This window comes from Orbicella faveolata, unplaced genomic scaffold (genome assembly GCF_042242905.1).
Source record: "Orbicella faveolata isolate gen_17 unplaced genomic scaffold, um_ofav_v1 contig_26, whole genome shotgun sequence".
NCBI lineage: Eukaryota > Metazoa > Cnidaria > Anthozoa > Scleractinia > Merulinidae > Orbicella > Orbicella faveolata.
This window is the reverse complement of record NW_028301554.1, coordinates 9800253-9933524: the sequence shown is the minus strand read 5'-3', so window position 1 is coordinate 9933524 and position 133272 is coordinate 9800253. Positions and strand designations below refer to the sequence as shown.

The 133272-nt window shown below is 38.2% G+C and overlaps 6 protein-coding genes, 2 long non-coding RNA genes and 2 pseudogenes across 20 annotated transcripts; 4 read left to right on the top strand and 6 right to left on the bottom strand.

Moving 5' to 3' along the window:
* Nucleotides 1-16688: 16688 nt before the first annotated feature.
* LOC110063130 (putative histone-lysine N-methyltransferase PRDM6) lies at nt 16689-27411 on the bottom strand. The gene is made up of 5 exons (XM_020770078.2): nt 27181-27411; nt 22482-22638; nt 21690-21973; nt 20916-21177; nt 16689-18830 (listed from the first exon to the last, which is right to left on the bottom strand). The coding sequence occupies exons 2-5, from the start codon at nt 22636-22638 to the stop codon at nt 18127-18129; spliced, it is 1407 nt and encodes a 468-aa protein (XP_020625737.1). The 5' UTR covers nt 27181-27411; the 3' UTR covers nt 16689-18126.
* A 3605-nt stretch (nt 27412-31016) lies between these two features.
* LOC110063144 (uncharacterized) lies at nt 31017-39292 on the top strand. 3 transcript variants are annotated; one of them, XM_020770099.2, is made up of 7 exons: nt 31032-31184; nt 31643-31926; nt 33412-33595; nt 34677-34915; nt 36012-36258; nt 36765-37322; nt 37669-39292. In XM_020770099.2, the coding sequence occupies exons 3-7, from the start codon at nt 33430-33432 to the stop codon at nt 38202-38204; spliced, it is 1746 nt and encodes a 581-aa protein (XP_020625758.2). In that variant the 5' UTR covers nt 31032-31184; nt 31643-31926; nt 33412-33429; the 3' UTR covers nt 38205-39292. The 3 variants fall into 3 exon arrangements, with proteins under 3 accessions (XP_089151920.1, XP_020625758.2, XP_089151921.1); XM_089295794.1 differs by having other exon boundaries at nt 31017-31926; XM_089295795.1 differs by lacking the exons at nt 31032-31184; nt 31643-31926 and adding an exon at nt 32902-33322.
* A 1207-nt stretch (nt 39293-40499) lies between these two features.
* On the bottom strand, nt 40500-52725 carry LOC110063139 (uncharacterized). Of its 4 annotated transcripts, none has more exons than XM_020770090.2 (5): nt 52557-52725; nt 43014-43227; nt 42547-42776; nt 42012-42273; nt 40500-41498 (listed from the first exon to the last, which is right to left on the bottom strand). In XM_020770090.2, the coding sequence occupies exons 2-5, from the start codon at nt 43198-43200 to the stop codon at nt 41185-41187; spliced, it is 993 nt and encodes a 330-aa protein (XP_020625749.2). In that variant the 5' UTR covers nt 43201-43227; nt 52557-52725; the 3' UTR covers nt 40500-41184. The 4 variants fall into 4 exon arrangements, with proteins under 4 accessions (XP_020625749.2, XP_020625750.2, XP_089151925.1 ...); XM_020770091.2 differs by lacking the exon at nt 52557-52725 and adding an exon at nt 47174-47454; XM_089295799.1 differs by lacking the exon at nt 52557-52725 and adding an exon at nt 46070-46092.
* A 107-nt stretch (nt 52726-52832) lies between these two features.
* Nucleotides 52833-63281, top strand: LOC110063137 (putative histone-lysine N-methyltransferase PRDM6). 4 transcript variants are annotated; one of them, XM_020770086.2, is made up of 5 exons: nt 52833-53042; nt 56346-56588; nt 59227-59513; nt 61088-61346; nt 62052-63281. In XM_020770086.2, exons 2-5 carry the CDS (start codon nt 56372-56374, stop codon nt 62798-62800), a joined length of 1512 nt encoding a protein of 503 aa, XP_020625745.1. In that variant the 5' UTR covers nt 52833-53042; nt 56346-56371; the 3' UTR covers nt 62801-63281. The 4 variants fall into 4 exon arrangements, with proteins under 4 accessions (XP_020625745.1, XP_020625743.1, XP_020625746.1 ...); XM_020770084.2 differs by lacking the exon at nt 52833-53042 and adding an exon at nt 54481-54873; XM_020770087.2 differs by lacking the exon at nt 52833-53042 and adding an exon at nt 55321-56165.
* Nucleotides 63282-63963: 682 nt separating this feature from the next.
* On the bottom strand, nt 63964-105377 carry LOC110063157 (peptidyl-glycine alpha-amidating monooxygenase A-like). Of its 5 annotated transcripts, XM_089295909.1 has the most exons (24): nt 105222-105377; nt 105087-105152; nt 101362-101466; nt 94922-94982; nt 90474-90694; nt 80356-80413; nt 79996-80098; nt 79426-79523; nt 79074-79157; nt 77263-77317; nt 75915-75979; nt 75214-75297; nt 73513-73595; nt 73043-73093; nt 72538-72587; nt 71920-72116; nt 71304-71478; nt 70921-71034; nt 70448-70520; nt 66277-66416; nt 65402-65487; nt 64846-65025; nt 64665-64768; nt 63964-64381 (listed from the first exon to the last, which is right to left on the bottom strand). In XM_089295909.1, the coding sequence occupies exons 5-24, from the start codon at nt 90681-90683 to the stop codon at nt 64280-64282; spliced, it is 2112 nt and encodes a 703-aa protein (XP_089152035.1). In that variant the 5' UTR covers nt 90684-90694; nt 94922-94982; nt 101362-101466; nt 105087-105152; nt 105222-105377; the 3' UTR covers nt 63964-64279. The 5 variants fall into 5 exon arrangements, with proteins under 5 accessions (XP_089152035.1, XP_089152039.1, XP_089152036.1 ...); XM_089295913.1 differs by lacking the exon at nt 79074-79157; XM_089295910.1 differs by lacking the exon at nt 94922-94982.
* Nucleotides 66569-67556, bottom strand: LOC149108101 (uncharacterized; annotated as a pseudogene).
* LOC149108100 (uncharacterized) lies at nt 85480-86829 on the bottom strand. The gene is made up of 2 exons (XR_016209115.1): nt 86693-86829; nt 85480-85927 (listed from the first exon to the last, which is right to left on the bottom strand). It is a non-coding gene; the product is annotated as an uncharacterized LOC149108100 (long non-coding RNA).
* LOC149108099 (uncharacterized) lies at nt 87158-88866 on the top strand. The gene is made up of 2 exons (XR_016209116.1): nt 87158-87297; nt 87731-88866. It is a non-coding gene; the product is annotated as an uncharacterized LOC149108099 (long non-coding RNA).
* Nucleotides 96325-98097, top strand: LOC149108098 (uncharacterized; annotated as a pseudogene).
* A 2002-nt stretch (nt 105378-107379) lies between the features above and the next one.
* LOC110063140 (peptidyl-glycine alpha-amidating monooxygenase A-like) lies at nt 107380-130675 on the bottom strand. Its single transcript, XM_089295914.1, has 20 exons — nt 130224-130675; nt 128070-128124; nt 126196-126298; nt 125256-125353; nt 124514-124597; nt 122273-122327; nt 120683-120747; nt 120048-120131; nt 119471-119547; nt 118973-119023; nt 118325-118377; nt 116356-116549; nt 113740-113914; nt 113104-113217; nt 111293-111365; nt 110867-111006; nt 109732-109808; nt 108902-109075; nt 108699-108802; nt 107380-108384 (listed from the first exon to the last, which is right to left on the bottom strand). The coding sequence occupies exons 1-20, from the start codon at nt 130431-130433 to the stop codon at nt 108283-108285; spliced, it is 2088 nt and encodes a 695-aa protein (XP_089152040.1). The 5' UTR covers nt 130434-130675; the 3' UTR covers nt 107380-108282.
* Nucleotides 130676-133272: the final 2597 nt, after the last annotated feature.

The following is a 133272-nucleotide window of genomic DNA, read 5'->3' as shown; positions in this document are numbered from 1 at the left end:
GGTTTCGATGGTATGAAATATTTTCAAGGAAAGTGTAAAAGTTTTAGTCGAAAGTAGTTTTCGTCTTGTTAACCTGGAGGCTTAGTGCAACTGGGTTCCCATTTTAAGGGCTTTGTCTTAACACGTTTCGATCCTTAGAATTTTAGCATCAATGGATGAGCACTTTTGTTTGTGAAAGACAATTTAATATCGTGTGCCATTGTGTTCAGCTCTTCACGCATCATTTACCCCCAGCTGCTTTCAAGCTTTTTTCCTGTTTCGTTGAATTAATAATCAAGTAAAATTATTTCTGAATCAAACTATCAACCCAAAACGTTGTAATTCTTAAACGAATTTACTGTTCTGGGTAACGTTCTCATGGCAAAGCATTCTATACCAATGCAACAACCCGCTTAACTTGCCACTCTTCAATATGCCGTTACTTCAATTAAAAACGCAATGCCGCTACGTTGCATAAAATACTTCCATGGCTAAAGTAAACTCTCGCTTTAATTGACGTGATTTGAGTAAATATATCACGTCGTTTCATTCAAATATTAAATGCTTGGTATTTCATAAGTTTTTTCCTAACCAGGAATGTTTTTATAGAAGGTAATAGCCTCGGAAGGGTTCAATATCCGCAAAGAACTATATATTTTCCTGGCAAGTTTACAACTGCTGAGGGAAGTATCTCGAGGGTTAATACAGGATTTAGCGAAAACCTTCAGCGACAATTTATTCTTTTCAAGTTTGCTGAATGACACAAAAAAATTGAAGTTACTCAAGCAAACAGTAATCACGCATTTCTAAATCTTCAGGAGTACTGAAACTCTAATGAAGGAAAACCGAAATATGTTTGCCTTGTTTCTCGTTTTGAAATTAAATGACATGTTAGAAGTCCTTGACTCTCTCGATCTCAGTTTTCCAAGGGAAAATTCTGTCCGTTTTTCGCCGTAGTTTTTGTACTAACTTCAAGTAACCTTCATTGCGTAATTTTTCCTGCTTCAAAAAGATGAAAACTATGTGAGCAGAGCTGAAACAAATTGGTCAACAGAGATGCAATATATACGCATGTTGTCTACCCACAATCGGTTTTGTTTCATTTTCGTTGGAAAGAGAAGCACTGCTCCCTTCTTTTTCGAAGTCGGCTCAAATAACAACATCTCCGGAGTTTAATATACGAGTCCAGGTCGGAAACTTATTCTTTCACAAATGATGCATTTGTTGACGGTTAAGATGGCAATATTGTCGCTTTGCTTCATAGCGGCACGTTATCAGTTTATTTGAAGAACCAATATGATATCCTTTGTTTTCGTTCTTTTAATTCATTTTCGATTGAAAGCATAATTCCCGCCAAGTTCCGCATTGCCAAAGATAATTATTCTAATTACAGAGTAGCAGGCTTTTTATGCTCTTCATCATCAGGCCTAATCCAAAAAGTGATCAAATCCGCTCAGGTTTTCACGTACAGATTTTCCTGTCTTCTTTAAAAGCTTAAAACCTTTCAAATTTCCACCGTTTAAATTAGATTACAATGGTTTACTTTATGTTTCTTTTTCCATGATGACGTCAATATTTCTGAACCGGTAAATAAATTGTCATACAGCATGGTGATTATAACTAGAGTCAGACTTGTCTGACCCATCAAATGATATAACCGCTGATATACATATTGTATTACCCAAGTTAGAAATATTCTAAACGAGTGTTATTCTTCTCGATAGAAACATTTTTTTTAGTGACAGCAATTGAATGGGTTCCCTTGTGCAACGCCTGATTGGCCACAGTAGGTGTGATTGATGTGAAGTCACGCTTGGCTTTCAAGCGAAAACTTGGACTCGTACCTTTTCCTACCCAACTTGTTGATAAAGATTTACGAGATAACATTTTGAGGAAGATGATCTTTAAGAAGCTTTTTACTTCATTGTTAAATACTTGTAGGAATGTACGGACCTGCAACTGAAAACAGTTTCTCTTTAACCTTTTGGAATTATAAAAATGTTTCAGATGAATTTGTCGTTATCAATTCTCGATACATCAAAAAGAAAGCAATACAATACAACGAAACAACAGTTACAAAAGGGCTGGCAAACCGTTCTCTTTCTATTGTTTTCAATGTATTTGTTATCTTTCTACTGATAAATGTGACCAGTAAACTTCTTAAAATAGATTAAATTTCAAATGAGCAAGCTGACAAGAATTGTCAAGTCAAACACTGACTAAGAAACTGTCCGTCTTACATTATAAGCTTAATTCTCCTTGTGTTATTTCATCGTTTTTAGTACAAAGCCAGAAAGTGTTATTTCACGCGTAGCACCGTTTTGAATTCCTGTTGTTTGTATCGGCAAGAAGAACTCTTCTTCAGTGTTGTTTAAGCTTTGCCGCACTTCATTGTGAAAGACACTTGCAACGCTAGGAGTTTTTCCGCTTTGGATGACGCAACGGTCATGATATCTGCACGGGTCACCAACGAACTATTTCACGGTCTGTAACTTATTCCTCTTTGCCGGTTGAGGTACCATGATAAATTAACAGGGGCGCCAGCGTGGAGTCATTTCAGAGATGTTATCTAGTCGTGCTAATAATCTAAAAACATAACAATTTTCCTGTCATACGTGACGTTCCTTGTCTAAAATTGAGTAGTATCTCGGAAACATGTCAGCAAGACGAGAAAAGAAGCTAATCTTTGACGCTGTTTAGCAGAAGTGTTCACTATCTTTAATCCGGAATAAACTGTTTCAATAAACAACCAACTTAACCACAAGAGCCTTCCTGTCGAATTCTTCCAGTTTATATACATTATGGAAGTTTTAGCCTCAAAACACTGCTCAGAACACTCTAGATTGTTTGTTATTTTTGGAAACGTCCAGATGACAGCCATCGAAGCTAACGTAACTTCAGTGTCACCACGATAATAGTATTAGTTCATAGAATGTTCAGATGTCATTTTAACTTTCTTCAAATTTTCACTGATTTTTCTACGTTCTTTGACACAAAAAGGGTTGAGAACAAAGAAAGCGTAAATAATTGGTAGACTAAACTAAAATAGCGGTGGCGTGAAGGAAAAGTGTTCTACACAAAATCACAAAACTACAAAAGCCACTGAAGTGATTTTCCTTACGTAGCAGGATATGTCCCTGCAGATTTCTATTTATGCTACCATTTACCTAATTTGCATACACAAATAATCTTATGACTATAGACATAGCAATCTATGAAGCAATAAGTATGCTTAGGAATGCACGTGTCACGTTTTGTGCGGTAAGTCTGGAGACATGTGGAGAGGCTGTTAAAGCAAAACAAAACGCTAATCCATATGATTTTTACTTTTAATAAGTTTCAAAGCAAATATGGTCTACAAACAAGATCTTTACGACTAAAAGCTAAGTTACTAATGTAAAATTAGTCGGTCTGAATTTCACAAATTTGGTCGGACAAAGTCATCATGACCGACAGCAATTTTCAGCACTGAAATACATGCCGTGGTTGAAATAAAAACACGGACAAAATATAATAATACAGGCGAAGAAAGGAGGTCATATATGATTACTGCCTCACTAGAAGGTGAGTAGAAATTGTACCCACTCCCACCTCTCCGGGCGAGTATAAAAGTGAAAAGTGAGCCAATACAAAAGTAAGCTTTTATTCGTAAAGTGACCATTTCCGAAGCTCTAGTTGTATCATATCTACTTGGCAATAGCGACCTTGCAGAAAAATTAGAACTGTGTTTCAAATCACTTGCATACCATAGATATCAAACTCACATGCAACTGTTTCGTCCCTTTTTGTTAGATTTGGCTTATGCACCAAATGATATAAGTTGCTGATGTACCTATTGCATTTATCCAAGTCAGAAGTATTGTAAACGAGTTTTGATCTTCTCGATAGAAACATCTTTGCAGCACAATTGAATGGGTTCCCTTGTTTAACGCTGATTAGCTGCAGTAGGCGGTGTGATTGACATGTAGTCACGGTTGACTTTCGAGCTAAAGGTCTGACTTGTACCTTTCCTGCCCAGCTTGTTGATAGAGATGTACTCGAGAACATTTAGAGAGAATGATCTTAAGGTTTTTACTTCAGTCATTGTTAAATACTTGTAGGAATGTGGGAACCTACCATTGAAGACAGTTTCAGTCTAACCTTTTGTAATTATGACAATGTTTCAGATGAATTTATCGTTTTCAATTCTTTTTGCATTAAAAAAAAGGCAATACAATTCAGTGAAACAGCAACGACAAAAGAGCTAACAGACCGTTCTCTTCCTATTGTTATGCTTTCTTGATAAATGTGATCAGTAAACAAGATGACAATATCGTTTAAAGGCAATGCGTCCAAACGTGTTGAGTGCCGATGAGCGATTGCTAATAAGAAGCCGTTTTACACTCAGTGTGGTTGATGTACATTAGTGCACCAACTTCAACTTTCCATTTTGGAGCGGCAAAGTCGACTTAAAACGTGGCAGATTGGGGGTAGGGGCCGGTTTTCACTATATGTTCTGCAATAATCACAGCCTTTTCAGTTTATAATCGTGTGCGTTGAGTTTGAATATTTTCTAACTTATGACATTTTTTTAATGAACGCCTGAGCTTTCTGTCGTATTTTGTTGGCATGTTGGCCTTCGCCGCCATGTTTCTAGTTGTGACTCTCGTGCAAAGCTTATCTGTCTTGGTTAAACAGGTGATGGCGGCCTAATTAACAGCCCGTACTCTTCCAAAAGATCTCGTTCCTCCATGAAAACCTCTTTTAATTATGAGAGCAGAGAATACACAGATGTTGTTGTTAACAAGGAATGAATGGTACCAACTCTCTTTTTTCAGTCAGTGTAATAAACGTATCAACCAAAGTCAAAGGCCATAATGTGACGCTTGAATAACACTGATTAAGAAACTGCCCGTCATTCTAAACTAAATTCTCTTTGTGTTATTTCATCCGTTTTTTCAGCAGACAAGTAAAAAAGTGCAAACCAGAAAGTGTTATTTCATGCGTAGCACCGTTTTGAATTCCTGTTTTTCGTATCGGCAAGAATAACTCTTCTTCAGTGTTGTTTACGCTTTGTCGCACTTATTGTGAAAGACGCTCGCAACGCTAGGAGTTTTTCCGCTTTGGATGACGCAATGATCATGATAACTGCACGGGTCACCAACGAACTATTCACGGTCTGTAACTTATTCCTCCTTGCGGTTGAGGTTTGTTTGTTTTTATTTTTTGCCATTTAAATATATTTACAAAATATCGTGGAGTCATTTCATAGATGATTCTTAGTCGTGTTAACCTAAAAACATGACAATTCTCTTATCATACTTTACGTTCCCTGTCTTAAATTAAGCAGTGTCTCGGGAACATGTCAGGAAGATGAGGAAAGGAGCTTATTCTTGACGCTGTTTAGCCGAAGTGTTCAGTATCTGTAATCGAAAATAAACGGTCCGGCTCAATATTCAACGAACTTAACTACAAGAGCCCCGATAGAGCTCATTCTTCTTCTCTGGATCTTCCATGAAAACATTGCTCAGAACACTCTAGATTGTTTGTTATTTTTGAAAACGTCAAGTTGACAAGCAAGGAAGCGAAACAATGCTTGCGTAACTTGAATAGCTACCTCGACAATTAAGTGCTTTGTTGGCGTGGAGGTGTAGAAATGATGAAGAATCATAACTGATGACAAAGTGATCGAGAACTAAACTTACTTTATGTGAGTTCAGATGTCATTTAATTTCTTGAAATTTTCACTGATTTTTTGACGTTCTCTGACAAAAAAGGGTTGAGATCAGAGAAAGCGTAAATAATTGGTAGACTAAACTGAAAAAAGCGGTGATGTAAGGGAAAAGTGTTCTAAACCATCACAAAAGCAAAAGCCAGTGAAGTAATGTTTGTTACGTAGCAGGACATGTCCCCTGCAGATTTCTATTTTATGTTACTATTTACGTATTTTGAATACACAATAATCTTATGACTCAATCCATAGGCATATGGACCGTTTTCGTTCTATTGTTTTCAACGTATGTTTGCTTTCTTGCTAAATGTGATTAGTTAACTCCTTAACTGAATAGATTAAGTTTCAAACGAGCAAGTCGAAGTTAGTGTACTAATATAAATTAACCACACTGAATGTAAAATGGCTTCTTTATAGCGATTGGTTATGGCATCTCAGACTCTAGTCTAGTCTAATATTAGTACACTAACTTCAACTTTCCATTCTAGGGGGCCAACCCCGGGTTAAAACGTGGCAATCAGATGGGGGAGGAACGGTTTTTCACAATCACAGTTTTTCAGTTTTTAATCCTGTGTGTTAAGTTTGAAAATTTTCTAACCAATGACAGTTATTTAATAAACGCCTGGGCTCTTTTGAGTATTTTGTTGACATGTTGGCCTTCGCCGCCATGCTTGTAGTTTCGACTCTTGCACAAAACTCATCTGTCTTGCATGGTCGAACAGCACTAACGTGATGGCGGCCCAATTAACAGCCCGTACTCTTCTTAAAGATCTCCTTCCTCCATGCGAGCAGAGAACACACAGATATTGTTGTTAACATGGGATGAATTGTGTCAACTCTCTTTTTCAGTCAGTGTAATAAACCAAAGTCAAAGGCCATGATGTGACGCTTGAATAACACTGATTAAGAAACTGCCCGTCATTCTAAGCTAAGTTCATTGAGCAGTGTCTCGGAAATACGTCAGAAAGATAACAAATCTTTGACGCTCTTCAGCAGAAGTGCTCAATATCTTTAATCGCAAATAAACTGTTTCAATATAGACTTCATACATAACCAACTTCACTTCAAAAGCCTCGCTAGAGCTCATTCTTCCTTTCCAAATTTTCCTACTTCCCCAGTATATATAAATTACCGGAGATTAAGCTTCGGAAACCGCTCAGAACAGTCTAGATTGTTTGCTATTTTTGAAAAAGTCATGAGTTAACAAGCAAGGAGCGAAGGTTACTGTAATTTGAATAGTTACCTCGACAATAACGTGCTTCCGTCGTTGCAGGGGAAATGACGAAGAATCATTATATGCCAAAGTGATCAAGAACAAAACTTACTTCGTGTGTGATTAGCTGTCATTAAATTTCTTGAAATTTTCACTGATGTTTTGACGTTCTTCGACAAAAAAGGGCTAATATCAGAGAAAGCGTTAATTAAAGAGGCAATGATGTACAGTCAAACCTGTATTAAGCGGACCCCATATTAAGCGGACACCCTCTATTAAGCGGACAGCAGCGCACATTTTCCCACATTCACTGTAAAAAATACCTGTTTTCAACGGACACCTCTATCAAGCGGACGCGGACAACCGGCCTTCAACTTGACTTTTATGGTCATTTCTATTGGTAGAAATCTGCATCAAACGGATACTGCAAAAAGATTGCATGATTTTTTTGTCCACGTTTTAGTGGATCGGTCACCGGCTTAAGTTTGCCAAAAAACTGGGCTGTCACAGAAATGCAATATTTTGTTATTTGGTTTTGGTTTTACTGAACTTTTGTTCTTGTTTGAAATAGTAAACCTTCACATGATTCGATCAATATAGATACTGTTACTGTATACTCAGTAAATCGCTTAACTTCATATACTTGTAATATTGTTTATGGAAATACGGTATTTCAGAGTTCTTGACCCTTCACGGGAATGCTATTTGACCCTTCCACAGGTCTTTTGATACTGACGAATATTAATATGACCCTTCTGCGACGACTTCTGAGGGAACCTGTTTTCAACGGACACCCTGTATTAAGCGGACACTAGCACGGGTCCCGAGGGTGTCCGCCTAATACAGGTTTGACTGTAGTTTGAAGAAGAAAAGTGTTCTAATTCATCACAAAAGCAAAAGCCAGTGAAGTAATTTTTATTACGTAGCATGACATGTGTCCTTCCAAATTTCTATCTTACCCTGACATGTTACCATATTACGTAATTTGCAAACGCAGAAATAATCTGATGATACAATCCATAGGCATATATGAAGTGGTAAGTAAAGCTAAGCTACTAATGTAAAATTAGTCGGCCTGAATTTCACAAATTTGGTCAGACAAAGTCATCATGACCGACTGCCATTTTCAGCACTGAAAGACATGCAGAGGTTGAAATCAAAACACGGACGAAATATATTAATACAAGTAATGAAAAAAAATGAAACAACTTTAATTATATATCCAATGACGTCATATACGATTACTGCCTCACTGGACGATAAGTAAAAACTGTACTCACTCCTCCCCTCTCCGGGCGAGGACTTGGGGAATGGGTGCCGCTAAACGCATGCTAGGTGAGCAGAAGCCAGTAAAGTTAGTTTATATTCATTGAATTATTTCCAGAGCTCCAGTTTTATCATAGCCTACTTGATGTAGTCCCGGATAGCGACCAAATAAATATATCAGAACAACTGTACTTCAAATCACCTTTATTCCATATACACAAAGTCCACATGAATATGTAAATTATGTTCTACAGCGAAATCACTAATAACACGGCAAGAAATCATAGTCATTGGTTGTTCACACATGTCTAAGGTGCTAACACATCGAAATCCCAATGCGTTTAACAGCAACAATCAACTATTTGCATCTCATGACGCCCTGCTACGTTAGTCTGCTGTAATATACATAATTTTAATATTTTAATAGGGTTTAAGATATATAATTTTAATATATTCGTAGTCTTTTTAGCTAAGTTAACGGTTGTAATTAGGTTTCTATATACTGTATAAGGGCCCACAAATATTTTGTAATTTAGAGTTGAACAAATGATTTTAATTACGTTACTAGTTAGGTGTCCACGATTAGTAGAGAGGACTTTTCCCCTCGGCTACTGCCTTTTGACACAATAATAAAGTTATTATTATTATTATTATTATTATTATTATTATTATTAACAATATCTCGGTGCGTTGGTCGAGTTTTGAACTTAAATTTGAAGAAACGTTCCTTTTAATACGCTCCTGTTAAAATGTTAATTTGAATCAAGGTTTCCTATATTTCGTTCCTGTTACTTGATGAAAATTCTACGGGTTTTGTTTTAAGGCCTTTTACTGCGCCTTTCAATAACATGCGGACTCTAAAATTCAGAGCTCAACCGACAAATCCGTTTTGCGATACCGTCAATCAAATGTTCGGAGGCTCCTCCTAGCTTCCGACTACTGCTGAGCGCGCAGTAATCAAATCAAATTGTTGAGCACAGTTCAGACAACATAGTCGGAAGCTGGGAGGAGCCGCCGAACATAGCGCAACATCAACTTATGAAGCACGAATTGACATTTCACAACGCTTTGTGGCATAAGGGATGCCCTCCCTTGTTGTAGAAGGCCTTAACTCAAGTTACCATACGTAACTTTCACCTGACTATTTGACTGGAAAAATATATATACTATTGAACCTGGGTCTCACTATTTTCGTAGAGGGCGCTGGTGGTTGGGGGTGGGCTCGCTATTTTCGGAGGGTCGCTACTTTCGGGATCTATTAGCGGTCACAATTTTTTGACGTTACTTTCAGCGGGGTCGCTACTTTCGGAAGTTTAAATTTTTAATAAAAGGGGGTGTCACCGAGTTCGTTTTCGAATTATAAGCCCATAGATCCGTCAGTTGGGGTTTAAAACCTGCGTCATGAAAAAAGTACTCAATACTTCCTGAGACAGTTAAGGTGGCTCTCAACGGTTTCAAACATTTGTCAGCACTTCTTGTTTGATAGATCAATAATTCCATTCTTTTTCAGACAATGCTAAAATAATTGCATCAAACAAATATACTCAATCATCAATGACCAAATTACTGTCATTTTCGAGACGAAAAGGTTATTATGATAGCAAAAGTAATAGCTGTTAAAAAAACACCGTTGTTATAGCTTTGAGGAGGTTCTACTTTAATGAATCCGCTTCCACATGCTTTGAACTTTGTGAAAAGATCTTGACATGCCAAAGTCACATTCGGTAATACCAAAGGAAATCACTGAACTCGTTTTTTCAGTTGTAAACACCTTAAGCTAAATTGAGGCTGTTTTCATCGGATCATATTGTTTTCTGGTAACCTTTCTTGTCAAAAAATGATCATAGACTTTCATACGTTGTCTTGTAGTTGCAGTGATTTTAGTGGTTTTAAATTGCCACTGATGACAATGTATAACTAACATGCAAAAACTTTCCAGTACTGACAATACAGTATGAGAATGTGATCGTAGAGAATGGACCTGACCTCTAACTAGCTGCCTTATATAGGGTCTGAATAATCAAACTTCAAGCACAGGGTTCTCCTCCAAAAAATTTCAAGTAGACAGATAATGATTTGTAGTCGAAGGCACTGGGCATTCAGAATCATTCAGGATGAGTGTGTCTTCAACCCTACTTAAATGATCAAATTAAGAAATGTTCACCTAACATTATATTTGACAAAAACGTTCCATTGTAAATCATTCCTGACTACCTGTTTAAAAGCCACAGCCATACATCATGATTTTATACTCTAGTCGCAGCAAATTACATCACCAGCAAAAATTGCAAGTAAATTTCATCTCTGTCTCCTGTGAACACTGCACATTAGGCAGTGTCTATTGAATTTCCAACAATTTGGTTGCCAATAGTAGACATGCAGTCTGCAGTCTTCATTTTAGTGACCAAAATTAAGGCACAACAATTTTCAATTTTACATGACAGGTGTGCATTTTGTACAAACATCATTAGAACCAAATTTACTGTAAATCATGAAATTTGGTTGCCACAACATGACAAGACAGGCATTTTAAACAATTTACAAATCGTGTACAAAATATTACGGCTTATATGACTACCTTCATACACTGGTCATGCAATTATCAACAAAATTCTTTTCGCTTTTTTTAAAATTTTTTTTGTTTTGTTTTCATTGTGTAAAGCTTGGAGAGGTAATGAAGTGGTAAAGAAATGTAGTAAAACTGTACTCAGTCAGGATTGCTGGCCAGCAGCAAAAATCACTATCTACATGTACTTCTTGATCAGTTTTGCCCAGCTACTCTGCTAGGCTTTTCATCTGATTCTCTAGAAAAGATGGCAAAATCAGCTGCCTCCTCCAACAAAGAAGGCGTTTACTTCAAAATTTTGTGACTTCCCTGGCTTGAGAAAGCCAGCATTAAATCACTGCTGCCAAGGTGCTGCTGCCTAACAGGCACAGGCAGCTCTGGAGATGAGAATGAATTGTAGGAGCCTGTTTTTATTCACTCCAAATTGCACAAGAAAAGTTGTGCAATTGGTTGACAATAATACCCTTGAGAAACAGACTATCAGCCTTTGGCTATACATTAGTTGATCACATTAGGCACTGGACAGTGCCCTTGGTCTTCCAAATATCTTTGGAACTTTCTGAAAGTTTTTCAACCTCCTGATGATGTTGGAAAAACTTTGAAAATCTTTGACAATCTTCGGCAATCTTTGGATGATTTTAGGAATTTTGTTTGGAAATCTTTGGAAGTGTTTGGGTATAGTAAATAATAATAAATAATGCTTGAGTGACATTTAGGAATCTTTTCACATGATCTTTGTGTTCAGAAGTCTCATAATTATCTTTGGCAAGCTTCAGGCAAACTTCTATTACATTCAAAATACCTTGGATGACTGTTGGAAGTCTGAATTTCTTTGTCCTAAATATGACCGAGAAAATGACTTCATTGGGATTGGCTGAGAGCAGGCCAAATGCACTGCAGCACAATTATTAATGTGAGCATGTTCGTAATTTTCTCAGTTATATAATAAATGAGTAATATTATGAAAGCTCAAGCAATTAAAGATTTACATTACTCATGATGTTTTTAAAAAACTCTTTCAAATTGCACTCGCACAAATGTTCTTGCAAGTTTGAGAAAATATTAAAATCTCACTCATAGTCTTACATTGTAAAGCACTTTAGAATATTTTATAATTTTAGCGCTATACAAATTTATTATTATTATTATTATTGTTATAGTGTAAAATAATTCTCAATTCCACTGAGTTGCATTCATACAATTACCTATACAAACTAGTCACAAGTAAAGCACATGAATTACATGTACCTATGACTAGACTAGAGGTAGAAGTGTGATATCTATAGCAGAATAAAAACAAAAGCTTCATGGAGTAAGCTGTGGGGGGGGGGGGGGGGGGACAGGGGGGCGGGAGCCCGGGAGAATAGGAGGCGGGAGGGGTACGGGAGGCGGGAGAGGAAAGGGCGGGAAGCGGGAGTTCTAAGAAGGTGGGAAGCGGGAGAGAAATGCGAAACGCTAATTTTTTTAATTCAACAATGCGTTAGAATACTTTCAAAAACAAGAAACAAAATATATTTGACTTGCATTTAACGTCTTCTCAGTCACTTCTGAGACTTCTGAGCAAACGAGCAAATGAAAATTTGCGCTTGGGCTGAAAAACAGGCTTACTTCCGGTCAAATAATAAACCCGTTTACAGTGTTTACGTCATAGGTCATGAAATGTCAAGCGGCATGAGTGCACGTGTCGCGTAAGCTGTCAAATTGCAAAAAGGTGAGACGAGCAGGCGATCTCAACTCAATGTCGTCCAAGACAATTTTATTAGGTCTCAGTATTTTTCGGTGCGGCAGTGAAAGGTCCGTGCATGGAAGATCTTCTTGGGAGCTTGCTCCTTACGACCGTGAATCAGAACGGACCAAAGATTTCACCGCGTGGTGTAGAGATGCCTCAACTGAATGCTGCTTTAATGAGCGCGCTGGAGAGTGTGGAGTGGTTCGTTTTACGTTTTACTCGGAAGAGGAAGGAGACTTAACAGGTCTAACGACCATTTGGAGCAGAAGGAGACCAGTGCGTCCACCTAGGCACATGGGAGACTTCTTTTAGATTTCCCGAACAATAAATACGCATATCTGAAATCCGCCTGGGACGTTTGGCTGCAATTCCGTCAAATCCTACTTCCATGATTTAATTGTTTGATCCCAATAAACGCCGGACTGGTTACTGGAAATCCGTATACTTTATCAGAACAAGATACAATTTAGAATTAACTTTTGAGACCGTCGTCACTGAAAACGGATTTCAGAAACAAATCTGAAGAGCCGATGAAAATGGTGAAACTCAAAGAAGATAAACAAGTAGGTCAAAACTTCATTGAACTGAAACATATGGCAGTGGTAATCTTGTTAAATTATTTAAAAACAAAGGAAATGCTTAAGAATTGCGAAGCTAAATGACTAGAATGTGTTTTGACTCTGCTAATTTACAGGGGACGGGAGCAGCACGGAAAAGGGCGCGAGGCGGGAGATGGAGGTACGGGAAGCGGGAGAGCAGGGTACGGGAGGCGGCAGGTTCTGATCCCCCTGTCCCCCCCCCCCCCCCCCCCCCCCAAGCTCACAGGAGCTAATGAAACATACATGTACCTTGTCTATTTTCACAATATATGACACCGGGTATATTTAAAATATGAAAAGGGGAAATGAAAAAATATGAATGGCACTGTGGTTAGCCCAGATAGCGCTAAGGTTAGCCTAAATATCACTTACTCAAGAGTGCTGAGCTCTTAATACAGTCGAACCTTGATTATCCGTACCTCGATTATCCGGATTTCTCGATTATCCAGACTTTGTCTTTAGTCCCAATTTTGCCATGAATATTTATTAATCATGATTAAGATTCGTAGCAATATTCTTTTTGAAACTATAGCATTGAAAAGGGCAGTCAAAAGAGAGTTTGTTTTGCTTTTAAAGAGCAAAAGCAGCGCTCGCACTCATCATAACTAATGAAGAACACTCAAATGAGTTCTGATTGGCTCAGAGTTGAGTGGTTCAAGATGTTCAGTAGACCATATTGTTTTCCAAACGATTTGTAAAAGTGTTCTTTCGTGATTAAATGTTGCTTTATTTAAACAGTTTTGTTCTTCATTAATATTCCTATTTTTGATTATCCGGACCCTCGATTATCCGGACTATTTCGTCTAGTCACAACGAGTCCGGATAATCGAGGTTCGACTGTAACGATTACAGACACCCGTATCCCACATTGACTCTTACCTGTGGTGCCATAAATTTTCATCATTTTGTTATTTCATATTTTAAACACACCCTACGGCACCTGTTATTAGAGGTCACTACAACCTAACTTGTGTTAGCTATTTTGTTCAAATTTAACTTTACCCCAGTCATGCTGCTGTAGTTCAGAATCTGGCAGGAAGCCTACTATTGCCCTAGTTGTTGTACATGAGAAACTGTTGAAACTTGAATCAAGATTATCTAGTGGATATACACAGCAGCACAAAGATACAAATTTTATTTCTGAGTGGTAAAAACGCAGCAAGTGTGTGAAATATAGAATATAAAATTCACGTCTTGAGGCCAACGGTTGTTTACACAAACAACAGTGGAAAAGCATGAAATGACGTCATCAATATCTTCACCAGTGAAGATACATATGTTATTTGCCGGCTTAGGGTCGGTCCGTATAGTGAAAAACTGTGACCGAGGTCTTGGAAATGCTGCCCGAGGTCACAGTTTTTCACTATACGGACCGACCCTAAGCCGGCAAATAACATGTTTATTTTTTTTTTCCTACAGTAAATTGGTTTTACAGATTACAAATGGGTTTGTTTACGCAACTCTTGTCACTGAATCGGCTTCCGCGCCGTCTACTAACGATTTGTTAAAAAAATCTCGGCAACGAGCGAGTAACTCAGATAGTAGACAAAGAAAGACGTATTAAAGAACAGATGTTTTACGAACTACTTCATGTTAGTTGCATTTATTTCACCAGTTAAGTTCTCCAAAATTGTTTTTACGGTGTGAAATTTCGTGCGAAGTTTGAAGTTTTACTACAAAAACAATTTCTGTCAGTGGTTGCTTTTAAAATCACTTGAAATCAGACTTTTCTACCGTAAATTGAACAGCAGGAAGCGAGGAAATTCCACAGAAATTCTCCTAAATACAGCAACGATCAGAGAGGTAAACTCGACTGAAATTGACTCAAATTTTATGGTGAGAGAAACACAGGATTACGCGCCATTACAGCGCCAAGCTACAAACAACCAAGCAAACTCTCACAACTTCAAAACGCTCAATTGAATTTACTTACAGTGACTTTCCTTGCCATTTTAAAGTGAACAGAGATAAACATGCGTTGACTAATCGTCGATGGACGTGTAAAAAAGGCAAAAGATTGACAACTACCGCCAACTTTAAGGAGCGAAATTTAGGCTGCGAAGAAAAAATCCGGCCCGTGGGCCGTATCGTAAAAAGCTGGAACGGTCACGTGCGTATGATTAGCCAATCAAATTCGAGGATTTAGGAATCCGGCCCGCTGAGATGCTTGAGAAAAAAACAAATGGAAAACATTGCACGTGGGTCCCAGATGTATTTTCATATGAATTTTACGACTGGTGTATTTACCAGTTAAACAGTCGTGTCTATATAAGCTTGATAGTCTGATATTTCTGTTCAAAACAACGGTGCCGTGTCAGATATAAGAATTTGAATTTCCCGCGGTTGGGCGGTATGAAGAAAAAACAGGGTATCGCACCGGTATTATTTCAGTTCAAAAAAAAGCATGCTTACTTAATCTATAACAAGTAAGAAAATATCAGTAAAATTGCTATCATAAACAGCAGCTTTTGTGCTAAAGCTTACCTTTGTTTATAGAAGTCTTGCATCAGCTGTAGTCTATGAGCGGCATCGAAGGTGGGCCCCTATTTCAGTGTTTTGCAGCAGCTGAAGCCATTTTACTTGCACCCAAATCCAAGTAGAAGAAGGAAAATTCGTTATAAAACTCAAATAATATCATTAAAAGCGTCTTAGTAGTGGCTTTGGCGTCAAAATACTTTCATTAAATCCGCTAGAAACCCCATTAAAGAAATAACCATTCCCAAGTCAGCGCTAATTCAGGCTAACCAAAGTGGTATTTAGGCTAACTGGAGTGCTGTTTAGGCTAACCAAAGTGATATTCAGGCTAACCAGAAAACAATTTGGTGTGGTGTAATTCCTGTCTTTAACTGCAAATGAAACATCTTGGATTATCTCTTTCGTTCCCAGTTTCTTTTGACCAGATGTTAGGCCGGCCGCGAACTTACGCGGGATCATTCACGGGATCAGATAACTTATGCACCCGTCCAGCGTCACGTTTCTCTGATTTTATTTTTCGCTCGGGTGGTGAATTTCTTAAAAAAAATGTATAGGATCACGTAGGATTCTGGATTCGAACGTTCCCACATTTCCAACGTTTTGTTTCAGGATTCGTGTTGTATGTAAAACGGCAAAAGGTATTGGGGGTGCAAAGGCCCCGGTTGTGGTGTCACGAGTTTCAGTGTTAGCAGGACCTGAGCATGAGGCCGGGACGCGGGACGCGGGACGTGGGATACGGGATGGAATTGGAGATAAATAACATTAAAAATCTAATTGAACTTTTCCCTAATGGGGCTTTTCATGGTCAAAAGGAAAAAAAAACAGTGAAACATCTCATGCCGATTAATATTCTTTTTCTTTGGACATCGTAGAACATAGGAAACGTCAAGTTAAATGAATCTTGCTTTCCAACATGCCGATTTATGATCGTAACATGGTTGAATATCCCAACTGGTAGGAAGAAGGCAGACCAGTTGGCTATTTTCAAGCGTGGCCGAGGAGCTGATTTCGGGACTACCAGGAACAACACCAGCTAGTGCTCAGAATGGGACTTGAACCCACGACCTTCCAGTTTCAAGCACGGCGCTTTAATCACTCGGCCACACTGCCTCCAGATGAGCTTAGGAAATATGATTAGACGAAATGCCACATTCTAAATGATGAAATGAGTTTATTTCAATACGACGCTATCATCATCATCATCATCATCATCATCATCATCATCATCATCACCATCATTATCATCGTCGTCGTCGTCGTTGTCGTCATCATCATCACCATTATCATCGTCTTTACTAAAACACGATACCACAGTTATTGCAAGAAGAATCCAGAGTCTTCGTGTCTGAAAAAATAGACTGACTATAAAATGTTTAAGCGAGCAACCAGAACGATGATCCTTCTAGTATACGTTGGATCAATAGTGATCTAATCGGCTTCACACGTAAAATAAAGAATATAAAAGCAGAAACCGAGATAACGTGGGATGATTTTTTTTAGGTGTACTATATTTCGGCTGGCCAAACCAGCCTTCTTCGGGTACAATGAGAATTTTACATTGGGACGTGTTTTTATGTAGCATATTTTCGTAATACCGGAAATACGGAAAACTAATTTATGGAAATACGTAAACTAACTAATTGACAGTGTAAATGATGAGCATATGGTAAAATAAAATAGTGAAATAACATAACAAAAAGAAACAATTGATATGTTTCTCCGCGGATGTTCAGACCATCGAGATCGATTGTTCTGCTTTTTGAACTAAAAAAGCTTCCCTGGCCTTACGGATAGAGTCTCGGTTGGAAAGGATTTTTTCGATGGGGATTAATTGCATGTCGTTAGCAGTGTGGTATAGGAGAGGACAGGAAGTGTTCTGCGGCTGTAGTAGGTTTAGATTTGGTGTTAGGGTTATCTATGGTACCGCGGTGTTCATTAAATCGGTCTTTTAAACGTCGTTTCGTATCTCCTATGTATTGTGAATAACGGCGGTTACATTGAATCATGTAGATGAGGTTTTTAGTGTCACAGGTCAGGTTAGATTTTAAGGGGCGCGTTTCCCCGGTAGAAAAGAAGGTGTATGTAGTAAGTCCGTGAGAAATGTAGGGACACGTAGCACAGTTTTTGCCACAACGGAAAGAACCAGAAGGAAGTTGGGGATTGGCAGAGTTAGAAGAGAGTTTAGCTGTAACTAGTAAGTCACGAAGGTTGGAGGAGCGTCTGAAGGCTACAACGGGCAAATGCTGAAAAACGTTTTTGCAGCGGTTAGAAGAGAGCACCAAATTGTAATGTTTTTCGATGATGTTAGAGATGTGAGTGTTGCTGTTCGATTTCTATCAATTCCACCATTGGTCATGCTAGCATTTGGGCAGTACTATTATTTCTCAAATCAAATTATATATTATTTTTCGTCAATTAACCTTTTCTGTGAGGGACTCGCAGGGTATTAAAAGGTTAGCGTCAAATTAATTAAGGAGTTTCGCTGTAAATTATACCGCACTCGAAATTCAACTTTGTAGAGATTGTGTACAAACTTGAATTAACCAAATAAAGTTTCCATAATTTCAGGGAGCGATTTGGATCACTCTCCTAATCAATATGTTCCAAGCAGATCCTTCGATGTCGACTTAGTTGGGAAGCCTGCGTAAACGATTTGCCACACCGCTCACATAAGAATGGTTTCTCGCCTGTGTGCGTGCGCACGTGGTTATTTAAAGTTGTCGCTCCTGAGAACGATCGCAAACAGTAACCGCACTTAAATGGTTTCTCGCTGACGTGCACGATGGCGTGCATGCGCAGTTCTTTCGGTTGCGCAAACGATTCTTGGCAATGACCACATCTGTAAGGTTTACAGGGCATGCGCGAGCAGAGATGGTTGTTCAGGAGGGATCTCTGAGTGAAGGTCATTTTGCACTGGCCACACTGGAATTCGTCTCCTTCCCCAATGTTCTCCAGTACTTTATCGTATATCTTGCGGTAACCAGCACCTTCTTGAATTCCTGCGCTTGACTTTGTAACGTTGTGACTGAGTGGGTTGCTGTTACCGTTTTCTTGTTGCATTCTGAATCTCTTGATGGGTCTCAGTCCTTCTGAAGGCGAAGATTCGTCAAGAAGGCGCCTACAAGATTCTCGAGGAAGCAAACTGTAAACCGTTTGTGTAGAAGACTTTCTTTCCTCCACGCGGCTTGCTCTGGAAGTGCTATCAGCGTCAAATGGAATGTCGTGTTCACCCAGTGATTCTCGTTCGCGTGACAAACGAACGACAACAGGATGTTTCACACTTGATATCTTCCCTTTAGAAATAGAACAGAGGAAGGTTAATACTTCTCAACATAAAAACTATCCTCCTACGCAGAACTTCTTTGCGTTTGTCACGCAATCTTACTTGAGGAGAAGTGCATGACTAGCTATTAAAAAGTCTAAGTGAGAGGCTATTTAAAGACCGACATAAGACGGATTCAGGGGGCGTCAAGAGAAATCGAATTTGTCATATAAATATTGACAAAATACTGACATTGGTACTTATGCTGTGTTTATATAGATATTGATGAAATAGCTTGTTTCTAATATTTAGTTTCTTCGTCGCGCGCAGTGAAGATACTAGGGAGCTTAAGCAAACCACGACGACGACGGCAACGAGAACGTCACCAAACAAAAGGTTAAATGAGCAAAACAATAGCTGTGCACGTGCGTTATAAATCTGTGTATATTTCTTTGCCGTCCTCTGCAAAACAACCATGTGAAATGACCAAGTTCTGCGTCGTCTTCGGAACGTGGACGACGACGGCTAATTTTTCGTATTTTCATTTAGAATTGAAGGCCGTCGTTGCATATTTAGCTTAAGCATATTTTTAGAGCCGTTGGCGTACCGAACAGATCTAGACAGTCGCGAATTTCACTGGTAAAATATAAATTCCTCTTTGACTGGGCATCGTCCTGGGCGTCATCGTCGTTGCTCAAGCTCCCTACTACGCAGTGAGGGTAATGTGTCGTCATGGTTACGGACATGTATGATTATTCTTTCACATCACTGAAGTTGAATTTGACTTTTTAAACAGGTCAGTGTAAAGCGCAGACTGCAGATTGCAGCCCGGGGGTAAAAGCAGACTGAGGGTAAAATGGCGTAAGATGGGTAAAATGCAGACTGAGGGCAAAAAGCAGACTGAGGGTAATTTCTCGTGTTTGGATAGCGGACTGTCACCTTTCAGCAAATACCAATTCACAAACCTTTTGATATATTAAAGTCGAGTACAAAGATTGAATGCATTTCACAAACTAGGCTCGATACGTACAAGTTTAGCTTGCCCTGTTGTTGTGCTGTTGTGTTTTGCTTGCCTTGTGTTCCGAACAATTCCAAGCCTACTTGAAGCAACTATGACACGCGGTGGTTTGAACGTTATTTAGACTTTGTCGACAAGTAAACAAAGGTAAGATGCGTAGAATTACGATTAGTTCGGGCCCTTGTGGGAAACTTGGTTCAAGAACTCGAGGTTGATAATATAATGTTTGACTAAGGCTAGGAAACGCCTTTTGGTTTGAGTTTTCGGGATTTTGGACAAAAAAAATTACGGGTACGCGTACGAACACTCATTTGATCGGGATTTGATCCTCGTGTTTTTTATTATTAATATTTTATTTCACACTCAGTCTGCATTTTACCCCTGGTCTGCAGTCTGCAGTCTACGTTTTACACTGACCGCTTTTTAAACACAGAAAATAACGTTTTCTTAAGAAGCAAACGGACTTAATCTTGGCATTTTGTTAAACTGAATGGTTGTCGTTTATAAATTAAACATTTGCGATTACAGTCCCGACCTCAATTAAGGTGACCACTATTTTCAGTGTTTTTTAAATGAATAAAGAACTGAGATGTCTTAGATAAGGATACTTCATCAATATCCTGCGCTCACTCGTGAGAGATACCATCAGCACTCCAAGAAAAAATTCGTAGATTCCATGTTGCCGTGCGACTGTTTAGCAGTTTAAAATCACAGACGACGTCAAAATCAGTGGTAAGAACTAAAAAGTGGCAAACGTCTTCCGTGATCTATAATCATTGAACAGACGCACGGCTACATGGAATCTAGTTGCTTTATAACATAAAGAAACAAAAGAGGTTAATGACGTCATGTATGCGTATGTCCTCCAATTGATCATAAGTAACAACCAATCACAATACGAAAATAATTTGAGGTATTGTATAATTTATATAATACATCTTGAAATAATCAATATGGCTGAGAGATATAATCTCTGCGCGTGTATAAAAACGGACATTTTATGAACATTACGTATGCATCGGACATGACATAAACTAATCAATGAACCACAGTTGAACTATGAATTTAAAATATTCTTAGTATAATAAAATATCTTACCGGGTAAATGCTGTGAAAAATCCTTGACCCAGCCCCCCACGGGTATCCCCATGTGCTGCAGATAGTTGTCATCGTACCACACTAGTAGCTCTGTACCACGTGGTATGTCTCGGAATGCTCGATAGAAAATGCTCATGTCATGCTGGAATGCAAACAGGTTTTGCTCTTGTTTGTGTCGAGCGCAACGTATAAACCGCATCCAGCTTGAACAATTCTTATCACTTCCATCCAAACAATACACGAATTTACAATCCTCGTATATCTACAATAGAAAAACAACAGAGTTCCAATTTCATAGATATTCATGCTTGCACCAAAACCAAATTTCTTTAGTAGAATTCTTCTAGTATACTAATGCAATGCTGCAATCTGATTAGATGAGCTATTGTAGCATTAATTCATGTGCAATAGCTGGAGGTCGTCTACATAATGGAGACGTTTTCTAGTTTCCCCGATGTTCCGGAGGAAGATTTAGAAACAATACTGGATAACTCAATTTCGGAGACAGAGAAATGAAAGGAATTGGCCGTTATGCGTCTTCAAAATTGTTTAATAAACTGATTAGCGCGTGTAAACGGCTGCAAGCTTCGAACGAAAATCCAATACGCAAATGAGTTTCTAAGCCAATCACATTACTTATCTCCAGAGGCAGCATTATCTGGTGCTTAAGCCTCGCCGGCTAAAAGAGACCGGCGACTCTGGAGAAGGGAACGACTCGATAAAAACATGCACACGCTCTGAGCGTGAAGAAATCGATGACGTCAATGATCATACCTCCCACATGTATGACGTGTCCATATCAGATGTGACGTCATCAATAGAAACGTGCTTTCCTTCGTATGGACCAATCCATGTTCCCACCGGGATATGTTGTTTGGCGCAAACTCCATAACCAGCTCCAGGTATGCCTGATATACACAGTTTTACTTCATCCGGGAACGAAGCCACAGCATAGCTTAGCTTTGCGTTCGTTCTTGGGGACTTTCTAGAGCCGGTTTCTATGGTAACTGTCGTTTCTTCATTACCTTGCCTTGCAGTTGATATCTTGGGTTCCTGGTCTGTAAGATAACAGACAATACGTAATGGAAAATGAAATCGAATCTTAACTTCTTTTTATTTTATAACAAGCTATTTTTGAGCGCTTATTCAAAATAAAGACAACTGATAGCTTGCAGAGAATGGAAAGTAGTTCTAAGAGACTTGTTCTGAGTATGGCGTTTGTGAAAGTAAGTTGTTTAATGCTGTGTCAGTGCCGTGTTCTGCAAAATAATCTCTTTATTACGTAAGTTGCTTTTTTGCAAACGCTAGCTTTCAAAATCCAAACCTATTTGACTTCAGAAATAAAAGTTGTGGACGCTTCGTAGCATCTTGGGGCCAAAAAAAATCTTACAGTTTATTGCCGTTATAAGGGGCTTTGTTTATCAATGTTAATTTGCGAGATCCACACTTTGAAAATAAAATAATGCCTTTTTCAATTTTGAAAAACCATTAACAATACACCAAACAACCAATAAATGTTTGTACATTACAGATCAAATTTTGTGCATGTAGCACATTATTTCTCACCTGAGCAATCAACCCTGCTTTCATTGATGTTGCCGTAAACATGAACAATCTTAACAGGATTTCTGTCATACAGAACATGCTGCAGATCTTGAGCAGTAAACTGCTGTCGGTGAGATGAAGATGAGTTAACATCCGTTGATGATGAGGTGTCCTCCATCTGTAAAAACGAACAGATATATTCCCAAATTATTTTCGCGGATAAACCAGAAGTTTTAATTTTCAAAAAATATATTTTGCGTTTACTTGTCTTCCCTCGCCCGACCACAGGTCACCCAAGCGTAATATAAGAGTTTGTATGAAGAACTGTGGCTAAAATATAAGAGTTTGCATGGAGATCAGGAGTTGACATTAAATTCGTTCAATGTATGGGTAATTTACCAAATAAAGACTCTTGAACATTGAAGGTGTCACTTTTTCTCATCCTGGAGAGTTTAAACGATATTTGAGCGAATTTTGAAAAATTTGTCCTACGGTGTTATAATAAGAGACAAGGTAGGAAACTCTGGCCAGTTTGACGACAAACACTCTTCGGAAACGAGTCAAATTTGTACACAAAAATAGCATTTACTCACAATATTTCTCACTGAACTCACAATGTAAGGCCTTTAGTTTCTCTCTCTGCAATCCAATGAATCACACTTACGGGTGGAGGGCAAGAAATTTTTGATCTTACAAACTCCTACTGTAGCCAAAGAGTTTAGGATTACAGCAAAAGCAGCAAAAGAAAAACGGTTGCGTTGGAGTTTCATACCTCTGTATGCGTGAGTGAGTGTTATTCACGGTGATGACCGAAGATCGATTGACCAGCAGACTTGTGAAACAAAGTTTATAAGCTCAAAAATTTCTTGCCCTCCACCCGTGAGGTGATAATTGACCACGTTCCCAGTTTCGGCCGAGCGGCGACCACAGCAAACTAATCAACTTAGCGTCGTCAAGCATCAATTTCCGCTATTTTGGTTGTCATATTTCAAACTCTTGGCCAGCTAACACGGTGAAAACGGAATGTGTGATTCATTGGATTGCAGAGACAGAAACTACAGGCCTTACATTGCGAGTTCAGTGAGAAATATTGTGACTAAATGCAATTTTTTTGTGCAAATTTGACTCGTTTCCGAAGAGTATTTTGTCGTCAAACTGGCCAGAGTTTCCTACCTTGTCTCTTATTATAACGCCGTAGGACAAATTTTTCAAAATTCGCTCAAATCTCGTTTAAACTCTCCAGGATGAGAAAAAATGACACCATTCAATGTTCAAGAGTCTTCATTCGGTAAATTACCCATACATTGAACGAATTAAATGTCAACTCCTGATCTCCATACAAACTCATATTTTAGCCACCGTTCTCCACACAAACTCTTATATTACGCTTGGGTGACCTGTGGCCCGACCCCTTCCCCCACCAACTGCGTCTACACACAAGCGTGCGCGCGCCCAGGCAGGCAAGTACGCATGCCCTGGCTGTTGTGTCCGCCCTGACGCATCCATTTCAATTCCCAGCATTTCTTTCCCAGATTTTTTCATTTTTCGCGACTCACTTTATCTGTAAATATATATTCATTACACATTTTGTGTCACTTTGGTTACATAGCTTTACGTTCAGTGTCAAAATTTACATGTTCCTCACTCGTCTCTATATATCTCCATTGTTTTAACTAAGAGAATTTGAATTTAGATCACGAAAGCGTATTTTTTGCTGATAAATCTTATACCTCTCTGAGTATACCGATTTGTGTCGAATTTCCCTGCAATGTAACGGACCACGATTTAACTGATGACCCTATTGATATAAGACGGATTTAATTAGGTTTAACTTACAGGCTCAGAGTTGGCTAAAATGTTTACTGACAGCTCCGAAGCCGGAAATAACATGACGCGGCTTTTAACTGGCGAATAAGATCTCGGATCTGAAAACTTTACTGATACCTTAGAAATGAATTGAAATTTTGAACTGATAGCTGAGAAATTGCCTAAAATTTAACTGAGAACCGAGATTCCAGCACTCCACATCGAGACCCTTCTTATTACAGACCCTATTGTGCGTGACGGATGTCCGACATAACGGATCACGGATATGGTGAAGCAGAAACTCCGCTCTAGGCCTTTCCACAAATACATGGATATTTTTTTGGGAGATTTAAAAGTGAACGAGATATTTGAAAATATTAAGATATTTAGAAATTCAAGAGATATTTGCAAATAATATTTATAGCTTTTTTTTTGACTTAGCCCTGTGTTTTCCTCGCAATTTTCTGGAAACAAAACTGACTCAGTTCTACGCTTCAAACGATCCAGTTCAGCGACCTCCTACTTAAAAAACATATTACGTACAATCGAAACTCCGGTTGAGACCACCTCTCGTAAACGACCACCTCTCCTCGCATTGCGAAACACAAGGGTTTTTTCGAGATTCACGCGTAAATTTCACCGCGAGTTAATGGTAGTAAATTTTCCAAGCGCTGATTGGCTCAGTGATCTGAGAACCCAGTTGAAGGCGTTTGTGGGCGGAGTTTGTTTGCGAAGCAAGAGATTTTTCTTAGCGCTGTTTTCTCGAATAAATTTTTTCGCTTGAAGCAGACACTTTAAAGAGTTACAACTCAAAGGGGATTTGTTTGATTGCCCTCAAATTTGGACAGTAGCTAGATTAACATATAAAAAACAAAAACGTGTCTGCGAATTGTTTATTTCGAAATATTTTTTCTCCGAGAGCAATTTTTGTACGATCACTTTACATTTTTTAAATCCTATTTTGAAAATGTTCTGTAACTTTTTACTGCAATTGAATGTGGAAAAACGCAGACACGCTTTTTTAGCGCTTTTTGTCCTGAAACCGAGGAAAAAAATAAATTGGCGAAAAACAAAATTCGCTTTGACTTGTAGCTTCCAAAAGGCGATTAGGACGCTCGCATTTAGTGGCCGTGAAAAAATCGGCACTTCAGTTTATTTCAAAATTTTTAGTATGGTTTGATAGCCAGCTCTATAAGCTTTAATTTGATATAGGGGTTTAGGTATCTACAGCTTAAACCGGACGCGCTACATCGCTTGGACGTGAGACACCCCTGAAGGTATACGGTAACCTTAATTTAGAAAACACGCTAGATAAAAAATGTCTTTCGTTTTACTCTGGAATGCTTTGCTCGCTAATGTCCTCATCCTTATTACATTTTCGCATTTCATAAATGTTGAGCGGAGGTAATTTCCCCATTGGACACTGCCCAATGAAAAGCTACCTTTCTTAGTTACAAGAAGCTTCCTAATTGGTGCACTTTGATCAAACAAATCACTCACGTAGTACGAAACTTTGATCTCGCGGCGTGTAGCAACGCGTTTTTCTCCATTCTGTCACTCAGCGGGGAAAACAACTCCTAAAACTAAGACATTTGGTTATTTCGCTTAAATTTTCTAAGAGAGCTTTTTGCTGGCAATGTTAATACTATCTAATGCCTATGTTAAATGATCTGACGATTGTTGTGCGGTAAGGAGTCGGCCGCTAATCAGTATGTTAATTAAGATTCGCATGCTGAACTCTGATTGGTCAATTGATAACTCCACCCTTTAAGAAACCATTTCAGTTCCCTTTTGCATCCCGACTGGAAATCCTGCGCCTGATTAGCGAAACAAAATTAATATTTTAACTCAAACTTTGAGATATGGTGTTCTTTTTTATGATCTTCTAGGTAGCTAGCTGCATTATAGGGAACACCAATATTTTCTAAGCGCCTTGTTACCTGGGTCAGAAGAAAATAGCTACTCCGACTGGGAACTAAACCACGAAAATACCATGAAATATGCCTGCGTAAACCGCTCGTAAATTTTCGAATTCGGAATTCTCTCTACCAAGGTGTTAATGGCGAACTCACCAACCATAATGTGTAGATTATTTCATTTCCACAAACATGCAACATTCGTCCGCTTCGCGCCAAGATAATGAACATATCGTAAAACTCAGCAGCTGTCAGTTGAGTTCAAACGCACATCGCAGAGAAGCTAGAACTAAGAGTTTCCAGAAGCGAGAAACATCGCAGATGCCACATCAGTAACTTGTTATTAAAAGAAAACACGATGTACTGTGAAAGGTACTTTGGACCAGAGGTTTCAAGAGAGGAAGAATGCAATCCACTGTTACTTTATCTCAACACAACTCTAGTCTTTTTGCATCGTGGTCCATCGACCCTTTTGAACCAGTCTTCGAGACTGGCTAGTAGCAAACATTGCATGAGCAATGTGTATATTCAGTGACAATTCAAAGTCAAAATAAAACTTTAGGTACTCAGAAGTGATTTTCAATAGCTCAATTTGAGGGGGTTAGTTCATTCTTTGTTTAAATGACCTTTTTTCTTTCATCGTTTTCGTGTCAGTCAACAAAGAAGAATGGAGTGCTTTCAGAGCGACGCAGGCCCGCCTTCAAAAGCTTACAGCGAAAAGGACTCCACCAAACAAAAAAAAAAAACAAAAAAAAAAATCAAATAAAAAACATTTCAGGCAAACATCTGAAGCATATCGTACTTATCACAACATCGATGGGAAAAGATCAAACAACACTTCGTGAGAGGGAGGTAATGTTGGAGAAATGACTCGACCATGTTTGACAAAACGGAAGTGAAGTGCAACTATTTTATGGCATGTTCCGCACCTGAAAAGGCAAAATATTTGCCTGGCGTTTGTTTGTTTTATCTGTGTTAGAAAAACTGCTGTGGCTTACCTTTGAAATCACTTTGTTCTCTTGGAATTTTTTCCGCGTGCAGATGAATTGTTTCGCTCACTCTTGAAGCCGTCTGCCCGATCTAATGTATGCCAATTTCGTCGAATTCAACTCGATTTCTAAGCCAGCCAATAAGAGCATTTTATACATGAGGCCTAGTCATATTTAACAGAAATGCCAGGTCTTATTTGAATTGAAATATTACAAATCTTCGCTGTCCTCGCGCTGATCAAATGCGGCTTGTGACCGCGAGCTACATGATAAATATTTAATGAGGGCGGTCGTCTAAAGGGCGCACTTCAAAAACGAGCGAAAAATAACTTCTGATATCATGCCTTGAAAGCCGGGATACCGTAGTGTTAGAACATTAGAGTAAATAGTTAGTTTTTACCGACAATTTGAAGTTTCTGGTTCACCGTAAAAGTGAGATAAATGACCGCAGGGAAAATTTCATTATGGAACTATTTCTGGAAATGTCATTGACGCTTCGTCCGCCTCAGCAAAACAAAACTGCCAGAAATATTTCGTTCAAATTGCACAAGTCAAAAATTGGTTGCTTTTTGTAAACACGGAGAAGAAAAATCCTTTGTTAGGACAAAACAAGATGAAGCTTTCTCTTTGAATTATGTGGGATTTCGTGACTTTTTGCAAGTATTTTAAGCCAATGACAGTTTGTAAAACGATAAATTCTACAAACACGAACTGAAAACGAGCTGAATATGCTATGGTATGACAGTGAATGAGGACATAGAGAAGTTTCTTTATTCAAGGGAAATCTTTAAACATTTGTTTAGCTGTGTAGCTACAAAATGTAAAATTTTCCTTTCTTTACCGTGTGTTAAGAGTGAAGGCAAACGAATAACAATTCCACACACGTGGTTAATATTTTCACCGTGTGTCAGACTGGAGTGGGGTGGGGTTTATTTTGACAATGGTGAACTTATTTCGCTCTCGCAAATACGTAAAGACAAACAATTGGAAACAATTTTTAAAGAACCTATTCAACTCCTGTCTGTATTCAAAGGTTGACGTCAGTAAATATTTGCTTTGGGTATAAACGTTTTCCAATGACTTAAGTAGGCTTTTTAATAGACCAGACTAGCTTGTGGGTGGAAATCCGATCATGCACGAATTTATGTAATTAATGTTCAACGTGGGTAAAAATCTGAATGGACACTACTGTAGAATGCTAATTGCTAGAAACTCTAGTGAATTTAGTGACATTTAAAGTAAAATAAACAAGAATTTTATCGCCATAGTAAACTGTACCTTGTTTGTCAACGAATCTGTACGAATTATTTTCAGCACGTTTTACACCTCCAATTCCAGCTCTATTTTACATCATCCGGCCATTAATGTATTTGACATTTTCCCTCATTAAATTGACTGTCTCTCTTCAGGCCATATGGCCGTCCCTGAGAGTTTACGAATTCATAAAGAGTTTCAAAAGTTGACACTTTGAGTTTATCTTGTTATACAGTACCCTCCAGACCTCGTGTTCTGCTTCTCTAGCATGCGATATGTAAAATCAGTTTTCTAGTCGAAATTTAAAAACATATTACATGCACTCTACAAGAGTTATATAAAATATCTTCGGTCAAGAGGCACAATATGATTACGTATCTAGCACAGTGCTTTTAACTCAAAACTTGAACTGATTGCTACTTAACAAAACAAGTCAGATTTCTCCCTTGAATCCTGATATTTACCGTGAAACCTGAAACACGGCATTTATGTTTTGAATTGAACTTAATGGGGTTCAATTGGTTTTAATAGAATCTAAAATCCCGGAAAACTTTGGTCGTTGCTGAGAGCTGCATTTGGTTCCTTTTAAAAACAGCAAATACTGAGTGAAATATTCACAAGATTTTCCATTGTTTTGTCTGCTGTATCCACTTTCTAACCCTGGTATAAATAATTTAATGTAAACATGATACTTTAAAATAAGTAATTGAATAACAGAAGGCCTTAAAAAGGCCTGTGGAGCTTAAAATCTTTGCACATTGGTTAAAGCCTTAGGAAGCCAGCTGAGAGCTGACGAAGCCACTCAAATGTCTGTTGAACCTGAGAAGATTTGCTTTTATTTCAGTTTTCTTGCAGCTTTTAAGTCGCGAATTCAACCGTTAATGCGTTTTTAATCTTCTGTTGCAGATTTCTGCCATCTGTTAGTCGTGGAACTCAGCTCTTGGCTGAGAACGATAGCAAGCACGTGTTGACAATGAATGCCTTTGTGAATCTTAGTTTTACACGAGACAACGTCGTGAAGAATCCTTTAAAGTCTTCTAGCTGTTGTGTCATTAAGCAATTTTTTCGAAGTATAACCAATTCAAATCTTGCTTGTTGTCTTATTTTCTTTAAAGACGATGCTGGCACAAACAAAGTTCTAAAATTCATTGTTACACGAAAACGTTTACTTAAAAAGGTGTGTACTGCATCAAACAAGCATATATTTTAAGTGATTGCGCATTTGACAAGACATAGATTGAAGCTTTTTACTTAATAGCATAATTTTATAGGCAGTAGTCATTTCAAATTGGGAACATCTTCATTTCCTTTATAAGTGGCTTTCCTGTATCTTGGTCTCTTGTGATATTCTCGTTTCACTCTTACATAACGTGCTTAATTTTCCCGCCATTTCTTGTGCGCATGTGCAGATGTCTTGCAACTTCTGTCGAGAGGTTTCTTTAGTTTAGTGGTCTTAAGTCAGTGAAACAATAACAGCAAAGATAATTTCTACTCTCCTTGTAAAAACTTAAAGCATCTATCGATTTCTTCGTTGTGTTAAAGCACTTTGATTCCACGTTATTTTTTGATCATTTGATTCCACTGTTTTGGTGCGATCAAACCAGCATGGAGCCTCGTGTCGACAACATGTACTCTGACACTGTCGTGGTCGGTTTTTTTTTTTAGCACTGTCTTAATTCATCTGATATTGGTTCGTTCAGTCGAGTGCTATTTACTTTCCGTTTTGTTTCCTCGGCTCCTTCTTTCAGTTCATACTTCATAGGCGCAAGAGTGAATTCCGAGGGAATGAATCGACATGATTGAAAGATAGGGTGTCCAAAGTAACACAGAAATAATAATTCTTTGTTACTGACTGCACGAAAAATACCGCTTAAGTTTACGAATGTTTTTGACTGCCTCTTTTTTGGACCAAGTATAATGTGAGTCATTTGTCTCTTGACTCACCACTGTTTAAACAGACAATTGCAGTTATTCAAATTCAATGAACTCCCGCACTGCTTCTTGGTAACCTTTGAAATTCCATACCGTTCTCTCTGATGTGAATGCTTTTCAAACCCCAAATCCATGGTTATGACAGAAAATGCCTGTGATGGCATTTTGTTTTCACTTCAATGAAGTTTCACGTTCGCGAAATAAAACCGTGATAACACACAATGGAATAACATTTTATTCAGCGGTGTGTGTGTCTTGTCTTCACAACTTCACGAAGCATGCCTTCGAGTTGAGCGGTCTTTCAGCGTTAATGTGTTCACGTTCTCCATTAATTTTATTCACTTATATCTACGTATTCAAACAAAATTGCTCATAAATATACTGCTTTCGTGACATAGCATAAAGCCCCAGAAGCTATTTTGAATTTGGACCAAACTTTTTCCGTGTTGTGGGTGGCTACTGTCAATCTTAATGAGATAATGGTCCAGACAAGAATAATATTAGATCAAACAATCATTTCCACAGTGCAGAATAAATTGCTTCTCAAGAGTTCAAAGTTCCGCATACATTGTGAATGAAAACAAATACAAGACCTAAACCTGACCGCTACTGTGGAATATTTCCGTTTCCGATGAAGCGATGATATGGACGTTTCATATTGTCGAAAACATTTTTACGTGTTCCGTTTTCTATTTAAGATACTCGGTATCTCACCGAATTGCGTATGTTGTTGTGATTATGCATTTTTTTAAACACCTATTGATTTCGCTGCTACTAAGGTTACATTTTTACGCGAAAAGAATATACTGGAGACTTCGGGCGATTATGTAAGTTCAGTTAAAACCTACTTTTTAGCATTTCAACTTTTAGTTCGTATTGAAACGATTTTTGATGCGTAGTCAAATATCATATGATGCAGTTGAGAACTTATCGCAATACCCGACTGTTTCCAGTTCTAAATTCTATATTTAAATTCCTACGTATATAGACTTGAATATCGAGTGTGAAAAGCCCCGTTTCCAAGTAAACAAACAAATAAAAATCTAGTATTTCTCTACCGGCGGGTTCATCAATTATATTTTAAAAGAGCAGCTAATACTCTTCTTCACGTAATTGGAGTAATTAGATCTACTTTGCATATGTGCAACGTTTGACTAGTGAGTCAGCTTGTTTCGCCATCTTTCACAACTCTCGCAACTCTTCTGTAAAAATCTTTCCAGTTGGTTGAAAGAACCCGACGATGACCTGCCTGGTATTTATTGCGGTAAAAACTTCTCATTTGCAGTTCGACGACGAAGTGTAAACACACTTACACAGTTTAACTCTGTACCTGCGTTGGCCGGTCACGAGGAACTCAGTGGAATGCGGAATTTCTGAGAACAATAACTCATTCGGCATGACTATACACAAAGATTTACAAGTACATTATCCATTTTATGCCTAGTAAGACTGATACAAGAAAGTGGTTCTGAGAACCTCGACTACTCACGTGCACAAGTCTACCTCTGAAAACGAACAAGCAGAACAAGGAAATAGAAACCCTCTGCATGTAAAGAGAAGCTCATATTGGTGAGTTAGTACACTTAGATGAAGAAACTAATTTACTGGTAAAGACGGTTATATTAATTCAGATCCTACTAGTAAAATATAGTATAAGGGAAACAACATGTAGGGTTACGCTCTTGGCCGATGTCAACTAAAACGCTAATCTTAGGATTATCTGCAAAGAATTAATTGAAATATTCTAGCCGTACTAGTGCGCCTGCCTCTCGAATCAAATTTAAAACTCGTGGAAAAGGTTAACCTTTTTTCCATCAAAAGACCATTTGCCTATAGCTGCTACGATTTGGAAAATTCAAAAGCCGGAAAGTTCAGAGTGGAAAAACGTGCTCTGAGCATTTCCACAGTTGTACCGTATTGCGTTGTGTTGCTTTTCCTGTACTTGCCTTCACCCTATTAAATTTGACATCTTGATCTTAGTAATTTTATCCACTTCTTAAATGACATGTTTTATTTCCTCAGAAGGAACGACTTGAAATCTTTTCCCTGATCTCATCACTCGCGCGCTTATTTTGTTTCAACGGCTTTTATTTTTCTGGGCGGCCTCTGCCCTATGACAGCAAACGGGAAAACTGAATGAAGTTTTTATCAGTAGCTCCATAGTGGAGGCGGAAAAAATATGAACTCCTCTCTGTGCGGGGGCTGAGCGAGTAATCCAGTAGACTTTTTCTTCCTATAAGAACAAAAAAGCCGGAAAATAAGCTGAAAAGTCTAGTTAAATACTTTTCGCGGTTCCGTGTATGCTTTTGTGAAAGTTCGGGATCATCGTGACAAACATTACGGCATGTTTGTTTTTGCTCATGCATAGCGTAAGCCGTCGGTAACTCAACCATCCCGCGTCGGGGAATGCTCCCGACAAGTTGCTTAATCTTTAACCGGATTTTTCGCCGGTCAGTTTAGAATCGTGCAGAACTCCACACATAATTACGTCATTTCTGATTTCTGATCCTAAATTTAAATTAAGAACACCATAACAGGAATAAGTTCTTTCTGTGTATTACAGTGACTCCTGCAAAGCTCGACCGCAACAAAAGCCGCTAGGAATACAAATATGGACGGCTTAGACAAGATTTGTCAATAAAAATAGACATTTGTAAACAGGAATACCTAAAGCAAGCGAGAGAAGTTAATTGCGGATATAAAGAACTGACAAATATTGCATTCACTAGCATTAAACACTGGTAAAGTGTGGAGCTTCGCCAAGTGCTTCGCTAGGAAGGAGAAAAAATAACTTCTATTTAAAGGCATTTTCCTAAAGAAGTTAAAGCAAAATACATAAAGGGAAAGCCAGGTGTTAAATAACTTAAAAAAACCAAGTTATTCACCTGTTGTCTAATATGTTTTTTAACAGCCCTCCGCATCATGCAAATGTGACCTTTCTTTAAAGTGCTTCTCAAACCGTCGGGTATATGAAGACTTTGTTTAGTATAAGTTCTCGTTAGAGGCACGGAATTTCAGATTAACAAGCTTGCAAACTTACTCTTTTTCCTTCAGGGTATTAAAACACTGCATATGGAAAACAAGATCATTGCAAGACACGAAAATGCAAAAGAAACCAGCGGAGGAAATCGATACCATATATTCGAAGAGAAAACACTTATGTCTTACTTGTACGGCAACCGTGAAGTGAGAGCTATAGACGTGAAAAAACGTAAAAGAAAAGCTGAAGGAGAACAAGGTATGAAATTTAAATATAAGCCAGGCCATTCAGACACTTATTTAGAAAGCTTAGTACATATTTAATAGACATATATTTTGCGCTAAGTGGTAATATAGCTCAGGTCGTAACGGTCAACAAGCAATATGAACCATTTCTGTTTCTAGTTTATAAACATTTTTACGTGATATTTTTACATTAAGGTTTTGCCTCGAAATATATTGATAAATAATGCGGTATACGATTAATTTTGTTGTTATTCTTTTGTTCAGCTTGCCCCGACCCGATTGTTCTCAAAAGTTCCGCTTTCACCACAGTGTTTACGAACTCCATGCTCTTTACGAGAATAGCTGCAATAAATTTGAATTTGCTGATTTTAAACCAATATCACCCAATATACTCATTTTTCAATTCGCAGACCCACGTTTTTACCCTGAAATTAAAGTAAAACCTCCGTGGGTAAAAAGATAGAAAGCTGTAACATTTGCTGATTATTTGTGGTTTTATTTAGTTTAAGTTTAGTGGAGCAAAGAATTTTATTATTACAACATTTTTTTATCTAATACGTACATAAGTCTTGGTTTCACGCACTGAGACGTATTGGATCTTCAAAATAATTTGTATCAGATCGACAACACAAGAGTTCGTTCTAGTAATTCTGTAAGTTCTATGCTTGACAAATTTCGTCAGTGGATCTTTTCACTTGTAGCAAAATGGTCAATAGATGAGTCTATTTGTGTACCAGAGGGACAAATGGAACAAAAATGTGCGGTTTCTGCTCTCGTGTTATGACCACCTGCTGAGTTAGGGACAAAATTATCTGACAAGAAATGGTAGAATGTAACTGAATTTTGCGGCTACCCTGCTCACTTTGAGCTTTGTTCCTTATTGCATGAGCGGCAGCATACATGGCACCTGTTATGCACGTGATAATGACGTCAATGAATGCTGGGCAATGTTCTCAGTTCGTCTAATTTTTCTGCAGCTCTGTTTAGATCTGCCATAAAACCTTTTAGGAACTATCGCGAATCGAGATACATTTTGTTCGTTAAAGCCTGCTTCCCGCTCATTTAGTACTGATGACGTTTGTCGATTTTCTCAGAGACTGCATCATCAAAGAAACAGAAGCTTGCTGCTGACCACGAGGAGCCTCGGCTCACCAACGCCATACGGTCTTTCCCGGATGAGGTGCAGCTCTGTGCATCGAGTATTCCTGGGGCGAGTTACGGTGTTTGCGCTAAAGAGCACATACCACTTGGGACATGGATAGGACCTTATGAAGGCAGGCGTCTGTCTCCACGGAACCTCTCACCAGACATAGATACGGAATACCTCTGGGAGGTAAGGTTCTGGTCAAAAACTAGATTGTTCCAAACAACAGCTCACCAACGCCATACGGTCTTTCCCGGATGACGTGCAGCTCTGTGCATCGAGTGATTATGAAGTAAAAAAGGAAAACACAAACCCTAGAGATAAAGGCATATAGCACATAAATGGGCCTTTGGTAGCAAATATTCACAAAGTACAAAGATCTATAAAATGTACCGTTCTGTATGGCACAGGAATGCGATAGCCTCCTAAACAAAGCGATTTCAAACAATCAAGTTTGACTTTTCTTTGTATTGGCTACCCCAGTGCGTGACTTTTCATCCCAAATGGATCCTTTGATCAGTCAATTAAAAGTTCACGAAACATTCGTTACATTCGTTACGATGTTGTCATCCCTGGAAAAATGACAGCTTCAAATATACACAAAACTATAGGCCAGTGGGACTATAAAAAGAGTATTTTAAAACGAGAAAAATATGTATCAATAAACTAATTGTTCTTTTTTAAAAGAATAGAGTATTGATTAGGGAGTGGCTTTGAACTGTTATCTGCATGTAGTCGTAGTTATAGTTGTCATTTTGTTTCCATTTTAATCCATCGAAGCGCTGTAGTGTGTCAGCCGAAAGCTCGAAAGTTTTAACTTTATATAGCCAGTAGACGTTTTTATAAATTTTTAATGTTTTGTTTTGGCTACGGTTCTTCTATTTTCAAAGAATCACAGAAATATACCAAAAATGGTTATACTTCTTTTTCTTTTTGTTGATTTCCAGTGCTCGATTTCGGAAAACGTAAACATCATCAACTTAAAGTCCACCCTGAGTGCGAATATTAGTTTTTCTATTATTGGCGAAAAACTGTACTCATCAAAGAAACTCCACTTAATACTGAAGCATTTCAAAAATCCATTTTGTACGATGAGGTCATGAATTCTTAATAAATTTCTGTCATCCTCTCTTTCACAACTTCAAGTAAGTCAGCCATGTAAAAGAACGACCAAAACATCTCCGGAACAATTTTTTAATGCAAACGTAAATTCTCATAAGCACAATCATACAATGTATGGCAGACAGTGGTGAGAATTGAGATGTTAACATTTCTTTCGTTGTAGATCTACAAAGATGGTAAACTGAGTCATTATGTTGATGGAAGCGATGAAGAAAACTCCAGTTGGATGAGATTTATCCGCTGTGCTCGTCACATAAAGGAACAGAATTTGTACGCTTTCCAATATTGTGGAAATATTTTTTATCGTGCGTTTAAGGAGGTTCCTCCAGGGAGAGAATTACTGGTTTGGTACGATGACAAATACCCGCAATTCCTAGGGATTCCTCTGGGCATGCAAGACTATGACTCTGGTAAGAACCATTGAACACTTCAATAATCAAACTCCAATTTCCCCTAGTAATATTTATACGTTTTCAAGCAGACAGATGATGGGAAGAGCAAAAATCATCAGCGCAGCTACATTGTCCTAACGCAAGAAGAGGAAGCTCTCACAAATATCTCGAAAAAAGAAATGGAAACCTTGTAGAAGAAACCCTAGGGTGTGACCATTCAAATGAAAGCCATTGAGCAGTACTTTCATATGGTACTATTTACTGTCCTGCGCAATTTAGTTTTTAGTGCTGTGAATAAGACGCTAACGTATGATCATTTAAATGAATGCTACTTGGCAGTACTTTCATTGTTTATTATGCGTTATTAGGTGATGCTAACCTTTCGTGTTTGAATGATATCTCATATTTTAAGATAAAAATTTTAAATCGTTGGAAGCTTTTTTGTCCAGGACTTTTTCTCAAAACCTACAAAGAAAAACGTTTAACTGTATTTTTTAACAAGAAATTTCTTCCTTTAATTTCAGCAACATCTTCCAATGCCCGAGCCTCTCCAATGAGCAATTCAAACAGCACCCTTCTCAACTCAAATGCTAAAAATTTCGGCCTTCAAGAGTCACGTGATAATCACGTGGGAAACTTCAGAGTCCCTGCAACACGTGCTGTGCAACCGCGGTTTGCTCGCGCGACAAGTACTACGGGTAACGCGCTTCAACAAGACCATCTTGGTACCTCTGGTATTAGGGGTGGTCCCAGCTTTACAGCAGGATCTGGTGAAGTCAAAAGAAGTGAGACAAAATTAACTCCAGTGCAAAGTGAAAGACAATTTGCAATGAACTTTCCTCAGACAGTTGTGTCAAATGACAATCACTTTTGCCCGCCGCAAGCAAGAATTAGAGACTCGCAAAGAACTTCCGAACAACAATTAAAAAATGAAAATTCAAGACACAAAGTAACACGAACACAAGGGTCGGACAAACAGTTTAAACAACACAGAGAGAAGAATTGTGTGTCTACAAACGAAAGAGGAATTCCTCCTCAAAGACACGCTCCATATGAAATGCCGCCATCACAGTTATTTGATAGTGAGTACCTGATTTATTCACTTTAAAGACCAAAATTTCACATCCATTTTTTTTTAGTGAGCTGTTCATAAGCCCGGCAAAATCTTGCCAGTGTTTCGCTCAAAATCAGATGATTGCTAAAACCAAGAAATTATCTAAGAGTCATTTTACGGATCACTCATTTAACCTCGCATGAAAGTACATTGACCATTTCTTGTTAATGGAATTAGAGCTCGTTAAGGTCCGTTAAGTTAGTCTGAGAAATGTTTTGAGGCTCGTTCTTCAGAAATGATCTTAGTTCAATGTCAATTCGAATCGAATCTTATTATAATTAGTAATCAAGACAAAACAAATACGACTTTTACAGATGATCAGCAAATTTCTTCCCGTACAAGTGAAGGCCAAGTACTCATGCGCAGTGAGACCGGAAGCACCGCGAAAAGTGTAATGCCAGCCCTTCGTCCTTACATGCCTCCTCTACTAAATGAACAGTTCTACCAAGACCCAATGAAAACTCAAACATCAGGGATCTCTCCGGATGAATTCGGCATGTGGAGGTGCCGGCAGTGCTTAAAGACATTTACTCAGCGGGTGCTGCTTCAAATGCATGAGTGCCCCCAGACTCCTGACAAGCCATATCAGTGCGGTCAGTGCACGCTGTCATTCGCAACTCCATCGGCCTTGAGAAGTCACGTGGACACGCACACTAATGAAAAGCTGTTTAAATGCGGGTTCTGTTCGCGCGCGTTTTCGGGAGCGACAACTTTAAATAACCACATACGCACACATACGGGTGAAAGGCCATTTAACTGTGAGAAATGTCACAAGACGTTTTCACAAGCCAGTCATTTAGCAAGACACCAGCGAACCCCTGGGGACTGCGTTCCAATGAAGGATGTATAGGCCTATCTAGGTGCATTCTCTTCCCCAGAGCCTCTCCTACCTCTGAGTCTACGGGTATTGACACGAGCAAAATGTGGCTCCAGAGACATGATTTAATTGTGTAGATTCTTGGAATACGACTTTCATCAAATTCAAAGCTAGTTTTCTTCCAGAAAATATCGATGGCTGATCTCTGACTAAAACCATTCGATCACAGCACCTACGGACCTTCACGAATTTCAAAACTGGCATACGGGGAGAATTTTCAAAGAGGTCCTACATGACACAACATACAAACACCACTTCCAGCCAGAAGTTTACTGCTGCTTTTCAAGACCTGTATGTGCTGCAATAGAACAGCAGTTGGTTAGAGATCAACCAGTGGATACGTTCTGGAAAGAAAAGAGCGCTGAGTCAGTGAAAATCTAGCCAATCAAATCACGTGTCTCCAGAGTCACTTTTCCTCGTGCCAAGGTCCAGCTGGCTAAGAGGGACAGAAGGCTCTGGGGACAAAAATGATGAAGATATAATTAATATTACTGCTATTTCCTTCGACACTAACTAGACCACTAACTATCGATTTTGTGCTTGTGTCAAACACATTATTAGATCGATTTCTCTTTCAGTTGCAATCCAAGCGTATTTTTGAGTTTGCGAGCGCTATATTCGCCGTGTTGGATTCACTGAGAAAACATGCAGAGGAGGCTTGGCGTAAGCGGAAGAGAGCGAGTTCCTTGATTTTTCTGTTGCGTCACTAGGCGAAATAAACGACGTGATACATTTCTACTGAGCAGCAAATGTCGGAATATTAAATCACAACGCAGAAAACTTTATAACCTGGTGCACCCTTTGTTAAGAGATAAAGTGCTAACATATTTACCTATTGATCCTAGCACTGAATAAAGTACCACTGGATCTCTCTTTTTCTTAGAAAATATTAACCGCCAACCTCTATATTGTCCTCGAAATTTCTTATCAGATTCCGAGCTTCTATCGGTCGATGGAAAACCCTCCAAAAGAATACTTAGATGTAAAGTTAGTTTAATTTGCACTCAAGAAATGATACGTTCTAGACAGCATAAAAAATAAAAGAACCTGTAAAATACTGAGCTTCAGTTCATCTTCAGTACCGTTTTATTGTTCTGGACGACGAGACTGTTCAAAATTAATACCATACAGTTTGTTAGTCTAACAGAGGTAAAGATCATCATCATCATCATCATCATAATAATTTAATATTTATCCAGGGTACTTTCTTCAATAGTGGGAACTTTTTAAGGGACGGACATGCCATACAAAATATTTCGCAACAGAACAGCAGCTTGAGTGCAGTCCTGATCTTAAGGTTCTACCAAAAGCAGGCAGCGTTTCAATGTAACATAATTGAAACGTTGAAGCGCATAACATGTTGCACACGTTCGGCCATTCTGCTGCCAAGATTTTGGCCATCCTGTCCTACGCCAGGGTAAGTGAAAATATGGCCACCCCCAGGATTTCGCGCGGCCATTTTTTTTTTATCGCGATTTTCTTTAGCGTCACGCACGCCGGACTAAACGAAAGAGGGACTACTTGTAGTCTATAGTGCGACATTCCGGAAATACATAGTCTGAATTCCAGTGTCTTTTTGAATTGGGATTTTTTTCATCTTTACAGACCAGAAACAAACTACAGAAGGTGGATCGAGACAACTAGAGATTCCATCTCTGCCAAATGGGTGGTGTTTTAAATTGGCCCTGTGTCCTCGGGGCAAGACAGCTGTGCCTCTCTAGATCTCTAAGGAGTATAATTAGGCAATAGACCAAAAGTTCTTATGGTTTATAGGCTGATAAACCACTTGGGATGTTGGAAGAACACTCGAAGAATTCGTAAATCACGAGCCGCAGGCGAGCGATTTACGAATTCTTCGAGTGTTCTTCCAACATCCCAAGTGGTTTATCATGCCTCTAAACCGTAAAAACTTGTGGTCTACTGCTTTTATATAATAATTCAGAAGACACGCGAAATTTCCATGAATTGACTTGCACAATAAACCATAGCTGATAGACCAATCAGAGCGCACGCATTCATTTAATTATTATATAACCGTAAATGGCCAATTTCCTTCTATGAGACGCGCCTGTAGGGAATCTTGGTAGTTGTATTCATCAAAACAAATATCCAGTACAAGCTGATGAATACAACTACCATGATTTCCTGCAGGCACATCTCATAGAGGGACTAGCATCCGAACTAGGGAGAAAAGCACCACTGATTTCTAGTGAGGCACTGCACGCTGCAGGCACACCCTCCATGTATGGAAAACAATTAACCACAACATTATGCAGGTTCTTCTGTTCCTTATCACGGAGCAAAACTTTAACTGCCGTTACAAGGAAACTATCATGAGTCAAAAACTACAAGACATATTTATGTCAATAGAAACTTGAAATATCATGGTCCATTTTTGTTAATTATCACTAAACCAATGCTTTAAAGCCATTTTAAAGGTGTTATTTTGAGTTACGTTTGCTCGAGGTACTAACCTCAAATTGATAAAATTGCATTACGCATAAAACTCAGGTTTTGATATTTCGATCCAAATTTAACAGACTAAATCTTCTAGTTAACAATTAGATTACGAGCTCAAGATTCCTATCAGGTGATGAAGCCGAGTCAGCTCAGAAAATAAGAGCGAATAATTAATTGTTTTGGTACAATTTTAACTAAATTTCCTTTACATGTAGATGACGAGTTTTTACATAAGTCGCGGATTGAATGAAACTTCTGAGAAACGAGAAAATGTCGCCATTTTGTAGACAACCGTGACCTCCAACCACTCCGCAGTAATGGCTGATAGAGTTTGATAGCTCAACCAATCAGATAACAGCATAGTACATTAGCAGAATTCTACTAATGTCTCTTAATATACAAAACTATCGCTCGCTAAAAGACCATTTCTACACTTAAAGAGGAGGGACTGCTCATGCGTACATTGAACTGTCAAAGTAAGATCAGTCTCCTGTCACTTTGTTCTCGTTAAAATGCAAAACGGATCAGGGGCATCGTGGGCTCTGTTAATAACAATGGTTCTCCGCTGGGAGACTGGGACCAGCTGTCCACGATGACCTGCCTGATTCATGCCTCGTTTCCTACGCATGCGCACAGTTTGAGAATTGGAGAACGGATTGTGGTGGTATCCTGGACGTGCTGACACAAACGCTGATCTTGAACTTTTGATGGGTGTTGAGTTAGGACGCCGCGCTTCGGCGTTTTTCCGGCTAGAGTCTTGCTTTGGTCTTTGAAGCTCAGTCGGTGCTTGAAAATGTATGGCATTATCTATGCGGGGTGTCAGAAAGAAATGATATTAAAAAAAAAACACCAAGATATTACCTCGAAAGTTGCTCTGGAATGACTAGTTTGTTTACGGAAAATAACTACATAAATTTGACTTGTTTAATCAAGACAATCACGATATTTTCCTCGTCAAAAAGTGCAATTTTATAAAAGGAAAGATTTCCAATTTTATGATGAATTTTACCTGACTGTGTGGTACAGGGCAACGTTTGTTTGTTTCCAGTTATTAACTTTACTCCCTAGAAAATACCCTGATCTAGGTGACAGAGCCATGCACGTAACACAGCATAAGACATTTGCAAGATAGAATCACGTGCTTAACACAGTGCAACCTATCGGAACGAATCACGCGCCAAAAAACAACCTAGCGCGATACAATCACGCACTTCTAGTTCATTACTTTCATATTCGAGAAACGTACACATGACTGTGATTCTACACGCAGCATCACTATAGAGAAGGACCTACTTCTCCTTCAATGAGGTAAATACATACTTGTACTGTGAGCCTGCAATCCTATATCGGTTATCTTCAGCGGTATCCCCATATACTGTGGGTATGTGTCCTCGTACCAAACGAGAAGTTCAGTTCCGGCAGGAATGTCATAGAACGCTCTGTAGTAAATTTCCTTGTTATATTGAAAAGCGAAAAGATTTTGTTCTCCTTTGTGTCGCGCGCAGCAAATAAAACGCATCCAGCTGGAAGTGTTCTCGTCTTTGCCATCCACGTAGTGTAACAATTTACCATTTTCGTAAATCTGGAAATAAAAACGGTGATAATTATACTAAAAGTTTGAACTGTGTTGGATTAAAGTCGGAGTTTAAGTGAATGGCCAACAAACATAAAAGTTGATATGATTTTTTACTGAGTTTAAATCTCCTAAAAACGTTTATTTTCACTTCCGTTCGAATCAAGCCGAGTGGACTTCATTCGAAGATTTGCAGTGATTTTTGTGACTTAATTCCATTTCTTTTACTTGGTTAGTTGGTGTAAAGAAGGTATGAGTAAATTGTTTAAGTTTCTTAGTTACCTCCCACATATATGACGTATCTGTATCGGCAGTGGTGTCACTGGCTTTCACTAGGTCTCCTTGATAAGGGCCCATCCAGGTCCCTTCAGGAATAACTTGTTTTGTGCGGATCCCATGTTTAAAACCGATGCTTGATGTGCACAGCTCCAGTTCTTTTGGACAAGACTTTTTAGCGAAAGTGAGCTTCTCGGCCTGTTCCTTCTCACCGGTTTTTGAAGGTGACAAAGAACCTGAGAGAAGAACAATAACTTTACTTTCACACTTCTAGAACTCCACTTGCATACTAATACAAATACTGCAATCTGATTGGCTGAGCCATCGTGGGGCCATCGCACACTGTCAGCCATGTCTGGAGGTCGTGTATGAAAAGGTGAAGTTTAATTTAATTTAATTTAAATTTTATTTTATTCTCAGTTTCAAATCAGTACCCCAGTTGTAACCATAACCTATTATATCTAGATTGTTACCTCTGCGTTCAGTACAGTCGTTCAAGTTCCCTGGCGTGGTCTGATCTTCTGATTCGTTACGCTGGTACAAACATTTGTACAAGTTGTCGTATGTGAATGAAAATGTCTCGTGTTCTGAAGGGCTCCTCAACAAAGCCACTGGTTTGATGGGAAATGACTGCTGTAGGCGAGGGCCTGTGTTCGACATCCTACACGCTGAAAATTCTCCGTTGAACTGTGAATAAGAAATGCGATTAAAAGTTTTCGTTGGAGAGCAGTTTGGCTAGTTTCCAAAGTTAATAAGCTTGAGGTTGTTCCTAAGCGTGGCACGCTTTTCGAATGATACTAAAAATAAAGTTTTATTGAGACCTTCCTACGTCAATCCGCCCACAAACCTATTCAAATTGGTCAAATCATAGTAAATAAAAGTATAGAAATTTGGCAGAATGCAGAAATAAGAACAAAACTTATTGGATAACAGTTTGAATAAAATAAAATCTCGTCTCCAACTTGCAACTATTTGTTACGAATTGCGGTAGGATTTCACAAAGAAAGCTCAACCAATACTCAATGTGATGTCATATTCCTGACGTTATTCTAGCTCAGACAAATTAAATTCCAAAATATATCTATTTTTTTGAACTTTCATGACCCGTGGGCATGAAACAATGTAAATTCGAAACACAAGTTCCACTTCAAATGACCAACAGTGTTAGCTAGTGTTGGTTGGACATGTTGTTGCATACCGGCCGAAAAACGAGAGAGAAAAAGCTGGCATGAATGAAATGAGAATACCTGTCAACAGAGCTAGTCTCTGAGTCACTAACAATGTCTTTTGTACTAGTCATATTTTGACATCTGACGCAATGATAATTTTAATATCACGGCTATAAATCTATGTATAAAAACAGCATAAGATTAGATGTGATCTAGACGTTAAAAAATGAATTGATAGTAAATTAACACCAAACTCTGTCTTTTACAATGCAATCAAATAATTGATGTCGGCAGCACTTTTCATGCGTGACTAGACACGTACTGAAAACATGAAAATTGGTTCTCGAACGCAATGCGATTGATATACCCTTATGCATGAAAGACAAGCAAATAATCCTCAACAAGCTCAATATATCAGTTATACAGAGTTTGTTGACTTACTGTATTCGAACAATATCACGTAAGGGAAAATAATTTTATGCACCATAATTCGTGACTTAGTTTTTAAATTTGTTCCACTGTCGCTTCGGCTGAACTCACCTGCTTTCCTTTCTAAAGAGGTTGTTGAAGTTTACCGGAGAATGCCTCACTAATTTTCAAACTGAGTAACTGTTGTTCGCAGGCCACATTCAAGATCTGTATGATAAGTACGCGTCGTTTTGCCGCAAACAAAAACAAAATGAATGACTGCAGTATAACACTTTGCTAATTCTTTAGCTGAACTGTCATCGTATTTGTCAAACAGTAAGTCATGCATTGCAAATTGAAAGCGTTAAGCGTTACAGCATGCTAGCCGTTGTTATGGTAAAACTTAACTGATAGCCGTAAGGGTACTTAATTCATTATCACGCTTGGGAAAAAAAATATGAGGCAAATTAACGAAGATTTTTAACAGGTTTCGTAAAGGCCCGAAAAGGCTGTTTCACTATTAGAACATGAAAACTAGGAAAAAATACTTAATGACGTTTTTGTACGTCGTGCCCTGAGGGTCATGTCCTAACGGAAACATGCGGCTGACAAGTTGTTCAATAGAGCCAGAGTTTCGTTCTGGTTGCGTGGTGATCTGATGCGGTCCATAAAACGCGTATTACATGATTGGCACGGTTCCCACGCAGTAAGTCCTGTTAGCAAATTATATAACATGTCACAGCGCTTCGTTGCAAACGTCATAGAGGACAAACATTTCCATATCCAAAATGATCTTTAACGTCTGTTATCAATATTTGTCACGAAGAGGGAAGTTTGCGTAAGACCTGTCTTGAAGAGGGTTAGCACGGCGAGGAGATCGATCGGCATCTTTAACGATTAATCCTAGCCAGTTAAAACGATTTGCAGATTTTTAAGTGCTAGCTACAGCCATTTCAGAAAGTATCTATAAACCCAGCACTAAGATTGTTAAAAAGCTTTTCAGTTTGAATGATTAATGCATGATTACACAGAAGGTGTATTTGGTTACATAAGACGATATCTGTTGATCCACAACTTGCTAATAATCTGGTAAACTGAAGCCGGAAAGACTTGTGTTGTTGGGAGAAAGTTTTTTGGAAAGGATCGATTAAGAATATTAATAATATAAATGCATTGATCTTTAGCGAGCACTGATGTTTATAAAAAGAACCTTTCAACTGAATTTTTCATTTATTCTCATCAAATGCAAACTATGTTGTATTGTGATCTCTTCGAGTCGAAACATTAGGCGCTGTTTGTGAACACAAAATTTAACTCGACAAAACAAATAAATGGACGAAATGTGGAGAAAAGCCGGAGGATTTTAAAAAAAACCTCGATTGAACAAACTGTATGTGTGTATAGCAACAACTAAGTACACAGTCGCTCACCTGAATGGCTGGAACAAAATGTATTTTTGTCTATATTCAGGCTAACTACCGCAAAGTTAACTGTGTAACCGTAAAACCTAAGAATGAAGAGCCCAATAGGACGCAAGAATTCTTCCAAAATTTAAGCTATCCCGAAGACACCTCACTAGGTTTTTACATTTTGCTTTAGTTCTTAAAAAAACAATAAAAAATCTTTCAATTGTTTAACTCCAGAATCATGGGGCAGTTTTGTATTTTACGCCGGAACAATATTTCTAAAACTGTTGAAGTTTTTCTGGTGATTGTAAAGCTGGTTTTGTTTTCCAGATGGCGGTGTTTGGAGAGTTATTATCATGCAGTATTCATTTATGAGCCTAAAACAATAATTCCCTCCCAACAGACAAACCCGATCATGTATGAAAACACAAAATTCCTTCTGAAAATGCGGATCCACTCCAAAACAACTGGTTACTAAAAAGGGCTATTGAATAAATATTAAAACACTGGGGATTACTAGCGAAATGTTACAGTATATTATCTCACCAATCAATGTAAGTTCTCCTCTTGCTTGAAATAAATATGATAATATCAAACAGAAATGCAGATCTCATTGACTAGTGTTTTGAATTTTTGCTCTGAATTAAGTGCCCAAGGCTAAATGTATGTTCTAAACAAACCCAAGCACTTCAAAAACCGTCGTTTTCAGGAAACTTTCTCAAGAAGTTTCAAGAAGGTTTAATTCAAAATCCTACTGCCCAACTTTTCGTGATAATTTTCAAATTTGAAGATAAGAAGAGGACTAGGAATAATTTGGCAAAGCTATAAGAAGAAAATATGGATTGATTAATCGATTTTTACCCGCACGGCACGCAGGCAATTAATTTTATTTCGCATTAACCTAGCGTGAGGGCCGTAATGGGATAATGTCAGCCCTAGGTCTTGACACTATAACGTGCCAGCGTGGTGAATAAGAGACTTATTTCATGACTTTATGATAGCCTCAGAGCAGTATAAGTTTTACCTGGTTCAACAGGAAATAGCAGAAAGGTAATCGATAAAACACTCTGGCTGACAGACTAATTTGCTTTTTCACCTGTCTCCTCTCAGTAGAGTGAAAATATTTGTATTTCTTCTCTTAAAGACAAGTTTTCTGTGGCCCTTGCTTTCGTTCTGACCACGCACATTCAAAGTTAGGAATTTTGGAAAGAATGACGTTGGATTATAACCATATCGTAGTGAAATATCACTTAGTATCTGCATTTGAAGTTGCCCTACGGGCATGTCGAAATACTACAAGACTCGTACAAAATGTCGTGTTATACTATTCTCTAAGATGTCTTTTAAGTATATTCATCTGTGATCATAATTTCTTTTTATTTTTGGTAAGTTATCTATAAAATATAGATCTTTTTGCAACAGTCGGAAATAGGACATAAGCGGCATTGTTTTGACTCTAATTACTGTAGCTGACGTCAGGCTTTGGTCAGATCTCTTTATATTGATGACGGACTGCGTGAAATAGCTACGCTATTGTCAGTCTTATTTCAGTTTGTTTACAAAGCCAAGCTATAAACGGACAAAGCGATCAAATGGCGTTTTGAAGATGGAGTCTGGAGTTTGACAGAGGCGACGATAAAATAGACTCACCTTGTAAAATCTTGCTTGAAAAAAGCTTCAAAATCTTTAAACGTAATAAATAACTAAATATTCCTTTCCAGAAATAGTATGTTTGATTTTTGCTTTGCTGTTTCAAGTTGATTCGTCCATGTATCTGAAGATTACAGGGGGCCTTACGGCTGTTAGTCCAAAATACTAAGGTGAGAAGGTGTCCGCTTGAAGTCTACGCTGCTGAATTCGGACCTTGCGAACTTCAGTTTTTTCAGCTGTTGTGTGTACTCTCTTTAAATGTACTTGGGAATAAAGGCCACCGGTGTGGGTGTGTAGCACTTCTCTCGTAATCAGCGTGGGTGTTTCGAGGGGGTGGCGATGGGGTCTGGGAATTTATAGCTTACGTCCTCTGAGTTGTCTCGGAAGGGTTGTGCCAACTCAGGCAGCTCTAGCCCTGAAGTGCATTCTGGTACATAACCGTGTGTGTTCTGTGGGCTTTGCCAGTTGATGGTTGGCAATATGGAGCTTGACATGTACATCTGTTCGGTTTTAACAAAGTGTCTCTCTTAACGTTTTTATTCGAAACAGGTTGTCCTAAAGCCTCGGCACGAATCCGCCTTCAGCTGGTACTAACAGCTTTCCGGATCTCACTTAGCCCAAGTGTTACGTATTAAACACAAACGTTCCTTTGTACTGTAAAATCTCTGTTGTAGGAACTGTGCGGTCACAAGCCCTGTGCCTTTGTTCTCAAGAGGGTCTGGATTGGCTTACAACATTTGTGGGAGCTTCTATGTGGGACTTTAGAAGAAAGCACGAGAAACGCCTTAAAGGTATCTGATGAGCGATGTATTACTTAAGAAAGCCGCTCTGATTTTATCGTATGGCAAACATTTTGACTTTCAGCTCTTTTGTATCAAACTTTACATGAAAACTTATTCAGGATCGCAGCGGTTTCCGGCGGAAACCTAGTGGTTTGCGCATGAACTAGCGGATCAGCTGATTCTCCAGAGTGGGAGAGCTTTTATCCATTTATGCGTGACAGGATGGCTTGAAAAGCCACGTCCGTCCTGTCACGGCAAAGTTTTCTTATAAACATCAGCTTCATCATATTCACATGAGCGTTCCTGTCGTACTCAGCGGACGTATCTATTAGTCACTATCCGTTTCACTTCTCTTTAGGTCTTTACTAACTTGGTAAAGCTATTCAAGTTTTTTTTTTTAGATTTTGGAATGTGGGGCTAACTATGTGAAAGGCAGAAATCGCTGTAATATCGAGCTCTAAAACCCTATTTCGGTTACAGGAAACGACTACTGAATGGGTTGATTGTAATATATTCTTTATAATCACACCCAAATTCGCAAGTACCTAATTAGAAGCCGTGTCTACTGTTCTGATATCCTGCGATATCAGCCCGCTGACCTGCCTCCGATATCATGGTCTCTTGACCGGATTTGGATACGGTAAATTTATGAACTAGTCGTACCTTTTTTGGTTCGCTTCGGCGGCATATCCGGGTTGTTTGGTCTCGCCATGGGTATTTTGGCTCAACTACGTCGGTCACCAAAATACGAACAAACGAATTTCGCCTAATAAGTCGCCGAAGAGTATCAAAAAGGTACGTTTTGGTTGAGTATTGCTTCAGTTAACAATGTGCCAGTACCTCATGTATAAATCTTGGCCCGGTTATTCATAGCATAGTACGTTTTGTTAACATTCATCAAATGAATAGCGATTTTATAAAGCGGATAGCATTATCCATCGTTGGAATAATCTCGGTCTGTGGTTGGTGAGAGGCAGGAGGTATTGGCACGGTTCGAAATCAGTCCAATTCACTGCACACTGGAGCCAAACAACCATTACAATTTTCACCACTTATGAATCATTTTAGCCACACTTCACTTCTTATCTTCTCTTAGCTCAACTCAATGTAAGCCTAGATTTCATTCAGAAGTATAGCGGCTCTTGTAAGTTTGTAATAACGAAGCGCGCGAAGTCTAAAAATAGAATGCAAGTTAATGGAACCCCGCGAGAGTCAGACATAAGCGTGTTCCGAGAGAAATAGGAGGAAAATGAACGCCAAATTTTCGTTTTAAAATTGTTTTAGGAACACTTGTTTACGTGCTTGAAAAAGCTTCAAATCTTCCTCCATTCCGTTTTGTTTGTCTGAGTTTGTCTGAGTTATGACGTCACTCGCGCGCTTCGCTATTCTTTGGCTTTTTAGCAGCTGTTATTGTTTTGGGTATCAAGCCATTCATGTGAGACCTTACGAGAGCGGCGGCTGCTAACCGACTCTTTTCCTTACGACATAAGCACTAGCATAAGCATAACGATAGTGAGGACGCCCACAACACAGCATAAGCACGTAGCCATGCGCAGAATGGGTACTGAATTGCCTTATTTTTGGCTCCATACCTCCTGGATACAGTAAAACAAGACGGCCGATTATCGCTAATGCTTACAGCAGCGAGTTGTCGCTCATAAGTGCAAGCTGTTCTGTTTATGCTTATGTTTGAGTTGTGTGTGTACTCAATACCGTGTGCTTGTGCTTATGCTTGTGCTGTTGAAGTTCTCACAAGTGTTATGTTCATATTTACTAAAATTGTTGTAACTCAAGAAATGTTTAATTCAATGTATTGTCCGTCAAGCATGAAGGAATAAAGATTCCAACTTAACAAACTGGAGACTTTTGTCAGTGTTTTGAAAAAGCGTTCGCCAAAACTATTTCGTGAGCGGTCCATTTTAGCACGACAGTCCGTGCTCGTGGTCACTCAGAGAACCAATCAGCACACTGCTTTTATTCTGGACCAGTTCAGTGCCATATGATATTCTGTCAATGACATTTGCATCACGTTTTATTAGTCTTGCTTTTTTCTAAAGAAATGGTTGCTTACAACATGAGATAGAATGCCAATAAATCGTTTTTAAAGGGCTCTAGAATTGAGCAACAGGTGAAATCATGCTACGTCTCAGAGAGGAGTTTTGTTAAAATGCAAAGCGTGAAACAACTTTTAATTCAATGACCTTTATGCTATGTATTGAGACACTCAGGTAACTGAACACTTTTACAATAATGCAACACTTTCATTACTTTAAATTACCTAGGATAAAACGATTGAAAAAAATAAAATAAAATAAATAATAAATTACGATATTTAGAGAGGAAGCCACATCAGCCTGGGCTGGTTTTCACGCAGGTCCTCTATCCTGGTCCAATTGGAGTGTTAGTTTTGTGGAGGAAGGAAAACCAGAGAACCCGGAGATAAACCCTCGGAGCAAGGCGAGAACCAACAACAAACTCAACCCACAAATGACACCAGGCTGGAATCGAACCCGGACCACATTGGTGGGAGGCGAGCGCTCTCACCACTGCACCATCCCTGCTCCCTCAAAAAGTCGACTTTTTAACTTACATTATTTTGGATAAAAACTTTATAGAAGTGTCGGTCTGTGCCATTTCTCTGATTTTCTAGCATGAAACTCAGCCCACTTTGGTCAGTTTTAAGTAACCTTTCTAAAATAAAATAACGTGCCGCTTTGAATATTTGCGGGAAATTGATGGGTTTTTTTTTTCCACTGTGCATACACGACGCAATTGACTTGTGACGTCTTTTACCGCTGTTTCTCTGAACTGTACTGATTCAGAAGCAAACGTAACTTTCGATTAGGAGATTCATAGTATACTCAATACAGGAACAACCACATCTATTTACAACAAAAACAGAAATCAACTGGAAAACAACTACGATTACATATAACAAACGTCACTGAAGCGAACCCAAATTAAAATTTCTAAAGAAATAGACAGTGTTTGTGGATATCCGAGATTCAAATTTGTAAGTAAAAACGATTAGTATGTGAAAAAAGTATGTTTCCTTCACTGACGATGATTTACAACCATGATTTTGAAAGAACTCATTTCCTTTTGCTACTTCAGGGCACCTGATTGGACACTAGCTGAGAGAGAGAGCAGAGAGCAACCCCCGGGGGGGGGGGGTACTCCCTTATATGGACCATATAGGTATGTGCAGCCCCAAAGGGTATGGTTTTTCAGCCGTTTCGGTCATAAATAGGGTATCGATTTTAGCTGATTTTGGCCATTTCGGTCATAAATAGTGTATGGTTTTTGCACTCTAGCCTTGAAATGGGTATGTTTTTAAGAAGAAGCCACTTTTTCATCATTATCGAAAAGAAAATCAACAAAAGCCCTTCACAAATTATGTTTACGGCAATTTAACATTGGTCTGAACTAGGGAACTAGTTTTAACGCAGGTCTGAAACAGAGTTTTGATTTTAGGGTCAGGTCAGAAATAGGGTTTCGAATTTTTGGTTAGGTCATAAATAGGGTAGGGAATATCGCAGATTTTGGTCATAAACAGGGAAAGGGTTTTGGGAGGCGGGCCGCACACCTCCACCCAATTTTTCTAGGAGCACCCCCCTTCCCGGGACAGCAACTATATTTCTGCCCTCCTCTATCAAGAAACTGGGGTGTGCTGCTGACAATCTCAAGATCTCACCCCAGCACTGGGCTCCATCCATTTAAAATAATAAACCAAACATTCTATTTTTAAATCTTCACTCTTGACTTCACGTTTCCTCTGACGTTTGCCAAACATTCCAGAATCGTGCAAAAATTAGTTGAAAGGTTAATCCGACTGCTCACTTGCCACTATGACTCCTGCTTTAATCCTTTGGAAGTGGTACGTGATAACAAAATTTGTCTTGGGAACAATTCCAAGGTTCGATTTTAAAAGTCAAATCTTTGTAGGTAGGTTCCGGATTTTTTGATAGTGCAGAACTCAAGGTGAGACTGCAAGCTGTGCGCGTGACCAGAGGTGGACAAGCTAAGGGAACTAACAAGGCCGCAGGATATTGGATAGCTGATGCCCTCCTGTTTCAACAATATTTCGAACGGAAGCCCTGCGCCTCACTTGTGCTTACGTGAGACGGCATTTAGAAAGAAATGATATTAATCTGAAACGCTCTGCATGTGGAAAGGCATGTTTCTCGGTGCGAACATGACCTCAGTTATGTCTGACAAAAAAATATTTACAAAATGCACTGTAAAAATGTTTTACATAATCCGACCAATATCTGTTAATTGTTTGTTCAAGAGAGAAGCGTGACAGCTCACAAAGATCGTCGTGAATGATTGTGTAAATATTGATAAAAGACGCTAATCAGCGGAAACTTAGCTGAGTTTTATCACTTCAGTTTGAACTGGCCGAGCGTAATAATTCTTATCTTCGCAAAAATGATATCGCAAAATCTAATTAAGAATGCGACAGTTAAATAATGGTTGTCTGAGGTGATCAATTTCCAATCATTTCAAATTTCTATGATCGCCGGGTCCGCGTCCTCGTGCTCCACACGCCTGCACGCAAACATCACTCACGACCAAAACAACAATGTCTATTTCCTTACCTGACCAATCCGCCTCCCTAAACCAATGCTATCATTTTAGAGGTGTTATCTGGCTTTTTCGAGACTTGTTTTTCTCGCCACATGTTATTTTTATTCGGCCTGGAGAGCTGATACATACGGTATGTTATGTCACAGACGTATCAGACTCACATATCAGTCGTGCGATACGAGATTTGGCAAACGTCCCAAGAATTGAGAGCTGTCAAAAACTTTTGACGTTCTTCTAGAATGATTGACAGTTCCTCGACCTGAGGGAGAAAAACGCGAATAAAAACATGCCGCTAACTAGTAGCTGTTCCAAGCTAGAGCCTTTTGTTAGTATAAATATCAGGTGACAAAGTAACGTAGACCCACTGAAAAGGAACACTTTTGGGTGGGCAGATAAATCTCACTTCTGTTCACCTAGATAGGGGCCTGAATCAAGAATTAACGCTGCCAAAGACTTGAGTTTTGGAAAAGAAAAAGTTGTGCCTAACAGAACAGTTGGTGAGTGAGTTCAACGTTTGCGTGAGTTCTCTTGTAACTAATTCAAGGAACACACTTGCGTAATGTTATCAAAGCTAGACATATGACTTCGTTTGTAATTTCAATTCTTGGAAATGGGATGTTTTGTCTTTTGTATGTCCCTTTTTTTTTAAAAGAGACCTTGGCAACAAGATCTACGAACAGTTACTGATGGTCGTGAAAGTAACAAATAATTTAAGATGATTATAGTTATTATTTTTCATTTCTTTTTCAAAAAGCTTTCTCGTAAGTTGACCAGCACCAAGAAGCCGTAAAATTACAAACAACTCAAGTGTATTTGTAAATAATTTCTTTTTGTCAAGGTAAAAACATCTTCGTGTGAAACAGTTGTATAGTCAGTCGCTCTTGTAAATGTCACACCTTTGGTAGGCGCTTCTGCTCTTGTCCGGTGTTAGCTTCCGCACAGCGGATTACAATAACTCATTTGGCCCTCCACTTTATTGTTTCTTTTCCGCATAAAACGCTTTCAAATAGCGCACTAAAACTTTTTGGATAAAAAATTTCACCAATTTTCCCGCGACTTTATCATGGCATGAGCCCAGACTGCTTAGTAGAGAGTTGCGACATAACACGCATTTTTAACGCAGTTGACGATGGCCTGTTTCACACACAGATTGGAAAGTTTATACTGTAAACAATTATTAACATACTGGTTTTTTTCTTGTTTGCTGTGCCTTGCGCATCAGCACCTTATTGGGCGGGACCCAACCTGTCCCATTCTAGCCAAATTCCTGCTCGTACACTTATTTGATATGGCTATCTCAGATTAACTTTTAACTCATCCATAAAGAAAACTTTCCCTGTTTTTCAATGGACGCCATTCCTCTGTAATCTGCGGGAGGGTCATTCATTAATTAATCTGGCGTAAAACGTTCAAGAGAGGAATGCATCTTTGCGAAACTAAGCAGTCTTTGGAAATATTGTTGTTAGCTCCTATTGTTTCTTTGAAAATGCCGACACAGCCGGTAATCGCGTGTAGCATAGCGGGTAGCAAACGCAGCTTTTTTTTTTATCGGTCTTGTATGCGGAAATCTACCAAAAAATAAATAAATTTAAAATAAGGCGGAAGAATAATCCGTTCGAAAAAAGTTGTTGTGCTGTACCATTTGTAGGTTTTAATCTTCCGTATTATGGAATTAGCTATTTATTCGGGCTTTGTTCCAACACGTACTCCGCGCGGAACATCAATGCTGAGCTATTTTAAAGATAACAAATCTTTATTTGCCAAAGGCAGAAATTTCATATCTATCTGCAAAACGAAGCCATGCTTTTGTTAAATACTTGCTAAATAATACGATAAAGGAAGTTCTTAAACTTATCTCATTTATGACCTGCAGCTACCTCCTTGCCACAAAATTGATTGGTATTTCTACACCACTTAGTGATTTATTTCAATGCTGCTGTAGTCTTCGAAACGAAAATTATTCTGCTCTTTAATAAGGCAAGAGAAAGTCGACCTCTGTTAGCTACACGGTCCGGTCAGCTTAAAGGACGGGATTTCAAGTAATATTTTACCTATCCAAGTCTGTCATAGAAGTTTTCTCGAAGATCTTCTCCGCTAAGTCATAGGCAGTCCCCGAGGGCTGTAAGCATTTTCTTGGAAAGGCAAAGCCTTTCTCAAATTGTCCCATTTCCGGACAAAATAACTTGGCAGCTAGTCAATTGAAGTTCAGTGAGCTTTTGTTTTGAGAGCACGATCTCCTTTGTCTCCCAAGCAGTATAACGAAAATGTCAATCGAGGTGGAAGTTGTTACTGCAAGCGAGAATGGAAAAAGTAACAGTGGAAAACAAGGTTACAATTATTTCTTTTTGTCTACCTTCAATTGCATGGATTAGCAAAAGTTTAAGTTTCGTCTGATAATTACTTTGAAAAATTTACAGTGTAGTATTGAAATAAAATGAAATAGGGTTTCTTTGTTAAATTGGTTATACGAAGAAATAGTTCCTCAATATTCTACGAGCTGGGCACCTTATTACGGCATTAGATAACCTAATCGGACTAATTAAAAGTTATCACACTCAGAACTGAACGATCATCGAAACTTATTAACTCTTTTACCTGGAGTAAAAAACAATTGTAAAATCACGGAAAACAGAACAAAGCAATTACAAAAAAAACAAAAACAAAAAAAAAACAATGGCACAAAAAAACGTCCTGCTCAATAGCTTTCATTTCATTTGAATAGTCACAATCAATAGTTAGTTCTGTTGCAAATTTAAGTCAGTTTTCGGTTTCAATCTTCTACAGTCAAAGTCACAACTGTAAGACTGATGAATTCTATACCGTACCGTAATAAACACTGAGATTTTCATTCACAAACGCTAACCCTAGGACCAGAGTAAGTCACAACAATCCGAGTAATTTAACTGATTGTGTTCATTCACAGCTTTCATTTGATTGGCCACACATTAAGGTTTGATTCGCCAGTTGTGTTCAGGCAGCCATTTCTAAGAGTCAAACGCAATTGACGGCTCACTCTTGCAGAGAAAGCACAAGCTGGTGTTTTGAAATTCATGCCCCGTTTTAAAGATTGTGAATAGATAACGAGTAAAGTTGCATGTAAAGTTTTAGGAGGGTACAAGGAACTGAACTCTACCGTAATCTGTAAGTGTCGCCAAAAACTGTTAAGAGCGTAAGTTTGTACAAGACGCAAGACGCAAGACTTTTAAACGTAATTTTATGTTAGTACTTAGACTTATCAGTTTTATCTTTCCATGCCTTGATTTCCCCACTCAGCATGGCTGTTTGTAATGCTGGCCCAATCACGAACAACAATATTATTGCAATGATTTTTATGTTTTAGTGAGAGCCTTTTATAGCACTTGTTGATATTTTGTGGCCGGAATGACATCAAAAATAACGTCAAGATCTGTAGTTATTTATTCTGCCACCAGAGTCATGCATGAAATTTAAACTCTTATTTGCAATACTCCAGTCTATCTGGTAGATCAACGTTGTCAGTGTAGAAATGTCTTTTCAAGCAGGATTACTGAAGCGATAACTGAAAGATAGAGATCCAAAACACAAACAAGTTTTAGAAAACATCAATGCTGAAAAATACTGAATTGAATTAGCGCATGAAGGTACATAAAGCTCTGGGTTTCCAACAGTCAACACTTACTAAGCTCGCAGACTGTCGGAGAGAGTTTGACAGTCGTACGTAAACTGGTAAAATTTAACAAGTACGACGTGCGGGTCCTTTGATGTTATCGTGTTCAGCTGTGATACATTCAATTGTTTCTTTTTGTAACTTGTTGTTTCAGTTTCCCGGACCGCGAGAATCAAGAAAATGGCGCGAAATGGTGTGGCGTTCACCACTCACTTTCCCGCCAACCAGGCAGCCCTCCAAAACACTTCACACACTGGCAGACATTTCAAATTCACTTATGACGACTTGTACAACTGTTTGTATCGACACAATGAGCCACAACTCATCGACATCGAGGCATTTAAAGCACAAAGAAAACCAAGCCAATCCGACGGGGAAAGGCCTAAAGAAGTTACAAGTAAGTGAAAAAAAGAACTTCTTTTATAAATGTTGCGTGCCAAGCAATGTACTTTATTATCCAGAATTAATTTTGCTTCGAGCACAAAGGTCAAATTTGTGTCGTATTAATCTTATTGTTACTATCAATTCTTCAATCAAAATGCCTTTTTCAAGTTGAAACCTTTTTTATAATTCTTCCAAAGCTACTGAAAGACTAAAAACGCCAATAAACAAAAGAAATCGACTGTGTTCCGCAGAGAAGAAGGGGCATTCAATTTTGCCGCAAAAACAATAAAATTGTTTGTTTTCTGAAACCATTTTTCCGGTTCTTTCGTAAAGGGAAGTGAATCTTGTGTATTTATTAGCCGTTAAGGAAGACCTCCTGATGCCGCTTGTTGTGATTAGGAAAAGACTGCGTTATATTGAACAACAGAAACTAGGCTATAGACGAAGAAGAAAAGCATTTGGTATTAAGTAGTCATTGTTTTGATGATAAAAATAGGATAGATTAATCTCCTACCGGCAGACATACACACAGATAAAAGCATTTTTGTGCAAGGCCCAAGACAACAGCATCGCATCAGAAGAAGGCGTTATTAATCACTTCCTGCTTCAAAGACAGATGCGTAACTGAGAAAGGAAGAGAAAAACCACAGGTTTTACTGTGCTCCAGTGCTATCAAAACTTCGAATTACAAATGTTCAGGATTTTGGACTGCTTACTTCTCGATTCTTCTCCCGCCCACCCATTAGACAAGATAAAACAGCATTGCTGCATCGCCTGATGAAAGGTCACGAATATTTCCGGCAAGCGGAACTTCGGCGAATTTGTTTTGCCATCATTGAAAATCCCCACGACGCGAGATTTCGAGGGAGGAGCTTACAGACACAGATGACAGAACGCTTTGTTAAAATTTTTGAGATTTTTTGATTACGTGTTTCGATAATAACTTCCCTTATCTGATTTAAAGAGCATATCTCTGTTAACGCCGGTCCCTTTGATGTTCCAGTATTTTGATTTTGCAGACTTCGACCTTTTTAATGAGCAATATAACTCTTTGGTAAACGACGGAGGGCGGGAGGGAGGGGTAACTATTCCGGTAGAGATTTTAGTCTCGTTCTCAAAATCCTTTCCAAACTGCAGGCGAAAATATATTATTTTCCACAGCATATCAGACCTGAGCTAAAAAAACAATATGTACACATTTTCAGGGACGATTTTTACTATCACTTGCTCGTTTCTCTAAGCTTTGGCTTTCTCACTCATCTTTCTCCCTTATATTTAAACACCAGCTATAATATCAAGAAAAAAAATCTATAAGCCTTTGTCGTACAATGAAAACGGCTCATGATCACAAAACGACAACTCTGGTACCCTTTTATAACTTTACTGATATAGGGGATTACCGCCTCCTCCCCGGACGCAAGCATCAAACAAGCCCACCCATAACCAAGTCAATGATCACTCACAAGTTAGATTTAAACACAAATATGAACAGCCCAAATGACGATTGGTATTTACTAGTGAAAAATGTTTGACAAGCTGTTTGAAAAAACTCACGATCTTGTGTGCTTGGCTCTTGCGATCCGAGACTGTAAGTTTAGGACTGACAAGGGACGCTAAGTCAATACCGAAATAGAGGAGGTATAAGTTAATTCACAAACAATGTTTATACCACACCCATTGTCTGCGGTGGAGGACCTCAGTAAAACTTCAGTCTCTGAACCGAAGCCAGTGTCAATTTGGAGGATCCCGTTACAGAACGGAAAGAGAGGTCAGGTTTATTTTTGGCGGGAGCAAAGGTGAAATTCTTTCTGGCAGTTTTGCGGATGATCTCGTTAATATTTATAACGTTTTAATCGGCCAGAAAAGCAACTCGTACTGTTCAGACATTTAAACTGTAAACACGTGCTGTCTCGCAAAGAGCAGAAGCGGAAAAGAGTATCACATTTTTGTGTCTGAATGCATGTCTCCGAACCCAGTTGCTAAACAACACAGGCGAGACTTTCTAAAGAGAAAATAGACTTAAAATATCAGACAGACTTCAAACTTATTTCCTTAAAGTTAGTTTAAATGACATTATTATTCAACTATTACGTCATTTGACTAGACAAGAGTAAGACGGTATTAAACCGTAGTGTTATTATTGCACTATAGTGCCCAATTTGGAGCTAACAGCAAGAAAAAAAATTCGAGGGAATGATATATCATGTATTCAATGTCGAGCACGTAGGCTCCCGGACATTTGATTTCACTCATTTCTCATGTTTTTACTGAACTCGGAAGAACCCTACGAATCTCGTAAAATGTCTCTATTATTCTTCTTCTAAGCCGGTGGATGAAATAATGAAAAACCCAGTTAGGGATCTTCGATTTTATATTATGTATTGGTGGGGGGGGGGGGGGGGGTGGAGGGGGCATGGTGGGGAATCCACTAGTGCTCAAGGGAGGGAGGGGACGCAAAAATGTTTCTGCTCTTTGAGCCTTACATTTTGACCCCTTTAGGGACCCCCTCCGGTGGCTATGAAATCCTTGGGACTATTTTAAAGAGGGTATTTCTTTTGAAAGCGATGAATTGAAAATGTTGTCCCGATTCGCCGCTTGTCCTTCTGTTTTTAGAGTTTATCTAATTGTTGTTTTTCGATTTTATCTTTTAGAATGCGAAGCGTGCCGATCAAAACAAGGCGAGTGCCCAGTGCACAAAATTCCAAACTCTAACAGAAAACTGCTTATTCCGGGACAGAAACAACCGGTCAAATTCAGTTACGCCATAGCCTCGTTTCCAGAAGAAGTACAACTGTGTGTGTCGAGTATCCCTGGGGCGGGCTGCGGAGTCTGCGCAAAACAACACATTCCTGTAGGCACGTGGATTGGTCCTTACGAAGGCAAACACGTCAAATGCGATGACGTCAAACCTAATACAGACACGTCATACATGTGGGAGGTATTATACTGTTTTTATCGTTTGCAAAGGTGTGCATATAACTGACAAATGAACTGGAATTGACTGACAACTTACAAAACGCGCAGGCTATCTATATATATATATATTTTAAATCATTTCTCAGCCTAAACATCGTTACACACAGCGTTTGACCTCGAAGTTCGTCAAAAATACTCCGCTACGCGTCGCATTTTCAACTCTCTTCTTGGTGTTTGGAAATGTGGTCAAACACGGTCTTTTGTGTTTGATATATTACTTAGCGATTTCCCAGCTATCAGTCAAAATCCAGATCGTGAACTCCTCGTACAATTGTAAGAAAAAACCGCGAGAAAGTAATTTCTGTTTCTTAGTAGAGATGTTAAACAAATCTGGTGGACCAGAAACAATGGGATACGAACAAAAATGACACCATCCGGCAGCTGTTCTTATAGCTGAGACCATTTTGACGATGACCTTGTGAGGTCATTCAAGTAATATAAGAAAAACAATACACCGTGCTTAACCGCGTTTGAAAACGCCGGGAAGAGAGTTTAATTAAATATAGGCTGCGCAGCGGAGTATTTATGACGAACTTCCAGGACTTAGAGGTCTTTGAAAATTGAAACTCTGTCTTGAGTGTGCTAAGTCTTGTCAATCTAAAGTGAAAGTGATAAGTCATGTAAATCTATGCTAAATAAGATCAGTTATTTCATCAACGTTATGGCTTCCTTGGATGGATTATCAATAAGTTTGAGAATTCTAAAACTTACAAGTTACTTTTATTATCATTTAATGCCATTTCCGAGAAATAAAAAGCCGTCGAAAATGACGTTCAAATTTCCCAATTGATGGTTTTCTTTATTCTCTTCAGCTATTTAAGGAATAGAAAACATATATCGTGTTTCTATCGAGTTTTAGTAGAATTCTACTAGTATACTAATGCAAATGATGTAATCTGATTGGCTGAGTCATTTGACACTATCAGCCATTAGTGTGCAAGGGCTGGAGGTCTGCTAGGAAATTGACGTTTTTTTCGTTTTTCCAAAGTTTTGGTGGAAAATTTTGATGTAAATGGATCATTAAATTCCTGAGGAGTCTAAGCGAAGGACATTTACGGTTTCTTGACTTTTAAAAAAGTTGAAATTATTAAAAAAAACTGATGCGCGCGCACACACAACTTCAATTTTAAATGACAATTCAATCCGAGCGATCTTTCTAGGCGCAAAGTTTAATATTACGTCAAGAAAGAATTCGAAACCGTCATTTTAAGTAAAGTTTAGTAAGAATTCTACTAAAACAATTAGATTATTCGCTCTCGATTTGTACAAGGTGATAGTTGATTCGGCCTTCGGCCTCATCAACTATCACCTCATAGAAATCTCGAGCTCACAATCTAATTCTTAAATACAAACACGATTTTTTACCAATCAGCGCGCGTATTTTCTTAAGGCTGTTTTCTAATGCTTGTTAATGTATTGTGACAGCAAGGAGTAATTGGAAGTCTATCATCTTTGGGTATTACAGGACAATAGCTCAAACTTACTCAGTGTTCAGTCATCCTAAAGTAATTTATTTGCCGTTATCGCAAATTGTAGATTTATCAAGACGGAAAACTGTCCCATTACCTGGACGCCAGCGACGAAAACACATCAAGTTGGATGCGATTCATCCGATGTGCTCGATACAGGGAAGAACAGAATCTCTTTTCCTTCCAGTACTGTGGAAATATCTACTACCGGGCTTTTAGAGAGATTTCCGTGGGAGCGGAACTTCTCGTATGGTATGACGAAAAATATCCCCAGGATATGGGAATACCACTGGAGGTGCAAGATATGGCGCTTGTGGACCCCAACGGTATGTCATTACGGTGACGAAGCAACTTAGTGTAGGTAATCAAAAAGTGTTGTTTTCAAAGGTTATAGAATCTTTATCTCGTGTGCAAAGCATTGTCGAGTTGCGGTCTTACATATACGTTGGGAATTCTATTTACTCTCAGAGTGCCTTTCTCTAACAACTAGGAGTAAAAAAGCAGACATCTTCTTTGGTGAAAGTTAACATAACACTGGTGGTGGGGTAGGTCGATCGGAGGACACTGAAGTAGACCACCCTACCCGTAGAATTATAGAAACAGGAATTAAGCGCCACAAACGTCGGGCTCTGCTAAGAATACCTTCAGAGAAGTGTGCCAGAGTGTGTACTCAAGAAGATCCTCCTGAGTTTGCTGAAATTTCTTTGAGTAGTTTTTCTGGATAAAACGAAAAAATGTGGTTCCACTGTTTTGTTTATTGATACTCGGCACGGTATGAAGTTAGTTTCGTGTGCCAAATTGGTCTCTGAGATGTGAAATGAAAATATTGAAACTAAAATTGCGATGTTGTAGAATTGACAGTTCTGCTTATCAAGAGTTTCACGTCTGCCATTGGTGAATTTATTGATTTTCCACTTATCCCCTCAAAAATGCCCATGAACCTTGTTAATCGCAATCTTTTTAACTGTTGTTAGACGATTACACCTTCAGCGTGTTGGGAAGCCTAACAAATCCTTTTTCTATTTATCTAGGCACAAGACTCCTGCAAGAGGTTTTAGCAGCCCAAGGTCAAACACAGCTTACAGACCGACCAATCAACTCTTCGCAATATCCTGCGCCGGTTTCAAGTCAGCCAGCGGTCACCTCAAACACTCCAACCAAAACTTCTCCTCGAAAATCACCTCTTCCCGTATCACGTGATAACGTAAACGTAAAAGAAAAACCCTCACCTACCTCATCTAATGACACTCGTGTTTCTTGGCACCACAAGGTCCCTATTCCCATTACCTCTCACAGCACCATTCCCACAGGGGAAACTTTCACTCAGGCCGAGCGGACCCGGGATGTGGTGCCTGTCGTTTTAAAAGAAGAGCGGGTCGTGATCGAAGATTGTGATGACGATAGAAGGTTCAATCTGGCGGACGGCTCAGAGCTGAGCCTTATGAAATGCGGTCAGTGTAATCAGTCATTCGCCCAGAAAAACATGCTCCAAGTGCACGTCTGCCCGCGCATGCCCAAGAGACCATACACGTGTAACTATTGCTCGGAGTCTTTCTCCCAACCAAATGAAGTGCGCACGCATGTCGTCACTCACGCTAACGATAAACCATTTAAGTGCGGTTACTGCTCGCGCACATTTGCAGGCGCAACCACGCTAAACAATCACATTCGTACTCACACGGGTGAACGACCATTTCTCTGTGAGAAATGCGGCAAATCTTTTACACAAGCATCACAGCTCAGCAAACATCAACGAATTCCACATGAGTGCACGTTCTAGATCTTTACATTAAAATTAAGGCCACGTTTATTTAGTATTTCAATAAAACGGTACAAGCTAGATCTTAATTATTGGTCACTGTGACATTCTTAAAAAAAAAAATGCCATTAAACCTGGTAGTTCTCGAGTAGCGAAACTTTTTTGTAATTGTAAATAAATAAACTAGATTTTATACTTTCAGCAAATTAGCTATGGCAATGTTGACGTGACTAACGCACTGAATTCAAGTTGCCTGTATGTTAAAATAATAGAGCCAAAATTTGCTGTGCGTTTTAACAGATATTTGTGAAATAATTCTTGTTCTGTCAGCTAGTTCTCTTGTCAGCGAGCAATAGCGCATTCTTAATTTTGACGAGTGGTCAATTTCCGACCAGAAAACATTTTTATCAGATGACACGGACAAAGCTCCTTGTAAGATTGTCTTTGTAAGGAATTGTAACAAATAGTTAATAACCTAACAATTAAATGGAGGAAGGATTAACATGTGTTTACTTTGTCTGATAATTTGCTGACCAGCGGGTAGGTTATATTTGTGGAAGTTTAGAGTGTCCTTCATGTTCACGTCTCCTTAAGCATGGCACCCTACAGAAGTAACATGCTTTCCCCCAGATAAGCCCCTAGATAAAAGGTCCCTTGCAGTTAGGCTATCACGTGACCTACTTTTCATAAAATTATGGGCTATAACTGAAAGAGTGTATTCTCGTTATTGTACTGGAACTACAATGGAGGACACATGTCCTTGGGACAGTTCCAGGAATCCTTTCAAATTGGTGCGTTTTATCCTCCCCATCATTATTATGACCCTGGACCCATATTAACCCCCCCCCCCCTCCCCCAGGAAATGTTGGAAAGCTCTTAGCGAACATTGACACTCATTTTGCTTGGCTAATGCCTGTGCAACGTTCCCAGTTCAACATTGTTTGGGGGGGGGGGGGGGGGGAAGGGGGAGGGGGAATTGGAGTGAGGTTTGCGCGTATCGCGTTCACTGTCCCACCACTTTCAACTGAGGTTAATGTAGGGAATCTTTTCAAATGGAAATGAAATTTCTCTCTTTTTAATGATATTCCCCCGCTGCACAAGCCTCCACTGCAAACTAGTTCCAGTCCAATTTTGAGAATAGAGCTTACAATGTTCATAAAAAAATCTCCAAATTACACACAATCTTGGCGACGTACTTCTACAGTTTTATTGCTATTGCAATGTTTTAATTGTTTTAATTTTACATTGATTTTTCCAGTGAAGTTTTAGATGCAAAGTAGTCTTCGGATATGTCACGTGTCATAAGTACAAATTTTTTTTCCCGCCAGCGGCTTGTTGTCATGTCAACTCCGCTCCTACAAGCCTAAGAATTTGATTGGTCAAACATTTGATTGGTCAAACATTCTTAAAGAAAAGTCCTGGAGTGACAGGTGAGGTACGCATCGCTGTGTAAGAAAGACATGGAATTTATTTCCTATTCTTTCTGCACAGTAATTAAAATTAAGCTCGTCGCTTGAATTTCCAGACTGTGTTACTTGCCATGTCAGCTACATACACTGCACCATCTTGATCTGAAGCGATGTCATGAGGTTGACCGAAACCCTACAAAAGAGTTTGAAGAAATTAAAACAAACAAAAGAAAGAAATGTGATCTAAAACCCCGGTCTCAGTGATTTCAGTCGCCCTTATGCGGTTTTGAGGTATTTCTTTCATTATAACTAACAAGGTCCGGGTCCATAGTGTTGCAATACGTTTACAATCAAAACAAGATTCAGGCGTTTAACTCCTGCACCAACTCCATTGAGCAAATCATCAATCATTTAAATAGAAAACAAAAAATGTTACCCATGAAACTCATACAAAGTTGTGTTCGCAAAGATCTTACCAGGCGTGACTTCCAGCGTTGTATCTCAGTACTGTCGTTTAACCTGAACGTGAAACCCAGCGCCTCAGAGGAAAAAGGACCGTTTACAACATGAAGTACTTCACCTTGAGAAAATAAATACACTACATTATTTAATGAATAGTCGAGCACATAAAAAAGGCGAGAAAAATTGTATAATCACCTTGTTCAGGGTGGTAGTGCACATCAAATACTCGATCCCCAAACTCTTTGATTTCACGGACAAAAGACCCGTTGACAGAATCAAACACCAACACTCGACTGTTTTCTCTGTCAGCGACAAAAAGATGTCTGTTCTGCTCGTCAAGAGACAGGCTGTGAGGTAGCTGGAAAAAATCTGGATCTGGAAAGAGGAAGGGAAAAGATCCGTTTTGCTTCTCTTTCATCGGCAGCAATATAAGATTACGGTTTTCAGATATGAAAGGAAACAAGGAAAACCAATGAAAACTATTTGGTTCTGAGGTTACATGAGTTTGTCCATAGTATAAAACACCTTATTTGATTCTCAAGCGAACAGGATTTAAAAAATAGGAAAAGAGTAGACAAACGAAAGATGTAAAACATCGCAGAAAAGGAACACTTTAAGATCGATTTTCAGGCTCACAATAAAATAATAACTGTCTAATTGGCAATAGTAACTATTTCGCTGCAGGGATCTGGAAAAGCATTGACGAATAAATATCAACATCGCAAGGCTGATTTATCGAGTATTAACTTACCGCGTCCTTCTAACGTTTTGTTAGTAATCGTCAAAAGCACTTTTTTGCCCTCTGGTGAAAACTTTATAACTCGACTGTTGCAATATCTGGAGAAAGAAGAAAAAGCCACAACTTATAAAGGATTAAAAGTGATAGGAACATCTGCTCTAAGTCATCTTTAAAGTTGGCTCATTATGGCTCAAAAGGAAAACAAAAGATATATTTTAATTAAGACCTTTTACACCGAAATGAATTAGAGGCTGTGAACTGAAGATGAATTGCTATATAGCTATTCCCCAACGGTACGCGCTCTTATTTTTTACTCTGAGGTCAGATGACAGTTAACAATAAAACTGTTTCCCGCCAAGTCTAAGCGTCGGGAAACTTTGCAAAATCTATGACGTCACAGGGTAACAGTGCACTGTTACCCACGAATACGGAGCTTTAGCAACGACGACGGCGACGCCGTGAGCGTCGCCTATTCAGCAAATAAAGGAATTATATTCTACCCTATAATTTTGTAATTAGGTCTATCTAGATCTGTTCCGTGTGCTTATTGGTCTAAACTCTTCTTCAGAACGACGGTATCCGACGTATAAAAATCAAATGTTGTTATTCAACAGATTGTCACGATACTCACATATGGTCAAGAAGCCTTTGTATCTGTCTTCCAAACAAAACCTGTAGATATTCTCCGATATACGCAGCTTTGCCATATTCGGAGCCGCGCTCAAGAAGACTCGTCCGCCGGACATCTTGCTCCATAGCTCCAAATTATTTAACGTTATAAAAATGCGGTTTGCGGACATTTTGTTGAATAATCAAACAGTCATCCTGCTCAATCTTGTGGACAGCAATAATAGTCAATTCTAAATGCAAAAGAAGATTATTTTTACCCATCAGAAACAAAAACATTTCCGTCTGAGTCAACAGCAACATCAGTAGGACTACAGAAGTGAGTATCATCATTTCCTGGTAAAAACTGTGTCCCAAGTGTCAATGAAGGTTTTTTCTTTCCGGGTGGAAACTTGAAAACCTGCAGGAAGTATAACGAACAAACTGCTCAGATTTTATTGCGTAATTAACGACGAATTTTTTTTCAACAATTTATCCGACATTAAAGTGCCTATGAATTGAAAAATAATTGCTGCTTATTTGAAAGGCTTTTCAAAACACACAAGAATAGCATTTTCCTTTTTGGAATATCTGTTTCGCTTTAGAGACATTGACGTTTTTGTATTACGCAATTTCATCAGTTGTGCAGCTAAAACGGTAAAATATTGAATAAAGAATATCTCTAGAAATGTTGGAGCAGTGTTCTTCAAACTTGGCACCAGAAATGTACATCACAAAAGAAATAAAATGACACCCGTAAAATACGATGAAGGAATCTGAATTGAAAGTTTACGAGTTTTGTGCTTTTTGTGCACCTAGCTGCCAGACAATAGGCGCTAGTCCAGTCAGCAGAACATCTTTCATCAGATTTAATGCTGTCATTCCATTTCTCTTGGCTTTTAAAAGGAACGGTGCTTTTGAAAGAGAGGAGCTTCTGGTATACAATTCTGTTCGCTTTATCGTTCTTAATAAAAGTCTCAGAGAAGGTATTGGGAGTGTCTGTGCTACTTGGTTCTTTACCAAGAAAGTTAGTGTTATAATGGTGCCGAAGGGCAGAAATAAGGCCGAAATACTTAATGGGTTGTATTCGTATATTGTAAGTGCTGATAAAATCTGCAAAGGGGAGAAAACTGCGCGAGTCCGTCGTTAACTGGGCTAGCTACCTTAGTGATTCCATGCAGGAAAAGATGTTTGTAGAAGACCAGTCTATTTTCGATCCTAATTAGCGAATTATGCCATATGTGTTGTTCAAGAAATTGCTGCTCGGTTTCGATTTTATCATCAAAGTTAACCTCTGACCATATTTCTAAAATTTCTTGTAGAAAAGGGTCTTGGACCGATATCAACTTTGAAGTGTCAAGCTTGTTTAAATTACATGTAAAGACTAGTTTGCCGCCATATTTCCTAAGTTCAAGTTCAAAAAAATCTTTCCATTTTCCGTGGTTAGAATCGTCAAGGTATTTTTTAATCCAAGCAGTCTTGAGCGATTTGGTAAACGAAGCAATGTCAACCATTTTTAACCCTCCGTTTTTATAGTCGTTTATCATGACACTTCGCTTAATCTTATCGCCCTTATTGTCCCAAAGAAAGCTGTAGAAAAGATCGTTTATTTCTTTGATAGTTTTATGATTTGTCGCCAGCGGAGCTAAAATATACGTAAGTTGAGATGCTGCTAGGCTTTTAATAACTTGGATTTTGCCGAGTCTAATGCTAGCCGGCGATATTTCCAATTGCTTAAGATGTTTTTAATTTTGTCCGCTTTTTCTCTATAGTTTATATTTAATGTGATATTGGGATCGGTAGTGAGCCAGACACGAAGGACCTTTACTTTGTTTTCTGACCATTTAAAGTTCTTCTCGGGAAAAAGTTTTTCCTTATTTTCCACCATTGATCCAATCCATAGAGCTTCGGTCTTTTTACTGTTGAGTCTGAGGCCAGACATACTGCCGAAAGTTTCGATCGCCTGAGGTGTGGCGGATAATGACTCGCTAGTGCCGTTAAGAATGAAGGTTGTGTCATCTGGCTACATACTGGCTAATTTTAATTTCTGAGTTGTTTACAGATATTCCTTTAGTGTTCTTGTTCGATCTGGTTGCTTTAGCTAAGATTTCAGCAGATAATATAAATAGGTACGGCGAAAGAGGGCAACCTTGCCTAACACCTCTTTGTAGTTGAAAAAAACCACTCGCCCAGCCATTGTTTAGGACACAGCTTTCGATGTTCTTGTAAAATGTTTGAAACCAGCTTATTAAAGAAGAGCCAAAACCAAAATACTGGAGCGTGCGCTCAATGAAAGACCATTCTAGCGAGTCAAAGGCCTTTTCAAAATCTATAAAAAGCAATAGCCCTGGGATGTTTTTTTGAGAAGCGTAGTTCATAATGTTATCTATCAATCTAATGTTTTCTCCAATAAATCGTCCTTTTAGGAAACCGGTCTGATCGTTATTGATAAGTTTTGGGATAACAGATTTTATTCGGTTTGCGATAGCTTTCGCAGCTATTTTGTAGTCGCAGTTGAGAAGAGTTAGTGGCCGCTAGTTTTAATTAAGTGCGGTTCTGCGTCTTTTTTTGGTATGAGTTTAATGATTCCGCGTCTCTGTGTGATCGAAAGGCGTCCTTCATCATATGAATAGTTGAGTTTTGTAGAACTCAGCCGGCAGTCCATCAGTTCCAGGGGTTTTCTCCCGATCCATGCTTCTTAAAGCTTTTAGGCACTCTTGTTCTGTTAAATGTCCTTCGCAACTCATTGCCTCGTTGTTGTCCAGAACCGTGTCATTTTCAGGTTGAAAAAGATCGTTTTCTGTTGGTATCACATTTTTTTGGGATGTGTAGAGTTCTTTGTAAAAGGTTTCACATTTAGCAAGGATTTCTTTGTCAGATGTGACAAATTCTTGATCAGTGATTTTAAGCTGGCTTATTGTACTCATTTTGAAGTGTCTTTTCTCAAGATTTAGAAAATATTTGGTGTTTTTTTCGCCTTCATTGTACAATTTAATTTTACATCTCAAGATTGCCCCTTGGGTACGTACTTTGATAATCTCTTCTAATTCACTTTTGAATAACTCAAGTTGTTCTGTATTATTTGTTTTCTGCGTTTTGCTGACGGCAGCCGGCTGTTCCAGTTCTTTTTCTAGTAAGGCAATTTTTTCTTCTAACTCATGCTGTTTATGCAAAGTTTTTCGCTTTTTGGCAGCAGCGAAGCTAAGAGATTTCTCCCGTGTCTTAAGTTTGATCATATCCCAAAGAAGCGCGGAGTTTATTGACTCATCGTTTTCGTATTCGTTCTGTGTTTCATGGATAGTTAACCTTATCAAATCAATGTAATCATTATCGGCCAGAAGGGATGTGTTGAGTTTCCAAAAACCAGGCCCTCTTGGGTTTGAATGAAGAGATATATTTAATGTGATCATTGAGTGGTCTGTCTTAAAGCCCGGTAGAATGTTTGCGGAGATAATGCTACCCAGCAAACTCTGACTTGTTAAGAAGAAATCTAGTCTACAGTGGACAATAGGCTGTGTTTGGCGCCAAGTATACCTTTTTTCTTCGGGGTTCAATATTCTCCAGGCATCAACAATATCGAGGTTATCGCATATCTCAAGGATGGTTTTTTGCGCGTTGTGATGTGTTTTGGGCAGGCCCCCTTTTTTATCTTTCTCTACGTCAAGAACGAAATTGAAATCGCCTCTAATGATGATTTCGTCTCCTTCGAAATCTTGAAGGTGATCAAGGAGATTTTTAAAGAAAGCAGGATCATCTTCGTTTGGACCGTAAATATTTGTTAAGGCTATACTCTTTCCATTTGTTTTTAAGTCACACAAGATAAAGCGCCCTGAATCATCGATATAGGTTTTCATAATTTGAAGATCAAAGTTATTAGTAAAAAGAATGCTTACGCCAGCTTTGCTGCTAGAAAAAGAGCTGAAAAGGCTTTTGTACCCCCATTCAGTAGCCCATAGGTGAGAATTTTCTTGCGAACAATGTACTTCTTGCAACATGTAAATCGAATATTTTTTAGATCTGAGCCAATTAAAAGTTTCTGTTCTTTTAGCGTACATTGAGAGAAACTACCGTGATAGTATTGTTATCTGTTCTGTATTGAAATAATAGGAGATACAATGGATATCTGCACTGCTTGATTATTCGACAATAACAGCGTTATCGGGCCGGACGAAAATGTTTTGCATACAGTTCAGAAATTGTATTTTTAAGCTTTGAAAGAAATTGTAAGTGAAAAATCTAGAAATATTTTTAGCGAGGTAGTTTATATAGCAATGCATACTGGAGTAGACAAAACAGCATTGTAATAATACGAAGAGCAAGCTGGTGACACGAAAACAGAAACGGTTACATATAAACATACTAAAGCGCGAGTATTAAGCAAGTATTATAAAAAAATAAAGCATAAACAAAAATATAAAAAAACCTAATCAGTTTGGGGTTCAAGGTACTAACCTGGTGCATGGCTTGGTCCGTTAACCACGTGTTGCCCTCGTGATCGATCGTCAGTCCATGAGGCATAAAGAACCTGGATAAGAAGAAACACAGAATTCAAAAGAGGGAACAAAGGAGTGTGCGAGGGAGGGTGGGTGGGTGGGAAGGATGCAGGGAAGGGGAGAGAGTGAACGAGGAAAGCCCAAGGAATATATATTGAACAACTGTGTGGACAGCCCCTGTGGATTCCCACAAAGAATAATTCTTATCTCGTGATTATCTAAACCAGTAACAAATTTCTTTAGCTCTTATTTAACTCATAAAATTTAGATCACTATGAGCACTCGGGTGAATATGTTAAAGCAGCGCTGAATTCTAATAGAAAAAAATTGGCATTCAACAGTCAAACTACGTCACTGCTCTACTAAGGAAAGCTCGCCCCTATTTCCTAATGTCCACAACACAACACCAGCACATAGCACATGGATACTTACATATGTTCTCCCCAGCTGTCCATGACATCGCCTGTCTTTGGATCTAACTTGAGCACAGTCGGCTCCGGAATGGGGTCACTTTGACTCGAGAAAATATTGTGGTCATCAAAAGAACTGCAACAAGAAAATACAATTTACACCGCGCGAGTGATTTCATTTACTAACTGCAACGGCTATAGCTTTCCAATCTTCTGTAAAAGTTGCCTCTCTTTCAAGCCTTGTGCTAGAACTTCGCGAACTGGTTTGTATGCATTGGTCTTAAGCGAAGAAACTTTAAAGTTTGATTGGTTGAAGTCAGCTTTAGGTCTGTCATATTCTTTTGCCATACAACATAGTGGATTTTGGACTTCTTTTGAGGCAGCAAGCGTGAGAGGTTGCCTTACTCTGCTTGCCATATTCTTGATGCACGATGAAATATGAACACATTTCCCTGTGAATCAGTGTCGACTGCAGTAACTTGACCAAGCCCCTGACTGCCTGGGTTGTTTCCCGGCCAACGATTATCTTCTTCAAGTAACAATGATGGTTTTTCTTCATTGCAATATGCCTTGCATGGTCCTAGAACAAACAGACAGCTTGATAAATTACACAGTCGTGGCGCTCTGCAATCAAATTTCTATCGGTAAATCGTTTGGTCCCGCGCAAGAAAAACAAACCGTATCCAATACGATACTCTTAGGAAAATCGCATGCATGAAAAGATCTCGAGGCATCTGACAAGAAAACGGGCAACATAAGACCTGGAGGAACGCGGTAGCATGGTAAGTAAGTAATCATGGCGTGCAATTTCTAGGTTACACCACGTGTCCATGCTGAAAACTGTGGCACGCTATCTTGAATGCAACAATAGCCTAGCTTAATTCATAAAATTTCATAGTAGTGAACTCATCGTAAAAAAATGTTGGATATGATTGGGTTGTGCCAGTATCAAGCACAATTGAAGAACTGTGATGAATGTTGCTTAGATTAGCCAACACAAAAAACAAACAAGCAAACTCACCATCTTTAAGGTTTCTTTTCATCTCCATTTTTTGTCCACTGCCCGGTAAAGGCACGTCAGAGTCCACAGGGAAATCTAGTTTATCTTCAAACACTAGAACATCACAACAGTTCTCAACGCTTTTCCCAAGTTCATCCTCTCTTGGATCATACCAGTACATCATGTAAAAATTACACATCTCATCCTTCATTGTCGCTCTGAAAAAAAATGTTATTACACTCAACATGGCTCAAGTATTCATCTTGAAAATTATTTGTCGATTCAAATTTCGATAAACAACTGAACGATGTAATTCACTTCACCGTAACTTTTAATATAGGACGTTTCTGTGAAGTCCTTGCTGTTTGCGGAAGTTTCTCAGTTGTAAACCACACTTCATGATCAGAAGTGAAGCTTTAGAAAAGCTCTTTCAGCAGAGTAAATTTAAAAAGTGATCATGTTTTGAAAGTCTATATCAGATATAGGGGACTCGGTTTAATGAAATTTGAATCAAAAAACAAAACTGTTTTTGGTTGTGACTGTTAATGGTTCACAGAATGAGGTTAATAAACAATTGAAAGCATTATCTTGTCCCTTGTTCTTTGACAAGACAGAGAATACAGTTAAATGCTCACATACTCTATATACGTTCTTTCTTTCTTCATTGAATCATAGGTGCACCGGGCAACCTGTAAACAATAATGAGTTTTTCTATCAACAGTTATAAGAAAACTACTCAGCCATTTAACTAGTTACGCTAGCTAGTTAAGCCAAAAACAAAATTTCCAATGACGCTTCAAAACAATACTTAGACACTGAAGAATGAACACAGAAAATCACAGAAGAGACAGAATAGCCTGTCTGTGAATAACACAACATTAAACAGGTCTACAGCGAAATCCAAATGATAAGTTTGTCATCGACACATTTAAACTCAAAGAAAACAATTATGAATGTTGCAGTTGAATGCAAGTTTGGGGCTAGCGCGACCTAGCCTAGCATGACCTAGCCCAACGTGAATAACGTGACCTAGTCCAGCGCAGTCCTTTGTGATGTTGTGATAATCGGGAGTTAGCACGAACTAATCTAGCGTGACCTCTGGGCTGGTATAACGTAACATTATACAAAACACTGCAATTCTTACCAGAGAATCCCCACTTTTTAAAGTGACATCTTTTTTTATTGGGTAAAACGCCTGGAAATTAAAGGAAGTGTGCAAACTTAGCAATGCACATGTATATATCGCTTGAAAAAATTTAGGAAAACCGTTAATCTAAAAAATGCATTAATTGAGAACAATCTGTCATGTCAGTTTTACTTAATGGTCTTAATGATAGCAGGACTATTCGAGATAGTTCAATGTTTTAATCAACCAGTACTTGTGACCGATCTCGTAATAAACTAGTCTTCGCGTTTTCTTGTTTAATGAAATGATCTTGAAGCAGAGTATCATTTTCCTTTTCTTACTTCATAACTCAAACAAAACATTCCAGTTTTACTAAAAGGCCTCGTGCAAAACCTTACAGAATGATAATGACATTAGTTTGGATGACACTGAAGTTAAAAATAACTACAACTTGCCTGGTATTACATAGCAGGAAAAGGTTACCTTACCAGATCATCAGGTCGCAGTGGACCACCTTTTCCAATTAGTGTCCAGTGTCCATCGCGTATTCTGTAGCCAGTGATGACACTCTCTAAAACAGCATCACCAAACATTTAATTTGCAAATGGTGAATTTTCATCTATGAAAGAGGCAGTGTCCTGGCTGATAATCGAAAGTTATATTTCCTAATTTCCAACATATTCAAACGTCACCAAATATACCAAAAAAAAAGTTACTGGCCCTCTCAGCTGTTTGGTTGTCAAATAAACATCAGTAATTCTTAATGAATGTGAATGCAGTGAAGGATTGACACTACGAGTTATATTTGAATTTTTTTTTCAAAATTACACTGAGCCTTTAGGCCCATGCAATTTAAAAGAATTGTCAAGTACATGTATCACTTGTACTGTAAACCCTTTGTGACCGAGGCAGGTTCTGGTGTTGTTAGTGAACAACGAAACAGACTTGTAGCCACAATAAAATTTATTTATGCAGGAATACAGAAATTATACAAAAGGAAAAAAAGGGTGATTGCAAACTGAAAAGAATAAATTAAAATAGCAAATCACTAAAAATATTACAATAACATAATCAAAATATAATACAGAAATAATAGTAAAACTTGAGTGTTACAATGAGCATTCACTAAATTCCTACAAAGCATTGCATGACACTGAGTAAAATATTAATCCTCTTATCTGGCACTAATAAAAAGCTATTCTTAGAACTAAATGTGAATTAACTGAAAACAAGTGAAACATAAACCAAATAATAGCTCAAAACAGCAAAACAATGAAATAAACTGATCTTGCTAGCAATTTGAATAATTGTCCGACATAAAACTAAGAAAACTGTAAACTTGTTACTTTGTGTCAGGACAACATCTGTCATCATAGCTGGGTTAAACAAAGCTAGACTAACAGTGAAATATCTAATTTCAACAATGAACTCAGCACTAAAATGAGTCTTATGTAGAGACAAATACAATGTTTTGGAAACTACACATACAATGAATCCTAGATACAATTTGGACATGAATCAACAGAGGATTCAAGCAAAGATTAAACAATTGGTTTAAGATAAGTACAAGTTGACTGTAGTTTTGAACTTAAAACCTAAACTTTAGACATAATAACAAGGTTAAATGTGACATACCAAAATCCTGAGTGAAACGAATCACTAACTTAGGTCACAAGGAATAGTACTTGACCAAGGGGTCCTCAACTTGAAAGTGCAGGTCTTGAACACTTTGAACCACTGAATTAAACTAACTAACTGCACTTCTTTTATTAGGAAACAAACAATAGAAGGAAATTCTCATGATTCTAGTACAAGGTGTGGTGGTGTGACATATAGGAAATTCATGATGTAAATCCTGTGTGGTTAGGTTATGTGGGTTGATTTGATAAAGAAAGGAAATAGTTTCTACCAAACTGAAATTCTAAATTTGTGCTAAAAATGCATTGTCATGTTTTTGTGAACCTGGTCACACCTTAATTGCTTAAGTTTTCGTGCAAAAACTCATTTATCATGTGACGGAGCCTAATGACCAATTTGCCTGCTCTCAGGCAATCACAATGAAGTCTTTTTCTGAGTCATATAATACATAGCAACACCAGTGGCTCATAAAAAGGTCATTAAAGGGTTTTGCACAATACGTAACATTTAGTACTTGATATACATGTAAATATAACACTGAATGGACTTACCTATAGAATGTGCTTTGACTCTAAAGGCAAATGGATGTAACACAGGCCCTGCTCTGTAATGGCAGCCAGTGTTCAAATACCACACTGAATAAAGAATGAAAAAAAAAAACAAAAACAGCAACAACAACAACAACAACAACAAAAAACAATAGGTGAGCCTGAAGCAGGAAATGACTTTTTTGTTACCCAAAAGAACTATAATTGTCTCAAAATGTTATCAAATAAAAAAAAAATGATAAAGGACTATTTAAAACTTATTTTAGGACTAAACTATAAATGAACATTCTTAATTGTATAACTTGCTGAAAGTTCATTGTCAAGTCTAATGCAACTTAGCAAACGGTTAACCCAACTAATTGACTAACTAACTGACTGACTGACCGACAGATAGACAGACAGACGGACAGACAGACAGACAGACAGGCAGAAAAATACAAACATAACTAACAGAAGTCCTGTAAAGCAGTTCTTCATAAAAACTTAAAACACACACACTGTTAAATGGTTAGAATGCGTACCATATTTAATAATATTTTGTCAGTTTAGTTAAAAACAGAGAAAATGTAAGACATGTTGTTTGTCTACAGCTTATTAAGTTATGTTTGGTCTGTCATTTGTGCAGTAAGATCCAGTACAGGTCTTGGATGAATATAAACTGAGACATTTTGACAAATATGGTAAATTAAATGATATCAATTAACCTTTCTTGTGTTCTGGAATTTCTCCCCTTGCTGCTAACAGAAATATTGCTCCCAAACGACTCGGTCTGTGATAGATGAGAGAAAAAGAAATACAACTTTTCTATGGTAGGGTACAAAATAACAACAGAGAGATATTACAAATTTACATAACCGACTTTCATGAAACCATGAAGAATATCACAGTTTGAGCAGGATAATTTAGCAGGTTTTTCTTAAAGCTCTCAAAGGAAACAGCTGTAAACGGTGACTGGTGAAAATCTCAACCCCTGCTCCAACACTATCACACCAAACACCTTGAAGTTCCATGGATCAGCCATACACTGTAACTAATAACTTATTGTGCTTCTTATATAATTTATTTCAAACAGTTTGACAGCACTTGACAAATTTTCAGCACTTTAATTGAGAGGAAATATGGGAGGAAAGGGAAAAGAAGGGAGGGGAGGGTAAGAGAAGGTTGAGGAAAGAATGACGGGGGAACAGGAGAAGAAAGTAAAGGAAGAGCCAGTGAGGTGGAGTGGAATGGAGGGTGTGCCCTGATGAGAGAAGAGGCTACATAATTAAAATACTAATAATATACATGAAAAAATTACTCCATTCAGATTGGCTAAGAGCAGTGCAGTTCAAGTGTAACATCAGTGCAAAAAGTGTAACACCAGTGCAAATTACACATCAAAATTCTGGATTATGATTGACTGAAAGACAATAGGAACTTTTCTAAGAAAATGATATCACGTAAAATGATGACAAAAATTTTGTGCTGAAACTTTGAAAAAATTTTTCTCAAATGAGAAAAAATGGCTTCAAGAAAGATCTTCCGGCACTTCCTCCACGTGAATTTTTTCATGTTTATATTATTAATAAGTAATCATACGGTTTTTCTCGTTCAATTTGGAGTTAATTTGCACTTGTGAGTTTTCAAAAAGCTGAAATTACACTCGCCGAAGCAGCTCATGCAATTTCAGCTTTTTGAAAAACTCACTTGTGCAAATTAATTCCAAATTGAACTCGAAACCGTATGATTACCTATACTAATAATGTAATAAGAATTACCACCCAAGGGTATAGGAGGTTGTAGTCTATTACCTTTTAAATGTCATGTCTTATGAACTGTGATTGTGTCTTATTATTTGGTTTGTTAAATTTTATTATAGAACTGTTCAGATGATTCAGGGGAACATGCATTAATTTCAGCCAGATCTGTGTAAAATACTTTAACTCTCCCTAAACTTATACAGTTAACATATTCATTTTCATCCTTCAAGTGTACTCACGAGTCTTAAAAACTTTAACACTGACAATGCAAGTGATAATTTAACATATTAGAACATGTCTGTACAAAACTTACTGTACTGATGTAGTGAGCAAGTCCACTCCAGAGTAATCTTTCAGGGTAGGATTGGCTGTGAGGAGTTAAACAAAGTGACTGTTTAAGGCCGATACCTAACACGCACACGGAGGAGCCACTTAGCTCACAGAAACATTTCCTAGAGCATATTTATTAAGATTGCCAACAATGAGACTGTGAGCATGTATGTACAAACCTAAAACTTGTATTAATATATTTGTAAATCTGGCTGCACGTCTTCTTTGACTCTGGAGTTATTTCAGGAAGCCAGCTAGTCCCCTTTCCCTTTTCTAAATAAGTTATACACAAATACCTGCATGTGGACTGAATAGGAAAAAAAATATTTAACTAGCTGTACTGACATCTGTAAGATATTTTTCATGGCGGTTTGAAGGTAAACTTCAAAAGTTGAGAAGATTTTTTGAGGAAAAAAAGTTGCTGGTTGCATCGAACCACCATAAAATCTGGAACAAACTCAATACAGTCGAACCTCTGGCAAGCGACCAACTCTCCTAAGTGACCAGTCTTCCAAAACCAAACGTTTCCAAGTCAAATCACTATATTTGGCACCTCTTGTAAGCGACCACCTCTCATAAGTGACCGCGACCACTTTTGCAGGAGCTAAAATTTTGAAATTTCTTTTTGTTTTTAACTTCCCACAAGTGACCACTTGACAGATAATAGAGCATATATTGGATAAGAAGTTGCTGCAACATTATCGCATTCCTGGGAAGTACAAGAGACCGAAATTTCTCCATGGGAAGACACGGTTTTTCCTCGAAATTAATTTTTACATGAATAAAATGTTTAAAACATGGGATAAGTGTCTGTAAATAACATACGCTACTGTGGCAAAATTTTGACCCAATATGGTCTAAGCTCTCATAAGCGACCACCTCCCGTAAGCGACCACAGAGGCTTGACATTTTGGGTGGTCGCTTATGGGAGGTTCGACTGTAGTCTGAAAATTGGTAGTCTGAAAATTGGCAGGCTCCACAGAGACAGCATAGCCAAATGGTTAGGGTACTGAAAATCTGGGAGGTCGTGGGTGTAAGTCCCACTCTGACTACTAAGTAAGCTAGTGTTGTTTCTCAGTATACCCTAGTTCAACTCCTCAGTCATACTTGTTAATCCCTTTAATGCTTATTTAAATACCTCTTTTGTTCAGTTTAAGGACATTTGCACCCATTGTCTCAAAAATGAGCATGTTGACCCCCCAATTTTTTGTCTTTTTTCAAAAGTAGATCTCAACACATGGCAAATTAAAAAAAAAAAATCTGCATGTGGGAACATTTTGAGTGCAAACATCCTTAAGTGGCATGCCTGAGAACTACAATCATGGACAAAAGTCTTGAGATAAATTTGCAGTTTTGCTGCTTTTGTGCATGTGCCAGATGCGAATATGACTTCGCCTGCCTAACTTCGCCCCCCCCCCCCCCCCCTCCCCCCATACAATGTTGAAAACTACTACCTGCAATTTCTTCTGAATTTCAACATTGTATTGGGTGGGGAGGGGGAAAAGTAACGCATTTTAAAAAGGAAAGCAGCACTTTTTTCAAACTTCAGTGGTAAAACACAGATAATTCGTTAAATTACATAAGTGTCCCAAGGACTTTTGTCCACGATTGTAGCTAGGTGTAGCTAAGCACATTGACCACTATAACTACTCAACATTTTTTGACTTATAAATTTCATTCCACTTTTTCGATTTCCATGCATCCACTTTCTTCTGTGACCATTTCTAATGACTGACAAGGTCAGCATGTGACAAGAATATACAAAAGCCCCGTTGAAGGAAATAACCAATTTACCTAAGAAATGATCAACCGTTTTGTAGTGAACTTGAAGTACAAGATAATTCACACCAGAATCACCACCCACTTCAAAGGCAACATCTAAAAACAACAGAAAGCAAAATAACTCATAGGCTGTTCACAGGAAAAATAACGATTAATGCATGGCGATAAAGAGTGAACATTACCACGTATAAAAGTATATAAAAATTATGTTTCCATGTCACAATACCATACCTTTTCAGTCATAAACCCTGCACTTATATGACTTTGTAAGGGGTGTTTGGAACCTATAGATCTAGAAGGGGGAGGGGTGTACCTTTTGCATATAAAAAATCTGTTTTGTAGTAAACTGAAGGAACTGACTTACCAGGAGGTAACTTCAACTTTGGAGCATTTCTTCCCCACACATACATTATCTTCTCTCCTACACCGCCGCACACACCTGATCCCATGTCCCCACAATTCCTAAAAGTGCAGATGGTAGACATGTTTTTATTTGCTTGATGGATACTACATGAAATCATAATGAATATAGAAACCAAAAAAAATATATATTTTTTTGCATATTTTTTTTTTCTTCACCATGTTTTTAAGCCATCTGAAAATGTGAAATTCTTCTAGTTAGGTCAGAAAGGTCAGAAACTGCTGGGGGGTTAAGATCTGGGACTAGTAAGGCCATTCAAAACAAATAATTATGTAGGTCTACCTATCTTTCATGATTGTTTGGAACCACAATTAAACTATGGGAAAGCGTTTGTTCAGAATTTATTTACTTATGTTGAAGGCTATGGCAAGTCCATGTTTCTCTGTATTTTAGTAAATAAAAAATATTTCTTGAAAGCAAAGCTTATGGAAACCAAATCCATTTAATGTGTTTATGCATGCATTATTGTTTAATGCATTTATTGTGTTATGCAGATATAATTTACAAAAATACCAAAATTTTCCATTGCTAGCCAAAGCCACTTCTCCTAGAGCTGGGCACCCAAACAATAACATATGATGCGCTGTATGCATTTCATCATGAGGTTCAAATCCAGCTGTTGAGAATGATACAAAGTTCAGATGGTTGAAATGTTTTCACACTCAGAAAATATGCAATTACAACTCAGTAAGAGTTGTGACTGCATAAAGAAACCATCCCTGTCAAATAATAATTAAATTCATAAGACTTCACATAAGTTACATTTGACCCCGGCTGCTAATTAAAAATAAGTTAGTATATAAATGTATTTTAAATTTTGAAATCAGTTTTTAATGCATGTATCAATATGCCACCAAAACATATAAACCCTACCAATATAGGCTGCCTTGTGACGATCAAGATCCACAGCTGTACAAAGGTATGAGTCATGCTGCAAGACAGTATTATTCTGTTTGGATTGGTCAATAAACAAAAAACTCCTTACCATAATGAATGAATTATGTGTTTTGGATACTAATTTTAACACAGGGCAATAATTGAAGAGATGGTGTTTGTTTCACTTTTCAGCATAAATGTCAGAATGCAATACAACTTAGATGCTGTAAATGCAACTTGACAACTGTCACAAGAAGGTTTCTCCTCTTTGTATTGGACACAAATGACATAATATTAATTCAAAGACAATAAATACCAGTCCAAAATACAATGACTCACAAACCATGCTCACTTTTGTCACAATCAGTGATTTTCAGACTAAATAAAACCAAAAAAAGAAAAATTCTCACAAATAGAATTACTTCCAACTTTTACCAAATATAGAATATAATACAGGAAACTGATAAAATCACTGAACGCTAAGACACATAACATGGCCTACACAACCATCTTTGAGTAATCAATGAAATTTTCTTCAAAAGGATAGAGATCCAAGACTGAATTTACAATGCTTTCAAAGATGGTTTTTAAGGAGAAAAATAACACAGAAGCTGGTATCTAGTCCTGCTGTTAAGAGCCAAAAATAACCAGAATTGTTCATTTTGTGATAAAAGCATGAAACTTCCCAGGATGACTAACCTCTATAAGGTAAACATTTTCTGATATGGAGCCATCCCAAATTTCCACCCAGAAGCACACTACACGCATGTCAAAAAATGACATATTAGGCCCCTACATGGGAGCAAGGCTGAATTAAAATTCTTATTTCTAAGCCTTTTCCGGAGTACTTTGCCTAGATTTCTTGCTTTTTAATATAAAAGCAACTTATAAAGTATCTGGGAGTAGAAAAATTTGTCACATGATTAGTCACATGACAATCATTTTCAATAAACAATAAAATAATACCGAATATTGCATCAATACGATTAATAATTGTTTTTCTCCTCTTCTTTCTCGTTTTTCCTGGCAAATAAAAAGAAGTAATTATTTTGAACATTACAATATAGAGTCTGTAATAAGATATTCAAACTTAGAAATTTGTGTTTCGGCATGCACAATGTCATATTGGGGCTTTGCATCAAATCGAGGATCAAAATGGATCTATGTTGGCTATTGAAGTGATTTGCTTAAGTCTGGCTTAACGGGATATAACTAATTCGGTGCGGAATTCAAGGGAAAACTCTTGATTGGTTTAAATCGTATTTGACTAGTCGCACACAATGGTGCTCCGTTAATGGCTGTCTCTCTGACTTCACCACTCTTAAATGTGGTGTGTGACAGGGAACGATCCTTGGTCCTCTTTTATTTCTAATTTATATTAATGATTTGCCTAACTGTCTATCATTTAGCATACCTAGATTGTATGCTGATGACACCCACATTAACTACCCTGGTTCTGATTTGCATCTGATTCAGTCCAGTCCATCTCACGACCTTGAAAAACTAAGCAAATGGCTTTTGTCTAACAGACTTACCCTGAACGCTACAAAAACGGAATTTATATTGATCGGCTCCAGGCAAAGATTAAGTACTCTATCTGATACACTCAAAGTCGCCATTAATAATGTTCCGATTGAACAAGTTTCCTCTGCGAAATCACTTGGAGTAAATGTCAATGAAAATCTGACGTGGCATTCCCACATCAACTGTGTAAAAAGATTGCTTCTGCAATTGAAGCCATAAATTTAGTTAAGGTAATTCCCTTAAAATTGTTCTACTATCAAACTTTTTTTGCAACTTGGCATAATTAACATTTATGGTATGAATGTTTAAAAAACGCAATAAAAAAACGGGGTCACTGTACTTGTTAACACGTCAGCAGGCCCTTAAAATGGGGTGTTTTTACTGGTTGGACGTTAAAAATTCGAATCACCTTCATACAGAATTGAATTAGTTAGCTGCCGGTTTAGCCCCATGACGAGTTTGCCCCCACCAAGTTCGCTCCTACATCGACTCAACTTGATCGAGTTCGCCCCCAACCAGATCGAGTCGCATATAGAGGTTATTCCTCGTTCTTTTACCCACTGCCTTATTACATCACTGGTGATGAGGAAACTTCGCTTGGTGTGAGGTGACTTCGCTCGGTGGTGACCGGGAGTTCGTTGGTGGCGAGACTCCCTGATGGCGAGATGACATAAACATACATAGACTGAAATGATTCTTCAAAAACTTTTAATAACTCGATGAGAACTACGTAAACATGAACACAAAATTTTGGGGCAAACTCAAAATAGAAATTTTATAGTGGGGGGGGGGGGGGGTCTTTTTATGTTGAAAGTAAAGCTTCTTTTATTCACATAAGCAGTATTGCTTTATTTAAGCCATTTTTGATTGCCTGGTTATGGAAATATTGCACTTTTTTGGACGGTTCCGTGGTTAGCTTGAAGTCCTCGCCTTGGCCCAAATACACCCAGTATGGAACTATTTTCCAAAAAGAAAATCATGTTTTACTATCAAACTTTTTTTCTTCCTTAAATATGTTCTTTATTAGATTGTTCTTAGCAAATACCCGAAAAAAAAATCGATGGTCACTGTGCTCGCTTAAGAGAAAAGGAGCATTTATTTCGCTATCGAGCTTAGCTTGAGGGAAATCTCTTACATTTTGCACGCGCGTGGGCTCATGACTTAGGGATGCGCAATGCAATACTAAGGAATCACCTTAAGTCACTTGTGCCTCAATCTACCCTACTCTGCATATGCAACTCACCACCTCAACCTCACTTTGATTACCGCAGGCTAGTCTGAGGTCAGATTGTGGCAAAACATTATCTAACAGGCTACAAAAACTACAAAACCATGCTGCACGAGTAATAACTTCATCGGGCTATGACCCTGATGTCGATTCCTTGTTTCACAAACTCAGCTGGAAAGACTTGCAATTTCAGTGTCAAATTCAGGAAGTCCTAATGGTTTTCAAGTCTTTAAACGGTCTGGTTCCCGAATATCTCACTTCTAAATTTGTAACACAAAATGAATCAAATTATGCTCTAAGGGACTCGGTTAACAAACTTGTTGTTCCCTTTCCGAGAACTAACTACATGAAAAATAGTTTTAGTTACAGTGGCGCAACCCTTTGGAACAGCTTACCCTGTAATCACGGAAATCAGGTTTATAAGTAGAATGTTGTTGTAAGTTAATATGATATTAGGATTAGAATTTTAGGTTTAGGATCTTAGACATGTTATTTTCACCGTGTATAAATAATGATTAAAGATTAAAGATTAAAGATAACATTTCTTACAGACATAAAATATACCATCCAGTAGGTCGTATTACAAGTTTCCTTGTTTTCTCATTTAAGTTTAGAACGTACTTTAAAAGCAACCTAAACAAATTCATAGGCTGCATTATCTAAATTGACATGATTGATGTATTTTATATTTTAACGCTATTTACATTTTTTCTGCATTTCCTTTGAAAGATACTGCAGCAAAGTGATTCGAAACTCTTGTTCTCTTACAAAATTAACATATGCTTGAAGGCTAATCTTGACTGTACCGGTTTGAGCAGTTGTGGTGAAAATTACAAATAAAAGAACCTTTATTCAGCTCGTGTTTTTAAAAGCAGGCTTAGGAACGTTATACCCAATGAAAGCTGTTTTTCAGAACGTTTCCTACAGACCAAAAAGTTCAGCTAGTGTTGTGACATACCTGATCTATTCCGGCATATTTGAAAGTTTCAAACACGAAATAGAAAAGGTGTCTCAATCACAGTAAGCAAGTAACTCAAGAAAATCACGTCAATCAAACCTATATAAATTGACTCTGTATCTCAGCCTTGATTTGATGGATAGTTCTGATATTACGTTTTTGGCACATCCAAAACGTGCATTCAAGGTTTGAATTTCCTAGTCTAGATAATAGAATCTACATTGCAAATAATAAAGTTGGTATGTAAAAAATCATCATCATTCATCGTCATCATTTTATTTCTTAATAAAACCTACATTTTACAGTTGGACTGGCCTACGGATAGCTATGCTAGTCTAGGCAGGCCAGTCTATCAATAGTTACAAATGATTTATTATTATTATTATTATTATTATTATTATTACTTTTATTACTATTATTATTACTATGATAAATAGAGAAAAATAGAAAGATAGAAAAAGTGAATAAAATAAAAAGAAAAAGTAGGAAAAGAATGTGATTTAATAGATAATATTTTTTTGTTTGTTTGTTTGATTGCTGGTTGGCTTTTTTTTTCTCTTACTACAGCTACTGGCATTTTAATTTGGAAATGATCCTGCTAAACTCAATGAAGGAATCTTCATCTTCGAGAACACTTAGTAGTTTGTTTTTAATTTCTTTGGTAGTTCTAAAAATGGTAATGATTTCATCAGTGCGTATTGCTTTGCTGATAATTGAACATAATGATCACGTGACTATCACGTGACATAATTTAAGACTCAAAGGCAATGGTTAATTTGTTGTTATATTAAAAAAGCAAGACACTAGGCATAGTAGTCCCAGAATGCAAAAAAATTGGTATTTTGCATTAGCCTCGTTTCCATGTAAGGGCCATGTATGCTATATTTTTGACATGCACATTCCATGGTTCTGGAAGAAAATTTGGCATGGCTCCATATCAGGAAATATTTGTCTTATAGAGGTTAGTACCCTTGTGAGATAACTTTAAGAATTCCTAGGAATTCCTAGGAATTTCCTAAGAATTCCTAGGAAAAAATTCCTAGGAATTCCTAAGAATTCCTAGGAATTCCTAGGAATCTAAGGTGTGAATTTTCACGGTAATTCGGACTCGGAATTCCTAGGAATTCCTAGGAATTCCAAGTTTACATAGAGCTGACTTGGAATTCCTAGGAATTCCTAGGAATTCCAACTGAAATATACTCACCTTGAAAATTCCTTAAAATTCTCAAAAATTCCTAGAAATTTCTGGGAATAACTTGGAATTTGTAGGATTTTTTGAGAATAGGTTGGAATTTTTTGGAAAATCTGAGAAAAACTGGGAATTTTGTATCGTTTGTAGGCCAGACAAAATTTTGATGATTAATGCCCAGCATTAAAATAACAAATAAAGTCACTGATATCACATCAAACAGGCTTTAAATCAATGGTTTATTACATTGGCTTTCATGAATTTAAACATAAGTCATTAGAATAATATTATCCTGTTTCTTTTTTATTACACCAAGAATTAAAAGTAAAACTGAAAACAGCTGTGAAGGTCAAACTTTTACATGTTTGATAAAAAGAGAACTTTTTCAGATAATTTACTTACTTTTTTGGTTTACAAATCCAACAATTTTCCATACACAAGATTTTAGCTTAAATTATTGTTATTATGTGGAACAAATCTGGATTTTCATGAATGTAAGGAATCAATTATAAGAACAAAACTGAAACAATCCTTAAAATTAAAAAAGGCTGAGTTTGGGCAAACTTAGCTGCTGTTCAGTTATTTCTTTTGTTTCCGCAGCTTCTTTTGTTGCCCTCTAATTACGCTGTCAACAGCTGGCCTCTTCATCTTCATCTTTGTTGCATGACACCTAAAACAAAATTAAAAAAATACAGTACATTGCGATATATATGAGGTACTGTAAGACTGAGATCCAAATATTTATGTGCTCACAGTTTAATACACGCAGCTAATTAAGACCTGACTGTAAGCTGGTTGAAATGTTAAAAGAGAAGACTTGATAATGGAAGGTGCTTGTATACTATTGATAAATATGTTACATAAATCTTGAGCTTACAGTAGATTAAATCAAGGTTTTCCTTCCTCTATAAGTGTATCAACAACTCTTGAATTGGAGGATACACTGTGTATATCACGGTTTTTAGCCAAATTTAGACATTAGAAATACTAAAAAAGACACTTAAAACATTTAAGGAACATTTAAATAATAGAGTAAACACAAAAGAATATACGGATGGACAAAAATTGAAGATCAACATGGACTGCCATACAGTCAGGCTGAAACACACAGGAGACATATCAAACTCATGCACACTGGCTGCCTCGTTGGAGTTTTTATCAAGAACTTTGACTGGGATCAGAGAGAACTGCTATATTTATTTCGTTTGAACAAGTGAGGCGAGAGAAACTTGTTACTCGCAAATCAAATTGTTTAGGCATGCACACTGGGCAACCTAAATTGTTTCAACTTTGCTTTAGCCAGAATTCATTTCATGCCATGACTGAGTGATCCACTCGTGTATGATTCGTGATGATAAAGTTCATTCAAAAGCTTTTGTCTAAATACAAGAATTTACTTTGTATAATATAAGGTTACTTGAATTCGATTACTCACCAAATAATTTTGTATACGGCTAATCTGTCCTTTGAATTCTTCCCCGTTGAAACATCCACAGTAAGACTTTCTTTTAACTCCAAATCTTCGCCAAGAATAACTTGTTTCTCGTTAATGACACTCACGCTGTTTTCTTCTGGTCACAGGACCGCAGCAAAAACCATTTTGATATAATTTTGGAAGTGAAATCTAATAAAACGCACGAGCGATCAGCCGTTAACGCTGAATTCAAAGATGGGCGCCAAAAGAGAATTAATAACGCGATCTTTGTCACGTTCAGTCACAAGGATAGTCACGTGAAAATTCGCGTGCTGTGATTGGTTCAGTTGATCAGTTGAGGAGAGAATGGAAACGGGAGAAGAAGGAGAGAGAGACTGGCAACGAGGTTGCCAGACCAGTCGCTTTCGATGGCAAGTCTGTTTCCCTTTCCACGCTGTTTTGGTGGTCTTTTGAAAGATGGGTCTTGCTTCAAAAGGAAAAAACTACACAAACTTTTTACGAATAAATCAAGGAGGAAAATGGAACGTACTTTAACTGGTTGATCTGTTCCCGACGGTTGTCAAGATAAAGGATCATGAGGCACTTGAATCAAGTTCACTGCAAAGGTAAGGAATCCAATTTTATAGGGATTTTCTGTTATGATAACCTATAATTGTAAATTATAAATCAAACTAAGCAATGCATTGTGTGCTCTTTAAAAACCCCAAAAGCTGAAATTCACCTAAAAGGTTTCAGATCGACCTGAGGAAACGAGATAAATTCTGCGAAATGAGCTTAAGCTTGTTGTATTAGTCCACCAAATCTATTTCAACACCCAGTCAGCACAATGCAGCAAGTATAAATTTGCGATGCTTGTCATTTTTTCCTTTGAATTATTTATAAGGATTAGCATGATATGAGATCTATAGTCTTTTCAATACATCAAGATGTAGGTTTTTTTTATTTGCATTGTCATTTATTTATGTCAGTTATTTATTTGTTTCCCACTAACTCATAATCTTTTTGATTCTTTTGATTTTGTTGTGTCATGAATTAAAGTGACCGCGAGGACAAGGAAATACAAGAAACATATTGATGATTCCACTATACCCATACCAAAATCTACAAGATTCGACCACATAAATCGCTTAAAGCAGTCTTCACAGGCCAGTTGACGTCATCTCCCTCTCTTGCATCCCTTTTTCTTGGATATCATTTCCAACACCATGAACAGAACACCTCACAGTTTTCGGCTCACCTGAGTGAGATGGCTGTTGGCAAAAATGTTGTGGATGACTTTGATGGATTATGGAGTGAACCTTTATGCAAGAATTGAAGTTTCACAGAAGCATTTGATAAAATTGAGTTGCCAATACCTGAAAAGACTACAAAAATACCAGTTGATGTAATACACAACAACTCAGATTTGTCCACAGACAGTGATTCAGATAATGATGTTGAAGTTTCAGTTCTGACTCCTCTGAAGAAATTGAGAACTCTGACACTGATGACCATTCACTGGACTCCCCTGATGAAAGTGAAACTAATGGTTCCCAAGAAAAAAACATTTTCTGCCAAAGAATATGCCTGTATGGCTATTCTGGCCTTAATTTCAAGACATTGTATGACAATGAGAGGCTGCTAAAGATATCCTTGTTTTAATGAAACTACCGGTAATTTGTCCAGAGAATGTCACAGTACAGTTTTACAAATGTACAGCAAGTGTGTGGAAACTGTGAGCTTTTCATTTATGACATCTGTGAGAGATGTCTTCCTCTTTTTCCTAAAGTCATACAGGATCAAGTCAAAAATTGTTCAACAGTGGGCTGTGATGGGTATGTGTGTGAATCTACAATTATATTAAATATATACGTGCATATATATACTTTTGGTTTTATTGAAATTGTAAATAATATATATTCATTTATGATGACAGAATTTTTTGCTTAATCTATTTATCAAATCTAAGAGCATCTATTTTTCTATCAGTTAAACTCTGGGTGTTTGATTTACGGGTCCATACAGGCACATATACACTAACAAATCATGTTGGATCTAAAAAGCAATATTATCAGTGCTATAGTTTTATGTTGAGTTGTCAGACTTAAACTGGAATTAATGTACATTTTTTGTCTGGAAATAATTATCTTGGAGCTTGACAACAATAAAAAGGTATGGAACTCACTACAGAGAAATGATCGTGTTGATTTTTACTAATTCACAGAAACTGATTCATGCACCGAGTTCATCTTTAATTTTGACATTTTGGGAAATTTATAGAAATTTCCAGCAATATTTCATGTGATTTAGCTATTCCCAAAAACACCTAGATATTCCAAATACATTTTTTAAAACAGTCTGGGAAGTAATAGGAGTTCCTAGGAATTCCCAATAATTCCCAGTCATACTTTTCACTATTCCCAAATATTCCCAGAAATTCCAAGGTCTTGGATTAAGCATAATTTGCATGGCTTGGAATAACTTGGAATTCCTAGGAATTCCCAATAATTCCCAGTCATACTTCCACTATTCCCAAATATTCCCAGAAATTCCAAGGTCTTGGATAAAGCATAATTTGCATGTCTTGGAATAACTTGGAATTCCTAGGAATTCCTAGGAATTCCTAGGAATTCCCAGACTACTGGGAATTCATTTCGCAGGGGTAACCCTGCCAAATTTGATGCTTTTATCAAAAAACGAACAATTTTGTCCCTTAACAGCTGGACTAATCCGTTTACTTAGTAATTTAAAGAATTCAAAGCTTTTTCCATAAATAATTATCTGAACAATTGAAGCGAGAATTGAAGACATTCATACACGTAAGTCAAGTCAGCATCATTCTCATGTAAATATTCAAATATCACTCTTATTGCTAATCTTTATGTGCAGTCACATTCATATGGTTAACTATATAGAAATGTTACATAAAAAAAAAGGTTTTACACCTGTGTCAAAATTTTGTCAACATTGCCATTCTATCATTTCATTCATTCTTTCACTATCATTCATTCCTTCATTTATTCATTCAGACAGTCAAACTCTGCCTTATGGCACCTGCTTCATCTGGACACCTGGTTAAACTTTCGAGCTCGAGGTCCTTTTAGCAGATTTAAAAGCAGAGGTTCCACTATATTTAATCATTCATTCAGATAGATTTCTTAGGTTATCTAATTTGAAATTAAATAATATAACCATGGTATATACTGGTAACTGCAATATTGCTACTAAGTAAATTGATAGCCAAATTAAATTCAATTTGGACAAAGCTTCCAACAGTAACATATTAACAACTTGAATTAAAGACTGTCAATGCATGCATCAGCAAGGAACATTATGCTGGATCATTTATGTTGATCCAGAGCATCTTTTGCCAAAAAGATCAATTATGAATACAAAAAGTCCAGAAAAAAATTGAAATAAAATTTCACAGATGTAATTTTTTTTAATACCATGGCCACCAACCTCAACTCTACTAAACATGCAAATCTTGCATTGAACATTAATGGTGAAAGTTCCCTACATAATGTACAAACCTTAGGTATAAAAATTGAAGACAAAAGCATGATTGCATAAATTATTATGCTAAATAACAGTTGGTTGCATGAACATGAGGAATGCACAAAACTAAGAAAGCTCATGTCACTTGGCACATGTCAAATCTAAAATTGGACATTTCACCCAAATATTTTCAAAGTGATTTTAAATAATGTTTGAAAATTTTTTACCTCCCATCTCTACATGATGCTACTGAACACCAATTACCAAAAGCTTTAAAGCACAATAATTAGAAAAGCTTGCCTACCTCCTCTGGGTGAACGCCAGGCATTTTGAGATCTATAAAGTTTGATGGTCCAGCATCTCTGTTTGGCTTTTCTTTAGTAAAAGATCTTTGATACAGTGAGTCATAATAATTCCTCATTTGGTCCTGGTAGTCTCCATATGAGTCATACGAGTTAGACTTCGTCATAAATGAAAAAATGACCAGGAGAACAGCCTCTGATCTTGTGAACATATCTTAATCTCCTAATATGAAAAGAGAAACAAAACAATAATATTCTTTGTTCACCATTTGTAGTCAGTGAAACACCCATCAAAATACCCCCTTCCTCTTTTGTAGTTTATGTATGCAGTCATTCATGAGATGATTGATGTATTCAAGTAAAAAAAAAAATTAACAGCCAGCCCTGTCAACGGTCCATTTCTTCACCTGCTGGCATGCAAAGCATGCATTGTCAACAGCTCTCAACCGCAGAGAAAGATATATCTATAGACACGAGTGATTGTCACTGTAATGTACAGATAGAGCCGGAAAAACAAAATTCAGGCTTGAATGGGGTTCGATGACTTCTACAATACCAGCTCAGTACTCTACCAACTGAGCTGTCAAGGCAACTAGGAGCTTGTCACGTTGTGATATACCCCTCGATGGTAAAGAATGCAAGTGAATATATGAAAGAGCAAATATTTGGAAGCTGAGAAGGACGTAAAGACATGAATGATTATGATTATGGGTTCAAATCCCATTCAACCCCAGGGCAAGAAAAAACACAGGTGCGATTGCCCGGGGCAAGAAAATTTTGCACTCAGGCTAGTGAAAATATAAGTTTGGTGGTCCGGTGGGCAAGTGAAATTAGCCTCAGTAGTCTCGTTAGTGATAATTTCAAATCAGAATCAATTTCAAGACTCAAGACTGCAAGATGAGCAAAACAATGAGTTGAAAGCAAGGATTAATTTAAAATCCAAGCATACTTTGTTTGCATTCATTGTGCACCTATTGGGTAAGTGATATTCTAGTAGGGGCAAGTGAAAACTGAAATGTACTGGCCACCCACTAAGTAAAAAAAAAAAATTGAAATCCTGTTGCCTAGTGCAACTGGATTTCAAAATTTTTTTCCAGCCCTGAAGCCTGATTTTTTTTTTCAGGCTTTATCTTCACAGCTGCTTAAGTTGTGTACATAACTGCCATGGTCATTCATGTCTTGACATCTTTCTCTGCAATTCAAATATATGATCAGCCATGTTGATTGCATACAGCAAAGAAGGCAAAGCATGTTCTTCCACATTTTTAGTGGCAAGAGGTGGGTTTTCCCATAAGCTATTTGTCACAGCATTCAATATCATACATGTTCCCGATGCAATCAATCTCCACTAACAGCCACCTTTCTACAAAGGCCACCTCTTTACAACGGCCACTCTTTTTGGTCCCAGCGGACAGTCCATACATTCACTCTTATTTTAACCTCTCTACAACGGCCACCTCTCCACAATGGTAACATCCACTAAAACTTATCCCAACTGCCAAAAAAACCCTCGACATCACCCAGTTAATCAATGACTGACAAACCGTGCACACAAAACCCCATTTTTTTATATTTGTAAAAGATCACCAAACTTGATCCATACCATGTGCCATTGATCTAAGTTTCTGTTAAGTTTCTGTTTTGTTACATTATGATTTATATATGCTACAATGTGTAGTTCCAGAAAATATCCATACCTCCCCCACGGAAGGGATTTTTTCCAACCCCCCCCCCCCCCCACATCCCTCTGGAAATTCCAATTAAAACTTAATACATTTCTTCAAATTTTTTGGTCTTAGAGAACCGCCCACCCCCCAGGAAATTCCAATCCCTTCTGTGGGGGGAGTATGGATATTTTTTGGTACTGCACAATGAGCATTTTTTTTTAAAAAAAAATAGTTGTGCCCCGAAAAAAAAAAGGTGTCACATTACACCCGTACCTCCTGATAATGGCCACTTTCCTCTGTCCCCAACATGGCCATTGTGGAGAGGTATACAAGAAACAACTTTTTTCAATAGTAATAAGCCACCAGTTCTTGAACAGTGAATGCTGCACGACCTAAAACATACATGTAAATGGCGGATTTGCCTATATCACAGGCGGCCCAAGCTCACGATGTGAGGAGTTATCATCTTTTTATTTCTATTTTTTGTTTTTTTGGCTTTTATAGGAATGTTCAGCAAAACGTGACAGATATGGCCAACATACAGGCATTGGCTGTCGACAATCGATGCTGACTTCCCATGTCAGGCTAATTATAGTTACCCAACATACTATGTGAACTACGAAATGGTCCATGACGATTTGATGAGCCTATTTTTGAACTAATTTTGTGAGGCGAAGCAATCTCAAAATAAATGTTTTGTAGCAGAGGTGTTGTGGGCAGAATTGCGCAGCGAGTAAACTGAGACTTCAACATCTCTTCTTTGATTCTACAGAGGAATTGAGTTAGCAGGGTTATTTTCAGTGGATTTATTTGCTTCCAGTGGCAGGCTGACTCCGGAAATGAGTGTCCCGCCTTGCTTTATTTTAACAGTGGAAACCCACACAATGAAAACTCGCCAAAATCGTGTTAGATCAGCCTGAGGAGCTGGCAAACAACAAAGAATACAACACAACAACAGGGTAAGTAGATTTTATTCCCAAAATATAAGGATAATCGACTTTTAAAGCAAAACTGTTGCCTTCCCATACAAACCTTTATCAAGTCAAACCATTGTAACACAACACCTACATATGCTGCAAGGCAAGTGTCACGTTTCGCGTATTCAAACCTGGTTGTTATGTAAAAGTATCTGTCACGTTTTGCTGAATGTTTGCATAAAAGCAAAAAAAAGATTGAAAAAATTATAACTCCTTGCATTGTGAACTTGGCACATGTATAATGTGGACAGCTCCTCCAGGTAAAGCTCTGCAGCCTCTTTTTTGATTTACTATTTTGTTCACATTTTCTCCTTTATCGGCATCGTTTTTGATTTTGCATCTTTTTCTTTTCTTTCTTCCATTTCTCAGCCAACCTGGCTTGTTCTTTCTCTTTCAGAATTGATCGCCTACAGAAACACCTTGCCATTGCCATACCACCGATTTTCTGGGTCCAGACTTCTGACCTCCCGCACTAGTTTTAGCATGATGTCACAGAGGTCCTTGTCAATGACAATGACTCTAGATGCCGTGGAGATTACATATGATTTTCAGACTGAGTATGCTTGGAGGATCAGTGACAGGTGGTGACTTTTCAAGAACCATACAGATTTGCTCCTTGACCTAGACAGTCACAGAAGCCTAACCCTGACAGGAGCAAGACCAAGCTGATTTGCATCGACATGCTTCCTCCTGCATCGTTATCTGTGAGATTATGGCCTACCAACTATTGTTAACATCACTGGTGGTGACATCAAAGGCATTTTCAAGGTGACAGCAAAACCTTTCTCTTTGTTCCCTCCCAATGCTTTCTTCAAGAGAAACCAGTGCAGCCAACTGAGAAGAAGAAGGCATAGGTCCTGGAGTGCTAGGACAAGTAGTTCCAATAGGTGATGGGAATTTTTAACTTGGCAGAAAACTGATCATGATTGATGAATAAGTAAAGGAAGAGAGGTTAACTTTACAGATGGCTGACAACTGGAGCTGGATGGAAGGCCAACTGGTGACTGGCTTCTAGGGTTGTTTAGTTCAGTTTTCTCTGCTTGAACATCACTCTGACACAATTCAGTCATCGGTCCTGTAGTAGTGGTACTGATGCTCAGCACCAACTTGGTTACTTGCTTAAGTCAAAGACAGTGACACAGTGAGATCATAAGGTTAAATGCCGGATCTTCAGAAACCTCCTCTCATGACATCTGGGGTTGTGCTGTCACTCCAAGCAAAATTGTGCTGATTGACAACTGCACAGGTGGCACAACTAAAAGCAGCACAGGTACACACCCAAGCTTTTTTAAGCAGCCCAGTGAGGGATAGGCCCAAGGGCTGTACAAGATGACACAAGTGTGAGGAGGCAAAAACCCAAAACTTGCTGTTGCCATAATTCCTCCAACCACTTGAGGAAAAGGCCTTTCTCAATCCAGTCAAACTTTTGACAAGCAAACAGGGTTCATGTGGGAGCACCTTCTCGAACACCATGCAGCACTTGCCCACTTAGACTTTTAAAGATAAACATTGGCAGGAGGCTATCACCAGCTTCTGAAGCACACACCATCACGTCTACCCTTTTGTGCTGCCCTTTTGGCACTCTTGGAATATGGTTTGTGCCTTGTGCTGCAGTGACGATCTTGTTAATTGAGTCAAACTTGAAGCCACTTTCATCACAATCGAAAATGAGGTGGGGTTTCTCAAGCAATGATCCGTGATCATTGTTTGCCATTGTTTCCAACAGCAGGAATTGAATTGGCAGGAAAAAAATACTGTGTGAAAAAAAGCAAAAAAAAAAAACATACAAAAATTGATCAGTCTTACCTTGATCTTCATGGAAATTAAACACTCGGATAATTTGAAGGAGAACCGGCAAGAAAAAGGTCTAAAAAGGAAAAAATTTCATTGGTGAACACAATTTCACTCTCAAAAATTCCGCAGTGTACTGGTGCATGCTGATCTTCCTGATCTCGTTAAAGATCAAGGTCTGTCTGAAAATTGGTATTATGGGCCTAAACTAAACAAGATGCTCTTGAACACCAGATGTTAATTTAATGGGAGACAAAATGGTGATGAAAATGATTGATGAAGCTTCGTGGACAATCTTTTAGATTTTACACCCATTGCAAAGGATTTTTGTCCACCTGTAAGAAAAATTTAAAGGAGAAGGTCACTCCAAAAAAATGCAGTTTCTTTTAATGCTAATAAAACTTGCACTTTTATGTTTAGCCACTCAGCAAAGTTTCAGCCTCTAAAGTGGAGCTTTCCTTGTGAAATTTGTCTCCAAAGAAGCCCAAAATTTGACATTGCTGCCGCCATTTTAAACAGTACTCAGCAGCCAGGCCTCGTTTTTGTGATGTCAATCTGTCCAAGGATGGCTTCCAACAAGCAGTTTACCACCACTCTAGGTTATGGCTGTTCCTGAGCTGTACTATTTTGAGCCAGACAAGCTCCAAACCCCAAAAATGATAGAAGTGAAGATAGTGAAATGGATAATCGGTTGGAAAAAAATATATTTTGCTGACCTTGTAAAGGATACCAAGTCAGCTGCAGGTTTTTCTGCTTCCCACCAATAATTTGAGTTGGACGGAATGACGTCACATAAACACAGCCTGGCTGCCAAGTACACCTTCAAAATGGAAGCCACCAAGTCAAATATTGGGCTTCTTTCAAGGCAGAATAGCAGGCACTTTGGAGGCTGAAACTTCAGTGAGTGGAAAAACGCAATGTTTACTTGCTACAGGTTGAGACAAAAAGTAAGCTTTATGGAATGACCTTCACCTTAAAGGGAAAGAAAGCAACTGCCATCTTGTTGCAGGTAAGAAAAGCGTTTTATCAGAGAATGGAAAGGAATGAGACAAGACTTGGTAGGTAAAATGACGTTTATTTCTTTTCACCTGTAAGCTATTTTGCTTTACTCTGTGGCCTGTTTTTCTACGTTCTGGTGACTTTTTCTCATGTGTCCTACTGATCACTTATGGCTGTTCATACTTTTTGTAAATCTTAATTACACAAGTCGTTTTATATTTTTGTATTTTTAGCACATTTTATGCTTTATATAGATCTTTGTTTTAGTTTGTTAGCTTCTTTTTACATGTAAAGGGCTTTTGAATATTTCATAGTGTTAGCGCTATATAAATGTATTATTATTATTATTATTATTATTGTATTATTATTAAAGTGACACTGTCAAGATATATTGTAGTATATTAGGACAGCGGTCCTACATGTCAAAGTATACATCCAGGAGAGTGTGAGCGCGGGAAGAGATGTGTTGAAACGTGTACTGTGTGTACTGTTGTCATTCGCCTTCGTGACTGCCTTTTGTGGCTTATTTTTGCTGTTCGACACTACAAATTGGTGACGAGGATGTCGAATTCAGTAGAAAGAGCGCTTCTGCCTTTAGCTTTAACAGGTTCTTCCTCTCAGGTGGCAGAACGATGGCGACAGTGGAAACGATCGTATCAGTATCACATCGATGGCAAGGGAATCACGAATCCTTCTCGGAAAAAGGCTCAGTTACTTCATTTAGCGGGTATGGAAGTACAAGATATTTACGAAGATCTTCCAGATCCTGGACCACTGAATGCTGACCAGGATAATGAGTATGTGGTGTGTCTGCGAAAGTTGGATGCTCATTTCCGAGCCGAGGAAAATGTACCATACGAGCGTCATGTCTTTTGTCAACTTACGCCGACAAAGGCAGAGACTGCTGACAAGTTCATGGTTCGTTTACGTAAACAAGCTCGTCATTGTAATTTTGGTACAACTTTGGAGGAAAATTTGCGGGACCAATTGATTGAAAAGTTGCCTGATGTTGAGCTTAAGAAGAAGCTATTGGAAGTCAACAACATTACTCTGGAAGCTGCAATGGATAAAGTTCGAAAGTGGGAAGCCTCACGCGAGCAGGCAAGTCAAATGGTCACGCCAAGCCAAGAACCTGGAGCAGGCGCTAATGCAGTTGAAGAAAGTCCTGGGCGTGGAACCAAAGGAAAAAGTGTTTGTTTCAACTGTGGTAAAGAAGGTCACTTTGCTCAGAGTAAAAGTTGTCCAGCCCGAGGTCGCAAGTGCAGCAAGTGTGGTAAATATGGTCATTATGCTAGCTGTTGCCAAGGGGGAAGGAACTTTAAGTCTGGAAAACAAGGCACCACCCAACAACAGGGAGGCAGACAGCAGCGCCATGGTAAGGGGAGACAGGCCAATCAAGTTGAGGATCGTTGTGATCAATCAGGTGAGGATGACACATTTGCTTTTACTATAGAGGAACAGACATGTGCTATGTCAAATTCTGCTGAGCCAGTGATCTCAGTGAAGATTGGTGGAATCAGCAGAGATGTGTTAATTGATTCAGGTTCTGCAAGTAACCTTATCAGTAAAGATACACTGCAGGAACTAAAGTATCAGGGGCTCAAGATTGAATTAAAACCTTGCACAAAGAGATTGTATGTTTATGGGGGTCGAGAGCTTGGAGTTGAAGGCCAGTTTCAGTCAGAAGTTTCCGTATCGAAAGCAAAGGTTGTTGCAAATTTCATTATTGTTGAATCCGGGCGTTGTTTGCTGGGATATTCGACTGCCACAGATCTTGGAATCCTTCGTGTGGACCCCATGGGAACTCTCGGGACAGCAGACTGTAACACTGTTGATGATACCTTTGTGGGAGAACTCAAAGCAAAATACCCCAGTGTGTTCCAGGGAATTGGAAAGCTTAAAGATTATCAGTTGAAGCTACACGTTGATCCCAGTGTAACTCCAGTCGTTCAGAAAATGCGATGAGTACCTTTTTCTGTAAAGGACAAAGTAACCGCCAAGGTTAATGAACTCCTTCACAAGGACATAATTGAGAAAGTCCAGGGGCCTACGGTGTGGGTAAGCCCAGTGGTTGTCACTCCTAAACCGTCAGGGGACATAAGGTTATGTGTCGATATGCGGAGAGCCAACGAGGCCATTATCCGGGAAAGACTGCCCATACCAACCATAGATGAAGTCCTTGAAAGCCTTTATGGGAGTGGTGTTTTCTCGAAGTTAGATTTAAGGTGGGGTTTTCACCAAATCGAGCTGGACCCTGAGTCAAGGGATATCACTGCTTTTGCTACCCATGATGGTATATTCCACTACAAACGTTTGAGTTTTGGTGTAAATGCTGCACCAGAGAAGTACCAGCACATCATCACCCAGTCAATGGCAGGTCTACAAGGAGTGGCAAACATAGCAGATGATCTTATCGTTCATGGTCGAGATATTGAGGAACATGATAAGAACTTACACAGTGTGTTGCAACGCCTTAGTGAGAAGCAGCTGACTTTGAATACTGAGAAGTGCACCTTCCGAATGACTAAAGTGGTATTCATGGGTCTTTTGCTTAGCAAGCATGGAGTTGGCCCAACTGAGGAAAAAGTCAGAGCCATTGCAGAAGCAAGTCAGCCTCAGACACCTTCAGAAGTCCGTAGCTTCTTAGGACTCGTTGGATTTAGTGCCAGGTTTATACCTGATTTTGCTACCACTGCTGATCCCCTCAGAAAACTTGCAAGAAAAGGAGAACCGTTCGTGTGGGGCGAGGAGCAGGAGCAGTCATTTCAGAGATTGAAGAGTCAAGTTGCAAGTGCACCAGTCCTAGCTTACTTCGATAAGGACATCCCCACCCGTGTTATTGCTGACGCAAGTCCAGTTGGCCTTGGCGCTGTGCTGGTGCAAGAAAAGAATGGGGAAAGTCGTGCCGTCTGTTATGCCAGTTGTAGTTTGAGTCAAGTGGAGTGTCGTTATAGTCAGACAGAGAAGGAAGCACTAGCCTTAGTCTGGGCGTGTGAACGGTTCCACCTCTACTTGTACGGGCTCCCACAGTTTGATCTGGTGACAGACCACGAAGCACTTAAAGTCATCTACTCGAGGAAGTCTAAACCTTCAGCCAGAATAGAGCGCTGGGTTCTGCGTTTACAACCATACAACTATCAAGTTTGTTATGTGCCTTCATGAAAAAACATCGCAGATGCCCTTTCCCGACTGACTAAGATACCTGCTTTGGATCAGTCCCTGGAGGATGATGGATACATACGCATGATAGCTCTACATGCTGTCCCTGTTGCATTGAGAATCAATGAGATTGAACGAGTCTCAGCCCAAGACTCAGAGTTGCAAGCAGTCAGGAATTGCCTCATCGAAGGAAAATGGGACAATGCTCCAAAGCAGTATTTGCCAGTACGCAATGAGTTGACTTTTATCGGTCATGTGATTCTACGGGGAACAAGAATTGTTATACCCCAAGAACTTCGCAAGAGAGTTGTCAGTTTGGCACACGAGGGGCACCAGGGATTCGTAAAGACAAAGGAGAGACTTAGAACAAAGGTCTGGTGGCCTGCTATGGATCGTGATGCCGAGAGAAGATGTGCAGAGTGTTACGGGTGCCAGATGGTTACCAAGAACGTTCCACCCCCACCATTGAAGTCAACACCATTACCCAACCAGCCATGGGAAGAAGTAGCTGTGGATCTAATGGGTCTGTTACCTTCAGGAGAACACTTGTTAGTTCTCGTTGATTATTACAGCCGGTGGATGGAAGTTGATGTTATCCGAACAACCTCCAGCAAAACCATCATTCATTGCTTGGATGCCCAATTTGCAAGACATGGACTACCTAAAGGTCTGCATACCGACAATGGCTCAAATCTTGTGTCTAAAGAGATAGAAGATTATCTGAATGAAATGGAGATTGAACACCGTTACACGACACCTCTATGGCCAAGAGCTAATGGTGAAGTAGAGAGGCAGAACAGGTCGCTTCTAAAGTCCATGAGAGCAGCCCATGCAGAAGGAAAGAATTGGAGAGAGGAGCTAAACAGGTTTCTTTTGGCGTACAGGTCCACGCCACATTCAACTACAGGAAAGAGTCCTGCCGAGTTACTGTTTAGAAGAAAGCTGACAACTAAAATGCCTGAGCTAGTCAATGTTGAAGAGGAGGAAGTAGAAGTAAGCGACCAAGCCGTCCGTGATCGGGACACCCAGAGAAAGCAGTTTAACAAGGACTATGTTGACAAGAGGTTCCACGCTAGAGACCGAAATGTGAGAGAGGGAGACAGTGTTCTGCTTGAGAAGAAGAAAGAAAATAAGCTGTCACCCTGCTATGAGAAGGAACCATATCAGGTGATATCTCGTTATGGGGACCAGGTGGTGTTGCGATCACCACAAGGTGTTCAGTACAAACGCAATCTTCAGCATATTAAGCCCTTCAATATGCCAGATCCAAAAGAACAGGAAACGCAGCTACAGGATGCTGAACCACGGACTGAACCTAAGCCATTTGAGACGCCACCTATGGCAGAGGATCAAGTACCGACCGCTGAATCGCCACCAGAAGATGTACCCTCTGCTGTACCTACAGCTGAGCAGCCTGTGAGGAGATCCGGCAGAATTACGAACCGTCCGAAGGCTCTGAGTGACTATGTTCTGTACTAAAACTAGAGACATTTGCATTGTCATATTATTGTTCGCTGTTATTGCACGAGTGACATTGAAACGTTGTTTTATGAACTGAACTGCAAAGGCTATGTTTATGCCTAGTGTGACTTTTGTCTTGAACATTTGGATTTGAACTGAACTTTTACAATGTATAAACAAACTGGAAGTTTGTAATGTTTCTGTTTTTCGAGGTTAACTATCTAAGTGAAGAAAGAGAGAGAATGTAGTATATTAGGACAGCGGTCGTACATGTCAAAGTATTCATCCGGGAGAGTGTGAGCGCGGGAAGAGATGTGTTGAAACGTGTACTGTGTGTACTGTTGTCATTCGCCTTCGTGGCTGCCTTTTTGTGGCTTATTTTTGCTGTTCGACACTACATATATTTGCTTAAAACTGTTATAAATTCAGGAAATGGTCCCTAAATTTATGTAATGAGAACTCAATTAGCTCTAACTAAATGATTAAAAGCAATTTCTTGAAGAACGTCCACACTGTAGCATTATTTTTGCAAAATTTCAACGATTTTTTAGCCAAACTTAAACTTTTGAAAAACTGACAGCCTGACATTTTTTCAAAAATCCATATTGCAATCCATTACCATCCTCACCATCATTAGCCATTCTCACTTCCTAATGGGTTTTAATCATTTGTTGGGTACTGTTCTACAAAATAAAACTATTATTGTTCAGCTTCCAATGATCGATATATGTTTTTGAGATTTCCAATATCATGCTAAAAATGGAAGCAGTGTCTCTTAAACAAGCATTTACAATTACATACATATCCTACAATCTGAATGTTCACCCAGTCCATACCTGGAATAATCCTGCTTTAAAAGCCTCATTGGTAAATGCCACTTTGAGGCAAGAATCCCACCTGGTCTGCTGTATAACTCTTCATGCCAATGCAATAGCGCCTGCCTGCATTTATGTAAACAGTAAGCTAAACGTAACCTTGCTTAGCTGCCATAATTGCAAATGAATTTTTAATATATCACTCAATACCAGTTTGTTTTTCAAAAACCTAATTCCCTCAAGTCAGCCCAAGGAGGGATGTGCACAGCTGGAATTGAAAAGCGTTTATAATATAAGATTAGAAATGAAACTGATAGCATTCTGAAGTCCTCTCTAATGTCCTGACTCCAGTAAACAATGTTCACAAATATAACACAAGATTTGCTAGATTTGTTATGTGTAAACTTATAGACAATGTTATGGTTCATGACCCTTTGATTTCTGATCATTACGCTATTTTTATGCATTTATTATTGCACAAACCACAATTTCCAACAAGAACTATTCGCCACCGGAAGCTGCGTTCGATTGATTATGCTGAATTCAATGACACTATCATCAATTCGTCCTTGTTTGACGAATCACAGCGTGATTTGGATTCGTTAGTTGATTCCTATCATCGGGTCTTGAAGTCCACCCTTGATGTTTATGCCCCCGAAAGGACCCGTGAGGTAGTTCTTCGTCCTTGTGCGCCTTGGTATTCAACTGACATTAGTGTTCAAAAGAACATAAGGAGGAAGCTCGAACGTAACTGGCGACGTACAAGATTACCTGCAGATAGAGAACGGTATGTGTTTCAGAACAGTGTTGTTAATGACATGATTGCCTCTGCGAAGCACACATTTTATTCATCAGTGATCCAGGAAAACTCAGGGAACTCTGGACTTCTTTTTAAGACAATAGAGAAGCTTCTGCACTCCAATCCAGTCCAGCGTTATCCATCTGGGCCTAATAACTGTTCTCTGTCCGAATCATTCGTTGAATATTTTAGTGACAAAATTGTTAAAATCCGCAATGATCTTGACAAAGTTGATGGAACTCTGAATGACGGTCAAGTTACTTCATGCAATGCTGAGTCTGAAAGCTGTCTAGCTGGTCAGCTGCTAAGTGAATTTAAACTGGTCAATGAGGAGGTCGTATCTGGTTTTGTGAATCACCTGTGTTCAAAGTCCTGTACACTTGATCCAATTCCATCCTCAGTGTTCAAAGGGTGCCGTCATTATCTGCTTCCAATGATCACTCGTATAGTTAACTTGTCTCTTACAAGTGGCCAAGTACCTGATAGATTCAAGGTTGCCATGTTGAAGCCGTTGTTGAAAAAGAGTGGAGCTGATCATGAACTATTTTCGAACTTTCGTCCTGTCTCGAATTTATATTTTCTATCCAAAGTTACGGAGAAAGCAGTTGCAGCACAATTAATGGACCACCTTAATGATAATGAAGGCTTATTAGAAGAATTTCAGTCAGCATATAAATCTCATCACAGTACAGAGACTGCGCTTGTGAGAGTTCAAAATGATATTTTGAAGGCTATTGACAATAACAGATCGGTTATATTACCATTGCTCGATTTATCGGCTGCGTTTGATACTGTCGATCATTCGATTTTGTTATCTAGACTACAGAATCGCTTTGGTATTAGGAACACTGCTCTTAATTGGTTTCATTCGTATCTTCACTCACGCGAACAGTTTGTTTCTGTCAATGGAATTGAATCGTCAAAGAAGAATTTACCCTACGGGGTACCACAGGGTTCTGTACTGGGACCCTTATTGTATTCCCTTTATACAAGTCCGCTGGGTGACATAGCCAGAAAGCATAGCATACCGTTTCATCTCTATGCAGATGATACACAGTTGTACTTGTCGTTTACGTCCAATTGCCCTAATCATCTATCAAGCTCAAAGATGGCAGTAGAATTATGTGTTAAGGACATTGGGGACTGGATGCTGCGCAACAAACTTAAGTTAAATCGGGATAAGACTGAACTTTTGGTTATTAGTTCTAAATATCGTCCACGACCACCCCTCGACTATATACGAGTTGGTGATGAAGTAATCAAGTCTAGTAAACAGGCCAGGAATTTAGGAGTTGCATTCGATCAATGTTTGGATTTCAAAGAACACGTTATAATAACCTGCAAGAGCGCACTTTTCCGCATTCGTAGTATAGCTAAAATTAGGCGATACCTATCCCAGAGTACTACTGAGACCATTGTTCACGCTTACATAACATCGCGTTTGGACTATTGTAACGCCCTACTGTACGGTCTCCCAAAGTATCTGATTAATAGACTTCAGCTTGTACAGAACTCAGCAGCTCGCCTTGTTACCTTGACTAGAAGGCAGGAACACATCACACCAATACTAAGGAGCTTACATTGGTTGCCAGTTCATTTTAGGATTATTTTCAAAATATTGTTGTTAACTTACAAAGCTCTGAATGGACTGGCCCCTGATTACATTAGAGACCTACTGCGATTTAACATTTCTGGTCGGACACTACGATCTTCAAACAACAGGTTGCTTGATGAGCCTAGAGCAAATCTTAAAACGTATGGTGAAAGGGCTTTTTCCGTGGCGGCACCAAGGCTCTGGAATAAACTACCCCTCCAGATCAGACTTTCATCATCAGAGGCAGTTTTTAAGGCTAATCTTAAGACTTATCTTTTTAAGCGTGCATTTGATTTGTAGTTTTTACTTTTTATCTGTAGCCTAATTGTATTATATAGCGTATTTAATTCTTAGGATTTTAACTTTTAGGATTTAGGATTTTAGGTTTTTAAAGAATTAGGATTTTAATTTTAAAGTATTGTAAAGCGCCATGGACAATTAGTGGAAAATGGCGCTATATAAATGTATATTTATTTATTTATTTATTTATTTAAATGATCAAGATTTTTGGTGGCTCCCCTGAAATCTGCGCATGAAATAGTGGCTCTATTTTCATCATCATCACACCGTTATATAGCTCTGCTAATGCAATCTTATTCTGAGCTGAAACTACAAAATTGTCTAAAATTTGCCTCACTTACATGTTTGATTATTAATTTTCATTGGCAAGATTGAGAACATCCCAAAAATAACTGAGGAGTTCTGCTTTCAGGCTTGGCTTAATCTATATATTGTATACGTCCGAATGTAGTGTATGCATGTTGTAATGCAGTGTATTATCTATCTACATGCAGTTTAGCTGAGCTAATTTTTTTTTTTTTTTTTTTTTGCTGCCATTTTAATACTTAATCGTGACAGTGTCCAACCAGAAAGCTCTTGCTACTTTGGCCGCCGTTCACACATAAATTTTATTTCCTTACAGCTCTATTTTCTTAACTTTTTACTATTTTCATTTACTTTACCTACAAATTGAATTCAAAATGTCCAGTATATAGTGTAAATAAAAAAAACTGAGCTGAATTGAATTGAATTGAATTGATGCATAAAGCAATCGGTCGGTCCAGATTGCAGACTGCAGACCAGGTACAACCATACAAATGTTCGTAAAAGATGACCGCGGAAAAGCGAATGCATAACACTAGCTAAGTTATCGGATGACACACACAAAAAATAGTTTTCATTCTCAGTCTGCGTTTTGCACCCAGTCTGCAGCCTGTAGTCTGCACTTTGTACCTGGTCTGCAGTTGCAATCTGCAGTCCGCGTTTTGAATTTGTACTGATCGATAAACCAATCTGTGGCTGCAAAATGCATACTGAAAAAACTGACCGTGAGAAAACACAATCATCAAGTACCTCTGTTTCATCTTCGGTGGCTTCATGTGCAGTTATATTGTATCGTCTGGAAGTTGTGTCTCTGTGCTGAAAAGAAGCTGAAGTGAACGAAGTGTGCACTCGATCTGACACAGTTAAAACACTCGTTAAAATTACCTTAGAAGCCTTTTATTGGAACGTTTTTGGTCCAGGGCTGTTGTAACTCGTTCTCCTAAATTTCCAATACTTCATAAATGCCGAACTTGGGGTGAATATTTTACTATTTCATTCAATAACCTTCCGTCATGTTTTCTTCCCAGCTGTCATTGCGTTGAGGGCGCACGCGAAAAATAAGACTGGGTGCTAGGGCAAAAATTATCCAATCAGATGCTGGAAATGGCCAAACGCCGGGACAGGCCGCGTTTTTTTGGCGGGAAATCACGTTGCCAAAACCTTGCCGGCCTCGCCAAGGTTTGACGAAAGTTTCAAAACGAGTACGTCTATTCAGCCAGTTTGAAGTTTAAAACTTGAGAAGAGACAAAGCTTATTTATGTCTCTTGTTATGTCGACAAACAAGAGTAGAGTAAATTCAACTTCGAGGAGACTCCAACGGGAAGAGCGCAAGAGAAAGCAGGCGAAGACGCAGCGAAGAACAATTATAAAAAGAGCAGGAAAGGGCACTTCGAGAAAAGAGGCAAAGAAGTAGCGAGAAACAAAGAGAAAAGGAGCGAGCAAGGGCGTGAGAAAACAGGCAAAGAAGTAGCGAGGAACAACGAGAAAAAGTGCAAGAAACTACACGACGAGAAAGAGGCAAAGAACAAGCCAGGAGCAAAGTGAAAGAAATCATGAAAGGGCCCGAGAAAATAGGCAGACGAGAAGCGGAGAACAACGAGAAGGAGAGCAAGCAAGGGCACGACAAAACATGCAACGAAGCCCGAGCCAAGAACAACGGGAAAGAGAAAATGAACATGATAAATTCAGTGTATGGTGACAGAAAACAGGTACGGTAGGTTATGATTTACAACACAGGTTTACAGTATTACATTAACAGTATAAGCTTATATTATGATAAGTTTGTTATGAAAAAACACTTGAATGCTGCATTTAAACCCACACTCCAAACCTACCCTATCCCACGGCACATACCTATGGAGCCCCTATATGGGAGTACCAATCCCGGAACAGCCCTTCACCTTGAATAAACTTGTTAGCTTGTTGCAGATGTATATAGAATGTTATAGCCAAGCCACAGAATCTGTCAAGATTTTACTGATGCTGCTAGACAGAAAGAACTAGAAAATGTGGTGCCTGTCTCTGTTGCAGATAAAGTGATGGATAAGGGTACAATGCTAAATGAAGCACTACAAATTTTATTACAGTTCTCGTTCCTTAGAAATTAGGCATAACCATGAGTTCATTAGCCCTATTGCAATAGGTCTATAAGAATACGTTTACGGGTCAATAAGTTTCGCCGTATAGCTCAGCTTTATAATTAATATGTGTAAAGTGGTAAATTTCAAATCGAACATTATTGGGTTGCCGCCGTAACATGCTATTAAGTAAATTAGAGTTAGAACTCACTTTATTCTTCAGTCAGGAAGCAGGAGGACATTACTTGAAAACTTTCCCCGGCAATTTCCTCAATAATCATAATTAAATATACAAGAAACTCTCTACAATGAAGTTTTATTTCGGTCTACTTTTTTTAAATAAAATTCCTTTACTTAGATCATGAGTCGTTGAAATCCTCCATTTTGGGGTCAAAGTGCTCGGCATTTACATGAATGTTGATCCTTCAATTTATGATAGATTATGAAAGTTTTGGAGAATAAAATCAAATTCATGCAAATTTTACAGTTTTATTTCCGTTATTACAGTGCATAATAAAGCGCACAAGAGAGGAGGGGAGCTTAAATTTTTTGTTTTTATGTTTCTGCAGCTTTGGAAATGATTGTGTAGTAAAGGGTTATTTTTAATTGAAACTGCTACTAAGCAACCAATGTGAAATCAAAAGCCATAATAATCGCATTTAATTTTTCATGGTATGTTCGTGGATATTTCACAAGATATTTAGCTTGGATTAACAAGTAAGAGCACCTTTATTTAGCTTATGTACAAGTACAGACGTTAGTGATGTTCTGACCTTTAGTTTGTCTTTTCAAAACAACTTATTGAAGTGTTGATAATTAAGTTATCAAGATGTTTGCCTTCATTCTGAAGGAAAACCTGCTACAAACGAGCATGCGGTTGGCTACGTACAGTTGGGAGCTCGGCTTTTCAGAAGGCTTGGCTAAATCTCTATATTAAGAGAAACAGTCACTAATCACACATAATCTTGGCAACGTATTTCTACATTTTTATTGCTATTGCGGTGTTTCAATTTTACATTCAATTTTACATTTGATTCAAAGTAGCCTTAGAATAACTCTAGTGTCCTTTAACTACAACATATTTCATCAAATGCCATATCATTAAATAAAAATAAATCTTAAAGTCATATATCTTAATTTCGCGCTTTTCTTTTACCTTTGGAATTCTCAATCTCTTCATTGAGCTTAGCCTTTTTCTTCAAAATTCTTATGTTGATGGAAACATCCCAAATTAATATTTTTTGTTCCCTTTTTAAATACAATTTACCAATTTTTCATTCTTTGTGACACATTACCCTTACCAAACCAGTTGTAAAATTAATACAAAAGTAAACCAACTTATCAAAATTAGAGAAGGTTTTAGGACTGTGCTTATGATATTACTATTGCAATAGCAACTTTTGAGGAAAAACGTTAATGAAACATATTTAACATAATACATTTCATTCAAGTCTATTCTCAACTGTGCTTCATCAGAACGTCGCGTAGGAGCTAAAGAAGGAACTAAAATGTCCTTGTGAACAGAGATGCACGCTCAAATCAACGCAATTGACATTCAATTAATTAAGAATTATTTTACGAACTTTCTAATATAATCACTAATGGGTTCCTTTTCGTTCAATGATCAAAATCTACGCAGTGTATTACGGTGGAGTTGATATGACAGCTATTAGATTTCCTGCAGCCTATGAATTTGATTGGTCAATTTAAACAGAACCCATCAGTCGTAACGAAAGTCCTGGAGTCACGAATGAAGGTGAGCTATGCATCGCTGTGCAAGAAAGATCTGGAATATATTTTACAGCAAAAAGTCAGTCCGAAATTATTTCAAAATAAATTTATATTTTCACATTCTTTCTGTGTAGTAATCAAGCTTGTCGCTTGAATTTCCAAACTGTATTTTTTCCAATGTCAGCTACATACACTGCACCATCTTGGTCTGAAGTGACGTCATGAGGTTGACCGAAACCCTGCAAAAGAATTCAATGAAATTGAAAAAAATATATATATTTGAGAGGAAACAAAGAAGGGTGTTTCTATGACATACAACCCTGGTCTCAGTGGTTTTCTTTCAGTCGCCCCTAGCAGCTCTAAAGTTTGAAAGAGAGAAAAAGTTCTAGGTGCATAGTGTTGCAATACGTCTTCAATCAAACTAGGATACAATCTTTTAACTCCTACACGTAACGACATTGAGTGATTCACAGAGACAAATTAAATCACATTTTAAAAAGCATCACATGTTACCAATGAAACTCATACAAAGTTGTGTTCACAAAGAGCTTACCAGGCGTGGCTTCCAGCGTTGTATCTCAGTACTGTCGTTTAACCTGAACGTGAAACCCAGCGCTTCAGAGGAAAAAGGACCGTTTACAACATGAAGCACTCCACCTTGCGAAAATAAACACAATATTACGTTATTTATTGAATGTTTGAGCTAAGAGATGACATAAGCAGCTAAAAAAACAAGGAGAACAATTGTATAATCACCTTGTTCAGGGTGGTAGTGAACAGCAAAAACCCGATCCCCAAACTCTTTGATTTCACCGAGAAAAGACCCGTTGACAGAATCAAACACCAACACTCGACTGTTTTCTCTGTCAGCGACAAAAAGATGTCTGTTCTTCTCGTCAAGTGACAGGCTGTGAGGTATCTGGAAAACATCTGGAATAAGGAAGGAAAAAGATTACTTTTGCTTCTGTTTCATCCGTAGCATTACAAGATCACCTTTTCAGATATAAAAGGAAACAAGGAAAAGCAACGAGAACTATTTGGTTCTGAAGGTCCATAGCAATACAATCGTTTTTTTTTATTGACAAACGAACTTGAATTTAATAAATAGAAATAGAATAGAAGGAAAGACACCAAATAAAAAACAGAACATCGCAAAAAAGAACACTTAAGTGGGATATAAGATCGATTTTCAGGCTGTCAACAAAACGATCACTGTCTAATTGACAGTAATAACAATTTCGCACTTGGGATCTCTCTGGAAAAGCACTTATAAATAAGTTTCTCAAACTCGTTAATAATTCATCAAGTTTGAACAAAGAAAATCATGACCGTGACGGTGTTTGGATATTTGATCTTAATTGGCATAGATTTTTGCGATTTATTTCTCCGTTTTCTCCTTAGTTTTAGTTTCGACTGAGAAGATATATCAAATACTTAAGACAGTGTTTGACCACATTTCCAAACACCTCGAAGTACGTCAAACATACTCCGCCACGCGTCGTTTTTTCAGCCCTCTTCTCGGTGTTTGGAAATGTGGTCAAACACGGTCTTTCGTGTTTGATATGTTACATCAAGTATTAACCTACCCCGTCCTTCGTTAGTGATCGTCAAAAGTACTTTTTTGCCATCTGGTGAAAACTTTACAACTCGACTATTGCAGTACCTAGATAAAGGGAAAAAGGGAAATCATAATGGATTAATACCAGCATCAAATCATAATGTATTAAATTCAAAGGTCATCTTGTAAGTTGAATCATTATGGCTCAAAAGGAAATGTAAGCATAATTCACTTCAAAGTCAAGAAAAGACTTGAAGTCGAAATGTTTAAGACTACTACTTCAGTTATTAATGATCTTCTGCATCCTCCATATTCTTACATTTTTTTTCATTTAAATATTTCATTAAAATTTACTTGAAATTATTCATGTGAACCTGCTTAAGGACGTACGCGCGAAAATTTTCCAGTCGATAGATTTTTTTAAAATTTTTACTGCAGTCAGATAATGAGTTACTTGCGTCAGAAATACAAAAAAAATAGCATGGTCTACAGGTGTTCATCGTTAAAAATATCGAAGGTGAGTCAACGGAGGCAAACGATCCTAGTCATATTTTGTAGAAGTTTTTGTGGGTCTGTTGCCTAAATGAGCCCAAATGTTACCAACGTTTTCACAAAACTTAACCCTTCAAGAGGCATTTGAAACCGTCGCACAGATAAACGAAGAGCTAAAAAGAACGGAATTCGATGGTGCATTTTGCAAAAAACTCAAACTTCTAGTCGATAGATTTTCTTCATTTTTTCGCCAAACGTAGAAAGTCGGTAGAGAAAATGATCCATCAAAAGTAAAATAGGGGTCACCGAACGTCCAAGATCGTCAAATCCAGGCAAAGCTATAGCAATGGCCATCTGCCCTATAACTGTTCATTTTATTACTGCATGATGTGGCGTGCGAATTTGCGTGCGCAGTAAGGACGCGCAGAAACAATTAGCGCGAACGTCCTTAATAGCCACATTGTTAATCTAGTGTTAATACGGTGTCCGTATAAACACTAAACAGGGCTTAACTTTTATCACATGATTTTATTCGACGAACTATTCGTGGAATGCTGTCTGATTTTAGCCAACTAGTTTGGCCTCGTTGCCCACATGTAAGTATCCGACTATGACATGTGCGATTTTGCAGGACAACAGCTAATCCTAAATGCAAAAGAAGACTTTTTTACCCATCAGAAACAAAGAAATTCCCATCTGAGTCGACAGCAACATCAGTAGGTTTACAGAAATGATTATCATCATCTCCTGGTAAAAACTGTGTTCCAAGTGTCAATGAAGCTTTTTTCTCTCCGGGTGGAAACTTGAAAACCTGCAGGAAGTATAATAAACAAACTGCTAAGAAATTGTAGATCGTTAATTAACAAAGAAAAACATTATTCAAAATAATCTGACAACAATGGTTTAAGTTATTCAGAAAAATGGTTTACATTCAGAAAATAAATTATGTCCATGCAAATTTCTAATCTAATGTGATTTCCTCTTTTTACCACCGTTTTGAGAACATGACTTGAGATTGGTCTCAGTAAAATCAATTCAAAACCATATTGTCCAGTTTTGGTCCACCTATCCACTCCACTAGTGGTAGAAGTACTTACCTGGTGCATGGCTACGTCCGTTAACCACGTGTTGCCCTCGTGATCGATCGTCAGTCCATGAGGCATAAAGAACCTGGATAAGAAGAAACACAGAATTCAAAAGAGGAAACGAATGAGTGTTAGCCTGCGTAGCAATTTAAGCGCAGCCAGATTGCGGAAAAGCTCTTCGTACGGAAACGCTTGCTACGCAGGCAAATGAGTGTGGAGCAAGGAGGAAGGGTGGGGAGGGAGCGAGCACCTGAGCAAAGCCCAAGGAAGATCTATTGAATGACTACAGACAGCCCCTGATGTTTCCCACGAACAATAATCCAGATCAGTGAAATTTGTCTTGATACTCAGATTAACTTGTCATCTAACTCTTATTCTCTTCACTCCTGTGTAGAGTACAGAGATCTTCAGTAGTGATGTTTGGCCATTTGACCCCAAGGATGTAGTATAGGCATCGGTTTACAAAGGCTTGAACTTTAATTGCGATGTTCTTTGTCACTCTTCAAGTTTCTGCTCCATACATCAAGATGGTCTTCACATTGGTATTAAAAATCCCAAGTTTGGTCTTCAGGAATAACTCCTTAGATCTTCACACAGGTCTGAGTAGAAGGAAAGCTGTTGTGGCTTTGCTATACCTCACTACTACATCCTACTCAGGTCCTCCATCAAAGGCTATCACGCTTCCCAGATAGGTAAAGGTAGAGACATCTTCTATGGCCTTGTTGTTTAGCTTGATTGGTCCTTCCTTTGTGCTGTTTATGCGAACTGCCTTGGTCTCGCTTCTTTTGATGGTAAGACCTGCTACTCCTGGAGTTGTGGCCAGCAACTGATTTTATCCTGTGAATGCTTGTGGTTGCGTGAAAGGGAGGTGATATCATAAGTAAAATCCAGATAGGTCAGATAGTGTAGTTGGGAGCAAAGGGTCCACTGGATTCCTGTCCTGTGGAGTCTTCAGTTATGGTCTTCGGTTATCCAGTCCACAATCAAAAGGAATACATCGGATGATAAGATGCAGCCCGGGCGAGCTTCAGCCTTCACGGAAAAGGGCAGTGTAGGTTCTCAGTTGTGTATCTGTTATAGCATGATTTCTGTATAATGGAGGTGAATTTCTGTGGTCTTCCATCGTGGTTGAGGTTCTTCCAGAGTAGCGTGTTCTTTTGTCAAAGGCCGTTTTTTACCATAACTGCAGAAATTCTCGCGCACTCGTTGGTTAATTTCATTATCATCAAACGGACAGGCACATGAATTTATGCAATGGTGTTATTGTAAAAAACAAATTGACGTCAGTTTTTCAAGCGTCTGTCCTGTTCTTGACAACGAATTTCGTCATAGCATTGCCAAAGTAGTCTACGGATCCACAGCAACTTTGACAATATCATGAGGAAATTCACGATCAATAAAAGGACAGAAACATAAAAAAACTGGCGTCAATTTGTTAATTCCAAGTCTATGAATGTAATATAGAGTGATGAGTTCCATTCCAGTGACTGCTCCGCAATAAGTTTAAGGGTTGGTTAGTTTTATGGTCAGTGCAAGACCTTCCTTTCTGAATCCCATTTGTTATTTCCTAAAGACCCCATTGAGTTCAGGATAATTCAGCTGAGGATTTTGCTTGGTGCTGATAGCATGGTTATTCCTCTGTAATTGTTACAGTTTGCTAAGTGTCTCTTTTTCGGGTTTTTCACGAGATGACCCTCATTAATTTCCAGTTGGGATCGGAATTCAGCATTCAATACACGTCCTTTTTCTATACCGAGGAAAGTTCGCCCCTATTTCCTTATGTCCACAAGCACAACACCAGCACATAGCACATGGATACTTACATATGTTCTCCCCAGCTGTCCATGACATCGCCCGTCTTTGGATCTAACTTGAGCACAGTCGGCTCCGGAATGGGGTCACTTTGACTCGAGAAAATATTGTGGTCATCAAAAGAACTACAACAAGAAAATACAATTTACCCTGTGTGAGTGAATTCACTTACTAACTGCAATGGCTATAGCTTTCCAATCTTCCGTAAAGTTTCTTCTTTTTCAAGTCTTGTGCTAGAATTTCGTCAACTTGACTAATTGAACTGGCTTTGTTTTGGAGTTCGTTAAGTTCTTTTGCTATCCAACATACTAGCAGGTCATAAGTACACCGTTCATTTTTTTACACGGTTTATTGATCAATAAAGTGTTTATGTATTCGACCCCCTTTCGAGTTCAAGTTCCACCTATATTTCCCCGAAGCTCGTGAATTCTGCATGTGAATTTGTACTGACCAGGATTAGTAAGGTGAAAATGCATCGGTAATAGCCTCATGGCTGCTGTTTATTGCTTTAGTTGTGAATGAAAGGGGAGGGGGAGACACTAGAACTTTTGTTTCTTGCTCTAGAAAGTGGGGAGTTTTTAGAGAGTAGGATGTACGGCACGTGCGAGGCAGTAAGCATAAATAGCGTAATTAGAACTTGTTCTTACTCTGCTTGCCATATTCTTGATGCACGATGAAATATGAACACATTTCCCTGTGAATCAGTGTCGACTGCAGTAACTTGACCAAGCCCCTGACTGCCTGGGTTGTTTCCCGGCCAACGATTATCTTCCTCAAGTAACAATGATGGTTTTCCTTCAATGCAATATGGCTTGCATGGTCCTAGAACAAACAGACAGCTTGATAAATTACACAGTCTCGGCGCTCTGCTATCAAGTTTCTATCGATGGATCTCCTTGCTTCGTGTGACAAACTGTACACAACACAATACTCATAGAAGGAAAAAAACACAAGAAAAGATCTGAAAGCTATCGACAAGAAAACAAGCTTCTTGGGCTGGACACGCCGCAACATGGCGCGCAATTGTAAGTTACACCGTGCATCCATCCTGGAAATTATGGACAGCAATATTTCACCCACTGCCATTTTATTGCGTGCAATGATGGACGCAATTTGGCACCATGCGTCTGGGAATTCACCCCACTTCTATAAAAGAAGGTGCAATCTGGAATGCTAAGAGAGAAAATATAAGACGGAAAATCCACAGGTGTAATGAGGGGAGAGTAACCCATTATAAAAATTCTCCTATATGAAATGTTGTCTTATTCTAAGCTCTTCAGGAGGAACTGGATGCTGCATCACAAGGTATCTCGATTATCTATCTCTGCCCCAAGCTGGTCAATGAGATAAACGGTAGCAGTTACTTTCAAATTGCGTCAAAAGTTGATCCTACTTAACTTTCATCAAGTAAGTTTTTCTCATTCAATCCTCAGACCAAAAAGCCATTCTCGATATACCCTTTATCTTTATTTGTTTCAGTGTTGTCTCATTCGCAGCCCTTGTTTGGGGCGGTCATACGCGTCAAACAACGGCTGTAGATTCCAACACAGACATTCTTTTGGCTCGTCACGCATTCTTTCATGAGGAGGAAAGATAGCGTGATGAACCCAAAGAGCATCCGTGGCTTTTCAAAGTGAGGCCTGGAGCTTATTTTGATGCTAATCCATTCCATTTAACAATGAAATGTAGCAGCTCTTGTAAGCTTTTAATTCTATTTGTAGTCATAATCTGGCAGCTGGTATCGTTTCTGTTGTTTGTTGTATTGTAGGCAGGGTATCGAGCCATTCATGTGAGACCTTACGAGAGCTGCTACCTGACCCTTGTTAGTACTTAGTACCATCCTTTGCATTCTCTTTCCGAAGAATTCTCTTACTTCCATCCTCACTACTGTTAGTAAAAGGATATTCCCCGTTATCCCCAGCATCTCATGATCATAAGCCCTAACAGAACCGTTGACAATGCTCGTGGCATTAAGAGAGGGTTGTGGGTGAAATGTGATGGGCTCACAACATGGATAAGGTCTATTCACGTTCAAAGCCATATAAAACGCAAGCCATTAAGGAAAACAAGGTTATTCAGAGACAACTTCTTGTGACGAAACACAAAGCCACTGGCTAGTCAGTGAAAAACAAGTAACGAGTATAAAGCTGATAAAAGTAGCTTTATTCTTTCATGGTGCACCCTTTTAATTTAATTTACATTTTACTGAATGTTTGGTAACAAGCAGTTCGTTAGTTTAAGTGGGTTTTAACCATTCACTTAATTCAGAAAAATACAATAAACAATAAATAAGCAAACAAAGCACTTTATGTAAGTGCTGAAAAATACAATGTTGACGAAATTTTGAGCGAATTTCTGCCAGTGCTATATTTAATTTTGTGTTATTTTGAAGAACGTACGCTTTTAAAATAGTCATGACTTATTTGAAAATAACTCGTTAAGTGTCGTTCCTTCCAGTTCTGCCCACACTCCGACAGATCGCGCCTTTCAATGCCGAGCACTTTCATCTGAGCTTGCCTGCGATCAAAGATGAACAAAACGAAACAGTCAGTGCTCTGTGAAGTGATGAAGCAAGATCACGAGTTTCTCATTCAGGAAGATGAAAGTGACAGCAAAGAAAGGCACGCATTAAAGAACATCGCGAAAGAAATACTCTTATACAGAAGTTAACATGCAGACAGAGTTTTGCCTGCTGAGTTTCCCATCTGGTAATAGCAAACTGAAGTACGTTACATGACAAGAGAAAGGAAAGTCTTGGCTAATGCCCATGGAGTTTTCTGAATTACATAAATTACTGGAATTATGACTTTAAAACTCCCTTTAAAACTCAGAAACAGAACTTCAACTCGCTGATAGAGACTTCACCCAAACAACTAACAACTTGATACTGTTTGGACAAAATTGTAGACTTTAAGACTCCACACTAGTTTTACCAAACATTTCTTTCCAATGTTATTTCCAAATTTCAGTGTAGGGGATTGGAGGAGACAGCAAAAATTCAAGATCTTTTGCCTAACATACGAAAATTGCTGATACATGAAACAAATGTCCTTTAGTTCATGATCTTCTTAACAAAGCTAGAAAATAAACTGACATTGTGACAAAAAGGTAGATCTCAATATGTCACAATTTCCAGTCGTGAACTTTTCGCAAAGAAAGGCTGGATGTGATTGGGTTGTGCCAGTTTCAAGAAGAATTGGAGAACTGTGATGAATGTTGCTTAGATTAATTAGCCAAGACAACCAACAAAGAAGCAAGCTCACCATCCTCAAGGTTTCTTTTCATCTCCATTTTTTGTCCACTGCCCGGTAAAGGCACATCAGAGTCCATGGGGAAATCTAGTTTATCTTCATACAGAACATCGCAAGAGTCCTCAACGCTTTTCCCGAGTTCACCCTCTCTTGGATCATACCAGTACATCATGTAAAAATTACACATCTCATCCTTCATTGTCGCTCTGAAAAAGTATAAGTGCTACTAGAATCATAATGGTGTCAGCGTTCTGCTAACAAAAATCCTTTTTTAAATCAAATTTGAAAATTTAGCTAATGATGGAAAATATTTGACTGAAACTTTTAAAGATAACATTTCTATGAAGTCTGTGCTGTTGTGGACTCTTCCACAGCAAAATAAGTTGAAGTAATAATGATGTTTTGAAGTTCCATATCCGATATGGAGACCATGAATGAAATTTGAATAAAAAAACCAAATCCACTCTTGGTTGTTATTGTTAATGGTACCACTGGCGGCCTAGACTACGAGTAGTCCCTCTTTCGCTTAGTCCGTCGTACGTGACGCGAAAGAAAACCGCGAGAAAAAATGGCCGCGCGAGAGGAGGGACTACCGCCTAAGCCCAAGAGTTTGAATTATGCGTTGGTCTCACAACGCAAAAATATGATTGGCTTATGTTAGGAGCGTTGACAACGTGTTGTCAACATTCGAGATACCTGTGACGTCTTGCAAGAATGTTTTGGAACCGGAGCAAATCGAAGCGGTACCAGAGCAAATCGAAGCGTTGGATTCGAGCTTCGCAAGCCGTGATGTTCTTGCGAATCTGCCAACGGGCTTTGGAAAGATTTAAATTTATCCAGTGTTTTGTTTGGCAAAGCTTTCTGCCTCCAACTCGACTGCGAGCGTGTTAGTGCTTTCGCCGCTCAGCAGCATCGTCTAAGTCAGCGACTATAAATTCACTGAGCTTGGCCTTTTTCTGCCGTCCATTTGAAAGATTGAACCGGGCTCTTACTTGAAACCGAACATTCACCTGAAATTTTCCGCTGCTATCGGCAAACATTTCACCGCAGTTGGATGATCTCCTATGTATAATGTGTAATGTATAATGTATAATGTAAATAAATTCTCGGTTGAAACTCTTGAAATTTTCGCAATAACTTTTAGACGCAGCGAAAATCGTTACAAGAGGCCTCTTTCGCCGTCTTCTTTTTAAAACTTCTTTGGCACTTTCGCTGAACGAACACTGAACGAAGATATACTTCTCACGGCATATGTTTTTGCCTGGCTACTTGAAGAGTAGAATAGAGCAATTTTATTCAGATCTCCTGGGGCTATTGATAACAGGCGATAATAAGAGGACGTCAAGATGAGAAATCCTACACCGAAAAATCACTCGGCCGTGAAAGGGCAAACTCTTGGGCTTAGGAGGTAGTCCCTCCTTTCGCGCGCTCATAACCCCCAGGATTTCGCGCGGCCATTTTTTTCTCACGAATTTCTTTCGCGTCACGCACGACGGACTAAGCGAAAAAGAGACTACTCGTAATCTACTGGCGGCCAGCCCAGACGTTGAATACGATTAATACGTGACATTAGACTGTTGGCGATTGCATCACAATTTTAGTCGTTTATAAGACAATGTATGAGTGCTTCGAAAATTGCACTCAATGCTACGTAAAGAGAATAACTTCAATAAAAGTAGCTTACCTCATGTTTCTATTGCGTTATCGTGATGTCTCTGTGTTCCTGGAGGCGGTTTAGAGCCATTTAGGCGAGTTATTCAATTAATTTCTACGCGTAGCATTTAGAGCAATTTTCGAGGCATTCTCACACATTGTCTTATAAACGGCTAAAATTGTAACGCAATCGCCAACACACTAATGTCACGTATTAATCGTATTCAACGTCTGGGCCGCCTGTGATGGTACACAGTGGGAGCCTAATAAACAATGTATCATCTTGTCCCTGTACAGGACAAGGGAATGCAACTAAATGCTTACATACCCGATATATGTTATTCTTTCTCTCTTCATTGAATCATAGGTGCATCGGGCAGCCTGTGAATAATAACGATGTTTTCTCATCAACAGTTGTGATGATGACAAATACTGAGGAGAGTAACCAGTCACACTAGCCAGACTAACCAGTTGAGCAAAAAAATCCAAAGACACTTCAAAACAATAATAAGCATAAAAAAAGAATCACAGAAGAGAGAAAATAATCAAATGTGGTAAATGTGCTCAACAGTCGTCATTTGGTGTTTGTTTAGCAATGCCAATATTGTCCAATTTGTATGGCAATATGGTCTACAACAATACACTTATGGTACATTTGTCAGTAATACATTGTAAATCACATGACATTTAGGCATTAGCATAAACTAGCCTAGTGTTACTTGGCCTGCATGATCTAGTCTAGTGTGACCTAGCCTAGCGTCACCCATTTCAGTGAGACCAACATGACAAAGCAATTTTCTTTTCTGTGTGGACTAACCTAGGGTGACCTGAACTGGAATATTGTACCTACTATAGTTCTAAGAAGCTTGTGTGACCCAGTCTAGCGTGACAGGATATACTTATTATGCAATGTTGCGTGACATAACCTCGTGAGACAAAACAGTTAAGAAAGGGGAAAAAATTCTGCAATTCTTACCATAGAATCCCCACTTTTTATCGTGACATCTTTTTCTATTGGGTAAAATGCCTGGAAACAAAATGAAGATGAAAGTAACTGATGTGCAAACTTTGTAGTGCACCTGTCTATACATGTATACTGTTAGAAAAACCTCAGGAAACTGTTAATCTGAAGGATGTTTGAACAAATGCAACCTTAGAATTTGTTTCTTTGTTTTGCTTTTCTGGCTTAGTTCATATTTTACTCAATGATGTCCTTCCTTTCTGGCAGGGCTATGATATGTTTAATCAACCAACACCCATGCACAATCTTGAAAAACATCTACCACTGTTCATGTTTTTTGTATAATCATGAAATCATCTTGGAGCAATTTAGTATCATTTTCCTTGCTTCACTTCATAAAATAAACAAACATTCCAATTTGCCCATATGGCCTTGCGCAAAACTAAAAGGATGAAAATGATATTCGTCTGTATGAAAATGAAGTTAAAGTAACAACAAGACTAGTTATCTTGCCTGAGGTCGCAGTGGATCACCCTTTCCTATTAGTGTCCATTGTTTGTCACGTATTCTGTAGCCACTGATAACACTCCCTAAAACAGCATCACAAAACATTTTGCTTGAGTGGTGAATTTTCATCTACTAAGAGGCAGTGTCCTGGCTGATTATCGAAAATAATCTTTCCTAATTTCCAGATTATATTGACAAACATCACCAAATATACAACTAAATTGGATAAAAAGTTTCTACAGAGAAAAACAGAATAAGTATTTTGGGAAGAAGTACTGGATTATAAGGATGGAAGTGGAATACTGTTCATCAAATTTGATTTTGTGACACAAGGACAAGAAATTTTTAATTCCTAAGTCATTATTTCTTTTCTTTTAGTTGATAAGTTTTTCCTTCTACATCTTCCAGTTTTGGCAGTTTTTCTTCCTATTGCAAAATAATAAAGTATTTTGATCACAGAGAAGTAATTTTCTCACTCCATATATTAAATACTGCTACACCTGCAATACCAGTGGCCCTGGGTGTTGCAAAAATTATAGATAAATTTATATTTCAGTGAATACAGAATATTGAAAGGTCTTACCTATGGAATGTGCATGGACTCTAAAGGCAAATGGATGTAACTCAGGTCCATCTCGGTAATGGCAGCCAGTGTCCAAATGCCATGCTGAATGAAGAAAGAAAAATGATGTGAGCTTTAAGTAGGAAAATGTTTTTTTGGACAGTTCTTTAAATTTAGTATTGTGATTGTCTAAGACATAAAAGAAATATTTTAAAGAATTTAATAAAAGAATATTTAAAACTTCCAAAATGATGAAGTATAAATGAATGAAAGTTCTTGCATGAAAGTGTATAACTTGCCAAATGTTCTTTTTCAATATAAAGTCTTTATACTGGTAATACAAGTCAGCAAATGGTGAACTGGCTAACTGACAGACAGACAGACAGACATGAAGAAAGAGAACTATCTTAATTCCCATAAAGTACACGTAGTACTATTAAAACTTACAACATGTACACCATTGAACTGTTACAAAAGTAGAAAGAGCTTTGTGTTGATCGGTGAATGTTCTGTTAGTTTAGCTAAAAACAGAGCTTATGTGAGACATATTCTTTTGTTTACAATAATTCAGTTTTGTCTGTCATTTGTGAAGTAGAGGTCTTGGTTGAACATAAATTTTGACCATGTTACATTTATATTAAATGATATCCATTAACCTTTCTCGTGTTCTGGAATTTCTCCCCCAGATGCTAAAAGAAATATCGCTGCCAAACGACTAGGTCTGTGATAGATGAGAGAAAAAGAAATACAACTTTTATATAGTAGGGTACGAGACAACAACAGAGAACAACACAAATATGCATGACCTCCTTTCATGAAACCACGGATAATAATCACAAATTGAGTAGATAATTATACAGTCAAATAAATGCACTGAGGGCTCACCAAAAGTTTAAATACAAGGAAAGAGCTTTTAATGGTGATTGGTGTAAGTAACAACCTCCTTCTCCACCACCTTCACACCAAACCCCTTTGAGCTACCTGGATTTGCCACTGGGATTAGCTAATTAACTGTCAGCCAATACATACATGTGCTTTTTACATATGTCAAATAGTTTGTCAATCCTTCACAAATTCTCAGTTCTTTCATTGTCTTAAATACAGAACTGCTGAATAAAAAAAAATGTTATACTAAAAAAAGATTTATAATATTAAAAACTAGATATCTTTATTGATTTAAAATTGTTATTAATAGTTTTAAAAAGAACTAAAAATTCACAGTTCAAATTGTGATAAATGGTTACCTTAATTTTAGAATATATAAAACGACTTGTTACTATATTATTTCAAAGGTGACACGTTTTAATGCTATTATTATAATTACTACTCAGGAATAAATGTGTTGAATGCTTTATTTTTTTAGAATTTTAAAAGTGACACTTAAGTGTTTGAACATCAGGCAAGTTATACACTAAAAACTTAATGATCAAACAACAGCCTCAAGTACCAGTAATCAAAACATTTGGCAAAAAGTAACCTTTTTAGTATTCTATTTTTTTACACTAAGTTTTAAGTGACATTTATGTTTAATGATTAGAAGTTAATAGCCTTGTTATCTAAAGTTTTAACCTTGTTTTTTGGGTGGGATTAGTGACCATCCAACAGCCAAGACCTTGATTGCTGCCAGGTATCTTGGCCTAATAGAAGGCAGTAAGGGAGTTCTAAGCTACCAGACAATTAATGATTTGATTTGACATGAAATTGCAGCTGGTTATTCAGAGTATCAAAAGCAATGTTAGGATATTGGCAAGAGGTGGAGGAGAGGGATAAGAGGGGAAAACAGAGAATGTTTGGGAAAAGGGAATTAAGAGACTGGAGGAGAGGGAAAGAGAAGGTCAGGGAAAGGAAGAGAGGGGAAGAAGGGAGAAGGGCCAGGGAAGTGGAGTGGACAGGTGGGTGATAAAGGCTGGAGAGAAAAGATGGAAAAATGAGCATTTATAATAAAACAATATATTACCTACACTGTAGAAGAAATTAACCGCTGAAGATACTAATTATTTAAGTCGGGTTTTTTTCAGAAAAACTATTACTAATCTTTTTCATTAACATTTTATTTGTCATGTTTAATTCAGTTTAGTTTAGTTTATTTCGATAATTTGTTCAGATTGCTCAGATCCCTAAAATTATTCGGTAAACATATTTATTTTTTTTAACTCAAAAGTGTACTCATGAGTCTTTTAAACATTTTAGCACTAACAATGCAAGTGATAATTAAACATATTAGAACATGTCTGTACAAAACTTACGGTACTGATGTAGTGAGCAAGTCCACTCCAGAGTAATCTTTCAGGGTAGGATTGGCTGTGAGGAGTTTAAAAAAAACTGACTGTTTAAGGGATACATACATATGTAGAGGATATTACACAGCGGCACTGACTGCTGTTTGAAAAAAAACTGTGAAAAAGTGGAAATTGACATCATCAATATCCTCGCTGTTCAGGATATGGAATATATGCCACTCAGTTCCTGGATGTAGTTTTTTTATGAATTCTACAAGTGGTGTATTTTCCAGTAATAATAAACAACATGCATACTGAGGAGACACACGGCTCTTCCATTTCCTGGAACACAATTAGTAAGACATACTGCCAACCAAGAGGTGCCTGACATGGACAACCATGGTGCGGCGTTTTGAAGGTAAACTTAAAAAGTTAAGAAGATCTGTTGAAAAATGTTGCTGGATGCAAATTGGTCTCAAAATTAGTGGTCTTCAAATACTATCCCACCCTTTTGATTTTCTGGGGTGTTTCTGTGTGTACTGGATGAAAATGAGTTGCAGAACAGTTTTACCTTAAGTTTGTATATGTTCTCTGTATTTTGGAACAGTATTGTATCTTGTCTTTTATTTTCTTTGCATTACATCAACTGTGAGTGATACCGGTACTTATACAGAACAACCCATTTTCTGGCATCCAGTTTCCTCTGCAACCATTGTTAACCGCGCGGCCATGGGCCGAGCGCGGTTCATGGTTTACCCGTGGTTTTTTTTTCGATTTGTAGGCGACCAGACCCAAGCTTTCACTTGGCCAAATTTTGAATCACGCAACCTGTGATGTTTACTCGCCAAAAGCTGTTGAAACATTAATAAATCTCATCTCCAATACTGACTTTCGCGGGAAAAAAATTAAAAACCCAGCGTTCGTTCGTCAAAAATTATATTTTTTCAGCAGAAATTTCGCTCAGAACATATACATATTTATATTCGTTTGAATCATCGATGAAATGACCTTTTCCGGATATTTTTTCCTTCAGGGTCAACAAAAACCTCTGATTACAAAATCACACCGAACCCACACGTTGCAAAAAAATCTCTTCAAAACCCTGATTTCGAAGCGATATATCACTTAAGCGTTAATAGCTACCACACATTGGCAGGCAGTAAATCTATTCCTTAACAATCCAGCTTTATCGTGTTAAAATTTCAGCGAAATTGAACAAAACCAGAATTAATTAGAATTTTTTTGTGACCTCACTCCCCAGACTTGACCTAACAAAGGAAGCCACGGTCGCCTATAGCAACCGAAAAACACGAACATAACAAAGCCGACGTTTTGGCCAAAAAACTCCAGAATTATTGCCTGAGAGCTTAAACTTGAATGGGAACATCTTTTTCGAACTTTTTTCAACTGATTTAGACGAAAGACTGGCCTCGGCAGGCTACAAGAAAGACCAAGAGAAAAAACAGAACAAGACAGCAGAACAAACCGATAATATTTCATCGCGTGGCACGAAAACAAAAATACAGCTTACTTCTGGATAAATTCAGCCTTAGAAGCCAGCAACTGGTCCCAAATTACTTTCTGTATCCTTACAAATGTCCTGATTTCCATCTCCGAAAGATTTTGCCTCAATTTTGAGCAAATAAACATTTCGCCGCGGCGACCGCCATTACGGTGGCTTGCATACTAAATTAGCTAACTTAACAAAATTCTCCCAAGGGGGGGATATAACAAATTTGGTGAGAATCAAAAGTAACGCCAATTTTCTGTCACATTTTCAATCTGTGGTCACTGGAGTGACCAAAATCGATACATTGGTCGGGATAGGGTTTTTTTTTATATGACTTGTGTGACTACTTTGCTAGCCCTTTACTCATGGAAAACACCAATTAAATTTAATCATGACTTTTAAGAAAGAAAGCTGTTGTTAATAGTGTTATTATTGTGTCGTTCATATCGTTCATGCCCATACATATCCCGAAGAAAGTTCTAAATTAACACCATTACGTCATCGGAGTTTTGTCAACGGCTACCACTGATGATGTAATAATACAGTTTGTGTTGATCAAGTGATGTGATGTCTACAGTAAGAAAAGAATCATCAATGACTGCTTTGGAATGTGCACTGCGTTTCGACGGTAGTGTTAAGCGAACCGTTTCATTTTTAAAGCGCGGTTATAAGATCTAACAGATCTTCTTGTTTAATGATCAACAAGGCCATGTGACAAGGCTCTATTGAAGGCAATACATGTAAGCCTGCCAACTTACCTACAAAATTATCCACTTTTCCATAATGAACTTGAAGTACAAGATAATTCACACCAGATTTACCACCCACTTCAAAGGCAACATCTAAAAACCAAAAAGCAAAATAATGTAAAGGTTGTCCAAAGGAAAAATAATGATTACTCTATGACATGAAAGAGTGAAGATTATCATAATAGCATATGTGTTTGCATGCCAATTAATACAATAAAATTAATGTCCCATCATAAGCCCTTGGGAGAGCTTATAACTGAGGGAGCCTATATCCAGGAGGGGGGCGAGGCTTACATTTGACAAGGTAAAACCTATTGGCAGTTAGCTGAAGGAGCTGACTATAATACACTGTACTTTGGTTAGTGATATAATGTAAGAAATTCTATGTAATTAAACACTCCACTGACAAATTCATTCAGTTTACCTATTTCTGTTTAAAGTGCAACATTCTACCAGAACATTAGTAAGTTAATATGGAAAAGTTGGATGGCAGAGGGCATATATCAGAGAAGGGGGTTCTTAACCAGAATTTTCTTTTTGTTAGCAGACTGGTGAGTCTACAACTAGAGGGCCTTGGAATTCTACAGTGTTATATGTTTTGTCTTGAAATCCCAGACTTTTTTATGTCTCTAGTTTTAGACAAGAGAATTCAAGTAACCTCTACTACATCCCTGCATCCCCACCCCAAATTTCTCACATTAAACGAGGCATTGCCATGGAGATGATGACAATAATTACATGTCCTACTTACCAGGAGGTAACTTCAACTTTGGAGCATTTCTTCCCCACGCATACAATATCTTCTCTCCATATCCACGGCACACGCCTGATCCCATGTCCCCACAATTCCTGCAGACAGCAAATTCATTAATACGTATAAAGCAAGTATCACCAATTGAAATCCTTGAACTTTTCTTGTGCACCTGCCAATGTACAGATACATGTAAAATCCTCACCACAGTGCCAGAGCTTCACCCAGTTTTTTATTTAGCATAAAGCAGTTCACCAAATTACTACTCCCTCCTAGATGGTTACCACCAACCCACCCTAATCCACCAGCACACGCAATTTTTCAGGTAAAAGGAGTATCATTCCCAAGACCAGATACCAGCACAACACCGTAGCAATAATGGTACATGGTGGGGTAATTATTACCCCACTACATACTCTAAAGCCAAGAGGACTAGCTATTAGGAAGGGTCCTGAAGGAATGAGCTGGAGTTGTTTTTTTTTTTTTTGCATTATGTAGGAACCCTTCCCTTGTAGGCAGTGAACGTCCTACCCAGTCTATGGTGAATAGTTTATAATAACTTTTGCATGTTATATGTAGATCTCTGGAAAGTTTGTTTAAGTTTAATCCAGGCAATGTTTGTTTATGCTGGTTCCTCCTTTTCTCACCTTTAATCCTAATCATCAAGAAAATGTTGTTTGTCGTGGTTTTCACGTATTTCCCTTATTGCATGCTTCTCCTCTGTTGTTAATGTAGCGAGTAGGTCATAGTGAAATAAACTTACTTTACATTAAACAAATATTGCTGGTGCGTTTGCTACACATTATACGCCATGAATTTAAACTAGAATTTTATTCTAGATTATATTCACTACATAAAATCAATTAATAAATCAACTTCTCATTAGCTGCCATAAATAGACATTGTTAAGCCGAACATAATATTATCATTGTATACATACCAAAATTTCCCATTGTTAGCCAAAGCCACTTCTGCTGGAGCTGGGCATCCAAACAATAACATATGATGTGCTGTATGCATTTCGGCATGAGGTTCAAATCCAGCTGTTGAGAATGATAAAAATTTCCGATGGCTGAAATGTTTTCAGGAAATTGCAAAACAAAAGCATTCAGAAGAATCAGGACTTTTTCCAATTTTGCTTTTTTTAGTTTCATTTGCAGTACTAACCTCATTTAAAACACTAACATTATGTACAACTGCAACAGTGCTTACAACACTAATACTACAGCGGAACCTCATTAATCTGGTCACCAACGGGCCACAAAATCTGGCCACATTAATGGGGTTGCCGTATTAACAGGGTGACCATATTAAAGCAAAAAAGGGTTTCTTTAATAAGAAAATGACTGACTGAGCTTTGTTTGGACCAGAACAAAGTGGCCGTAATAATGAGGTGGCTGTATTAACAGAGAGGCCATAAGGCAGGGTTCCACTGTAATTGCAGTACTAACATTACTTTTTTTTTAGCCAGTTTACAATTCTAACGTAAGTTACAATAGTAATGTTACTTACTTATTAACAATTATACCATATGACTAACAATAACATAACATTGCTTACAAAATATGCAAACATTACTTACAAGACTAATCAGGAGAAAAATATATAATGCAATTAAATATTAAAAAGCAAAATTATGTTCTAACTCTTAATTCTCAAAGGTTTTTTTTTATAAAGCTCTACTCCCTTAGTTGAAATACTTGAGTTTTTGGGAAGTGGAAAAAATACTTAAGGTTACAGTATACCTTCAGGGGTGTCTCGCGTGCAAGCGATGTAGCGCCTGCAGTTTAAGCTGTAGATACCTAAACCCCTATATCAAATTAAAGCTTATGGAGCTTGCTATCAAACTATACCAAGAATTATGAAAGAAAATGAATTGTCGAATTTTTCACGACCACTAAATGCGAGCGCCCGAATTACCTTTCGAAAGCTATAAGTCAAAGCGAATTTCGTTTTTCGCCAATTTAATTTTTTCCTCGGTTTTAGGGCCCAAAGCGCTTAAAAAACGTGTCTGCGTTTTGGCATATTTAATTGCAGTAATAGGTTACAGAACATTTTCGAAATAGGATTAAAAAAATGTGGAGTGATTGTACAAAAATCGCTCTCGAAGAAAAAGTATTGCGAAATTAACAATTCCCAGACACGCTTTTGTAGTTTATATGTTAAACTAGCCACTGTCCAAATTTAAGAGCAATTGAACAAATTCCCTTTGAGTTATAACTCTTTAAAGTGTCTGCTTCAAGTGAAAAAATTTATTCGAGAAAACAGCGCTAAGAAACATTTTCTGCTTCGCAAACAAACTCCGCCCACTTGCGTTGACTTGGGTTGGGTAGCCAAAAAGTGAAAAACTTGTGTCGACTTGCGTGCAAATTTGATCTCGACAAAAGTGAGTGCACGTCATCGCCTGGCCAAACGGAGTCGCAAGTAGACACAAGTTCAGAACTTGCGTCTACTTGCGACTCTGTTTGGCCAGGGCTTTATGACTCCGCCTACGATTTAGACTACGACTCCGTCACTAGTGAAAACCAGCCTTAAAAGAAAACAGATTAAGTTTACTTGAAGAGAAATCTTTGAAGTATCTGATTTCAGTCCCAAAAATATAGCGATATCCATTAGGTACTTCTGTGGTATCAATTGAAATTGATGACCTGGACATACATGTAATCTAGTATTGGGTATCCTGTGCAAAAAGCTTGTTCAACTGGGGAGGGGTGGGGGGCAGGGGGTCATTTTCCAAATATGTCAGGGTTTCTAGAGTATTGATAACCTCAGTAAATACATGTACCAAGTTTCAACGAAAAATAAATCCTCTACCAATATAGGCTTTCTTGTCACGCAGATCCACAGCTGTACAAAGGTATGAGTCATGCTGCAAGACAATATTATTCCAGATATTAAATTTTGGCTATTGATAGTGCACACTGTCATTACTTTTAGAATTTTGTGGTCCTTTTAGCAGCTTTGAAAAGAGGAGTTCCTCTGTAATATATAGATTTAGGCCAGCCTAAAAGCGTAGCTCCTGTAACCCAAATTAAGCCAACCCAAAAAAAGGTAGAATTTTGATTGGAGTTTTGTAACTTTGCGTTGAGGTTTTCTGTTTATTGTTTGACCTTCTGTTTTGAGTTTTAATAATCACTATATACACAAAGCAAAGCAGCAAAAAACATTTGTACAGAAGAAAAAGTTATAATGTGGTTAACTTTTAATCCTGGGTTTGCGTTAACCTGCTTCCGAACAATCCTGCCCTGTTTTCAACAAGTTCACCTGGGATGAGCCCGCGATCCAATCGAAAAACAGCACTTGGTCAGCGGTCAACTTTAAAAAAACACTCGACCTCGATGAGCTGTAAACTTGAGCCCGCGATATGGTCACGTGATAGTGGTCAGCGGATACCTTACTTTGACAGGTGTCAATTGATCGTAACTTGGATGTCCAATATCAAAGAGGTACACTGTAAACCAAGGCTGCATATCTCTGTCAACCTATTATTTGGAGTATGGCCGCCATGTTGCGCGACTCCGTCGTCGTCGTTGTCGTCGTCGTCGCCGTCGTGCGTACGCGCCCACGAGATATACCGCTAGCCATGATAACCATGAGAAAATCAACTCATGGGTTTCCTTTTCTTTCCTATATGAGTATGGGGCTCCGCTTGGAGCTCCGCTATTAATAAGTCACCAACACAGATTGATTTCTCATGTTTTCAAATTTAAAATTGAATTTTTACACACAAAATAAAGTTATTCTCTGCAATGTTAGAACTGTAAAACGTTTATACCTCCATGGTTAAATGAATTATCATGTGTGTTATGAATTCTTATGACCAATGCATTGCTTCTAAGTTAACTTTCCCTGGCAAGTCAAATTCAATTCAATTAGAACAAAGCCTTCCTGTATTGACATATGCAACCTGAATGAAAGACGTCCAATACACGCATCAGCGAGGATCGTTACGCCGACTTATTAATGTGGACCAGGGCATCCTTTGCCAAAAAAAAAATTAATTATGAACATTAAAGATTCAGCCAAAATTTCACAGACATTTTTAACACCATACATAAAAGTGCAAACTTACACGAATTAAACGTGCTTGCTTTTGAGTGAGCTGAATACTTTTTTTAATTCAAAGTTGCACGATAATTTTTAATTTCATTACAGTTGTGTTAACATAAATGTAAGCTTAACCTTTAAGCTTATATATTGTTTAATATTTGCTGGCTTTTATAAGTAGAAAATTTCTTCTGCAAACAAAAGAACTTCCCACGCGGGGGTTCATCTATTGCAGCTGGTTTGAAAAAAATCATGCATGTTAATTGACACAAGGATAATTGACAACTCGTTTTGGTTCGCTTATCTACATACTGTGGCTGACTGTTAAAAATACTGAATAAACAATTCGTTTTATTCTGTTAATGCTTTTGGGCGAAATGAAAAGAGAAATTGGTTTGCCACTGATCTAGACTTTGAATACGGCATCTATTTCACTTATTCGTACAATTATCTTTCGACAAATCAAGTTGTTGATCGCACGTACATGTAAAATTTCAAGACAAGAACACTCGGTTCACGCTTGACATCTCACTTAAAATTTGAATATCCCCTAGCCCCTTTGAGTTTTCCCACAAAAGGTAAGAGAATTTAGAAGAAGAAACGTGCTGGAAAGTCCGGAGTAATATTTCTAGAAGTGTAACAGGGCAAAGTATATGAAAAATAATTAGCCGCCCATCGAAACAAAGTGATAGAGAATAACTGAACCGTAGAATATGATCGTGAGGAAAGCACAAAACTAAGAAAGCTCATGTTACTTGGCGCAAGTCAAGTATAAAATTGGACATTTCACCCGAATATTTTCAAAGTGATTTAATGTTTGAGGATTTACTGCCTTCAGTCTCTACATGATTCTACCAAACACCTATACCAAAAGCTTTAAAACAGTTTACAAAGGACAATAATTAAGAAATGCTTGCCTACCTTCTCCGGATGAACGCCAGGCATTTTGAGATCTATAAAGTTTGATGGTTTAGCGTCTCTGCTTGGCTTTTCTTTAGTAAAAGATCTTTGATACAGTGAGTCGTAATAATTCCTCATTTGGTCCTCATAGTCTCCATATGAGTCATACGAGTTAGACTTCGCTATAAATGAAACGATAACCAGGAGAACGGCCGCCGATCTTCCGTTCATGATGAACTCACTTTGAACAGGTAGAAGAACACGGCCGTTCGATTCTGGTGCTAGCTGAGTTCCTTGAAAAAACCTTCAATTCGAGTTGCTGTTATATCTTGATAGTCCTGAACATATCTTCTCCTAATGTGAAAAGAGAAACAGAACAATTCTCTGTTTATTAATTTGTGATCAACGAAACGCCCGCCAAAATACCCCTTTCTTGGTTTGTTATTTATGCATGCAATCAATCGCGAGGTGGTGTATTCGAGCGGAAAAAATATTAACAGCCAGCGCTGTCATTGGTTGATTTCTTCACCTGCAGGCACGCAAAGCGCGCGTCCAAACAGCTGTTTAGAGTTTTTTGAACCTTTGCAGCGTTAAAAATATCAGAAATTGTTTTTCCTTTCCAGTTGGAATCCAAGACTTAAAATTTGTAAAATAATGATAAATATTATCTAGGGTATCATTCTATTTGTCGTTTGAAATGTTAGCCTTTCCAAGGAAAGCAAATACATGTAGATTCAAAATGCTATTGTTTTGTTTTTTGTTTCGGTAAATCGTGTTGTAACACCCGATACACCTTTGATTTCTTTATTGTTCGGCTCACTTTATCTTTCTGTAATACTAAAGTTATTCGTGATTTTAAATCCACTACGCGTTACTTTTACATATAATTTCGATAAAATACTGGCAGCCTTACTATATCTTTACTTTCTAAATATAATATCGAATGGGTTTTATGGCAATCCACCTGATTTCCGTCACTGCTGTCATAAATAGCATTCATAAGTACTTATTTGTCGCAAAGCAATGCGTCATTGGTTTCCATGGAACTGACCGCTTTTTGTTGAATACTGAATTGAAATGTTTCTGAAAACACATATATTCTTCCTGAGGGTGCATTCCGTCTGTACTATTTCATAACCCTAGTTTCGGTTACAATCCATTCAGATCTCTTTGTGCTTAAAATCGACGCATAAAAGTTTGTGGAAACCCTAAAAAAAATGATTAAAACAAGATCTTTTTTCTGATATTTTCATAGTTTTCGTCAGCTAAATGTGTGTTGCGACCCCCGCACATTCTATTTCCGTTCCTCGTCAAACACCCACAGATTTAGTCGTGAAAACGAGATGGCCCTAAGAAGAACTGAAGTTGTCGATAAGACGCGTACGTGAATTCACGCATGTTTCAAGACATAAAAACACAAAAACTTACCTTTAAAAAATCACCAAAAACCAACTCAATGACTACAACTGATAATATATGACAAATCCTCTTTAATCATATGTCGAAACTGACCGAAATGCTCAGAAAGTTATCAAAATGTTTCCTAGGGTTATAACCAGGAATTCTTCATTCATTGCACTGATCACTGCGTCGTGTTGCCCTCGTATTGACCAGTAGAAAACTTTACCCAAAAGTAGACTTCAGTCATGATAGATAAAAGACTTACTACATGCATGGCGTTGTTTTGAAGAACTTTATGATCGTAAATGAGTTATGGACAAAAAATGTATTTTCTATTTCTTATTTCATGAATAGCCAGTGCAGTGCTCTTGCTCATTGGCGTGAACCCGGTCTCTTCACAGAGTTGATAATACTGCTGCTGTGTGATACGTTCCGTTATCAACATGCGGACAACGTTGGGTGTTTTAATTACCTCCCCGATTGACAATTTTAGAGTAGTTTATATTTCTTATTTCAATAGCCAGTGCTCAGTTAACGTTGGGTGTCATTAAATATTATTATTTTAGTATTATCATTATGATATATTCCGTTCTGTGATATGAATTTATTATTAGCTCTCTAAGCAACTCATAAATTTCAATGTTTAAGAAGGAATAGATTTCTGAGCAGACAGGACTGCCAAGCTCCAGCGTTGGAAATTAGCGCTAACCCGCTCAGGCCATCCTCCCGTTGTTTTTTTTTTCGTTTATCGTCGAACGCGTTTCCTGATATTGGGTCGGTCGGCCGGTTTGAAGAAAAAACCTAAAAAAAAAGTCTCGGTAACGGTTATCAGCCTTCGGCTTAGGCTGATAACCTCTACCTCGACCTTGATTATTCTGGACATCACAAAAACTTCATCCAATAATTGTTTCATATTGCATATCTGGATTAACAGAATGCACAATATACTGTAAAAAATGTTCCTGTTTTTCTCTATGCTGTTACTATGCTCATTTTTCAGATTAAAAGAATTATTTAAATTAAAAAGTGGTTTAACTAAGTCGTTACTTTTTCCTCTTTAAATTGCAAAAAAATTGGGTCGGTCGGACGAAGCTAAACGGAGAAAAAAAAGAAAATGGCCTCACCAGCACGAGTGTGGAAAGCGTCGGGTGAGTACAAATCATCCATCACTCACCCGTTTGGCGAGTACGATTTTGATTTTTGAGCAATTATTTCAGCTTAAATATTCCTAGCATTCCTTTTTTATTTTCGATTTTGTCAAGATATTTCTAAACGTAAACTTACCAACTGCTTTTCTCAAATAATTTGTCAATAATACACAACTCAGTATTTCATAAATGGACAAAATGAAACACAGTTTCCTCGGGCAGTGATAATTTACCACGGGCAGACCACTTTATGTGTTCGTGGTTAATAAATATGGTCTCCGGTCAAAAGTAATTTCGTAAAAAGACGCTTCAGACGGCCCTGGAAGGCGAAAAAACACCACACGTGAGTCGATTGACGTTTCATTAACTTTACTGGGATATTCAGACCGAGATGTAATTTAGATATGCAATTTTCAGAGCTTTATTCATAACCCTCATAGATTCTGTTCGTTTCATATTTATTAACCACCAGCACATAGAGTGGTCTCCCTGTGATGAGACTTGAAGAGTGCTGGCTTGAC

Excerpts from the sequence above, each read along its gene's own strand:
- LOC110063130 (XM_020770078.2), bottom strand. The coding sequence starts at position 22,638 with ATGGAGGACACCTCATCATCAACGGATGTTAACTCATCTTCATCTCAC. Across the intron at positions 21,974-22,481 it reads AAGCAGGGTTGATTGCTCAG|ACCAGGAACCCAAGATATCA; the intron begins GTGAGAAATAAT and ends GTTATCTTACAG. Across the intron at positions 21,178-21,689 it reads ACACGTCATACATGTGGGAG|ATATACGAGGATTGTAAATT; the intron begins GTATGATCATTG and ends TTTCTATTGTAG.
- LOC110063144 (XM_089295794.1), top strand. The coding sequence starts at position 33,430 with ATGGAAAACAAGATCATTGCAAGACACGAAAATGCAAAAGAAACCAGC. Across the intron at positions 34,916-36,011 it reads ATACGGAATACCTCTGGGAG|ATCTACAAAGATGGTAAACT; the intron begins GTAAGGTTCTGG and ends CTTTCGTTGTAG. Across the intron at positions 36,259-36,764 it reads CATGCAAGACTATGACTCTG|CAACATCTTCCAATGCCCGA; the intron begins GTAAGAACCATT and ends CTTTAATTTCAG.
- LOC110063139 (XM_020770090.2), bottom strand. The coding sequence starts at position 43,200 with ATGTCGAACACAGGCCCTCGCCTACAGCAGTCATTTCCCATCAAACCA. Across the intron at positions 42,777-43,013 it reads CGACTGTACTGAACGCAGAG|GTTCTTTGTCACCTTCAAAA; the intron begins GTAACAATCTAG and ends TTCTTCTCTCAG. Across the intron at positions 41,499-42,011 it reads ATTGCAGGCTCACAGTACAA|ATAATGCCATACATTTTCAA; the intron begins GTATGTATTTAC and ends CACCCCGCATAG.
- LOC110063137 (XM_020770084.2), top strand. The coding sequence starts at position 54,810 with ATGTCAATCGAGGTGGAAGTTGTTACTGCAAGCGAGAATGGAAAAAGT. Across the intron at positions 54,874-56,345 it reads AAGTAACAGTGGAAAACAAG|TTTCCCGGACCGCGAGAATC; the intron begins GTTACAATTATT and ends TTGTTGTTTCAG. Across the intron at positions 56,589-59,226 it reads AAGGCCTAAAGAAGTTACAA|AATGCGAAGCGTGCCGATCA; the intron begins GTAAGTGAAAAA and ends TTTATCTTTTAG.
- LOC110063157 (XM_089295909.1), bottom strand. The coding sequence starts at position 90,683 with ATGTTCACAAGATCAGAGGCTGTTCTCCTGGTCATTTTTTCATTTATG. Across the intron at positions 70,521-70,920 it reads GACAGCTGGGGAGAACATAT|GTTCTTTATGCCTCATGGAC; the intron begins GTAAGTATCCAT and ends CTTCTTATCCAG. Across the intron at positions 64,769-64,845 it reads GCACTACCACCCTGAACAAG|GTGAAGTACTTCATGTTGTA; the intron begins GTGATTATACAA and ends TATTTTCTCAAG.
- LOC110063140 (XM_089295914.1), bottom strand. The coding sequence starts at position 130,433 with ATGAACGGAAGATCGGCGGCCGTTCTCCTGGTTATCGTTTCATTTATA. Across the intron at positions 113,915-116,355 it reads GAAAAGAAACCTTGAGGATG|GACCATGCAAGCCATATTGC; the intron begins GTGAGCTTGCTT and ends TGTTTGTTCTAG. Across the intron at positions 111,366-113,103 it reads GACAGCTGGGGAGAACATAT|GTTCTTTATGCCTCATGGAC; the intron begins GTAAGTATCCAT and ends CTTCTTATCCAG.